The sequence below is a fragment of the Dipodomys merriami genome, unplaced genomic scaffold (genome assembly GCF_024711535.1).
Source record: "Dipodomys merriami isolate MVZ:Mamm:240054 unplaced genomic scaffold, mDipMer1.0.p SCAF_71, whole genome shotgun sequence".
NCBI lineage: Eukaryota > Metazoa > Chordata > Mammalia > Rodentia > Heteromyidae > Dipodomys > Dipodomys merriami.
In genome coordinates, this window is record NW_027206302.1 from 3575976 (window position 1) to 3719580 (window position 143605).

The 143605-nt window shown below is 46.8% G+C and overlaps 2 protein-coding genes across 10 annotated transcripts; both read right to left on the reverse strand.

Moving 5' to 3' along the window:
• Positions 1 to 27852: 27852 nt before the first annotated feature.
• On the reverse strand, positions 27853 to 32204 carry Smim12 (small integral membrane protein 12). Of its 6 annotated transcripts, none has more exons than XM_070008987.1 (2): positions 32129 to 32204; positions 27853 to 28672 (listed from the first exon to the last, which is right to left on the reverse strand). In XM_070008987.1, exon 2 carries the CDS (start codon positions 28665 to 28667, stop codon positions 28389 to 28391), a length of 279 nt encoding a protein of 92 aa, XP_069865088.1. In that variant the 5' UTR covers positions 28668 to 28672; positions 32129 to 32204; the 3' UTR covers positions 27853 to 28388. The 6 variants fall into 6 exon arrangements, with proteins under 6 accessions (XP_069865088.1, XP_069865090.1, XP_069865091.1 ...); XM_070008989.1 differs by lacking the exon at positions 32129 to 32204 and adding an exon at positions 31964 to 32062; XM_070008990.1 differs by lacking the exon at positions 32129 to 32204 and adding an exon at positions 31731 to 31897.
• Positions 32205 to 32339: 135 nt separating this feature from the next.
• On the reverse strand, positions 32340 to 105165 carry Dlgap3 (DLG associated protein 3). Of its 4 annotated transcripts, none has more exons than XM_070008964.1 (13): positions 105070 to 105099; positions 82767 to 82881; positions 82454 to 82536; positions 79754 to 80911; positions 75302 to 75507; positions 74911 to 74983; positions 60014 to 60227; positions 59479 to 59795; positions 58948 to 59033; positions 39897 to 40381; positions 39048 to 39139; positions 38703 to 38846; positions 32340 to 37894 (listed from the first exon to the last, which is right to left on the reverse strand). In XM_070008964.1, the coding sequence occupies exons 4-13, from the start codon at positions 80858 to 80860 to the stop codon at positions 37676 to 37678; spliced, it is 2943 nt and encodes a 980-aa protein (XP_069865065.1). In that variant the 5' UTR covers positions 80861 to 80911; positions 82454 to 82536; positions 82767 to 82881; positions 105070 to 105099; the 3' UTR covers positions 32340 to 37675. The 4 variants fall into 4 exon arrangements, with proteins under 4 accessions (XP_069865065.1, XP_069865066.1, XP_069865063.1 ...); XM_070008965.1 differs by having other exon boundaries at positions 82755 to 82881; XM_070008962.1 differs by lacking the exon at positions 82767 to 82881 and having other exon boundaries at positions 105070 to 105165.
• Between the last annotated feature and the right edge of the window lie 38440 nt (positions 105166 to 143605).

Genomic DNA, 143605 nt, shown 5'->3' on the forward strand with positions numbered 1-143605 from the left:
GCACTGAGGTAGGAGGCAGTGTGCCCAGCAAGATGGAAAACACGAGGAGGGGATGGGGAAAGTGAGCGGACCCCAGTGCTAGCCCTCCCCCAGCAACCTGTCTGTCCAAGGTGAAAACAGAGAACAGACAGACTACCCCTCCACCCACCCAACAGCCCATCCAACTATTGTTCCCTTGTTGTGTCAGGGGGCCTGGCTGGGGCCTGAGGACAGACTGGGGCTTCCTCCCCAACTGGCTGTGCTTGGACAGCTGGAGGAAACAGGCAGCCAGTGAGCCAGCTCTCGCTCCAACCACAACAAGCTGCCTGGGGGCCCGACTGAAGCCAGAGGCCACCCCACTCCGCCTGCTACTGGCAAAACATGTTTCTTGTTTTCTGAGGGGGGAGGGAAAAGCCTAAACCCATCCTGAGCAAACACAGGAACTGATAAGCTTGGAACTGCCAGCCGGAGCTGCAGTCAGGGTAGGCAGGGTCAGGCTGACCCACGAGGTCCCTCTAGCCAGGCTGCTAGACCCGGAGTCAGGGTAGAGAAATAGAAAAGCACCTGGCCCCTCTAGAGATCAAGCACCCAATGCAAACCTTTCTTCTTTGAAAAGAGAAAAATGGTGGAGGCTGCCATCAATAATCGCATGCTTCAGAAGCACAGCAGGCTAACGCTGGCCACCTGGAGTGCTCTCCTGGGTGCTGGTTCCCAGCCAGTGTGTGTCATTTCTCCTTCGCACCACCAGTTTCAGTACTCCCAAATGATGTGAGAATTAAGGATTGTTACCTGTTTCAGATTAGGAAAACTGACGTTCAGCAAGCCTAAACAAGGTCACATAGTCGTAGGTGTATGGTTTGATAGAAATCTACAACTGCAACTGGGTGTGGTTACACATGCCTGTAATCCCAGCTAAGAGGGAGGTGGGGACAGGAGGATCATCAGTTCAAGGCCAGCCTGGGCTGGTAGGGAGATCTATCTCAAAACCAAAATAAAAATAAATCCATACAGCCAAGCATTTGCTGGTGGCTCATATGTGCATTCCTAGCAACTCAGGAGACTAAGAACTGAGGAGCTAAGTTTGAAGGCAGGCTGGGCTGGCTCTTATCAACAATTAACCACCAAAAAGCTAAAAGTGAGCCAGGTGCCAGTGGCTCACAGCTGTCAGTCCAGCTACTCAGGAGGCTAAGATCTGAGGATCTAAATTTGAAGTCAGCATGGGCAGGAAAGTTTATGATACACTTTTTTTCCCCCAGTTAATCACTAAAAAAAAAAAGCCAGAAGTGGAGCTGTGGCCCAAGTGATAGAGCACTACCCTTGAGCATAAAAGCTCAGGGACAAGGCTCAGGCTCTGAGTTCAAAGCCCCGGACGGCACATGCACCAAAAAAAAACCAAAACCAAAACCATCAAGTGATCCATATCTGAGTGAAAAAGTCAAGTAGGAGCATGAGGCATGAATTTAAGCCTCAGTACCAGAACAAAAAGGTAAAAATCAATAAAACAACAGATATAATCCACAGCTTCCTGCCCTCCAAGTGCAGGCTGTTTTATCGTGCCCTGGCCAGCTCCTCATATTTATATTGTTTAGTTCACAATGCTCTTACCATGCTACCATACTGGCTTCCTAGAGCACCTGTGGGTGCCCTCATTCACTAGATATCCTGTCTCTCCCCTCTCCTCTGTCTTTCTCCCCCTTTTCCCTATCCCCTCTTTTCTCTCCCTTCTCTTTTTTCCCCTCTCCCTTCTCTTTTTTTCCCTCTCCCTTCTCCTCTCTGTCTCTTTCTCTCCCCTTCCTCTCAACAGAAGTTTACAAAAGACCAGCTAAGTTAGTATCCCAAACAGGAGATAACAATTTGAGTGCACACCAATTTAGGATACACTCAAGAGAGGCACCTCCTCCAGCCTCCTAAGGAAGCAAGGACACGGGAATATTTATCCAAGCCTGCTACTTTAACTCTCCAAGCTTTGACATTGTCCTGGGACTGGCTGAGCATGCTCCTGCAGCCAGAGGAAGTCCACAGTGGATGCAGAGGTGCATGAGTGGTTGAGGCCAGGGAGATATGAGAAGGGTGCTGACATCCCCTGCTGCAGCTGGTGAAATGGAAGGCATCATCCCATTGTGCAGATATAACCAGGGTTCCTCCCACCTCAGATCTAAGGAAGAGGACCTCTCTCCAAGGACCACATTCACCCTTCCCTCAGGGACCCTCACAGTCTCTGAACCCCACCCCAAGAGATTATAAATCTTGGCCATCCTTGCCAGTTCTGACCTTGTTCAAAGAGTCTGTGAGCCTTCCTCTGCCTCCCATTCCCATCCCCAGCTTCCCCTTTGGAGAAGTTAGGATAATATTTTTTGTCCTTCTGGGGGAAAGCTTTAATATTACTGTCCAGCAGCCATACAGTCAATCCCATGCACCTTCCAGCGGGACTCCATGGGGCTCTTGTGCAAACCAGGACCCTGCTGGTCTAGGAGCTCACCAGGATGCAGGAGTGCTCAGGTGAGACCACAGAGGCATTTCACACACAGAGGAAAGCACTAACCACCAAGACATCTGTCCCACTTCAACACGCAAGCTCTCTTTCAATTCCAAGTCTTTGGAAATCACGGAGTGAGGAGCCTATCACTGGGATTTATAACAGATGCCAAGCAGGCATGTCTCCATTGTCTCAAGATATACATGTACATAGCAATATCCCACAGTGGAGTTAGGAGTGGTCCATCCAGATGTGGACACTAAGGAGGTGTGCTGTTGTGTCTGTCTGTGTCCGTGTGTCCGCGCGTGCATGAGTGCATGTGCGCACACCCGCCAAAACTAGACCTCCTGAATGCAGAGCCTAGAGCTCTCCCTTGGCTTTTGCTCAAGGCTAGAACTCTATCACTTGAGCCACACCCCTGCTTCTAGCTTTCTGTTGGTTAATTAGAGGTAGGAATCTTACAGAGTTTTCTGGCCAGGCTATCTTCAAACCTCAGTCCTCAGATCTCGGCCTCTTGTGTAGCTAGGCTCTGCCCTCCCACTTTGTAACTGGGGCAGATGTTATGAGCCAATGAGCCTTTTTCTCCACCAAAGTGGGATGCTGCTTCAAAGTCCATCTTCCACACTTGGTTCTGCGTAGTAACCACGCTCTGAGCTGGCATCCACACTGACTTGGCACCCAAGATCCTGGAGGCCCAAGGACCTTAGTCCAGACCTTATTTGAGAAGTGTGCAATGTGAGCTCTCTGGGTTTCCTATTCTCTCACCAATAGCCCAACCCTACAGCTCTGACTTCACCAGCCTCACATCTTCCCTTATTTATTTATTTTTTACATCCTCCCTTATTGTCTCAGCCCGTATGTTTGCTCAGTCCTTATTCATCTACACACTATTTTCTGCCCTCAAAGCTCTGGCCTGAGAATCCAACCCAAAAGGGCCTGTCCTTCAGCCAATCTATCTATGAGAGAACAACATGTGATCAAACAGCACAGCCCTTCCATCACTCTGGAAGGTGACATCTCACCATCAACCTTGAACCCACTGTGAAATCCAGTACTCAGAGATCTGGCCTTTAGCACCTAAGGCTTATCTGAAATTATATCATGGCTCTGCTTGTAGGTTGAGGGTCTGTCTTCCTTCATTGGAAAGGAAAGGAAGCTTAGTCCATCTGATTCCCTGCTGCCTCCCCAGTACCCAGAGCAGGGCCTGGAACACAATCAGCATTCAGCGGCTGTCAGCTAGATCAAAGTAATCAGGTTTTCCTCAGCCCACAGTTTGGTCTCAGAGGCTGAGATCCCACTGGGGCAGCCTCACCACTCAAAGACTCCCAGCCTCAGAGCCTCCTCTGAGCCACACTGCCTGTCACCCCACAGAGGACCCTGAACTTTTCTGTACCCTACACCGGGTCCACCAGTCCCTGCTGTGATCTGCTGTGATCTCTCCCCGTGCTCTCCCCAGTCCCTGGCAGGTAGATCTTTTTCAACCTGTCAAACCGATCAGCAGTCCTAAAGATGGAAACACTGGAGGTGGAGGAGCAGAGCCAGGACCCTGAAATCACAGCCCCCACCCAGCCACGTGACTTAGACTACTTAATCTTTCAGGGTTAGTGTCTTTTTATCAACAGGATGACAAATGGAACAGTACCCACCTCAAAGGTTCCTGATTAAATAGGTTGGAAAAAAAAAAGCATGTATAGTAAGCACACCATAACATTTATCACTGTTCATTCTAAAAAGGCTTTTTACAATAATCCAGAGGAAAAATTCCGGTCAACTCAGCTTCCCAAACCTTCCAAGGATCCTTAGAAAAACGTACTTAGGGTTGTAGAGAACTCAGACTGAGAAACACTTGTCTTACTCCCATTCATCATGCATTAGGGCTGATGACCCTAATTCTTCCCCTTCCCAAACCTAAAGCGTTTGTTGTAGATTCTGCAATGTTTCTCATGAATTGGAGTCTCTCTCTCTCATCCCCTGGATCTGAACTGGAATCGTGTAGCCTGCTCTGCCCCCAAAAGCAGAAATGACTGAGACAAGTCTCCAGGGGGGTTGCATGTTTGTGTCTATTCTCATGCACCTCCAGCACAGCCAAGATAACAAATCTGAGACAGCCTGGGGAAGTGGGAAATGAGCAATAAGTGGAGCACAGCCTGACCATACCATCCCATGGGCTGAGGCACTCAGGGTCAGCCAACAATCTACCGATCCCAAACCTGTGAATGAGCTGCTTTATGGTCAGCAGAGATGCCTAGCCAACTTCAAGTTCACTTAGTAAACCTCAAATTCATTGTAAGCCCATAGATTCTTAACTGCAGTGTATACCATGGAGCTTTTGTGGCTCTTACATAGCCTGACTGCTAACACTTCCCAGTGGACTACTGGACCCATTACAGCTTCTCTACCAGTAACTGCCCAGCTTCTGTTTATCCCTGTGTGAACTTGAATCCTGGGAACAAACTCCTGGATTTACCTCAAAGTACTCCAAACTTTCTCCCAGGCTCATTTTTATGTTTACCTAAAAGTGCACTAAACACTTCAAAGTCAGAAAAGCCAAAATGAAGCTGGGTGCTAGTGTTCATGCCTAGCTACTGATGAGGCTGAGATATTCTCCGCCAGCCCTGGAGGAAAGTCCATGAGATTCTTACTTTCGATTAACCACCAAAATGGTGGGAGTATAGCTATGGCACAAGTGGTAGAGAGAGAAAGGGGAAGGGGGGAGGGGGACGGAGGAGAGGGCTCCAGGCACAGCACAGAGCCACTGAGTTCAAGCCCCAGGACCAGCACAAAATGAAAAGCTTCCCCCCCCCCCCTTTCTCTCTACACAGGACAACAACCTTAGCTCTTTATAACCTCACTCCTTCTCACCTGCTGTGTAAAAACAGCTTCCAGATGGTGAAGATTGGGTTTCCTCAGGTTGGATATCACTCCCCATGCTGGGTCCACATTGCTGGCCTGCGTGTCTCCAACACTTAGCTCCCTGCCAACAGTCACACCTCTTTATTCTTTCCCCCACATCAACCATGGTGCTCCGTCCACCCATCCTCCTTCCAAACACTGGCATCTTCTCTGTTAAGAATAAGAAATCACAAGGTCTACTGTTCATGAATTCAGTAAATGGAGGGATTGGTCATTCTAGCACAGTGGTGATAGTCTTAAGTGGGTGTTTGTAAGTACCAGGTACTTTATACTATACAATATTTGAAGTACTTACAAGAGACTATTGAGTTTTATTGTGCCCTTTTTTTTCAGTACTGGGGATTGAACCCAGTCTTCACTCTGCTATTGAGCTACATCTCCAGCCTTGTATTCATTCTGACATGAGAAAACAGAAGCTCAGAAAGTTCACGTGGCTTGTCCAAGCTATAGCTCATATGTATCAACATCTGGCAATTGGTCCCAAACCCAGGCTCTTCATATGCACCAAAGAGCCTTTCATGCTATAATCCTGACCCTCCTTTAGTCAGAACTTTACTGAACTCTCTGTCTCTGTCTCTGTCTGTCTGTCTCTCTCTCTCTCTCTCTCTCTCTCTCTTGCACACACACACATACACACACACACACACACACACACACACACACACACACACACACACACACACACGGCCAATAGCATGAAAGCAAATCTCCTTAGGATGGATTTTGAGGCCTTGTGTGATGCTATACTCATTCTAGGCCAGCATGCCCAGGCATTCCTACATCCTACATCATCCCATTTATGCTAAATGATAATCTGAGAGGTTCTTCCTCCCATCTAGACTTACCACCTCTTTAAACCCCAGCTCAGTCCGATGTCCCCACAGCACTCTTCCAGCCCTGGCCAGTCCTCCACACGGGACTGAGAGATGTGTGGAGATAGGCCAAACATGTCTCATCTCTAGATTCCTTGGATGCATCCCACAGCGGGACTTATGCTCAGTAGTTGCAGAACCAAGGCAACCTGGATCTGATTGGATAGGATTAGAATGGAATGGATTGAATTACTGACAAAACAAGGAGATGAACCCAACCTATACTCCAAAATTGACTGTGGATTTCTTGAGCATCTACCATCTGTGCACAGTGAGGATCCTTGGTCATAAATAGTAACAACTCACACTAAAAATATTGAAAAAATATTGAAGGAAAATCAACTATCAATAGGATGACCTAAAGTGAGTTTCAAAGACACAGTAGGGATGAGGGAAACTAGCGAAGTGACATTGTGGACATAGAAAACAATAGCAGGTGGCATGCTTTTAAGCATGACATCTTTGAATGACCCCTCTGCTGTCTCTGTGTCTCTGAGTCATTCTGTCTGGATTCAGAGTCCTCATCCTAGATAACATGGTCCGAGTCTAGTAGCCCAAAATGGGGAAGAAGAAACATCTTGTTGCCCTTGAACTACATAGTCTGCTTCCTTCCAATATTCACAAAAGATAACCTCAAAAAAAGAAGGGGGCTTGGAGTGCTGGGCAGCCAAAAATCTCTGACCAAAGTCAACAACAGCCTCATCTCCAAAGTGCTTACAGTTTGGAGGCAGACATCACCTAATCCAATGGATCCCAGTGTTACCAATAGAACAGTATGAGGTCAGATAACACTATGTGGTCAAATAAGTTGTCTGAGAAAAATCAATGACCTTGGATTTCTTCATTTAGGGATTCCATGGAGTCTCACATATGCGATGTAAACTCTTGACTGTCCAGGGTGGATGACCCGTAGCTTTTTCCTGTCTCACATGACCACATGACCCTTTTTTGGAGAGTGTTTTCTGTAGGGCTAATGTTCAACAGGGAAATGCAACTTAGGAACCTACCCTGCTCATTTTCAAACAGAGAAACAGTGGAACTTTCCTGGCTTCCTAACTGCCATCCTAGGGCTCAAGGAAGGGACCAGTCCCCAGGAGATGGCAAAGATGGTGGGCAGTACTTGGGCCAAGTTCCACTTAGCCCCTCTCTAGCCAGGCCCCGCCTGCCCATTCTGCCTGCTGACATGAGCTCACCCTCCAGGTGCAGCTAAACAATACACCCCCACCCCCATGCCTCCAGTTCTCACTTCCATCCTCAGGAAACCTGAGGGATGGGAAGAGGGGGACAGGATCATGGGCAGCCCTGGACATCCAGACCAAATCCCCAGCTGTCTCTGTGAAGAGCTCTTCAGATATGAAGGATTTTTGTTCTATTGGACATCAAATACAAAACACCTCCTTTTCCTAATGGGGGACCCTGGGAGATACTTCTAAGGTAGGCCAGACAAAAGCCCTGAAGATGCCAAACCTCCTCCCCTAAATAAAGGCAGCTTAGCAACCATTTCGTTACTCAAGCATAGATGCTTTGACTAGAAGGTTTCTGGGTCTGGGAAGTATCCAGCCCAAGGGGCTGTATATGGCTGGTGAGATCACTTGGTACATCATGGGACAGGCATGGAGGCTGAGAAGGTGCCCAAGGCCCTCTGCCTATATTGACAATTTCATATGTCTTGTCAGTGATGCTATAAATATCTGAATGGCCCTTGGTAGAAAAAGAGGTTATGCCACCCTTGTATCTAACAACTAGTCAAAGTGCCCTTCCAAATAAATTGTATCTGTGATTCCCCTGGTAAGCAGTTTTCTCCATCTTAGCTAACTACAGGGAGTGTTTACTGTGGCCCAGGCACAACTGTCAGTGTTTTACAAGCATTAAATGATTTCATTCTCCCAGCAACTGTATAAAGAAAGTACTAATACTACCCCATTTGATGGTGGAGGCAGATAAGACACAATGACTTTAACAGTGTATCCAATATCACAAAGTTAAGATTGTAATCCAGGCGTTCAGACTCCAGAGTCTTGGTTCTTAACCATAACAGCACACTGTCTCTATCACAGGAGGGACTACGGAGCATCCTGCACACAGCTCTGGGAGAGGGGAAGGGGATCCAAACTGAGGACACTGAGCTAAGCTGAGCTGAGCTTTGGAGGGTGTCTGCAAGCTACCACTGAATGAAAGGTAATCATGCCATTGGGTCCAAGTGACTCTGAGGCCTGGAAGAGAAATAGAGAGACATTGAAAGACAGAACAACACTGGCTGCCAATTGTAAAGGCCTTGGGGCAGGGGGAAAGAGGCAGAAAATAGCTGAGAGTGTGGTGGCTGCTGCTCTGGGCCCAACCTTCCTCCCTCTAGTCCTGGGACAGAAAATAGTCTGGCTGACCCATAGTGTACAAAGCATTTCCTGTGCAACCCTGGGGATCCCTGAGCTGTACTTTCTCAGGGACAGGGCTAGCAGAGGGGGAGGGGACAAGTGACAGAGTGACAGAGGACAGGAAGAAATGGTGTCCCTGTGTCAGGGCTCGGGTGTGTGCGTATGCCTGCTCCCATTTGTGCTCATGTGTGTGACCATACCACTATGAGTGCATGGTTAATTATACCTGTATCTCTCCATGAGGATGAACACTGGAAGAGCATACAACAGGTCCTATTGGTCTTAGGTCCCAGGGTGAAGGGATGTAAGGATGTAAGGGCCCTCCAGAGGTCACAAACATCTCTCCTGGGAAACCTCCAGCCTCAGTGTTCCTGGAGCAATTTCCAGTTGACATTTTCCCCCACTGGTCCCCAAGGATACCACTTCTGTGTGCACCCTTCATGGGTCAATGACCTGGTCCTAGATTTTCCTGGAGACTGAGTGATCTAGCCAGAACTTTTGCTGACAGCCTTTCCCAGGAAATAAATAGGAGGGGCTTGAAGACAGGCCTGTCTCCCAGCACCCAGACCATCTGACTGGGGAAGATATCTCCTCTCAGGAAGATCCCACACATTCCCCAGTGACTTCCCTGTGATGTAGCCTAACACCCTCCACTCCCTTGCGTCCGTGTCCCCAACCACAAGGCTCTATCTTTCAATTTAATCTCTATGCTCTTGCCTAGCACTTTTTCCTAGCTATTATTCATTTATCTGGGGGAATTGGCCTGGACCTTCTCTGGGAGTTTTTGATTAAGAAACCATAGGGTCAACTGGCCGCCAATGGTTCACACCTATAATTCTAAATACTCAGGAAGCTAAGATCTCTGAGGAGTGAAGTTCAAAACTGGCCCAGGCAGAAAAGTCCATGAGACTCTTATTTCTAATTAACCAGCTAAAAGCCAGAAGTGGAGGTGTGGCTCAGGTGGCAGAGTACCAGCCTTGAGCAAAAAAGATTAGCGACAGCACCTAGGCCCCAAGAGCCATCTTCAGCCCCATTTTCCTCCACATGGAAGAAACAGGACTGCAGTAAGAGGCTGGAACTACTGGAGAGAGAGATGCAGAGGTAAGAGTGTGGGTGACTTTTGTTTCTGTCATAGAAGGAGCTCTGTGAACTGTTTGAAGTTATTTTTGCCTGGACATGTGTAAATTGGTCATTGGTCACTCTACCTAAGGCTGGTCCAGCCCCCACTTGCCCTTTTACATTCTCCCCAGGATAGGAAAGACAATGAGCAGCAGGGCCAGGAGAAAGAAAAATGCTGGCATGGGGGAGGGGGGAAAGGGGGGCCAGTTAGGCTGTCCCTTGGGTTTCTCCCAACAATGGCATGGGCAGCAACATTGTTTCTTAAGTCAAGACCCCTCCCCGGATACTCCCACCCCTCAGCTGGCAGTCTAGTGAGGCAGACACAGGAATGGGTAGCAGGGGCAGTTGCTAAATGTCCTTAGAGACCTTCTGTTGCCTGGGGACCCTGTCTCTGATCACATCTTCCCGTGGGCAGGAGGGGAAGAGGAAGAGGTCAGATGAGGCTGCAAGAGAACAGCTTGTTCTGTGCTAAGGAGGAAGAGAGTGACCCTAGGCTTAGATGGAGAAAAGGTCATGCCACCCCTAGTATGGCCTTCCCACAGGCATTTTCCTTTCTTACTTCAGAGTCTCCTATTGTAAAAGAAGCAAAGGGAACAGAGCATGCTCTGGACTAAAAAACCCTTGATTGGTCCCATGTTTTGGGACAAGGTGGCCTCTCTTGGGATTCCAGACCAGCTCCTGACCTTAGTACCTGTCCAGTGTCTGAACTCTAACTGCTGCGGGCCCCAATCTGCCCAACATTAATGGCCTCAGTGCTGGGTATGCTGAGACATCATGGTGGCTGGGCTAATGGAGAAGGCCAGGAAGATGGGGCTTGGACAGGAGAGTGAGCTACTTCAGAAGCAGGACCCAATGATGCCTTCATCCAGTCTGACGCTCAAGCAGGTAGTTTTCAGAATTGAGATTTCAGGAGGTGGATGTGATCAGAACCAGAATCCAGGTCAAGGCTTAGGAGTACAGAGGCCCAGCCCAGCCCAGCTCTTAAAGGGTGGAGAACACTGACAAGTATCAGGAAGCAAAGTAGGTTTTATAAACTGTACGAACTCTATGAAAGGAAAATGCCCTTGTGGTTAGATGGCTAAGGTCCCAAGGGTGCCCAGGACCAGTCAGCTGGGATGTATGCTATTCCAGAGCCCAGAGGCTGGCAGAACCCCAGGGGCCAGGCCTGCTAAGAGTACTCTTGCTTAGGGCCAGCAAGCATGCTCAGTAGGAAGATACCAACAACCCCTGCATCTGTGTTCAGGGGGTGATCATGTCATCGACAACAGGACAAGGCCATGTAAATGTCTACGCTTGGAACAAAAGACAAGCACAGGGCAGCGGGCTCTAGAACAGAGGGTCTCATAGTGGTTACAGCTCCCCTGGACCTAGGCTGTCACAATTCACACCTGTGTGGGGTTGTGGCACAAAGCAAACTATTAGTGGGGAAGGCCTGGAGATGGCCTGTCCCTGGCACACAGCCTCGTTGGATAGCTTTCTCAGTGCATCCTCTGATGTGAGGACCTGATCTCTGAGTGTCAGAGAAAGTGCCCTTTGGATGAACCCCCTAACATGGCAAGAGCACCACATGCAGACTCCCAGCAGGGTACGGACTCCCATGCACAGGGGTGCTGGCTCTCAGCTCCCCAGATTCTCTATCCTCACTTGTATATCTCCTCCTGCACATCAGCCATGGTGAGACAAGGCAGCCCCTAGCCCAGACACTACCCAATATATTCTGTATGATGGAATGTTCTGTCTCTGTTGTCCAGTTCCACAGACACTGGACTTTATGGCTGCTAAGCACTTGAAAACTGCTTTTGAGTTCATTTCACTTTGAATAATCATATATTAGGTTAGTGTCTAATACTACCCAGCCCAGCTCAGACTCTTCCATGTAGCAGGGTATTAAAATCCTCTGTAGTCCCATGTCTAGCTTTATCAGGGTGCTGAGAATATCAGAAGGGGATGTCTGGTGTAAAGCTGAAGGGACAGGGATGAGAGGGGAGGGAAAGAAAAGGAAAATATATCCAGGTGATAGATCTGCTCATTGCCTTAGGAAACCCTGCAAAAGTAAAGATGATGAGTACTTGCAAAGTGAAGAGAGAGGCCAAACAACATGTCCAGTGACACCATTAGTTAGGGACCTCATCAAGATTTGAACCCGAGTGTCTGACTTCAAAGTACACAGCCTTTCACAGATCCGACAGCTGAGAAGGAAAGAAGCCTCTTGCCAGTACTGACAGGTTATAGGGTGAGCAGGGCAGAGCCCTGGGCTGCCAGACAGTCTCTAAGTTGTCTCTTCCTGAGCTAGGCTGCCCTGTTGCAACTACATCATTTGGCTAAAGTGAACTTCTAGAAACCAAACACACCCAGATTCACACATAAGGCCAAAGGCACATGGCCAAAGAAAAATTATCTGCTACTGTGCTGTCCATTAGTGCAGATAATTAACAGTTGATTTGATATTCTTGGCATAAAGGAAGGCAGAGTGAAGCTTTGTTTGGGCTGACATTAAAATACTTCTTTGTACACTTACAGACTCTGACTCATTTGCTCACTGGGGGGGAGGGGGGGACCAGACAGTGGGGTCAGAAGTGATCTGGAAGGGAAGATAAGGATGGAGAAGAAACTAACATTTTTTAGACATCTACCAAGTGCCAGAAATCAAGGTACAATCCTCAACAGATAATGTCAAGTAACGGCCGTCCCCATGTAAGAGCTGCCTGAGACTCACCTCATTTTACAGAGCAGGATTGAAATTTAGAGAGATGAGGTGACTTGCCCAAAGTCACACGGTTGATATGGCAGAGATAACTTCAAGATGCAGATCTCCTGACCATTCCATATCACACTGGCTCCTAGCCAAGATCTAGGGGGTGGGGGTGGGTATAACAATGAAACCCACCAGAACTAGAATGCTTTCCCAGCTGTATCTACTGAGCCCAAAGGCAGGCCCCTGTGCAGTCACCCCTTCTTCAGAAGTTCAGGCTCCCACGAAGGAGGGGACCCCAGCCCCCAGCCTCATTGTGAAAACCATGACAATAAGAGGCAGGCGTCCCCTTTCTTACCCACCACTTTCCTCCCCACCCCATGGGGTGCTGCCAGTCCAGCACAATAGCACATTCTGTGTCCAAGAGCCTCTGTTGGCGGCCCCCAGCCTTTTGCAACCCCTACAGACAATGGCAGGGCCCAAAAGGCCTGATAGCCAGTGACAAATGTATGTGAATGACCAGCTCACAGGAAGTGGCCTTCAATAGTCCGATAGCTTCCTGTATCCTGACATTGTGAAGGCCCACTTCCTGCACTGTCTCCGAAAATATAGCCCAGCAAAGTGGGGGGGGGGGGGGCAGGGACAGGGTTTCCTCTGTCTATCCCAGGCCCAGGCTCACCTACATATCCAAACTCTGTCCCCTGAGGACACCACTAGTCTCACCTGACTTCTGAGTCCTTGTTGGCCTCTGACCCATCCCTTCACCTCTTAGCCAAACCCCACCCAAGCCCAGTCAGAACAAAACGACCTATTTTTAAAGATTTTACAGCCTTCCTCAGCCTCATCGGCCACACCCCCGGCTTTCCAGGATCTCAGGCCTTCTGCTTCTGGGAAAGGCTTTCTTGGGTCCCCATGTGTCTGCCACTTGCCTCTCTTGCACCCTATACACGTTTCCTGATGTCCGCCAGTCACTCTGCTCAGAATGATAAACCTTGATAGGCTCACAAAGGCTTATTAAGTCACCCTTCAACTTTATCTCTCCAGAGTAGACAATCACAGTTCCTTTGGTTTCCTCCATGCTGCAAAAAAAGCAAAGCGAAGCACTAGAACTTAGGGAAGCAGGTAGACTTCCTTTAGCTCCCCTCTCTTCAGCTGGGCTAGAGAGAAGACTTTCCCAGGCCAGCCTTCCCCATTGTGCCTGGCCTCCATAAAGAAGCTGGTCAGAAAGATCCAACTGGAAAGCAGCTGGGGCAAGAACAGGAGCTGATGTCCGTTACAGAGCCAGGCACTATACTGACAGTTTTCCTCTCAATTACTTGGTGAAATAGGTAATAAATCCCCATGGTAAAAAGGAAGGCACAGAGAAGCGAAATCCTTTGGCCCAGGGTCATACAACTAATGAGGCAGAGCCATATCACCCACAGCTCGGCTTGATGCTGAGAGAGAGGGGAGGGACAGAGGGGAGGGAGAGAGTACCATTTGCCACCTCCTCTCATCCCCACTGTTTGAATCCCCAGTCTGTGTCCCAGAAATCAAAGGTTCCTCTTCTAACTTCCTGACACAGGACAAACACCCTTGGAGAAGGGAAGGTAGCCCAGCTCATCTCTATGAATACTGTTATTCACTTTCTAACAAGCAGGCACCGAATCAGCTCTAGGCCATTGGTACAGAAAGGAGATAGGTCAAACTGCAACACACATTCAGTCCCATGAGGCCACTGTTCGGGGGCAGTCAGTCAGGAGCCCTGGCAGGCTGGGATGTAGGATGGGAGGTAGGAAGGAACAGGCCCTCTCCAACTCTCCCATCCTCTATTCTCTGCTGTCCAAGGGGAGAAAAAAGAGGTGAAGACACTGTAAAGTCACAGGACTTCAGCCTTCCTGGCGCAAATCAGAGTTTTCCTCCCACATGATTGCTTGCTCCATGTGGTCAGGGCAACTACCGAGCCTCTGAGCCTAATTATTCCTCTAAAAACTCAGAGGCTACAACCCCTGCCATTCAGGACTCTCAGGGTAACTAAATAAGATGTGAAGAGTCCAGTGCAAAGCTTAGCCTGAAGGAACTAACTCATTGAACACCCAGTTTTGCTTTTTTTTTTTTCCTGAATGTGTTTGTCTCAGTTTCCCTAAGACAGACAAGGTTCATAGAGGAAAGGTGACCATCCTTACATCCATTTCCAAGCAGCAGGGAACTTTTTCTGTCTTGGGATTCATGAGATGGGCTAGGCAGGAGTGTGGGGCTAAACCTAAAGCATCCATATATAACAGGTATAGAAATCACTGTGCTTTGCCTTAGAACTTTGGGTCAGACTCCTGCTTAACTGTGCACATAGACATACTGCATTACTATCAGCTGGTGGCACCAGATCCACTTATCCCCTTCACGGCAGAAGAAACAAATATCAGAATGACTGAGGCCTCTTACTGTCTGCTTTCAGTGGCCTGTTCCAGACTCCTAAAAAGTACCTCAAAGTCTCTTGCTAGTGTCCTAACCTCACCTTCATTCCAGAAATAGCAGAGCTTTGTAGACAGATCACTCTATGCTACAGTCATCTTGGGTTCCAGGAACATCACAGATTTGCAGCGGGCCAGATCACCCCTCCCAAGCAGGAGCATTCTTCACAGGAACCGCACCATCCCTTCCAGCACTAAGGACTTCCTCCCTCATCTTGCACAACTAGGACTGAGATAAAAATCACCCAGTCCAGTTGGACTAAGACTGCTTAATTGCCCTCCCACACGGTACAACCCCTGCTCTCACTGTATTTGATGTTGGTATAATTTGTAGAGGGAAAACAAATCGTTTAAATAGGGATACAGGTGGACCCATTGCAACAATGGGATATACAAGTAGTGATGTGGAAAAACAAACTTTACAACTTTGGTGGTGTGGGGGGGAGATGGGAAGGGATGGGAAGGGGAAACAAAGGAGGAGGCAACAATGCTTGATAAGAAATGTACTTATTATCTTGCCCATGTAATTGTAACCCCTCTATACGGTATTTTTACAATAAAGAAAAAGACTGCTTAATTGAACAGACCTCTTACCCCCCTGCCCTAATTCTTCTTCTATATGAACATAAAGTTTCTGTTAGTGCTATGAAAACAGACTTGTGGTCATTGAATTCCTTAATCAGTTCTTTCTGATGTGGCCATATTCAGATCTTTGTCTTTCACTACTACTTGTCTCTAACTACTACTCGTCTCTAACTAGGCCAAGCCTAATCTATTGGAACTTCTGGAGCTGGGGCTCTTCCCCTAAAATTGAAGTAACACATCCTGCTTGTCCTTCCAGTCCTTTGTCTCTGAGGGACAAGAGTCCACAGGACTGAAGCACTGGACTGCTAACCACAGAGGAAGATAGAGAGGTGAGGGGAAACAGTGACCAGTCAGAGGTCCCAGAAATGATCTTTAGATTATCAACTGTGGCTGCATGAATACATGATGAATGAGGCGGGCTCCCAGGGAAGCACAGGTACTCACTTGTCATCTGTGGATCATCCTGACTCCCAGCATGCTCTGAATTATTTCCCTACCCTATCTTCAGCTCTTACTAGAAAACAGATAATCTAAAGGTGAAATCTTTACCAAAATATTAGTCTGAACAGCCAATGAAACAGGTAAAGCCAGGAGCAGGTGGCTCAAGCCTATAATCCTAGCTACTTAGGAGGCTGAGATTTGAGGATCACAGTTTCAATCTAGGTTGGGAAGAAAAGTCCATGAGACTCTTATTTCCAACTAGCCAGCAAAAAGCCAGATGTGGAGGTGTAGCTCAAGTGACATTAGCACCAGCCTTAAGTGTAAAAGCACAAGACCCTGAGTTCAAGTGCCAGTTCTGGCACAAAACAAAAAAACAAAAAGACAAGTAAATCTTCTGGAAAAACAAATGAGAAGTTGTTTCTACTGCTTCTCACTTGGTTGGATACATGAAGAGTTACAGAGCTCAGCTCAAAGGTAGGGGCTGCCTTCAGTGTGCCTGCACTGGAAAAGCTTGGGGTCCAGGGGTAGAAAGACATCCAGGCTCTGATAAGGCAGCAGAAGAACAGGGCCATGTCTGGGACCTGCTGACTGTTCCTTCACCCCGGGACCTCAGGGATAATCAACTCCCAGAGCCTTCCCACCGTAAGGCTTTTTGTGAAACAGGAAGAGGAGGAGCCAGAGCCAGCTTCATTCTAGGACCAAGCAAGTGGCCAGGGACCTGTGGAGCCCAGCACACCCATGTTAAACAAATACCCTGACTGTCCCCTGTCCCCTGCAGAACTCCTCCCTCAATGGCAGCCCCTTCATGACACCACCATCCATCTTCCTGGACTTCAGGGCTTCAGAATGTGACTATATTTGATGACCGGTCCCTAAAGCAGTAATTAAGTTACAATGAGATGCCCAAATCTAATCTGACCAACGCCTTTGTAAGACAAAATGTGGAGAGAGAGAGAGACAGGAGTAATCTTACAGAGAGTGAATACCACGTGGAGAGACAGAAGATAACAGCCAGCTGTCAAAGACACAAGCTCAGCCATCACCTTGATCTTGACCTTCTGGTACCCAGAACTAAGACAATTTATGCGCCTGCTGTTTACACCATCTGTTGGAAGTATTTTTTAAAAAATGGTATTCCCCACTCCCAAAGAAAATGATATCCCAAGCAATCCTCTTTGTTTGGGGTACCACCAAGAAGAGGTACGGGGCTTCCACCTCATAGACTGCCAGTAGAGCCACACATTGAAATAATGCTCCAAGAGCCAATGGAACCTAGGTTCAACCTTCAGCTCAGCAAACCCCTGACCTACCCAGCTTCTCTAGCCTTCTCCAAAAAGTTCCATCCATCTGAAAACCAGCTGTGTAAATTGGGGATCCCACTGAAGCTGGGGGATGCTACCAGACACCCAGACAGTGCAGAGGGGACTGAGGAATGAGGAGGGCAGTAATACAAGAAGGCAGAGAAACAACAAACAGCAGGGAGAGCAGGCTTCAGCCCCAAGGAGCAGGGTGCCCTTACCACCCCCAACCCTCCTCCACAGCATTAACGGAGGGTCTATTTCTCTTCTACACTAAGGCACCCCCTTTTAGAGTCCCAAAAAAAGACAAGATCTTTGCTATTTGTTTCAAAAAGTTTAGTAAAGGGCTTTTGTTTTGTGAGTTTGAGAAACTAAAGGGTTTTGCTATGCATCCCAGGGTGGCTTTATCTCAAAATGCTTCTGCTTCGGTTTTCTGAGTACTGGGATTATAGGCATAAACCACCTGCACCCATCCACACAGGGTCTTGAAGTGTGGCTAAATACACAGAGTAGGAAAAATTCTACTAATCACAGTAACTAAATTTGCCTTAAGTATTTCCTATATGTGAGTTCCAAAGATCTTGTATTTTACTCCTTACAATAACCTTGTAAGATAAGCAATATTATTAGACCCATTTGATGCATGATTTTTTCTTGAGCCAGTACTGGGGCTTGAACTCAGGGCTTGGGTATACCTTTGCTTATTTGCTCAAGGCTGGCACACTACCCCTTGAGCCACAGCTCCACTTCCAGCTTTTTGAGGATTAATTAGAGATAAGAGTCTTAGCCCAGATGGGACTTTTCTACCTGGGCTGGCCTTGAACCATGATTCTCAGATCTCAGCCTCCTGAGTTGTTATGGTTACAGGTGTGAGTCACTGGCACCACTTTAGGTACTGAGAAGTGGTTTGCTAAAGGACACACAGCCATAATTGACTATGCTGAGCTCTGAACACAAGCAATCTAACTCCAGCGCAGTTTCTTAGAGATCAGAGAGGGGAGAGGCTGAGATTTGAGCCCATTAGGACTCTACCATACGGCAGCAAGGTAAAAGGCAGCCAAAAGCAGGGCCTGAAGGACAACAGCAGCTGAACAACCCCCTGGTCATCAATCAACCACATAATAAACAGGGCTCCCATCTGTGGGAAATACTGTGACCTCCTACCCTCCCACACGTGGGGAAACAGTTTGGAGATCATCAAAGGGCCAGCGCTACCCTAAGAGTTGATCTTTGGCATTCACATGGGAAATGTAACTGGAAAAGGGCAGAAAAAGCAGGCTTCAGCCCACACCAGGGACAAGTCCGGGGAGGCAGCAGTCAAGGAGCCAGGGCAGTGCCCAGCGGCCAGCAGGTACTCCAGGGACTTTCCTTCATCATCGCATCAACCCTTATCAAGCACTGGGCAGGCCAGACACTGAACCTGGTTTGGTATGATGACAAGAGGCAAGCTGGGAAGAGGAGGGGGCCAGGGGGCTGGCTCTGCCAAGAATCCTGAGTTATCATGGGCGAGCCACTTCCTGATGCAAGTCCCAGATCCCTGGGTTAGCATAAAGGACCAGTGCTCCATGGTCTCCCTGATATGCGGAAGTTAAATTCAAAATGCAACAAGATATGACAAAGTAAACAGGACTCAAGAAAAAAAAAGCAGTGCTCTTCTTGCTTCTACATGAATTCCTCAGGGATGAGGAATAAAGTGATAAAAGGTTTTATGTAAACACAAGAAGCCTTATATAGTTGGGTGGTGGTTCATGCCTGTGATCCTAGCTATTCAAGAGGCTGAGATTTGGGGATCGCAGGTTCAAAGTCAGCCTGGGCAGTAAAGTCCATGAGCCTCTTATTTCCAATTAACTACCAGACAATGAGATGTGGCACTGTGGCTCCAAGTGGTAGAGTTCTAGCCACGGATGAAAAAGATCAGGGGCAGGGTCCAGGCCCTGAGTCCAAGCCCCACTATTGAAGAAAAAAAAAAAGCAGCAGCAGCCACTTAATGTCAGCTTAGTTTTTAATTGTTGTGTTGGTGCTGGGGAATTAAACCAAGGCTTCAGACATGGTAAATGCAAGCTCTACCACAGAGCCATAACTCCAGCCAACATGCAGATTCCCGGGCCCTACTCATTTTACTGAGTAAGAACCTCTGAGGGGAGGGGCAGAAATCCACCTTTTTTGCTGAGGGTGGAATCCAGGGCCTCACATGCTAAGTGGATGTTCAACCACTGAGCTACACCCTGTCAGCTTCTTGAGGAGATGGGGAAGCCAGAGTCTGCGTCATCTGCCAGCCTGTCCCGTTTCTCAGGCCCTCACTTGGAAGGAAGGAGGTAAGGGCAAAAGAAGACAAAAGGAGTCACTCCAGGAGAAACTTTACAGGTTTCTCAGGCAGGCAACCCCAGCCTTCCCCAGGATTTCCTTGTCATAGGCTGCAGGAGTCTGTCAGGGACTGAGCAAGTACTCCACCTGGCAAATGCATTAAGAGGTTCCCTAGGCTCAGACCCAGCGCCTTGCTGGGCTCCTTGGAGTGTTCCAATCCACCGCGCTGGGTGTGGGGGGGGCTTTGATCACTGCTACACGAAGGGCTTCCTGAATGCTTTCCTGAGGACATTGTTCCCCACGACAGAGTCATCAGGGTCAAATTCATCACAGGCTGTGCCGATTCAGGACCTACCCTGCGGGGAAATGCAGCCCTCTGCCCAAGCCCCACTTCCCCTGGGAACATCAAGGCAGAGGTCTTTTGATGAAGGAAAAGCTATAGCAAAATACTCCAGGTGGCCAGGTACCTCACACAAACCTGGTGGCCCTGCTCCCAATCCTCAAATGGCTGGCCACCTACAGCCAGACCCAGTGCCTGCTTCCTCCCACAATCATACTCAGAGGCCTTATTCATTCATTCAACATTTATTGACCTGGACCATGTAAGGCCCTCTCCCTGCCCTCCAGAACTCGGAGTTAGGGATCATAGACACACACAATCACAGTGCCTGGTAACAGATGCTGTGTTCTCAGGAGTGATTGGAGACAAAGCCCAGGAGGTTAGATGGCATGCCAAGGTTCCAGTCTCCTGTAGGTAAGAGGTGCCAAGGAATTTTTTGTGGAACAGAAAAAGGGAGAAATTTCAGGAAGAGCTTAAGATTTTAGGCAAGACTTGATAAGCATCTGAAGTGGGGGGAGTAGGTCAGATTCCAGGTGTAGAAATGGGTCACCATCACAGAAGGGGCCAGAGTGAGGAACAGCCAAGAACTGACTGACAGGATTGAGGAGACGGTGTCCACACCAGATACTCTGCTGCGTGTTTTCTAAACATCTCAGCCTTCACGACTCCAGGACACAGAAACAAGAAGCCCCATTTTACAGATGATACTTGAAGGACCTAAGTAACTTCTCATGCAACTAGATTAAAAGTTCACATGTAGGCCAATACTATCAACCATTACGACACACTGCCAATATAGGCAGAGATAGTTGGTATGCAATTTCAGTTTAGAGAAAATTCAGAACTAGAGACACAGATGAGGCTACAATTGCCCAACAAGAACGCAGAGGCTGCCAGGTGTCGGTGGCTCACGCCTGTAACCCTAGCTACTCAGGAGGCTGAGATCTGAGGATCTCGGTTCAAAGCCAGCCCAGGCAGGAAAGTCTGTGAGACTCTTATCTCCAATAAACCACTAGAAAACTGGAAGTGGCACTGTGGCTCAAGTGGTAGAGCGCTCATCTTGAGCTGAAGAGCTGAGGGACAGCACCCAGGCCCAGAGTTCAAGCTCCACAACCGACAAAAAAGAAAAAGAAAAGAAAAGAAAGCAGAGACAAGAATGAAGCCAGAGAGTATTCTTGTTTTCAAACACACACTGGATAAAGTTATTCCTCCACTTAGATCAGGAGGGAGTAATGGCAGAGAGCAGGAAAAGCACCCTGAGGTGATAATGATTCGGAGGAAGAGACACCACAAGTACTGCAAAGAGCTAGAATATGACCAGGACCACGGTGAGGACATCGGCTTTGCTGTTACAAAGGCTTCTAGCCAGCATAGCTTCAGCCCTGGAGGGGGGCAAGGATAGTGGACATGGAGTGGAGACAGCACTGCAAGCCTGATGAACTTTAGTTTGAAAAAGCATTACCTGAGGGGCTGGGAAGGTGGCTCAGTGGTAGAGCGCTTGCCTTGCATGCATGAGGCCCTGGGTTCGATTCCTCAGCACCACATAAGCAAAAAGAAAAAAAATGCCGGAAGTGGCGCTGTGGCTCAAGTGGTAGAGTGCTAGCCTTGAGCTGAAGAGCTAAGGGACAGTGCCCAGGCCCAGAGTTCAGGCCCACGACCAGACCCCCCCCAAAAAAAGCATCACCTGGAAGTGTCGACGAGGTACATCTAGAACCCATAAAGGGGGAGTACTGTATTGTTCTGCTAATTTTCCAGCTGTCCTTGGGCTCAGGCCCAGAACAGCAATGTCCAGTGGAACTAGAGTAGGACATGAGGAACAGGGGCAGGGAGAGGACATAAAGCATGAGCGCGTCTTTGTATCTTCCAGACAAAGATGCAACCCTTGCTGGGATGCAACAGAATTTTTTATATCTCAACCATTTGGAGGACCCATCTGGCATTTTTCTTTTTCTTTTTTTTGGTTGGTCGTGGGGCCTGAACTCTGAGCCTGGGCGCTGTCCCTCAGCTCTTCAGCTCAAGGCGAGCGCTCTACCACTTGAGCCACAGTGCTATTTCCAGCTTTGTCTGTTAATGTGATGCTGAAGAATCAAACCCAGGGCCTCATGCATCCAAGGCAAGCACTCTACTACTGAGCCACCTTCCCAGCCCCCATCTGGCATTTTTGAAAGCTACTGCTTACCTGTGGTATTACCAAAAGGATCTTATCTGGTAAACAGATAGATTATGTTAACAAACTTAATTCAAAAAGAATAAACTGTTTCTAAGTACATGACAGGCACTGCTGGAACAGGATGAAAACTGATCCACCAATTACTAAATTATTCTTTATTCTGCAGGCGGATTCCCCAAAGACTTGTATTTAGCAAACACTTTGAAAAGAGGCCATGCACAGCAAAGGAATCAAAGAGCATTTGTTTATATTTCACTGTTCAGACTGGCTGCCATCCCACTTGGATAAAAGGAAGGCCTTCCTGGGTCACCAGCCAGAGCTTGCTTGTTGTCAAAGCACCTGATACTGTCTCTCACTCTGTCTGCACAATCAACAGGGAACATGTTAGCATCCTCATTTTGCAGGCTGAGAAGCAAAGGCCAGGAGAGGTGAACGAACAGCCCAGGCTACTCTGTTCTCTTGCCTTCAAGTCCAAAGTTCTACCTTCCACCCATCCTCTCTTATCTGTGACCTTTTTGGCATTGCCTCTGACTTTACAGACCCCATGTAGGTCTGAAGCCCACACCCACCTTGGCAAGCTTGTCTTCTGTAAAATATTCCTAAGAAGCCCTCAACCGGAAGGCCCATGGGGGCCCCAGCTGTCAGTCAGCCACGCTGCTCTATTCTCCCATCCCTCATTCACCAGGAACACACATAAGTAGAGATCTTTCCTGCCTAGAAATGTCAACTAACATTTCTTTTTTCTTTTCTTTTCCTTTTTTTTTTTTTTTTTTTTTTTGTTGTTGGTTATAGGGCTTGAACTCTGAGCTTGGGCGCTGTCCCCGAGCTCTTTAGCTCAAGGCTAGCGCTCTAACCACTTGAGCCACAACGTCACTTCCAGTTTTCTGGTGTTTAATTGGAGATAAAGAGTCTCACGGATTTTCCTGACCAGGCTGGCTTTGAACTACAATCCTCAGATCTCAGCCTCCTGAGAAGCTAGGATTACAGGAGTGAGCCACTGGCACTGCCCCTACTAGATGCCATGGATTAGTTTATCTACAGTGCCTATCCTCACAACAACCCAGCAAAAATTCTTACCCATTTTATAGACAAGGATACTGAGGTACACACAGGCTGTGGTTTGGCCAGGGTCATTCAGCTAGGTGCCAGGGGAAGTATTCCTAAATCATCTGTCAATATCCAAATCCCATTTGATTCCCCTCTGCTACATTGCCCCAGCCTAGAACTCTCCAAGTACTTACAGAGCCAACCCCAAATATGGAAGAGGGTAAGTAAGCAGTAAGACCTTTTTATCCTAGCTGCCTAGCTTCCAGACTCCACTGAGACTAATTCCTTGTCATCTCACTCAGCCAACAATCCCCCCAACCTAGAGCCCTGGGAAGCTGACAAGGGTCAAAGGGCTCCCTGGCAGGCTTGTCCTGGCAGCTGCCCAGCTGACTTGTGCTAACACAGCAACAGGCACAGGAAAGGATCTAGAGAGTGGAAAAGCACCAGACACCACGCCGCTGAGGAAAGAAAAGTGATTCCTGCCGTGTTAACAGGATAACCCTGCTCTAAAGCCACCCATCACAGGGCCAGGAAGAGTCTGAGGGATGGGGAACAAGCAAAGAGTCCCAAGCATTCCACTTTGTAATGTGGCTATTGGGTCAGTCAGAGAGGGTCACATGCCTCCAAAGTGAATCCGCAAGCCTGGAAGAAAACCAGTCAGCACCCTGGTCCTCCTGGCAACCCTGACCTGTCTTTGGCCTGCCACTTAATGTCACCTGCACAGAGGAAAGACAGCATATGCTCTGACAGCCACAAAGGTAGCCACAGACCTCAGCCAGCCCGTGGGAAAGGTCTCACTAAGAATATTAATAGATTGGTTGGAGGCAGTTCAACAAGGCCAGCTCCCAGGAAATGAAATTATCTAAAAGGCTCACAATCAAAGTGGGACTGGAAGAAGCAACTTGCATTTCCAAAGATGGGCCTTCATCAGCCAGGCACTGGTAGGAGGTAAACCAGTGCACAGGGTTTATTACTAAAATAGCTGAAAATCCAAAAATGTCCGTGGGAAAACCTTTCTGGTATTCTTTCTATGGCTTTCTATCCTCAAATGTTTTGCTTAAGTTGATGTTAAATTATGTATGTGCAGGAACCCAACACTGTTTTTTTTTTTTTTAATGTGTGTTTTTGTTGTTGTTATTCCAGTCCTGGGGCTTGACTTCAGGACCTGGGCATTGTCCTTTAGTTTTTTCACTTGAGATGGAATTCTACCACTTGAGCCACAACTCCACTTCTGACTTTTTGGTGGCTAATAAGAGCCTCACAGACTTCCCTGCCCTGGCTGGTTTCAATCTACAATTACCAGATGTTTGCCCCCTGAGTTGCTAGGATTACAGATGTGAGCTAACAGTGCCCAGCCAAGCTGTCTTTAAACTCACAACCCACTGTCTCTGCCTCCCAAATACTGAGATTATAGATATGCTCTATCATTCTTAGATTACTTTTTTTTTTTCCGGTCGTGGGGCTTGAACTCTGGGCTTGGGCACTGTCCCTGAGCTCTTCAGCTCAAGGCCAGTGCTCTACTGCTTGAGTCACAGTGCCACTTCCGGTTTTCTGAGTGGTTTATTGTAGATAAGAGTGTCTCGGACTTTCCTGCCTAGGCTGGCTCTGAACTGCAATCCTCAGATTTCAGCCTCCTGAGTAGCTAAGATTTCAGGTGTGAGCCACCAACACCTGACTTAGCTTACTTTTTGTTGTTAGTTGTTTCCTTTGAGAGTCTTGTTGTATAGCAGGCTCAACTAGAACTTGCTATATAAAGTCACAAGCCCCCTGCCTCAGCCTCTTGAGTGCTAAGATTATCAGCATAGGCTACCAGGCTCCAAAGTATTGTGATGGAAACAAACTCTGGCATCTAATATTTGTTAACTGTTTTAAGACCACTAAAATATCTCTCAGATGTTATTTGGGGAAAGCATTTTATTGTTTGTTTTCATTATTTGGTGCTGCGATGGAGCCTTCACACAAGCTGCGCAAGTACTCCTATATTCCCACCTTGGGACAGGCATTTTGAGAGGTCATCACCAACTGGCAGCCTCTGGGTCAAATTAACCCCATGGGTATGTTAACATGTTTGCATTTTTAAAAAGCTGTCAACATTTCTTTTTTTTAATTAATTAATTTATTTTGGTCCGGTCGTGGGGCCTGAACTCTGGGCCTGGGCGCTGTCCCTCAGCTCTTCAGCTCAAGGCTAGCGCTCTACCACTTGAGCCACAGCGCCACTTCTGGCTTTTTTCTTTTTGCTTATGTGGTGCTGAGGAACCGAACCCAGGGCCTCAAGCATGTAAGGCAAGCGCTCTACCACTGAGCCACCTTCCCAGCCCCTCAACATTTCTTTAAAAAGTGTTTCATAAAAAAAAAAAAAAATACTGAACCTGTTTTATCTTTGGTGAAGAAAGTAGAAAATGTACTACTGAGTGAGCACAAACTGAAAGCTGAATCACTACTGCCCCCTTTCAGCAGGCCTGTACTTTGCAGTTTCCAGCCCCACCCGCCAGGGGGCTCATCTGTCACCTGACTGACCCCTGTAGGCAGCAAATTGCTACTCCTGACCTCAGGTCTAGTAATGCTAACGACTGCCACCAGGTGGAGGTACTAATCTGTCAATGAGGCATACCTCCAGCCCACCTCAGATCCTTTTAAAAGCCGAAAACCTTTTACAGAAGACACTCATTGCAAGGCCAGGCGTGATGACTCACGCCTTTAATACCAGCTATTTAGGAGTGGAAATAAGGAAGATCATGGTTTAAGGCCAACCTAAACAGAAAGTAAGACACCCCCCAACTCAACAGTTAAGCTAGACAAAGTTACATGCCTGTGATCCCATCTGTGGGTAGGAAGACTGTAGTCTGAGGCTGGACCTCAACAAAAATGGAAGAACCTTATCTGAGAAACGACTAAGGGGTTGGGGATGACGAGGAGGCAAGGCTCAAGTGGTGGAGAGGCCCCCTACCAAGTGTGTAGCCCTGAGTTCAAATCTGTTACACTCCTCACCCCCCCCCCAACAAAACAGCCAGGCATCAAAGGCTCTTATCTATAATCTAGCTACTCAGAAGATCTAGAGACTATTCAAAGCCAACTTAGAAAAGTTCACAAGACTCTATCCCCAATTGACCAGCAAATAGCCAGGCTGGAAGTGTGGAGCAAGTGGTAGAGCTCCATCCATGAGCCAGGACTCTGAGAAGACCCAGAGTTCAAGCCCTAGTATTGGCAAAAGGAAAACAAAACACTAATTGCAGTATTTAAACTTATAAGCAATCAGAAACAACTGAAGCTAGGGAGCTAATGGTGCACTTCTGTAACCCTAGCTACTTGGCAGGTTATCAGGAGGATCAGCTGAGCAAAACAGTTTAAGACCCTTTCCCACCCACAGCTGGACAGTGGCACATGCTACATGGGAGGCTGAGATCAGAAGAATCATGGTGCCAGGCAACAAGTTCACTAAGTTCTATTTGCATAGAAGGAAGCCAGATATGGTGCATATGCCTGTAATCTCCACAACTAAAAAGTAGGCACATCATAGCTCAGTTGTGCACCCAGATGGAGATCTTCTCCTAAAAATAACCAGTATAAAACAGGACCAGGGACAAGACTCAGAACTATGATATTCTAGCAAGGGCAAGACCCTGAGTTCAAATCCTCAGTACTACTGAGGAAAAAAGAATTCAAATGTCCAACAACAGGGGAAAAAATGTAAAAAAATAAAGTTTTGCTATACTCCCACTTGATGGATAATCATGCAAAATAAACTCAATTATGACCATGAGTTAAGAAGGGAAAATGATATTCAATAATTAACATAAATCACTTAAAAAACTACAGAGAAGCTGGGTGAGGGTGGCTCATACCTGTAATCCTAGCTACTCAGAAGGCTGAGATCTCACGATTGAGGTTCAAAGCCAGCCCGGGTATGAAACTCTAATAAACCACTCAAAAAAAAACAGAAGTGGCTGGGCACTGGTGGCTCACGCCTGTAATCCTAGCTACTCAGGAGGCTGAGATCTGAGGATCGAGGTTCAAAGCCAGCCCGGGCAGGAAAAACCGTGAGACTCTTATCTCCAATTAAACACCAGAAAACCGGAAATGGTGCTGTAGCTCAAGTGGTAGAGCGCTCGCCTTGAGCTGAAGAGCTGAGGGACAGGGCCCAGGCCCAGAGTTCAACCCCCATGACTGAAAAAAAAAAAAAAAACCAGAAGTGGTGCTGTGGCTCAAGTGGTAGAGTACTAGCCTTGAGGTGGAGAGCTGAGGGACTATCCAGGCTGAATTCAAGCCCCACAACCAAAACCAAAACCAAAATTACAGAGCAGTAAAGAGTCAGTGCTGTTAGTTCACACTTACAATCCTAGCTGCTAAAGAGGCTGAGATCTGAGTGAGGATCAGAGTTTGAAGCCAATAGAGACAGGAAAATCTCTGCAACTCTTACCTCCAATTAGCTACCAAAAAGCCAGAAGTAGAGCAGTGGATCAAGTGGTAGAGTGTTAACACTGGGGGAGGGGAGATGATTCAGACAGTGCCCAGGCTCTGAGTTCAGCCTCAGCACAAAATGTTAAATAGTGGTTTTATAGAGCTGGAGTGTGGACACTGTTTTTCATCCCAAACAAATTTTCTTTCACATACATATATTTCTTTTACAGGGAAGTATGAGAGAAAAAGCATGCTGTACTCCAGACTTTGGAGATGCTGTAAGCTCTTGTTTCCATGGCCCTCCAGGATTCTCAGTAACTGCTCAACAAAGGGAATCCTTACTAACCCACTTCCTACTAAGACCACCCCAATCTGGAAGGTAGGATTCGGTCAAGATGGTTTGCAGATGCCTCTTTAATCACAGTTCACTCCACAGTGATGAGGGGTGGAAGCCGCTGTTTTCAAGTAAATTCACCACACACACTTGCCCCTGCCCCAAGGGGTACAGCCCCAGCCTCTGACAACAAACACTTCCATTCCCCAGGGAACCTCATCCCCCAGCTGACCAGGAAAATAAGCCGGAAAGGATCGGGAACCAGGTGTGTGAATTGGGATTAGGCTCAAAGGTGCCCCTTTTACAAGAAACAGGCAAATCCCAGCCATTGCCACTCAAGGCTAAAATGCCCCTCAGGGAGGCTGGAAGCCAGAGTTCATTTCATAGCACTTCTCCCAGCAGCAACCTACGCAAGGCCCACCAAGAGATGGGACTTTCCTCTTTGCTGACCCTCAGCTGCTGCTGGTGTGCAGGCCATAAGGAAGCAGCTGGTACTTATGTGGTTGTGGGATGGGAGGTGCCAGAATAAGCAGCAAATCAGATGGTATGTTCTAGGGTTGGGTGGACATGGTAGCAGGATTGGTCACAGTGTCCTCCATTAATTCTTCTCCGGGCGGTTTCTGTTCAGGACAGCTTTAGGGGCAAATTCCAGCTTGTCCTTAAGGCTCACCACCTGGGTATGGTCCTTGCCTAGCAGCTCATCCAGCTTGCGATCCTCTCGGCGCTCTGAGATGCTCTTTTCCTCCTCCACAGGCTGAGGATCCTTTCCCCTGATGAACCATTCCAGGTGGTAGCCCACAGCCCCGACCACGAAGGCCACAGGAAATGTGACATAGGGCGCATAGGTACGCACCATGGTCCAAAACACAGGCCACATGACATCTGCACAAGAGCACAGGTAGCATTAGGAAGAAATGAGCATCCCCTCTCCCACCAAGCATGGACAACCCACAAGGCACTCCACTTACTGGGCAGCTACCACATGCAGAATAACACAGGAGCATACTATGCTTTCTGTGTCAGTGGGTCCCTGAAATAATCTAGAAAACTATAAAGGGTTAAATTGTTGAAGAAGCAGGGAAGAATCTCTACATGTACAATTCTCTCCTGACAACTCTACCCCGGGGTACAGTTGTCCATCTTGCTTCCATCCTGCTGCTGGCCTCAGGTCCTCCCTAGGAAAAGAAGTTCTTCTCTGCTTCATGGTATTTCTCTATGTGTGAATGGAGGAGCTTATTTAAACAATCAAAACCATAATCTATTGCCTAACTATTCTGGATTTAAAATAAATAAGGCTTTAATTTTTTAAATTTTTATTAAGTTACTTATTATAGAGGTGATGTACACAGGTATTACAATTGCACGAGCCAGGTAATGAGTACATTTCCTTTCATACTAAACTTTTTTTTTTTTGTTTTTTTGGTTGTGGGGCTTGAATTTGGCCTTGGCTCTGTGCCTGTGCTAGCGCTTGAGCCACAGGTTTTCTGAGTGGTTTACTGGAGATAAGAGTCTCACAGACTTTCCTGCCTGGGCTGGCTTTGAACCTCGATCCTCAGATCTCAGCCTCCTGATTAGCTAGGATTACAGTTGTGAGCCACCAGGGCCTGGCCCAGCTAAGGTTTTTTAACTTTGGTTTTCTATCAAACTAAACCAGTGGTTTAGTCTTATTGGCCAAACCACTTTAAAATCTCATCTTTACCCAAACCCATACCTTCATACTTTCATAGTAAGCTCCTAAAACTATCACAAGTTTTATATATATATGTGTGTGTGTGTGTGTGTGTCTATATATATATGTATATGCATGTATGTATATATGTACATGCATGTATGTGTATACACACACACAAAATGACACTCTGAGGACCTAGGACTCAGAAAATCTCTGTAAAAACCACTGTTCACTGCCATGTTTGTAATACTAGCTATTCAGGAGCATGACATCTGAGGATCACAGTTCAAAGACCCAGGACCAACACACACACACACACACACACACACACACACACACACACACACACACACACACACACACACACACACACACACACACACACACACACACACACACACACACACACACACACACACACACACACACACACACACACACTGTCCCAGCCCTCCAAGAATGAAAAAGGACAGCACCAACACCAAAGTAATGTTTAAAGAAAAAAAAAAGCCACTGAGTTACAGATGACTGCCATAATAATTACCACAGACCACTCACAATTATGTTGATGGCTACCATTTACTGAGTTCTTGCATTACCATGAGCCTTGGCTAAACAGTATATACATTGTCTCTCTTAATCCCCACAACCACCTCCAAGAGGTAGATGGCATTACTAGAGGTTCTCAAACTGAAATGAGCTTTCTGGCTATGAGTCCAGTCTAAGGTAAAAAAGCAAAACCTTACCAAGGATGACCCTCCCTTCTCTGTTTCTAATACTTTTTGGGAGAATCCAAGTGTTATGCAGACCCATGGTAGTGGTGGTTAAGGCTTCAGCAGCTTCAAGACTCCCTTCATTGGCCTTTACCCTAGCACCAGACCCTATGCAGAACAGATTACAACTAGTCATCATCTGACTCTCACAACACCTCTATGACACCTTTCAGAATACCTCCTATGATGTAGGAATTATTAGCCCACATTTTTGTCTAAGGCTACAAAGGCTCAAAGACATTATGTTAACATGCCCAAGATCACTACAAGGGCCAGACCCACTGATTTTGAGCCCAGACTGCTCCAACTTCAAAGCCTGTGCTCTTTCTAGTGGAAAGAACATCCTGCAGTTACGTGCAGGGTTTCTGTCCAAATCCCCAGACTTAGGGAGAGCCTCCTGCAGTTTATCCCCATTAGCTTAGCATTTCATTGCCCTGAAGAGCTTCCCTTTTTGCAGATTATACTAAGAGATCTGTGAAATTCTCAGGTGTAGTCAGCACATCTGAAGAATCCCAAATCAAATACATCTTCACTTGATGTCCTACCTCTTAGTCAAGTTCTCTTCTGAACAGCAACTCCCCATTCATGGTTCCAACTTGTCTTTTATCTTTTTTCTTGGTTTTGAGACAGGGTCTCACTAGGAAACCAAAGCCAGCCTCAAATTTACCTTCTAACTCAGGATGGCCTTGAACTCATAATCTTCCTCGCCACCATAGTGACTATTTGTCTTAAAACATACCAAGTTCAAGCTGGGCACCAGTGGCTCATGCCAGTAATCCTAGATACTCAGGAGTAGATGAGATCTGAGGATCATAGTATAAAGCAAGCCCGGGGAAGAAATGTTCATAACACTATTCTCTCCAATTAATCACCAAAAAGACAGAAATGGAGCTGTGGCTCAAGTGGCAGAGCCAGCCTTGAGTGAAAAAAAAAAAAAAGGACAGTTTCCAGGCCCTCAATTTCAGCTCCACTATCGCCTAAACTTATCAAATCCACAAGTAATATTCCTCCTCCTCCTCACGTGCAGAACAAGGCCTCTCTCTCTCTGTCGTCTTGCTCAAGGTCTCCTCATTCCCTTAAGTCAATTCATTCACTGCTTTCTCAGTGCCAGACACCATGCTGGATTACTCTCCCTTGATTGAGCTTTCCAAAACAACTTTTAAGTTCCGTGAGAGCAAGGATCAAAGTCTGTCAGGGTCCCCAGGACGCCCTACCCACTGCTCCCTTCCTTAAGCACACAAAGTGGAGTCTGGGGAAGGAATACAGTGACAAACTCAAGCAAACTCAGCTCAAGACGGCTCAGCAGTCACCCACCCATCCCGGAAAGGAGGCCGGCATCACAACAGACGGCTTCGCCAGTTACAGGCAGACTCCATCAAGTCATCCCCCCAGGGTGTCAGAATAAGAAAATGTATCCCGCAAAAATACTGCGCCCCGATTTCCAGTCCGCGCTGGCAGGACTGGAATCACGGCACAGCATCTCGTGCAGACTCACTGGGTAGCCGGGAATGATAACCCCGGTGTGTGGACCCCAGGACCCCGAAGCTGCTCTCCCAAATCTGAGAGTTACTGACAAGGGGGCCCGCAAGAGTGGAAGCCGGACTCGACAGTTACTCTCGCCCAGCCTCGGGATGGGAGCGCAGGTGCGGCTAGGCCCGGACAGCCCCTTGCCCCGCGTTCTCCGGGACCCCGGCCCGGCCCCTCCCGCTCCGTCCTCTCCGTCCTCACGCGGCGCCTGAGGCCCAGGCGCCCGGGCCGCAGAGGGTCAGTGTGGCCCCCGGATTTGGCGACCGAGCTCGGGGAAGCCAGGGAGCCGTCGTCCTAGGACATGAGGCCCTGCAACCGCTCCCCACCCCGAGAACCAGAACGGCCCCCCGAAGCCCGCGTGCTCACCCGCGGCCCAGCCCGCACACCTCCACCCGCCAGCCCGGAGCACCGCTGAGCACCTCCCAGCTGCCCGCGGGGCGTTGCCCCGTGACCCCGCCCAATGCCTCGGAGCGCGCGGATTGGCTGAGCCCCCCAAGCACAGCGTCTAGAGAAAGCTAGGCGCCGGCAACCCTGGCCGATACGCTGATGGCCACAGCGCCCCCTCTGGGCCTGGAGGTCTCCAGGCGGCATCGTTAACGAGCTTGTCTCCATGCGGAGAGAGTGAAAGGTCAGCCTCCATTCATTTATTCAACTGACTTTTATTAGGCGTCCACTAAGACCGAGGTCGGGTATACAGAAATAGAAGACATGATCCCTGACCTCAAGAAGCTTTCTTTTGCAGAGTGTAATCTAGTGCTTTGAAACATCTTGTATCTGCACTAGCTTTCTAGCTGTGACCTTGGGAACATTCTTAAACTGGCAGAGCCTCCCTTCCTTCTCCACAGAGGTAATGACACCTATGTCGCAGTGATGCTGCGGGAATTAGGTAAGGTCGTGTATGTAAAGAACCGGGCCAGGCCCACAGCAAGCAGGATGTAGATGGTAGCTATCCTGAGTCTACAGGTAATTCAAATAAATTACTTATGTGTACCCCTCAGATACACGTATTCACTCCCCGCTTTGTTTTGTACCTTGATTAGATGTCTGTTTTTATCACAGAAAAGAAAGAAAGAAAAAAAAGCTCCAGTACCCAAACTCCTTAATATACCCCCATGTCCCTACCTCCCCAACCATAACCCACAAAGATCTGAGGTGTAGCTCAAGGGGCAGAACACTTGCCTTGGATGTGTAAGTCCCAGGGTTCAATCCTCAGTACTGCAACGAGTAAAAAAGGGGATTCATTTCATTGACCCCAACCTGCATGTTTATCTGTACCAACAGAGATTAACCCCTTCCTGTTCCCACATTATTTCATACAACTGCACCTTTACTTATGTTTTTCATCTACCTGCAGTGCCCTTCTTCCATTTCTACTAGTAGCAACTTTCCAGTTTTACAAGTCACCTTCATAGGAAGCCTCCAAGACAGTATTATCATCAAGAGCTGAAAGCTAAGCTCATCAGTACAAATGGAAAGGGGAGAAAAAAAAAACTGAATGAATATTTGGGAGACATTAAATATGTAGAAAAGAGAAGGAAACAGAATTGCCGGGAATAACTGTCATTCAGTTGGCCAGTCCTGTGGCCTAGCCACGAGCTAGGTAGGCAGTGAGAACACAAAACGACAGGGCCCAACCCTGTCCTCAGGAGTTCTCTGACAAAGGGGAGGCATTCAGCTCCACAAAAGGTCAACGCAGTATTAGAAATGTGATGACAGAGGAAGATGGCCAGCCCAGCCAGGAAGTATCAGGAAAGGCTCCCTGAAGGAATGGGCCCTTGAGCTCTGACTTAGACAGTTTCCCCAGGCAGAAGTGAGTGGTGCACAAGAGCCTAGAATTAGAAATCAAACGGCCATGGATTCAAATCCTGACTCTGCTGTCTGTTAATCTCAGAAAAGCTACTTGCACTTGGTGTTAAAAAATGAAATAAAAGAAAAAGAAAAAAAAGACAATAGCTGGGCACCAAAAAGCTGGAAGTAGAGGACGCTCAAGTTGTAGAACAACAGCCTTGAGCAAAAAAAGCTAAGGGAGAGTGAAAGGCTCTGAGTTTAAGCCCCAGTGCCAGCACCCACCCCCAAAAAAGTGCGTAAAGTGCTTGGCACCTCCACAATAAATGCTCAACAAATTAGACATGTTAAATATTCCCCCAATGCATTTAATGTTCTGTGCCCATTTTCCTCCCAAGACCAGGATTTGAACTCAATATAAATCACTTTTGCTCACCGGCTGGTGCTCTACCACCTGAAGCACATCTCTAAACTCCTCTGTCCATTTTTTATATGACTCATTCTTTAGCCAAATCCTAAGTGACATCTTCAAGGTCTTTTCATTTCATTGTTCCCCACATACAGCTTTCAAGCACCCATGCCTCCTACATGAGTCTCAACGTCAGCATCCTTATCTTACCAGGACCAGGAAACCAGTGGTCTCCTGGCCTTCCCACTGCACTATCCTCCCACCCAAGACTACTTGCATCCCTTTGACCAAAAAATTCCTTCAAAAACCAGGCACCATGGCTCACACCTATAATCCTAGCTACTCAGGAGGCTGAGATCTGAAGATCATGGTTCAAAGCCAGCCAGGTAGGAAACTTCGTGAGACTCTTATCTCCAATAAGAGGCGCTGTGGCTCAAGTGGTAGAGCACTAGCCTTGAGCTGAAGAGCTGAGTGTCCAGGCCCAGAGTTCAAGCCTCACATCTGACCAAAAAAAAAAAAAAAAAATGTCCTTCAAAAACTTTAATGAAACCATGGAATCTCCAATTTAGCCCCAATCTTCCCATGAGTCTCTCTTGGCCATGTCTCTCTCTCTCCTCAATGCCTTCCTCCTGTCCTAGCCTCACACCTGACTCCTGCTCCTATTCCCTGTGCACATGGCTTTCCATGCATCTGCCCACACTGGGCCCTTTACCTCAAATGAATATTTTCAGTTCTCATTCTTGATCACAAAATGCTAACTCTTCCTGCAAGGCCCAGTTCACAGGGCAGAAAGCTTGCTGGGACTCCAGGACTATAGTTCCAATGTTTGTTCCCTCCACATTGCATGTTGAAATTTGTCATTGAAACCATATAAAGGAGAGGGGGGTGGGGGAGTGGGATCCTGGTAGAGTGCCTGCTTAGCAAGCATGAGGCCCTGAGTTCAATCCCCAGTACTGGGGAGAAATAAAAAGTGGGATCTTTAAGAGGTGATTAGGTCACAAGAGCCCCACTCTCATGGCTGGGATTCATATTCTTATAAAAGGGCAATTTTAGCTGGGCACCAGTGGCTCATGCTTGTAATCCTAGCTACTCAGGAGGCTGAGTTCTGAGGATCACAGTTTGAAGCCAGCCTGGGCAGGAAAGTCTGTGAGACTCTTATCTCCAAATAACCAGCAAAAAGCCAGAGGTGGAGCTGTAGCTCAAGTAAAGCGCCAGCCTCAAGTCAAAAAGCTAAGGGCAAGCCCAGGCCCTGAGTTCAAGCCCCAGTACCAGCACAAACAACAACAACAACAACAACAACAAAAACCTCATGTCCCCATTTTAAGGATTAAAAAACAATGTGAGAGCCATGCCAACCAGGCCTCACCTGGCAAGTCAATGGGAAATAAACAGGTGAGCTCAGTAGAGGACTCCTGTGTCACCCAAAGCAAGTGTTCCCAAACCTGCTACACATCAGAACCCATAGCACTGCCAAAACTTCATTCAAGGACAAAGAATATTCTCCAGCTCCATGCTGATTTGCTATTGGAATCCAGATCACATGGGAATCCTCCCCAGGTCATATGTATGTACACTCTTGCTTCCCAGTAGTCTTCCAAGTGAACCTATAGAAGTGGTTGTGCCACTCTCCAGTCTGAAACCATTCGATGGCTCCCCAGGGCCCTCTTGGAACCTATTCCTACCTTCAACAGGATCTAGAAACTTGACCAACCAACTCTCCGCACCACCCCCCATGTCCCTTCTTTTCCAGGTTCTTGCACAGGCATTCCCTGATCTTGGAGTATTCTTTCCAGCCCTTGCCCCACCTCAGTCAATCCTAGCTCTCATCCCAATATTTTACCACTTGTTTGCTTATCTGTTTAATCACTGTAAGGATGGAAATTACATTGCTCAGGGCCCTGTGATACCTAGCAACGACAAATGTTTCTTCATGTGCTAGTACTGGAGCCTGAACTCAGAGCCTGGGCAGTGTCCCTGAACTTTTTCACTTAAAGCTAGTGCTCTACCAGTTGACCCAAAGCACCACTTAGAGCTTTTTGCTGATTAACTAGAGATAAGAATCTTGTGAACTTTCCTGCCCAGGCTGGCTTTAAAATGTGATCCTCAAATCTCAGCTTCCGCTGACAGGTGTGAGCCACCAGTGCGTGGCAGATAAATGTTTTCTGAATAAATGACTGTGAAGAATTGGGTGATCTGGTTGGTTGGAAGCCTTCTCCTGCTGCAGGGTGACAAATCAGCTCAAAGGGACAAGAAAAAGGGCTTTCTGTTGCAGGAGGCTGCTATCAAAGCCATTCTAGACTACAAGACTGTAGAGCTAAAAACTCACAACTTGGCATTGTACCTGGGTCTGCTACTATTAGCTTTGTGACTTTGGGCAGGTCCCTCAAGGTCCCCTGAGCTTCAGCTTTGTCACCTGCTGTAAAGAGGAGCTATAGTGAAGATTCACTGAAACACTCAGCTCTTGTCTGTGACCCTCAGTGAACCTTACACCAGCCATGGCCATTAGGGTTGGGTTGTCTTCCCAGTCAAAGTTCCATTCTTTGCATCTCCTCCCTCCAATGTCCTGTGGGGGAGACAATCAGAGGATTTGATGAATTTGAAGCGTTTTCTGATGCCAGTGGAAAATGGCTGCAGCAAGAAGGAACAACGCCCACCTGGGAAGGCACTTATTTGTTGATACCCAACCATAACTATGCCCCCTGAATACTAAGCACCTGCTGGGTGCCAGGCAATGAACTTCTCTGTCTGAAGGAATGCTGGGAGGGCAAGAAGACAGAATAGAAATGGGACCAAATGTTGGGGGCCTAAAGAGGTTCACGCTCATATCACCCCGTGCCCGCCAGGAAGGCCCGGGGCTCTGTGTCCACCAGCAGCTGAATCCCCTTTCTCCCAGCTGGCCCATCCTTGGGAGTGGCTCCAGCAACCCCAACAGTCCCCAGATCAAGAGCATGTGCTCCAAGGCCCCTTCTCTGAGCTCCTCCACACTGGGCAGATAAGAGGTGGCCTCTTCTGGAGAGAGCAGGAGCTCAGTGCAGTTCTGCGGTTTTATTTTTCCTGGGATACTCATGGGGAAGTGGGAACAGCCACAGGTGTGGTGAGGGGAAGCCCCCATCTCCCTTCCCCAGCCGCTGGGAAAGAAGAGAGGCCCAGGCGCCCTGGTCCTGGATTGGTCCAGCCACAGCGGTCCCTGGGCCCTGTGGGCCGAGGGCTGAGGGTGGAGCCCTGGGAGGGTGGGCAGGCTCCTAGGCGGGGTTCGGGATTCTTCATAAAAAGCCACGCTTGATCCCCACGAAGCCCAGCCCCGCGGGGTAGGGTGGGGTGAGGGGGATGCAGAGCCCAGATGGGGGACCCGGCCCGGCCTGGCCCGTGGGGAGTTTGTGTGTGTGTGTGTGTGTCGGGGGGAGAGTGGCAGAGATAGTGCCCACGGGGGGAGAAGGTGTGGGGGGCAAAGCGTCGGACCAGGAAGGTGGGGGTTCCAGGTTGGAGGGGGCGCAGGGTGGAGAGGCACGGCCCCCAGCCCAGCCTGGGCGCCTTCGCGTGGGGTCAGGAAGGTAAAAAACCCGCCCCGAGAGTGTCGGGCGGGAGGGGCCGGGGCGCGCGGAGCCGGCGGGGCGCGCGCGGGGCGGCCGCGTTCACAGTGACCTCGACGCTGGGTGTACAGTACGGGTAGAAAACCGCGGGCCCGGGCCGGGCCGGGCGGGCCGGGCGGGCCTGGCGGGTCACAGCCTGGTCTGGGCCTCGGGGATGTAGATCTCGATGCTGTCCGCGCTCTCGGTGGCCGAGCTGTGGCGGAAGGAGGCGGCGCGCTTGGCCGCCAGGAGCCGCTTGCGCGCTTCCTGCCGCTGCCGGTCCACGGAGTCCAGGGAGCGCTCCTTCACCGGCACGCCCCGGCCCCGCGAGGGCTTCTTTGGTATCGGCGGAGGGACCTTCTTCTCCTCCTGTCAGGGAAGCGGGGGTGGAGGGGGGGACAGGGGGTGAGGCCGAGGACGGCTGAGCCTCTGAGGCCACCCGGTCACACGCGGGGACCAGGACCACTCGGCCATCCGCGCAACCTCACCCCGACACGCCCATGGCCCAGTTCCCGGAGGGATGCCACAGCACTAAGAATCGCCGGTGGATCCTGCAGCCTGGAGCCCTGGTGAACTTGGACTGACAAGGTCAACACCCCACTGTCCTCCCCCGCCAAGTAAAGCACGATGGAGTGGAAGGCCCCCTAGTGGAGACCTCAGCCAGCACCATCAGAATGAGGGAGGGGAAAGGGGAAGGGGCTTTGCACCCCAGGAGAGACGGGGCAGAGCTCCTTCCATAACCCAGGTACAGCAAAAGGGCATTCATCCACTACACCTCTGAGACCCATCGTGGACATGGCCTAGTAGGCTGAGGGCTGTCAGCATGCTCAAGACCCAGCCCTCTCCTCTGTGGCTAGGTCTCTTTCTAGAAGGTCTGGTTGATTTATCCCAGCTACTCAGGGACAAGCCCTAAAGACAAGAAAACCAGGCATGTGGTCATTCTGGAAGTGGATGGTCACCCATCATGTGTCCAGGGGATCCTCTCTGTGCATGGGTTTCTCTCCCTCCCTATGTCTTCCCCCTCCATACCAGTTCCTGTGAGGGGGATTTTCCAGACAGTGGTCCCTCAGCCAGAAGGGATCATCACACACACACACACACACACACACACACACACACACACACACACACACACACACACACACACACACACACACACACACACACACACACACACCTTGGGCTCCAGGAGTTTCCAGCTGTTGGCCTTGAGTTGCTGTAGCTCCAGGAACTTGAGGGTCACATCCTCAATGGAGAGCTGCAGGAGGTCCCAGAAACCCGCCAGGTCCTGGAAGGTGGGCACGGGGAACGCAGTAGGGTCCTGTTGCAGTGGGAGAGAAAACAGTCTTGGAGGACTGAGCTCACCCAGGACCATAGAAAGCCCTGTGCAATTTTGCTATCAGGAGCCTGATGGGGGACAGGGTCAAGAATACCCACTGAAGATGCACAGGCTGTTTCACTACCCAGTCACACTCTAGGTCACCTACCAGGGTCACACGTCTGGCAGCTCTATGACACTCACCATGCTTTGCTGACACAGCCGGAAGAATTGCTGGACCTTCTGAGACAGCAGAAGTTGTGTGCTGCCCACGGCACTGCGGATCTTCTCCAGGACTGTGGGACCAGAGGAACTCAGTCAAGGAGGGGAAAAGGCCTCTCCTTCCCCTGCATGGCTCTATCATCTAGCCATGGATCTGTCTCTCCCACCCTCTTCCCCTCCCCATCTTTAAGTCTTGACAAGCAAACTCCTATCTCACCTCAGGAAGAGGACTTCACCTAATGTGCTTTCCTTCACACTGTCTTCTGAGTCCTCTCCCTCCTGTAACCTTCCAAGTTCAGGGCCTGGCCCTGCCTCCTTGGCCAGGGCACTAGCTCAGCCATCTCAGGGCTGAACTTTGTCACTTATCAGGCATGCCTACTGAGCTCATTAAGAACTATGAGGTAACTTCATGAATGTGACAGTTGCCTTTTGCCCAACTTGGAGATTTTGTCATAAGCCTGTGACCAACCTCATCCTGGCTTATGGAGAAGGGCTATGTCCCCATTCATGACAGGGCTGTGTCGTCTTGGGCAAACCTCCATTATACCACAGATGGATAAGACTGAATCACCTCACCAGTCTAGAACTGGAGAGCCTCCTTTTTCTCCCACAGACTAGGTGACTTGGACTAGTAGCTTGTTACCTGCCCAGCACCACCAGTCCTAGCCCTGGCCTCTTCCTGCTCCTGAGGAACATCCCTTCTACCAGTTTCTGGTGAGTCTTATGCAGTGGAGATCCTCAAACTCTATGCTGAAGGACCAGCGAGGAAGTAAACCTCCCCTAGGCTGCACCCCAGACTTCGTGCCCAGAGAGGGGCTGGCACAGACTCACTCTCCTCGGGCAGCTCATAGTCTTCCGCCTCACGCTCCATCTGCTGGCACCAGTGCTCCAGCTTCTCCACCTCTGCCCGCAGCATCTTGATGAACCACTCGCCATCCCGTGGGCAGGGAGATGTGCGGCCTGAGTCAGGGAGGCTACGTGAACCACGCTCCATCCAGGAATCACGCCTGCCAGACCCAGGGCCAGGGGCAGGGGCCGGGGCAGGGCCAGGTGACCCATCTGTGGCCGGCGGCTCATACGGCAGTGGGTAGCCCTCACGGTAGGCCCACTGGCCCTGCGTGTGGACCGTGCGGAAGACTGAGTAGGTGGGGGCCCGGGGTCCGGGCTGGGGCTCAGAGGCGTGCCTCTGGAAGGAGCGTCCAAACTGCAGGCCTTTGTCTTCTGTGGCCACCGTGGCCAAACCAGCCAGGCCCTCCAGCTCCAGGTCTGCTTGCACACCGGCTGTCACACTGTTGGAGCGCTTGAACCTCGCCCGCCTGTGGAGACAGATGCCTGTCCGCTCTGCATCTTGCTGTAGCCTCATCTCAGCCCTCAGTCCCATCCCAGGCAAACAGGAAGGGGCTGAGGGAGGCTGGCTCCCTACAAAGCAATGGCCATGAATCCACGTCCTTCAAATTGATCATTCCTCCCAACCAATGCATACCTTATATACCTGTCATTGCATGAACTTTAGTGAAAGTGTCAGTCAAAATACATAACAACCATTAAGTACTCAAGGCTAGAATGGGTGCTGGCCTACCCCAGTCAGGGTAGAACCCCATCCAAAGTACAGAAAGTAATCCCTGTAGGATGGACCAGAAGGCTTAAGGAGGGCCTCAGGGAGGAAGGTGGGTGGCAAGCTCTCTACCAAAGAATACACAAGTCTTTCAGTACCCTAACAACCTACAGTCTGAATTGGTTAGCATCGAAGGTTCAGTGTGTCCTCAGCTTTAGAGATGTAAGGAAGGCCCACAGGGATCACCATCACCCAGCCATCAAGTAACAGAACCAGGATTTGGACCCAGAGGTGCTGGGTTCCAAGCACTCCACATGGCATCAACAGCTAGGACACCAGAAACCATGTCTGGGAGTGGCTGGGGTGGAATGGGCCTGCCTCTGGAAGGATGTTCCCCTGGGGTCCCTGATGGCTCAGCCCAGAGCCTAGCCAGACATACTATGCCAGAGCCAGTGGAGCTGAATTAAGTTGTTGGCAGGAATGACACAAGGCCTGGAAAAGTCTTGTCTTTGAATTAATAATATGCAAATCCTATGCAAAACAGAAAGTCAATTGGCCTTGTTCATATTTTTTTTCCCCTTTTAAGTTTAGAGTAGGGACTCTTTTTCTGTTAGGAAGTCAGTGCCCGCCCCTCCCAGGCCTCCCCCCACCCCCCACCCCCGTAAAAAGCAGAGGTCAGCAGATTTGAAGGGCAGAAGATAAACAGAAGTTCCAGGCTGGAAAGCCCGCTGGGTCCTGAGCTACCTTCACTTCCATATGGTCAGAACAGAGAGGGTCTTTGAGGGGCCAGCTCCAGGGGCCTGCCCAACCTCCCAGGAGTCTCTCCCAACCCCCTTGACTTCAGCCTTACTCATGCTTCCCAGGCCTCCTCTCCTTGCCTGCCTGCCTGCCTGCTTTCCTACAGCTGGCGGGCTGCCTGCTGGGAGCCTGTTGCCATAGAAACCAGGCCCAGAAGGATGCTGCAGGACCCAGGAAAGAGAGAGGCACTCATGTGCAGTTTCTAACGAGCCCTAAGTCCCCACCCCCATCCGGAGAGAAAGGAAGAGAGAGAACAGTGCCTCCCACATGGTCTTCACCTTGGTGTCTGCTCCAGTCTAGACTGGCATCAATATTTGCCTTGACTACTGGTCTAGCCTCCCTTCAGATCCACTCAATAGTACAGAGGAAGAACACTGGACCAGGAGGCAGACCTGAGTTCTAATGCTGGCTCTGTCACTATGTGCCTTAGGAAAATCATCTAGGCCATCTAATATATAAGAAGGTATGTTTAAAATATAGTATATGATACATATGATTATGTGTGATATATAAACACAGACATACACACAGATGTACAGATGTATCATTTATATATAAATATATCTACATATAAAATTACAGCAATGACCCTGTGTGATTGCTAAGGCATATCCTCTGTCTAAAATTACATCTTGCGAATTTTGAAATCGGAGGCCCCATTCTTCCTCCCCAGTCTATGCAAGATTAATGTAGTCTTCCTAAAACTGAGGTCTTCTGAGGCATTCCCCTTGCTCAAAACCCTGTCCACAGCCAGATACCAGTGACTCACACCTGTAATCCTAGCTGTCCAAGAGGCTGATATCTGATCAGATCAAAGCCAGCCTAAGCAGATAAATCTAAGAGACTCTTCAATGAACTAGCAAAATGCCTGAAGTAGAGTGTGACTCAAGTGATAGAGCATCAGCCTTAAGTGGAAAAAGCTAATTAGCAAGAATGTGAAGCCTGCCAGGCACTAGTGGCTCAGGAGGCTGAGACCTGAGGATCATGGTTCAAAACCAACCCAGGCAGGAAAGGCTATGAGACTCTTATCTCCTATTAAGCACCAGAAAACCAGAAGTAGCACTGTGGCTTAAAGTGGTAAGAGTGCAAGCCTTGAGAGAAAAAGTTCAGGGACAGCAGTCAGGCCCTGAGTTCAAGCCCCAGGACAAATGGGGAAAAAAAGAGCATCTGCCTTGAGTTCAAACCCCAGTACCAGTTCATGTATACAAGCATGTGTGTGTGTGTGGGCCCCCCCCCACAACTTCCAAAGCACCTCAGAGACAAGAGAAAAGTTCAAACTTCCTGTGCTAGCATTTTTCTAAGGCCCTTATCCTCCAGATATACAGTCCTCATCTCTAACTTCATCCCCACACCCTTCTTGTTCCCCAAGAGATGAGACTGATCCTGGCTCTCACAGGCTTTGCACATAGTGTTCCCTTTCCCCAAATCTCCTTTCTCCTCTTCCTCCTCATTCCTTGTCCATCTCCAACTCTAATCTCTCTGTGATCCCCTGACTGACCCCCTCACCCCCAACCTCTTCTCAGCAGTCTTCCAGCACTCAAAGGCAGCCCCATGATTTAGCTGAATGGTTCTCTCTGGTGAATCTTGTGTATTTACTGTCAGGATGCATCTTTGCTCCCTATGGATATTTTTGTGTCTTTGGGCTCTAGTTGACCTATGGCTACTTCAGAGCTCCCGCGGAGAGATCGAGATAGGGTTTGCCTCAGTAAATACATATCTGAAGAGATGCCATCCTTGCCTGTTTCCCTGTCAGTCCCACTAACCATGATCTGTCCTTGGGCACCACAGGGCCTGCTTGCCTGTCAATTGTCTGTGGGGAGCCATCAGAAGATCCCAATCCATCTTCACAGAAGCAGCCACACAGTGTAGGAGAGAAGTACCTACTGCTCCAGGCTTTGTGGTTTTAAGTCAGTGTCTAACTGTGCTCTCAGTGTCCACGCTCCAAGGAAGGCCAGTCACTGAGGAGGTGATGGGTATAGTGGTAAGCACAGTCCTCATCAACACTCCCAGCCAGCGGCTGGAGATGTGCACTGCATGTTCAGGAGTAGCCATCTTTGTGTAAAGGGTATTTCAACTAGCCGCATGTGACAAGGTCACCAAAGAAAAGAGTCCTGGAAGCTGGGCACCAGTGGCTCATGCCTGTAATCCTAGCTACTCAAGAGGCTGAGATCTGAGGATCACAGTTCAAAGCCAGCCTGGGAAGGAAAGTCCATGAGACTCTTATATCCAATTCACCACCAGAAAACCAGAAGTGGAGCTGTGGCTCAAAGTGGCAGAGCGATAGCCTTGAGCAGACAAGCTCAGGGACAGCGCCTAGGCCCTGAGTTCAAACTCCAGACTGGCACACACACACACACACACACACAAAATTAAAAATCCCACGATGAAGTGAACAGTCTGGATTATCTGGGTATATCTAATTTAACCACATGGGTCCTTGTAAGTGAAAACAGGAGGCAGGAACGCCAGAGGTAGAGGAGATGGGAAGAAGAAATCGTTTGCATCAACCTGGTATGGCTGGGCAAGCTAGAAGTTGGCCAGAAGCCAAGGAATACAGGCACCCTCTATAAAGTATAAAAGATGACAAATAGGTTCTTCCAGCAGAAAGGCCACAGTCCTGCCTGCATGTTGATGTCAGCCCAGTGAAATCCAGTAACATAGGATATTAAATATGCATGCTTTACATCATGACAGTTGTCCTAATTTAATATGATTGGGGCAGGAAACTAACACATCATGGAAAGAGAAAGCGAAGATGGAGAAGGGAAAGCCAACAGTCCAAGAAGGGTAAAAAATAACAATGAATATCCTGGGAGCACTGAGTACGTGCTAAGGTAAGCACCTCTGAGCACAGAGTATTGCTATGAGTACTGAGCATGTGCTAAGTTAAGCACCTTACATGACTAAACATGCTCAGTCCTTAGGATCAGTCCTAGGGTAAGGCTGTGAACATCACCCACACTCATAGATAAGAAAAATGACACTTACAGAGGTTACAGTGGCTTCCTAAGATGAGACAATTATCCTATCAGTGACACTGCCTCCCTAGACCAATGGAAAGGGCATTTCTAATCAGAAAGACAAATGTCCAACCACTGAGGCAGGGCCACTGGAGGAGGCAAGGGAGAGATGCAGGGGCCTCCCTCATCCTATTGGGGTGGCTGGGGAGGCTATCTGCTGGACAGTGTGGGGTGAGGGAAAGGAAGGGGAATGAATCAATTTGGGGGCAGACAAGTAGTGAGTTTAAGGCCCAAGTACCTTAAAGTCAGACTGGGCTCAAGCTCCAACTCCATGGTCTGCGGCTGGTTCAGCTCCTCATTGGTAAGTGGGAACCATAATGGCACCAGCTCAGCAGATTGCTGAGCACGAAAAGCACTTGGACCAGCAGCACCTGGCCTGCCCATTGTGTTAACTGTTATGGAGAAGTAGGAAAGTTTGCTTGGAAGAAAAAGCCGGACAAACACAATAGCCTAAATGCTGCTGAAAACCCAGCACCCAGCTAGGCTGTGTAGTCATTAATTATTCTGATTGCTGTGATCACTTCCATCTGCTCTCGCACAGCCCTCCCAACAAAACCGCTTTTATACTCTGCGTCACATTGTATTGTAGTGGTTTATTTGCATATCTGTCTCTCTCTAAATGGGGCAGTTCCTCAAACATAAATGTTGGCTGGATGCTTGATTGGCTGGTTAGCTGGAAGGAAGGAGGAGTAGAGACCACTAATTATCCCCAACATCTATTCTTCTTTTCTTTCTCAGTAACAGAATCCCATGATTTTAAGCCAGACACATGGCCACTTTGGATAAAGATTAGGTATAGCCACAGAGCAAAGTTTTAAACCATAGGAATAGAGCAGCAGTGGTATTTGCAGCTTCTGGAAAGTGTTCTTAGAAGAACTTTGGGCTGAAGATGTAACTCAGGAGTACTTGCCTAATAAACACAATGGCTGCAAGGCAGGCAGGCAGATAGATAGATAGATAGATAGATAGATAGATAGATAGATAGATAGATAGATAGATAGATAGATAGATAGATAGATAGATAGATAGATAGACAGACAGATAGATAGACAGACAGACAATCTTATTAAAGCAAGCAGGCATCTGCTCCTGGTAACTTCTTCCTCCCTGACAAAATCTCCAGAATGTAGGTATGATGGCTGACCCTCAGTCAAGCAGCCATCTTGGGGCATGCAATTGTATGCAGATATTATTTATAGGAGCCTGGGTCCTGACACCGTGTAACACCTACCAGCCCTCTATACTTCTCTTCCAAGCAAGAAAGAAACTTCAACCATGTTTAAGTGACTGTTCTTTTGGGGCTTTCTATAACACAGCCAAACTTAATCCTAACTGTAACAGATTAACTTTTCAGGGGAGTGAAGTCCAAAGCTTATTTTTCCTATTTCATTTTGGACTTGGTAGTACTTGCATTGGTCTTCAGTAACACAGGGTAGAAATTGGCTTCAGTTGTGAGTTGCCACTAATGGGCACCAACGTGTCACAATATGTTCTGTACAAGCCTTTAGGAAACTGGGCTGCAGAGGCCTCCTTCCTTCCAGTTATTCCTGGTGACAATGATCCCATTCTTTGTGGTTTGGAAAGTCACTTCATGGTTACACTGAGGAGCTGTTCATTCCGTCTCTCTAGGGAATAACATGGAAATCTTGAGGAATACTCAGACACCCCGAGAGGTTTCACCAGGAGTCTTTGGCTGCAGGCTGGTGGGGGTGGGGATGAGGAGGAAGGATGGGACACTTCAACTAGGCACAGCTGTGTGTCAGTTCTTGTAGAAGCTTCTCTCCCAGAAAACGTGGAAGATAACCAAGTTGGGTTCTTGGTAATCTTAACACTGTAAGAGGCTGAGAGAGGAGGCCAAAAGCATGATGAGTTCAAGGCCAGCCTGGTCTACATAACCAGAACTTGTCTTACAATTAATAAATGAACAGGGCTGGGAAGGTGGCTCAGTGGTAGAGTGCTTGCCTTATATGCCTGAGGCCCTAGGTTCGATTCCTCAGCACCACATAAACAGAAAAGGCCAGAAGTAGCATTGTGGCTAAGTGGTAGAGTGCTTGCCTTAAGCAAAAGAAGCCCAGGGATAGTGCCTAGACATTGAGTACAAGTCCCAGAACTGGCAAAAAAAGAAAGGAGGAAGAGGAGGAGGAGGAGGAGCAGAAGCAGGAGGGAGGAGGGAGGAGGAAGAGGAAGGCTCCTGTGGCATATATTACCTAGGAGTAGACAGTCCATGGATTCCCTTTTACACAGACACAGACACACAGACACACAGACACACAGAGACACACAGACACACAGACACACACACACACACACACACAGACACACACACACACACACACACACTCATCTATCCAGACCTTCGCCTCAGCTGGGAGTTGAATTTGTTACACACACACACACCCTCATCTATCCAGACCTTCGCCTCAGCTGGGAGTTGAATTTGTAACTCCACTACGCAGTCAGGGGGGCTGTGACAGTGAGAAAGGGCAAGGTGGCTGAAGATGGCAGATTTCAGAGTCACAAAAATAAGTCAAAAACTACCCCTAGCACAAAGGCTAAGGATTGGAGACTGAGCTCTTTTATTGTGATCCATCAGATTCTGGGGCTGGGAGGAGAGATACAATAAATGAATACATACATACATACATACATACATACATACATACATACATACATACATACATACTAGCCTTGAGATAGGGCTACTAACTGTTGTGTGTGTGTGTGTGTGTGTGTGTGTGTGTGTGTGTGTGTGTGTGTGTTGGTACCAAAGCTTAAACTCAGGGCTTCATACTCTCATTCAATTTTTTCCAGTCATGGCCAGGGCTCTATTGCACCATACCTCAAGTTGTTGTTGTTGCTTTTGCCGGTCCTGGGGCCTGAACACTGGGCCTGGGCACTGTCCCTCAGCTCTTCAGCTCAAGGCTAGCACCTCTACCACTTGAGCCACAGCACCAATTCCAGCTTTTTCTACTTATGTGATGCTGAGGAATCGAACCCAGGGCCTCAGGCATGCAAGGCAAGCACTCTACCACTAAGCTACCATCCCAGCCCAAAGTCTAGACTTTTTCTTAACTAACTGGAGATAAGAATCTCAGATGGACTTTTCTGCCTGGACTGGCTTCAAATTGTGATCCTCAGATTTCAGACACTTGAGTAGCAAGGATTACATGTTTGAGCTACGAGCACCTGGCTGGTAACTGTTTCTTAATGTTTTTTCTTTTCTTTTTTTTTTTTGGGGGGGGGGTTCAGTCGTGGGGCCTGAACTCTGGGCCTGGGTGCTGTCCCTCAGCTCTTCAGCTCAAGGCTAGCGCTCTACCACTTGAGCCACAGCACCACTTTCAGCTTTTTTTTTTGCTTATGTGATGCTGGGGAATCAAACCCAGGGCCTCATGCATGCAAGGCAAGCACTCTACCACTGAGCCACCTTCCCAGCCCCTCTTAATGTTTTTTCTTAACACAGGACTTTTGCATATGTCTTCTGCCTGGAACATTTTTTTTTTCTTTTTGTGATACTAAGGTTAAAACTCAGGGCCTCATGCTTACTAGACAAGCACTTAAGCCACACCCCCAGCCCTCTGCTTGGTGCATTATCTCTCATTTTCATTTAGCTAATTTTTATTCATCCTTCAGGTCTCTATATCACTGTCAATTCCCTAAGAAGCTGAGTCTGACCTCTCTGACAGGATGAAAGCTTATAGGACATATTATTTTTTTCTTTCTGTCGGTCATGGGGCCTGAACTCTGGGCTTGGGCACTGTCCCTCAGCACTTCAGCTCAAGGCTAGCACTCTACCACTTGATCCACAGTACCAATTCCAGCTTTTTCTGCTTATGTGGTGCTGAGGAATCAAACCCAGGGCCTCAGGCATGCAAGGCAAGCGCTCTACCACTGAGCCACCTTCCCAGCCCCAGGACATACTATTATGGCACACAGACCTGTCACAGCTGTTGTTTTAACCTTTTTTTTTTCAAGGTTGTAGATCAAACTTAAGACTCCTCACGTGCCAGGCAAGTTCTCTACCACTGACTCACATCCCAACCTAATTCTATATCATTTGTGAGATTTTTAGATGAATATTAGCACTAACATCTCAGAATCCTCAATAACAAGTACAGTACTCAACGAATATTCTGGATCCAGTCAAGTACTGGTGACAGCCACCTGTAAGCCTACCTACTCAGGAAGCTGAGATCTGAGGATTGCAGCTTGAAGCCAAACAGAAAAGCCTAAGAGACCTAAACTTCAATTAACCCGCAAAAAACAGACTAGAGGTGTGACTCAAGTGGTAGAGCACCAACCATGAGCAAAAAAGCAGAATGAGCATACAAGGCTTTGAGTCCAAGTCCCAGTACTGGCATGAAAAGAAATACATTGTAGATCCAATAAAGAAATAGATATGCAGGCAAAGGGAGCTTGGGTGGTGGGGAGCACAATAGAGATGGAACAAAAGGGACTCAGAGCATGCTACACACTTCCAGGCCAAGCCATCACTGAGGCAACTGGAAGCAGCCATAGATCACTCCCAGAAACTTGAGTAGCAATTCCAAGTGGTAGCCTCACGATTAGCAGAGAATGAACTGAAAGGTAGCAAGAAGAGATATCTCCTACCCAATAATTTCTAAAAATAAAGTACACAATAATGAAACAGAGTAAGGACAAGAGTCTGAGAAAATGAGTGGCAGGCAATGGGGACAGTCCTGGATGTTTGCCTAGCAAGACTGCTGAAATTCGTGGCTCGGTTCTGTGTACCAGTTGGGGCATGGTGTGTGGTGAGTCAGACTGAAAGTGCCAGGGACAGAAGGGGCAGCAAGGACCATGCAGGTGTACAACTCAAGATGCTTTCAGCAGATAAGCGAGGGAACCTGGCCAGAGAGCTGGGCCAGATTTCCCTTCTCTGCACCTGTCACTCCTGAATACCCAGCGTGATCAGCTGTCCTGGGCGATTCGGCACTTTACCACCATCTTGCCTCAGACTGGCCCATCGAGGCCTTGCCTTGCACTTAGAAGACCACACTCAGTGCCTGGCCCTGTCCTGCCCTACCTCTCACACCAAAAGGCTTCTTGAACTGGTTGACTACTCCCTCCATCCACTGCTATCAGCTTAGTTGAGACACCTGATCAATGTGGTAGGCTGGATCAACTTAGGATGCTCCCACCCACGTCCCAAACACACACACACACACACACACACACACACACACACACACACACACATCAAAGTGGCTCATGCTTGTAATCCTGAGGAAGGTAAGATCTGATCATTGTGGTTCAAAGCCAGCCAGCCAGCAAGTCTCTTATCTCCAGTTAACCACGAAAAAGCCAAAAGTCGGGGCTGGGAAGGTGGCTCAGTGGTAGAGCGCTTACCTTGCATGCCTGAGGCCCTGGGTTCGATTCCTTAGCACCACATAAGCAAAAAGAAAAAAGCCGGAAGTGGCACTGTGGCTCAAGAGGTAGAGCGCTAGCCTTGAGCTGAAGAGCTGAGGGACAGCGCCCAGGCCCCAGAGTTCAGGCCCCACGACCGGACCCAAAAAAAAAAGAAAAAAAAAGAAAAAGCCAAAAGTGGAGATGTGACTAAAGTGGTAGAATACCAACCCTGAGCGGAAAAGCTAAGGAACAATGCCCAGGACCTGAGTACAAGCCCTAGTACTGGCACCAAAAAAGAAAAGAAAGGAAAAAAAAAGAAAAACCAGAAAGGTGCTTTTGCTACCATGCCATGCTTGAAAACAGGAAAGACATCTTTAGGTACCAGAAGCAAAAAGGAAATTCAAACACTAAGTATTGAAAGAGCATCTAAACCAACTGAGCCACAGGAGTACTAGGCCAGACATATACTAAGAGGCTAGATGGGAATGCCCATGGAAAGTGTAAGAAGAGCCACCCAACCTATGCTTAATGGGGAGCTGGAAGGAGACCCCCAGAATGAAGCCAGTAGCCAAGAAGTCTGTTTCATTTACAAACTTAGGCCAGAAAAGCCCCATGCCAATGATTCAGAGATGTAGTCTAGAGGGTGGATACTGGGAAATCTGAAGCTAAAGGCTGCTGTGTGAGGGGGTGGGGGGCTGGGTTTGAACACATACTACCTGGAAACACAGAGACCTCAAGCTGTGATGTTAACTTGAACATAGGTCCCAAGTTCAAACAGCAGCTCAGCCTCAAGGGAGCCCAAGAGGAAGGAGTAGGCAGAAACAAACAATGAACAACGAATTGCTCAAACATGTTTGTAAATCTACTCTATTAAACCATAAAAGACATAATAACAGCTGAGTTAGGAGAGCTCTTTAAAGAGGTATAATCAAAATGCTAGACAAATATAACATGGAGGATGGGAGGAGGGAGTTGAAGGCTCTTGTTTTATAAGTAATAGGGACAAAAAATATACGTTACTAGAAATATATATATATATATATATATATATATATATATATATAAGTCTATCTATCAAATATGTAAGGAAAACCATTACTGAAAAAGGTAAATTTCCAAAGCAGTAGAAGAAAAGTGAGAAACATCAGAAACTGGGTACCAGTGGCTCATACGTATAATCCTAGCTACTCAGGAGGCCGAGATCTGAGAATTGCAGTTCAAAGCAAGATTGGGCAGGGAAGTCTGTGTGATTTTAATTAACCAGCAAAAAGCCAGAAGTGGAGCTGTGGCTCAAGTAGTAGGATGCCAGGCTTGAGTGAAAAAGCCAAGTGAGAGTCTGAGGCCTTGAGTTAAAGCTCCAGTACAGGAAAAATGAAGAAAGGAAGGATGGAGGGAGGGAGGGAAAGAAAGAAGGAAGGAGGGAAGGAGGGAAGGAGGGGGAAGGGAGGGAAGGACAGAGAGAGAAGGGAGGGAAGGAAGGAGGGAGGGAAAGAGAGAGAACAAGAGAGAAAGAAAGAAAGCAAAGGAAGGAAGGAAAGAGAGAGGGAGGAAGAGGAGAGACTGGTTTGACAGTAAACAAAATTCAGAGAAGAAGAAAGCAAATTATAAAATATGTTTAAATTTTAAAGTGATAATAAAAAACCAAATCCAGACCAAAAATATATAAAAAGATCAGATAAGCCTACTAAACCCTAGCTACATTATCACTTAGAAATGACATATCTAAGTATAAGGACACAGGAAAGTGGAAAATAAACAGGTGGGAAAACGTGAATTGGAAAATAAGCTGAAAGAAAGCAGTCTGCTGGTAGCCATAAAATCAGGCAAAAAAAAAAAGGTCTGGGGGGGCTGGGAAGGTGGCTCAGTGGTAGAGTGCTTGCCTTGCATGCATGAGGCCCTGGGTTCAATTCCTCAGCACCACATAAGCAAAAAGAAAAAAAGCCAGGAGTGGCACTGTGGCTCAAGTGGTAGGGCGCTAGCCTTGAGCTGAGGAGCTGAGAGACAGCACCCAAGTCCAGAGTTCAGGCTCTACCACCCACCCCCCCAAAAAAAAATCAGTCAAAAAAGACATTAAGGCAAAAGTAACTAGTAAATAGGAAAAACAAATTATTTCATGATAATTGAGTGAAACTACTGACAGATACAACAATCATGTTTGTGTGTTTATGAATTGCACACTCTCAAGTAAAAATTAATAAGTTACCAGGGAAAAACATCACTTGCACAACCACAGTGACACATTTTAAACACACCTCTCAGGAATGATAGATTTGACACACCTAGTACTTGGAAGGTGAATATCCAGAAGCTGTAATTTCTAAGTGTGTGTGATCATATTTATCTACAGGATGATGAAGGAAGCCTAAACATACCCCCAGCAGACAGAATCTATGCCTCAGAGCAAATTCAGAAATCAATAATGAAAAGCCAATTCCTCTCCTCCCCCCAAAAAAGTACACTCTTGGGAAAAAAAACCTGTAAAATTTCTTTAAACTATTTATAAATTCAAAGGGATTTATAAACTGGGTGCTGGTGGCTCACCCTTGTAATCCTAACTTCTCAAGAGGCTGAGATCTCAGGATCGAGTTTCAAATCCAGCCTAGGCAGAAAAGTCCATGGGACTCATTTCCAATAAACTACTCAGAAAAAGCCAGAAGTGGTGCTGTGGCTCAAGTGGTAGACCATTAATTAGCCTTGTGCACAAAGAGGTTCAGGGACAGTGCCCAGACCCTGAGTTCAAGCCCCAGGACCAGCAAAAAAAAAAGAAAATTTATGATGGTTGGACACAAGTGGCTTATACATACAATCCTAGCTACTCAAGAGGCTGAGCCTAAGGATCAAGGTTCAAAGCCAGCTCAAGTAGATAAATCTGAGAAACTCTTAGCTCCAGTTTACCAGCAAAAGCTGGAAATAAAGGTACGTTTCAAGTGGTAGAATATCAGCCTTGAGCGGAAAATGCTAGACAAGAGTGTAAGGCCCTGAGTGCAAGCCCCAATACCAGCACACACATACAGACAATATCCACACATAGACAAATTATGATGAAAAATACTATTTAGAAGGGAAAAATTAAAGATACTAAATCTCAAAACTTACGAGGTACACTAATAGCAATAGGGTTAGATGCAATGGGATAGCCTTAAAAGCACATTACAGAAGTGCTGACCATTAGTGTTTAATTCATGAGGCTGAAGAATGGTCTAAAACAGCAGAAGAAATAAAATACTGAAGTAGCAGGGAAAAAAATGGTTGTTAACCAAAACTAAAAGCTAATTTTAAAAGTAAACTAATAAAATGTAGCTTTAAAATATATTTAATATTAAAATGTACAATACTGATCAAGAAAGAAAGGTCAGAAAAATAAAAACAAAAAAAGAGAGGTCAGGCATAAATATGTAGTGTTAGAAAGGAAAAAAGGTGATAACTAAATATACAATATTTATAAAATTATGTGTAACATATGTATGATCACAGTGAGATGCTTCAATGATATGAATTTATAATATTATGAGAAAGAATATCTTGAGCCAAAAAATTTGAAAACTACTATTTTTTTTTTGTAAGATGGTCCACTGTTTAGAAAATGTAAGTCATCCAAATAAAGTTGGGTGCTGGTGGCTCACGCTTGTTATCCTAGCTACTCAGGAGGGAGATTTGGGAATCCTGGTTCAAAACCAAGCCAGACAGAAAAGTCAATGAGACTCTTAGACTCTTATCTCCATTTAACCACTAAAATGCCTGAAGTTGAGATATGGCTCAAATGTAAACAATGTGCTTAAGCATAAAAGATAAAGGACACAGCCCATGTCTGGAGTTCAAACCCAAGAAGTGACACAAAAATAAATAAAGCCAGGGTTGGGAAGGTGGCTCAGTGGTAGAGTGCTTGCCTTGCATGCATGAGACCCTGGGTTGATTCCTCAGCACCACCTAAGCAGAAAAAGCCAGAAGTGGTGCTGTGGCTCAAGTGGTAGAGCACTAGCCTTGAGCAGAAGAGCTGAGGGACAACTCCCAGGCCCAGGGTTCTGGCCCATGGCTGACTAAAAAATAAATAAATAAAGCCAAAATAGATCATAACCACTGAAGAGACTAAAGCCACACTTTAAAAAGGTCTCCAATCCCCAAAGGCCTCAAGCCTACACAGGTTCATGGTTAACTTCCCCAACCCTGAGATCATAACACACATTGTTCCATTGAACAGAAACACAGAGAAAACTACCAATTCATTTTAGGAGTTGTGCAAAACTTAAATACCTGAACTGGATAACAACAATGAAAAGAAAATTGTAGGACAGTTATCACTTGTGAGCATAGATATAAAAATCTCAAAGTCTTAAATGTTTAAAATGTAGCAATGTATATGAAAGTAATATAACAAAATTGTGATTAAAAACTACTAGATGGAAGCTAGGTGCTGGTGGCTCATCCCTGTAACCCTAGCTACTCAGAAGACTGAGATGGAGGATCGCAGTTCAAAGCCAGGCAGATAAGTCTGTGAGATTCTTATCTCCAATTAACCACCAGAAAACTGGAAGTGGTGCTGTGGCTCAAAGTGACAGAACACTAGTCTTGAGCAAAGGAGCCCAGAATTCAAGCCCCACAACAAAAACAAAAACAAAACAACCTACTAGATGGTCAGGTGGGCAAAATGGTTCGTTCATATCTATATCTATATAGATTACTTGGAAGGCAGAGACAAGGAGGATCAAGGATCAAGGTTCAAGGCTAGCTTGGCCAAAAGCTTTTGAGACCCCATCTCAATCATTAAGCTGAGTTTGGCTGTGCCTGTGATCACAGCTATACGGAAGGACATATATAAGAGGATCATAGTACCAGGCCTTGCTAAAAATGCAAGACTGTACCTGAAAAATAGCTAACGCAAAACAAGCCTGGAAGACTGGCTCCACTGGTAGAGACTATGCCCTGAAAGTAGAAGGCTCTGAGTTTCAAACTCCAGAATTTCTAAAATCAAGAGAAAAAAAGCTAAAACTTCAAATACCTTGTCTTTGCCTTTAGCCATAAGAACCCTGATTCTTGGCTGAGTACTTCATACCCTGCGCATTGCTTTCTACCTAAAAGACTATACTTCACAACTTCCCTTGCAGGTGTCTCCAAGGGGTGTTATAACTGACATGAGGTGGGCCAGTGTTATGTGTAACTTTCAGGAAGTCTTTTAGAAAGAAAGGAGGACTGTATCCCCTTTTCTTCTGTCTTCCTTCCCACTGGTCAAAGTGCAGATATAGCAAGAGGAACACTAACAGCAGCTTCTTGGATAGAAGAAAAGATGGGAGAGCAACAAAAGAGAAGCCTGGGGTCCTGATGCTACTTCTATATCCAAGCTGCCTTTTTTTCTAAATGAGTGCAAATTACATTTACTTAAGACATATTAAGGTTCTGTTAAAGCTAAATTTGACATAAATACATAACAGGATCAAACTGAGTTTATCCCATGACTTAAAGAATAGACAATGTGGAAAATGCATTCAAATGGACTCATCATGGCTGAAAAGCACTTGCCTAGCAAGAGTGAAGCCCCGAGTCCAATCCTCAGTATTGCTAAAAAATAAAAATAAAAAACAAAAGCATTCCAGGGACCAGTGGTTCATGCCTATACTCCTAGCTACTCAGGAGGCTAAAATCTGAGGATCGAGGTTCCAAGCTAGACTGGAGAAGGAAAGGCCATGAGACTCTTATCTCCAATTAACCACCAAAAAGCCAGAAGTGGAGATGTGGCTCAAGTGGTGGAACACTAGCCTTGAACAAAAAAGTTCAGGGACAGCATCCAGGCCCTGAGTTCAAGTACACACACACACACACACACACACACACACCACAGGCTGTGGTGGCTCAAACTTCTTGGGAGGCAGAGAGTGAGGTATTGTGGATCAAGGCGAGCCCAGGCATAAAAATTCCTAAGACTTCCTCACTACCAATGGCTGAGTGTGGTGGCTCACACCTATTAACCTAGCTATGGAGGAAGCAAAATGGGTGAGCACAGTAATGCATGCCTGTCTTCCCAGTGACTGAAGAACACCTACAGACACCACAGCTAGGACAGGGTGGCCCAGGCATAAAGTGAGACCCTGGAAAGCAACCAATGCACAAAAAGGGCTGGAGGCATGACTTAAATTATACAGCACCCATCTAGCAAGTGCAAGGCTCTTCCCAATACCACAAAATAAACAAATTTCTATTCCTAACTAGGAATAGAAATTCTCCTTAAGCTGTTCTGCTTAACCCGACAAAATGATACCTACCAACATTTGTACCAAACAGTTACCTAATAAAACCAGGATTTGGATAAGTGTACCAAAGCTCGAGTGACTGAAGTGCTGCTCAATGCATTATTACTAGAAAAATAAACTTGAAAATAGAGATGTCTGTAGAAAAATTATTGACTATAGAAAACCCATCATGGTTTTCAGATAGCCTGAGACCTCATAAGAGAGAGAGCAGCAAGATTGCTGGATACAAAATCAATATACAAAACTTAGCATTCCCATACGTAAATAATGGCCAATTACAAATACAATAGAAAAAGACCCCAGCCATAACAGCTACCTCAGTGCCCAACTCCACCACCTTCCTTTCACATTGAGAGAATTGTCCCCTGGGCTTCTCATTTCCACTGATCCTTTCCTCAAATTCATTCTCCATTCAGCAGTTAGTGATCTTTTATAAACATAAATTAGAGCATGTCACACTCTTCCTTTAACCTTTTAATAGCTACTCATTACTTATAATTAGATTCCAGTTCTTTTATTATACCCCTGCTCTTGCGTGGCCTGGTCCCTAGAAATCTCCAACTCACCCTCTCACTACTCCTCTATGCCCCTCTACACAAGTCACATAAATCTTGTTTTAGTTCCCAATGGCTGTAGAATTCTTTTCTACTCTCGCACCTTTGCATGTGTTATCCTTTCCTCCTACAGTGCTTCCACCAATCCAACCATCACCCAAGTTTTGGCTTAAGTGTCATATGCTTAATTTAAATCAGGTCCCTTCTCTCTTGTCTCCTATTTTCTTTTGAGCAATAGTAACCCATTACATATTAGAGCAAAATATACAATCCTATTTTTTTTTGGGGGGGGGTCCAGTCGTGGGCCCTGAACTCTGGGCCTGGGCGCTGTCCCTCAGCTCTTCAGCTCAAGGCTAGCACTCTACCACTTGAGCCACAGCACCACTTCAGGCTTTTTTCTTTTTGCTTATGTGGTGCTGAGGAGTCGAACCCAGGGCCTCTTGTATGCAAGGCAAGCGCTCTACCACTGAGCTACCTTCCCAGCCCCTACAATCCCATTTTTATTCATGACTTATTCATTGCCTCTATTTTCCTCTAGACTCTAACTTCTATGAGGACAAGAGTCAGGTTTATTTCTCCTCAGGTTTGTTTCTCCAAGCACCTAACAGAGTGCACACGAGTTGGCATACAATGCTGCTTAAGAAGTATTTGCTGCCAGGAACCAGAAGCTCATGCCTGTAATCCTGGCTACTTATGAGGCTGAGATCTGAGGATCAAAGTTCAAAACTAGCCCAGACAGACAATCTAGCCCAAACACTAGTCTCCTATTAACTGGCAAGAAGCCAGAAGTAGAGGTGCTGCTCAAATGATGAGTGCCAGCCTTGAGCCAAAAAAAGAAAAGAAAAAAAGCTAAGCAAGAGTTTGGAGCCCTGGGTTCAAGCCCCAGTATCAGCACAGTCCATACACAAAGAAGTATTTGTTGAATCAATGAATAAATGACAAAGTTTGTTTCTCTAGAAGGCCTGCACTCTTCCTAGATTCCCACTTGTTAGGAGGAATAGAGAGACATTCCCTGCAACCCCATGGAATCTATCCAGAATGAGGGGCCAAAGAGCCTCCCAAGGAGCCAGTGAGGACACATGGGCTTTGCTTAGGGTCCCTAGGCAGTTCCTGAAATAGGAGAGAGGGACAGGATTCAGGGAAGAAGCTGCATCCATCCATGACCCCTGGGCCCTGCCTCAATCATGGATTTACAAATTGAGTTTTCCATTAAGTGCCACTTTCCTGTTATCTTCGTGGCATATTAAGAATTTGGAGGACAGAGACTTTAAGGTCTGCAACAAGAGCAGCATTGTGCCAGCCTTGGTGGAGTTATTTACTACCTTGGGAGCAGATGGAACTTCACAGAGCTAGAGCAGGAGTGGAGGGGAATGGTGATTCTACAGTAACCTCAAGACAGGCATGCACACACAGAAGGCAACACCAGAGGTTCCTGGATTATAGTTGGGGTCTCTTGGGGAAAGATGGAAGGCCTAAAAGTGGCAACTGGAAACAGAACTGCGCTGGCTTCCCAGGCACTGATGTGATTCCTGAAGGTGAGTGTGACCTGGACAGTGCTCCAAACCAGCCCCAGGAAGGTTCCCAGACACGATTCAGAGCCACTGGCCTGGTACCATTGCAGCTCAGAGGGCCCATGGGCCACTGAGCCACTGCCACCTGGTTATTAGAAAAAGTGTCTCCCCACAGGCACCCCACCAGCCGAGAGGACTCTTTTCAGTATTCCCTCTAGAGCTTACAATGCTAATTCTTCAGCTGGAAATTAAGGAAGCAATGTTTCTGAGGCCACCTAATGCCAGACTAGTGGCTGCTGGTAATTCTACTATCTCTGATACACCACCAACTCAGGCATATAATAGGTACCCCCGACTGGTTAAATGCTTGTGCGAGCCAAGTGAGGAGGAGTGTTACATCTGCCAGGGGCTGGTGAGAGGCAATCTTCCTGTTTGTTTGTTTCTTTCTGAGCTCACATACTTGTACACCGCAGGGTGTAATGAGGGACTGGCAGAATCCCTTTATCTCTCCTCCCCTCCCCCTCCCCACAAAGGACAATTGTTGGAGACCTGCTCAGCACCTACCTATTACCTCTCTCTGCTTCTCCTTCCCCACCCTATCCCCAAACCACTGTATAAGTCTTCTCTGCCTCTGAGGACCCGACCCAGGCATGAGTCTAAGAACTCACTGTGGACTTGATGACTACCTCTGAGGACCACCTGTGTCTGCTGTGACTCCATCCCGAGGAGAAGGTGTGATGTCACCTTCCAGGATGAGTGTGCGTGCAGCGAGGACACTGCTGCGCAAGGAGCCTTCGCCCCACAACCAAGCCTGAGAGGCGCCTCCGTTGTGACCCACCTCTTGTCCTCTTCCACCTGTACTCCGATGGAATGGAACTCTCTTCGGCTTCGGTTCTCAGTGTCGGAGTCCGAGATGGTCTCCACCTGAAAACGGTGGAATCAGTGAGAGGCGGGGCCAAGGTATAAGCTCCGCCTACCGCCCACAACCACAGGGCGGAGTCAGTGGTGGGGCGGGGCCAGAGTATAAGCTCCTCCTGCCGCCCACAACCATAGGGTGGGGTCAATGATAGGGGCGGGGTCAGGGACACAGTGGCTCTGCCCCCATGCCAGCTGGCCAATCCTGTGGAGATAAACTTCCAGAACCAGAAGAGAGCGCAGAGCACCAAGGTGGTAGCCAAGGGGGACCTCTCTGTACTCGCTGGGGTTTGCTGGTGCCCCGGATGAGGGAGTGGGCCGGGGTCTGTTTGGAGCAGGCCTGTGGGTGCTGCCCGGCATGGGGTCTTTTTGCAGCTCGGGGCAAGTCTCCCCACCCCTTCATTCCACACCTGCCAGGGCCTGGGCCTTGGCCTGCGCCTCCCGTTTTTCATACCTGCACCCCAATGGACGGCCGCCACTTCCGCTGTCTTGCCAGGCTCCGCAGCTCCTCCCTGCCGGGGATGGTCTTGATGATGAGCGTGGGGGGCTTGGGGCTCGCCCGGGGTGGCACCGGCGCCAGCTCCAGGGTGCGAGCGCCCATGGCGGGGCCGTCCAGCCCGTCAGCCGAGCTGCAGCGCCGGGCCGGGCCCTCGGTGGTGGCTGTGAAGCTCTCGTGGGCGGAGTCGGTGCTGCTCTGAGCGGTGATGGAGATGCGGGGCGGGGCCTGGCTCCCCGGTGGGATGGGGGGCGGGGCCTTTCTGAAGTTGAAGGCTGTGGATGGTGGGGACACAGTGAGTGGGGTGTGCGGGGGGAGGGGGGGAAGAGGGCAACACACCCAGCTGGCCCTAACTTAGGGCCTAGAGCCACCTAAATCTGTCTTCCCCACCCTGCCCAGAGAGGGAAGTGATCTGTCCAAGGTCACACAGCATAGCTGTGGCACTCTGGCCAGCACAGAGCACTCAGGGCGCTGGCATAGCTCAGGTACTCACAGGAGCCGGGCCTCCCTGAGACAGAGGCGGGGGCAGCTAGGAGGGGTAGGCAGTCGTCATCTTGAGAGCATCCAGCCTGGATGGCCCGGAGGTAGCTGTGGCTCCGCATGCGGAAACAGCCAGGCAGGTCCAGGGCGTCCACAGCCTGGGATTCAAGCTCCCCAAACACAGACCCACACACGGCCTCCAGCTGCTGGTTCAACTCGTCGCTGAGCTGGGGGAGGTGATGGGGAAAGCTCTGTTACTGAGGTGCTGGAGTAGGGTGAGGTCACCCAGGGGCTTCACCTGGGGCTGCATCTAAGTCTGCAGAGGCCTGGCCACAATCTGGGTCTTCTGCTTTGGGGCTGTAAGAACCCCTCAGTCTCTACAAAAGAAAGACTGGAGCACACACTGCCCTGTGCTGCTACGGCAAACTTCCTTGGGGTCACTTTTCTTCTGAATACCCCTACCCTCCACATCCAATCTCTTCCAGTAGTACTCTAGGCTCCAAACCACCACATTTTCTACTTCACCTAGTCTAGCACTGTACCTTTCTCTCAACCCTGAAAGAAAGGACCTCCACCCTCCTGCCCCGTATCAAGGAGGGGACTGCAGGGATGACACCTTTTAATATGTATAAGCCACTGCCATTACAAACTTGATTCAAAGTAATCTGTGGGCCAAAAATTGACAGGTAAGTGATGGAACAATCAACTTTCCAATCTCCCCAGCCTTTCTCCACCTCTGGCTTCTCCTGAGCCCCAGGAATTAGGAATCTGGCTTGGCCAGCTAGTCCTTGCTTTCTTGTGTTCTTGTTCACTGGGAAAACCTTAACCATCCCTGGGTGAGGGTCTTAGTGTGGTCTATCATATTTTGTGGTAAAGAATTGATGATAAAAGAAGAAGAAAGAAAATGAAAAATGTGCTCATGGAACCATGCCAGAATTTAGCACACTAAGACCAAGGAGGTGGCAGCAAAAAGAAAAAAAAATAAGAGGAAGCCAGCCACTGGTAGCTCACACCTATAATCCTAGCTACTCAGGAGGTTGAGATGTAAGAATGAAGGTTCAAAGCCAGCCCAGGCAGAAAAACCACTGAGACTCTTTATCTCCAATTAACCAGCAAAAGACAGAAGTGGAGCCAAGCACCAATAGCTCACACCTATAATCCTAGGTACTCGGCAGAAGATCTGAGGATTGTAGTTCAAAGTGAGGCCAAGGAGGAAAGTCTATGAAACTCTTACCTTTAATTAACTACCAAAGAAAATCCAGAAATAGCTCAAATGGTAATGAGTTAGACTTGAGCACAAAAGTTTAGGGACAGTGTCCAGGCCCTAAGTTCAAGCCCCAGGACTGACATAAAAACAAAATTAAAAAGTAGAGGTGTGGCTCAAGTGGTAGAGAGCCAGCCTTAGGCAAAACAAAACAAAACAAAAACTAAGGGAGAATATCCTAGCCCAGAGTTAAAGCCCCAATACTACCACAAATATAAACAAACAAACAAATAAATAAGAAAGGACATGATAAAATATATGGAGAAATAGGTGGAACCAGAGGTAAGCTCTGTACCCCAACACAAAAACAAAGAGTCTGAGCATTGCTCTGCGTGGGTATAGACTTTATCCTGAGCTTCCATACAGCCACAGCACAGAAGAAATGTTGCCTGCACAGGCTGTAGAGTAAGACTCACCTGGATTCAAATGCTGGCTCTGCTGCCTCCTAGCAGTGTGACCTGGGAAGTGAAAGCATGGGGGGCCTCAGGGGCTCACCTGTCAAACTGGAGTAATGGTGGCACTATCTAGGGGGACTCAAGGAGACCTGGAGGCATTTGGTGCAAACAAAGCCCTTGGTGGCAAGCTGGAGGCCTGAGGACCTAGCTGGCATACACAGGTCAGGTGCTCAAGAGGATCACAACTATTCCTGTCACAAGTCAGAGGCCGCCCTCTGTGGATGATTATGTAGAGGTCCAAGGCAATGTAACAGTAGGTATCTGATGGCTGCACCCTGACATCTCTCCAGAAAGATTTGTGCCATCATGTTTATGTACAATCAACAAAGACTAAGGAATGGCTTAATCCACATGTAAAACTCATCTCAGCACTTCCATAATCCAGCCTCCTTAGCTTAACACAATTTCATTGGATAGTGCTTCAAGTAGAACAGGAATTTCCACCCCATCCTACTGCTGGGCAAACTGAGACTCAGACAGGGCAAATGAGTTGGCCCAGGATGCCCCGTGGTAGAGCTTGAAATGAATGCCTTGCTTCTTGTCTCCCCTGCAAGGCTGACTGAGCACCACAACCTCCAGGGGAAGCTTGTTAAACCTCCATTAACCCAGGCCCTTTAACTAGATGCTGCTCTCTGCTTTGGCTGTGTGGATGCTCAGAGCCAAATGTGCAGGGCATAGAAGCTAGGTGGTTGTAATGTAGGTCCAATGGTGGAAAAGGACTAGTCTTCTTCATGCAGCTCTTTCTAAAGAAACCTCATTATAAATGCACAGAAATAACAGGCTATGGAAAAAAATCAATCCCAGATCCAGCGGAAGTTAAGTGTCCTTCTGTCTGACTGGCCCAAGCCACGCTTATAGCAGGTGTGACTCTCAGTGACTCCTATAATCAGCCTCTCAGTCCTCCTCTCTGGACTTCAGGGGAACCAAGGACAGCAGTTGCCAAGGTACTTCCTCAAACACAGAAGCTGAATCATCTCCTGTTACTTGGGGGCTGGGTTCAAAGGGTTCCCCAGCTAGAACCAACTCATCCCAGACAGTCCCTCTTGGAGTCCAGGGGAGCTGAACTAACAAGCTAGACAAGTACATTCTTGGTTAGAAGAGTCTGGATACCAGAGACCAAAGGAACGTCACATCACAGTTACTTTCAGTGAACTCTTCTCTATGTAAATTACTAGGCATGGTTTTATGAGGACATAATAGATGTTCAGTAAATTTTAGCTACTATTATCAGTATCTAGAGGTTCTTAAATCACTGTGACAATACCACTCAGAACAAGAGGCCTCTCTGTTTCCAGAGTTTGAAAGCTCTTGAAATCCCACCCATGAGCTATACGCTGAACCAGACAGGAGAGTAAACAATTCCATGGTGCCTTACACCTTCCAGCTGAGAAGAGATTCTGAGGTTCCAACCAGGGAGCAGGTCTCAAGAGAAACAGAGACTCCTCCAGACTCTCAGAGCACTGCACTGAAGTTGATCTGCTCTCTATCTGATAATCAGATGGTAACATCTGACTGAGAACATTCCCATTAGCCTCCTCACTGCCTTCTCCTCCATTCCCCAGCCCCCACACACAAGAAAGCCAAGGTCAACAGATTCCTCTTGGGAAATGAGAAATCCTCAGCCTGCCTCCAAAGCAGACCCGGAATCAGTAGCCATTTCCAAGCACACGGGAGATTAAGAGAAAAATACTTTGTCCGAATCTAACTGGAAAATTGTCCCTGCTAGGGCTGATGGGTCCAGATGGGGGGCCAGGCAACATCCGGTCCACTTTATGGATATTATTTAGCTTAGCTAACCTTTGGAAATGCCTCCTTCCTATTTCAAACCACTCCTTGACTGGAGATAAAACATAACCAACATCATTTTATATGCATAGCTGAGCTCACAAGAAAGCCAGATAAGTCCCTAGGGGACAAAAGCATAGAAGAGACTGGAAAATCAGAATATGAACTGAATGCACCAATTCTGCAAACAGCCCCATGGAGGAGGGAGGTAGGAGCAGGGAGCAGGGGCTGCTGGACTCAGTAACCAAAAGACCCCGCTTTTAACACGTACTGGGCTGCAGGAGTGAGGCTCTGGGCCCACATTAAGCCCAAGTGAGAAGCAGAAATGGGAATCTCCGTAAACCTTTGATGAAACTATAGACTAAAATAAAAAGCACTCATCACTACAGACCAATGACAAGGGGGAGGTACAGGAAAGAAGGCAAATCTCAGTCTGTGCCCACAGCCAGTCCTCCCACAGACGTAGAACTGTGTATTTGCATGGGCTCAAATGGCCCAAGATTAAAAATTAACATAAAGCAGTCCCAGACCAGGAATATTCTAACAGAAGCAACTGCAAAGTGTGTCCTAGGGGATCACATCCAACCCAAGCTGCTCAGGCCTCTTCTATAAAACGCTCCAGTGACGATGAGCTAGCAGCTATTCAAGAGACATCTCTGACACTGTCCCCCCACAACTTTGCCTCCTGGCATGTACACTCTTCTTTTGGAGCAAGGACACTTATTGGCCCATTTCTTTTTTTGCTAGTTGTGGGCCTTGAACTCTGGGCCTGGTCACTGTCCCTCAGCTCTTCAGCTCAAGGCAACTGCTCTACCTCTTGAGCCACAGTGCCACTTTCGGTTTTCTGAGTGGTTTATTGGAGATAAGAGTCTCACAGACTTTTCCTGCCTAGGCTGGCTTTGAACCACAATCACTCAGATCTCAGCCTTCTAAGTAGCTAGGATTACAGATGTGAGCCACCAGTGCCCAGCTCTTATTGGCCCATTTCTAATGAGTAGAATATGTCAGAAGAAGTGGTTTATCACTTCTAGGTTGGTGCTTGATCACCTGAGCCATACTTCTGGCCAGGACATCATTTCTGAAACCAGTATGCATAGTATGGCCAATCTCTCTCTTGTCTGTCTGTCTGTCTCTCTCTCTCTTCACTATGAGGAAGGTATGCTCTATGTTGTAAGCAGACTTAAAGGGAGTCTAATGTGGTAAGAAACTGTTGTCTCTGGCCAAAAGGCAGTAAGGAGCTGAAGCTTACCTACTGTTTATGCACGAATGTGGAAGGGCAATTTCCCCCAATCAAGTCTTAAGATTACTGCAGCCCTAGACATCACTGTTTTTCTGTTTGTTTTTGTCAGTCATGGGACTTGAAATCAAGGCCTGCTCACTGTCCCTGAGCTCTTTTGCTCAAGGCTGGTGCTCTAGCACTTTGAGCCAGCTCTACTTCCAGCTTTCTGGAGTTAACTGGAGATGAGAATCTCAGGGACTTTTCTGCCTGGGTTGGCTGTGAACCACAATCCTCAAATCTCAGCCTCCTAGGTAACTAATTACAGGTGTGAGCCACTGGTGCCTGGCCTGGCTATCACATTGGCTGAGACCTTCTGAGACACCTGTCCCAGGTTCAGGTTAACTAAGCCATGCTCTGATTCCTGATCTCAAGATACTGTTTTCTGAATAATATATTATGTAACAATAGATAACTAATACAAACTGTGACATCAACAAGAACTAAACTGCTATCAAATCATTGAAAATTCAGGCTTTATCTTTTACAGCAGCTAATGTTAGTTATAACAAAATCTCTTTTAAAAACTATTCAACACAATTTTTTTCTTTTTTGAGATAGTGTCTTGCTAACATTGCCTGGCTTGCTCTCAAACTCCTGGGCTTAAATGAATCCCCTGATTCAGTCTCCCAAGTAGCTAGCACTACAAGTGTGCACCACTGTGCCCAAGTTGAAACTAAACTTAAAAGTTTTAAAACTTAAAAAAATACAAAAACAAAATTAGTAAAGTTTTTTTTTGGGGGGATGAGGTTTCTAGAAATGAAACATGCCTGTGAAGTTAAAAAAAAACTGAGTCACAACAGAAGAAAAACTGATTTACTAGAAGATGCATCTGAGCATCACATCATACCAAGAAGGCAGCATAGAGAGGCCCGTACAGATGGAAAACATGAAGAAAAGGGAGACTACAAAACATGGGAGGAAAGAATTAGAAGGTCCCACTTACAAGTAATAGGAGCTCCTGATGGAGAGATTATGCAGAATATGAGAGAAAGGCAATATTTAAAGAGATAATGACACTAGATAATTTTCCAGATGAGAGGAGGAGGAGGAGGAGGAGGAGGCAAAGTAGAAGAGGAGGAGGAGGAGGAAGAGGAGGAGGAGGAGGAGGAGGAGGAGGAGGAGGAAGAGGAAGAGGAGAAGGAGAAGAAGGAGGAGGAGGAGGAGGAGGAGGAGGAGGAGGAGGAGGAGGAGGAGGAGGAGGAGGAGGAGAAGAAGGAGGAGGAGAAGAAGGAGGAGGAGGAGGAGGAGGAGGAGGAGGAGGAGGAGGAGGCAGCAGCAGCAGCAGCAGCTAGAGAAACTTGATCACTCTGAAAATTGATCAAAGGCACAGAAAAAGAGACAACTACCATGAAAATCAGTAACACTTGAGTAAGCACAGTGGGACTCTGCGGTACCCTTGCCTGAGGCTCTTCCCTTTGCCCAAGGGCCAGGCCTCCTGAAACCCAGCTGGAACGTCAAGAAAAGAGAGGGCCAGCAGCCTGGTTGGGTTGAGTTTCAGTACTGTGTGGGGAAAACACGGAACTGAGACACTAAGTCTGTAGCAGAGAATTCCTGGGAATGAAACAACCAAAGAGGTTTGATAACTTCTATATACATCCTGGGAAGGAGGCTGGGTGAAGGAACAGAGCAATGCAAGCCACCCACACATCCCTGGCTGGTAGAACCCATATTCATGTGCTGAAGAGCCACAAGAGAACTGGATGATGAATAAAGTCCAGGGAAGGCTGAAGACCAGCAGATGTTTTCTGTTCCCAAGCCACACACAGAACCAGAGGAAGAGAGAGGAAGCCTTCCTGGCCTCAGTATTTTTTTTTTTTCGTCAGTGGTGGGGCTTGAACTTAGGGCCTGGGCACTGTCTCTGAGCTCTTTTGCTCAAAGCTAACACTCTACCACTCTTTACCACAGCACCACTTCCAGTTCTCTAGTGGTTAACTGAAGATATGAGTAACAGACTTTCCTGAACTGCAATCCTCAGATCTCAGCCTCCTAAGTAGCTAGGATGACAGGCGTGAGCCACCAGCACTTGGCTAAGGCCTCAAATTTTCTGAGTACAACTTCTGATCAACCTTTGAATACTAAGCTATACAGACACAGAAGCAATCTCTCAGAAATGAAGCTTAAAAAGTATAAGAAAAAAAAAACTTGAGTGGAGACATCAGAAGACTGTATATTAAGCCAGGCGCTGATGGCTCACACCTGTTCAAAGCCAGCCCAGGCAGGAAAGTCCGTGAAATTCTTATCTCCAATAAACCACCAGAAAACTGGAAGTGGTGCTGTAGCTCAAGTGATAGAGCGCTAGCCTTGAGCTGAAGAGCTGAGGGACAGCGTTCAGGCCCAGAGTTCAAGCCCCATGACCAAAAAAAAAAAAAGTATATTACGGGGAAGACAGAGTCCAAGAATTCAGTCCAAGGATTAACAAACAAATAAAGCAATAATGATCTTCAGAAGGGAAAAATTAAGAATCCAGAGTCACTACAATGTGTTCTCTAAAATGTTCAGCATTTAAAAACCTATGAGTCATGCAAATAAAGAAGTATGAATGTCCGAAAATGTTGGTTTTATCAAGCAAAATCTACAAAGTAGCTATTATGAACGTAGTCAAAGAGCTAATGGAAACCATGTTAGAAGATTTAAAGGCACTCATGACAATAACCATTTCATGAATGCAAACCACATTGAAGAAGTGGAAATTAGTGGAAAGGATCTCACTACATAGCCCCAGCTGGCCTCAAAAATCTAGATCTTCTTGCCCCAGCTTCCCAAATATGATTACAGGTGTGTGCCACACATCTAACTTACTTTGTAAGAGAAACAAATGGATATTCTAGAGTGGGAAAGTGAAAACAGAAAATTTAAACATCAGCAGACGGGCTCAATGTAAGAAATGATCAGTAAACTTGGAAATGGATAAAAATATTTTATTATCCAATCTGAAAAATGGAGAGAGGGGGAGAGGGAGAATTAAATAGAATGATTAGAACCTTAGAGATAAATGGGACAACATCAAACATACCAATACATACATAATGGGAGCCTCAGTAAAGAAGAGAAGGGTGAAGAGAACATGGGATGAGGAGGAAGAAAGGAAGAGAAAACATATTTAAGTAATAATGACTAAATTCTTCTTTAATTTGATTTCTAAACATTTATCTACAGATCACAGAAGTTCAATAAATCTAGAGTAAGTTAAACACTAAGAAAGACATTTTAGTCAAAATGTTGAAAGCTAACCAGGCACTGATGGCTCACACCTGTAATCCTAACTACTCAGAAGGCTGAGATCTGAAGATAACAGTTCAAAGCCAGCCCAGGGAAGGAAAGGCCATAAGACTCGTCTCTAATTAATTACCAGAAAACTGAAGTGACACCATGACTCTAAGTGGTAGAGCACAAGCCTTGAACAAAAGAGTTCAGGGATGGTACCCAGGCCCTGAGTTCAAGCCCCAGGACCAACAAAGTTGAGCGGTTTTTCCACTTATTTACCATCTTTGAAAGACAAAGCATTTATATATATATAGATAGATAGATGTATATACACACATATACATATATATTATACCATTATTGGTTTAGACAAATGGTCAGGTTTATAATCTAGTCAGAGATCATTTATATAATATGATAAAGAAAGGGGGAGAAAAGGAAGATATACTGTATCAATACTTCTATATTTATCCGAATTAATCTTATTTTGATAAGCTAAGATATACATTGTGGCTCCTAGTGCAACTATTATGAAAAGAAATCAAATAGTACAGTAAAAAAATTACCTATTTAAGCTCATTAAAGTATTTATTTAACATAAAAGAGTTCAGTAAAAGATAAGCATATAGGGCTGGGAAGGTGGCTCGGTGGCAGAGCGCTTGTCTTGCATGCCTGAGGCCCTGGGTTCGATTCCTCAGCACCACATAAGAAAAAAGAAAAAAGCCGGAAGTGGCGCTGTGGCTCAAGTGGTAGAGTGCTAGCCTTGAGCTGAAGAGCTGAGGGACAGCGCCTAGGCCCAGAGTTCAGGCCCCACGACCGGACCCCCCCCCCCAAAAAAAAAAGATAAGCATATAAACAAAAAAGATAGGAGACTACACAACTATATTAGTATTTGCCTAAATGCAAATGGAAAAAACATTTTCATTCAAAGGCAGAGACTCTGATTTTTTTTTTTTTTTTTGGTCAGTCTTGGGGCTTGAACTCCAGGTATGGGCACTGTCCCTGCATGAATCTTCAGCTTAAGGCAGTGCTCTACTGTTTGAGCCACAGCACCACTTCCGGTTTTCTGAGTGGTTTATTAGAGATAAGAGTCTCACAACTTTCCTGCCCAGTCTGGCTTTGAACCGTGATCCTCAGATCTCAGCCTCCTGAGTAGCTAGGATTATAGGTGTCAGCCACTGGTGCCTGGCTTCTCCGATTAGATTTTTTTTTAAATCAATCTGGGGGCTGGGAAGGTGGCTCAGTGGTAGAGCGCTTGCCTTGCATGCTCGAGGCCCTGGGTTCGGTTCCTCAGCACCACATAAGCAAAAAGAAAAAAGCCGGAAGTGGCGCTGTGGCTCAAGTGGTCGAGAGCTAGCCGTGAGCTGAAGAGCTGACGGACAGCGCCCAGGCCCAGAGTTCAGGCCCCACGACCGGACCCCAAAAAAAAAAAATCAATCTGGGTGCCAGTGACTCAAGCCTGTAATCTTACCTACTCAGGAGGCTGAAATATGAGGATTAGTTTGAAGCCAGCCTGGGCAGAAAAGTCTGTGAGACTCTTATCTCCAATTAACAACCAGAAAACTGGAAGTGGCACTGTGGCTCATGGTGGTAAAGCACTAGACTTGAGTGAAAAAACTCAGGGACAGTGCCCAGCCCCTGAGTTCAAGCCCTACAACCAGCCAAAAAAAAAAAAAAAAAAAGCAAGACCCAATTATTTGCTACCTACCTAGATTCAAAACACAAATGGGGCCTGGAGATATGGCTCAGGTGTTTAAGCACTTGCTTAATGAGTTCATGGCCCTGAATTCAAATTCTAGTACCACACACAAAAAAAATAAACAAAGAGCTGAAAACAGAAGAATAGAAAACAATGTTCCATTCAAACAGTAATCAGAGAGAATTTTCCAAATTTGATGAGACATGAACCCTCAAGGAGCCACACACTCAAGATACTGTGGTAAAAATGTAGAACATCCAGGGGCTGGGAAGGTGGCTCAGTGGTAGAGCGCTTGCCTTGCATGCCCGAGGCCCTGGGTTCAATTCCTCAGCACCATATAAGCAAAAAGAAGAAAGCCGGAAGTGGCACTGTGGCTCAAGTGGTAGAGCACCAGCCTTGAGCTGAAGAGCTGAGGGACAGCGCTCAGGCCCCATGACCGGACCCCCCCCCCCAAAAAAAAATGTAGAACATCCAAATCAAAATAGGATCTCAACAGCAACCAAGAGGGAATGAAAATCTCCTGCAAAGGTAACTGCTTGATGGCAGACTTCTCAGAAGCGACAATAGAAGAGAGGTGACAAAGACATATCTTCAAAACACCAAGAGAGAATAAATGTTGGCTTGGAATTCCCCCAATGAGCTAAAGTATATCAAATGATGAGGGTAAAATGTATTTTTCATTAAAGTCTGCTACTAACAGTCCCTGAAAGGCTACTAAACTATATACTTTAGGAGTAAAGAATGGATATAAGAAGCTATCGTGATCAAGAAAGAGGGACAAGACGGGAGTATATATAATTTAGTACTAGCAGGGTAATAAGTAACAATAGGGGTTTGGAGGCATGATAGAGGTAGTAGAGCATCAACCAATGACTAAATACATCAGATAATGAGTTTAAGTGCCATTCATGGATAAAAATAAGTAAGTAAATAAAAAGTAACAACAATAATAAAAACTAACTGGAGCCAGGAGCTGATGGCTTCCACTCAGAAAGCTTAGATCTGAGGATCACAGTTCAAAGTCAGCTCAGACAGGAAAGTTCATGAGAATCTTATCTCCAATTAACCACCAAAAAGGCAGAAGTAAAGCTGTGGCTAACATGGTAGAACACTAGCCTTGAGCAAAAATACACTCAGGAATAGTGCCCAGGCCCCGAGTTCAAGTCCCAAGACCAACACCAAAAATAAATTTTAAAAATACATTACAGTACTCCATAAATTGATATATAACTTCGATGTATTTCCAAATTCTCAACTATATTTTAACCTTCTCAACATGCTTCCTCAAAATTGAATTTTATATGAAAATGAAATATAAAACAATTCTTACAAAGAGTAACAATGCTCACCAAATTTACCAAAAATCTATTCTCACTACAAAGTTACCATAAGTAAGCAAGTGGTAATGGAATAAATACACTCATGTACACCAATGGAACAGATCTGAAACATCACTATATATGCATTTAGATAAATTAATCTTGACAACGGAGACAAAAAATTTCAATGAGGAAAGAAAAAGTCTTTCAACAAATGATGCTGGGAAAATGCAAAAGGGTGGAGTTGAACCCTTAACTCAAATCTCAAACCCATACCAAAAAATTAAAAACGGATTATGTATCTAAATGAAAACATAGTTAGTATTAGTTTTCTTTTTTTGGGGGGGGAGGGGAGGGTCCAGTCATGGGCCTGAACTCTGGGCCTGGGCACTGTCCCTCAGCTCTTCAGCTCAAGTCTAGCGCTCTACCACTTGAGCCACAGCACCACTTCAGGCTTTTTCTGTTTATGTGGTGCTGAGGAATCGAACCCAGGGCCTCGGGCATGCAAGGCAAGTGCTCTACCACTGAGCCACCTTCCCAGCTCCTAGTTTTCTGTGATCTTAGAGTAGGCAAACCTCTCTGAAATTTTAGACCAAAAGCACAGTCAAGAAGAGAACATTTGATGAACTGTATCTCATCAAATTTAATATGCCATGTTCTTTGAACAACAATATGAAAACACAAGTCACTCCATGGAAGAAACCATCCCAGCTGGCAAATTTATTTCTAGCATCCAGAATTGTGAGAAAATAAATTTTTTTGTGTGGCCCTGAGGATGGAACCTGGGGCCTCAGGCATACCAGGCCAATACTGTACCACTGAGCTAGGCATGCTCTTATCCAAAAACAAATTTTTGTTGCATTAAAAAAAGGGAAGGAAAGAAATCATCAAATTTAAAGTGTCCCAAGATCTTTCCCTTATGCAAAGGGAGGATAGAAAAACTGTCAGCTTCAGGCTGCTAAGTCAAGTACTCACATTAAAATTATGAGTAACCATAAAGATCAAAATAGAATATATAACTGTCAAACCAGGGCAGGATTTGGCAGGGAAAATAAAGAAAACTCAATCAGCCCAAAAGAAGGCAGCAAAGGAGTAGAAAAAGCATCACCCAAATGGCACAAAACATGATAAACAGAAGGCACAAAATAAGATGCTAGAACTAGATCCAAACATATCAACAATCACAATAAATATAAATGTACACTTGATAAATTAGCAAATAGACATAAAACCAAATTTATAAATTATTTACAAAAAGACATACCTGAAACATAGGAGACCAAAAAAACCTTTTTTTCCAAAGATGGAAAAAGATGTTCTACCAAATACTAAACAAAATCACATCTGAGAGAAAAGTATTATTGGAGATACTAAAGGGACATCTCCCGTGCTTTAAATCTCTTTCTTCTTCTGTAAAGCAGGATTCCAAGCCACATCTCCCAGAGAAATATGTCAACTGTATATGCTGTTAGATAATGTAAAGTAGGAGGAGGAGAGAAGACGAGGAGGAGGAAGAGGAGGAGGAAGAGGAATAGGAAATGTTGGGGAGAGGTAAATTTTAATTTTAGAGTGTTTGGGAAAAGACCTGTGAGGAACTGGTCCATGGGAATGTTTGGGAATGAGACATCCAAACAGAGATTGTGGAAAGTGCAAACGTCGAAAGGCTGGAGCACTTTGTGCTGACTGAAGAGCAAAGAGAGGTTAGTGAGGCCAGAAGGAGACGAAGAAGAGGAACTCACAAGTAGCACTGGTCATATCATGTAGGACCTTACAAATCAGACTAAAAAGCCCTTGATGCTTGCTCTGAGCTAGGTGGAGACTTTAAGCAGAAAAGTGGATGATGTAGTTATATTTCTAAATGATCGCTCTGACTACCCTGACAGGATGAAGTGCAGTCAGGCTGAATGTAGAGGACCAACTGGAAGGCAGTGAGACCATCCAAACAAAAGGACACGGTGCCTTGCAGTGGAGGTAGTGAGGGTGGTTGGATCCTACATATGTTTTGAAGGTGAGACCTACAGAATTTGCTGAAAGAGTGCATGTGGGATAAAACAGAGAGGGAGTGGGGGTAAGACAGACAGACAGGCAGATAGACAAGGCAGACAGACATAGACAGACACAAACAGAGAGAGGAGACAGACTAACTTCATAGACTGAGAGTATAGCTCAGTGGCAGATCACATATTCAACATGTACGAGTTCCTGAATTTGATCCCTAACAGAAAAATATAAAAGGTTAAGAAAAGGAAAAGGAGCCAGGCATTGAAGGCTCACACCTGTAATCCTAGCTACTGAGGAGGCTGAGATCTGAGAGATCGTGGTTCAAAGCCAGTCTAGGCAGGAAAGTCTGTGAGATGCTTATCTCCAATAAACCACCAGAAAACCAGACGTGGCACTATGGCTCAAGCAGTAGAGCACTTGCCTTGAGCTGAAGAGCTGAGGGACAACACCCAGTCCCAGAGTTCAAGCCTCACGATGAACAAAAAAAAAAAAAAAAAAAAAAGAGGAAAAGGAGAATGTTAACTTCAGGCTTTTAGACCGGAAGTCCAAGAAGAATAAAGTTGTCATTATCAGAAGACAGGGACTGGAACATGGACTTGGGGAAGAGGGGGCTCATCAATTCACTTCTGAGCACATTAAGGTCTAGATGTCCAGTGGACGAGCGAGTGAGATTTCAACACACAGTTCCATATACAGGAGGGCTGGGCTGCAGTTATGCATTCGGGAGTCATCAGGCTCTCAGTAATATTCAAAGCTATGAGCCTGGATGAGATCACCTAAGCAGTGGGCGTAGAAAGCAGTCTAGGGACTGAGCCCTGGAAAACTCCGGTACTGAAATCCCGGGGAGCTTTCAAGTACCCAAGACACAGTAGAAAAGAAGGGATGGGTGAGGAAGGGAGAATCTAGAGACACTGTTATCCCCAAAAGTGTTTCAGGAAGGAAGGAGATCTATTGACAGTGTTAGATGCTGCCAATGGGTCGAGGGATACAAGCCTAAGCATTAACTAGTGGGTTTAGCAGCGCAGGCTGGCCTGATGTGAAAAGACAGCCATGCCAATCAGATTCCCAGATTCCGGAGATGTAACAAAGAAATACTGAGAGACTGCTGTTGCCAACAATGGGGGCCAATGCGGACAGTCTTAAGGGAGGCTTTTTTGCATTGCTTCTTTTCCCCCAGCAAACAGTAAAAATAGCTAACCTTTATTGAGTGCTGGCTATGTGCCAAGAACACTATTATGATGCCTATTTTTAAATAAGGAAAGTGGGGCTCAAAAAAGTCAAGTAACTTGCCCTAGGTCACTCAGCTGGGTAGTCATCTAAGCTGGAATTCAACCTTACATTCTGTATTTAATTACTAAACTACCACCACCTTTATAAATTCAGGGGTAAGTCTGTACTTAGGTAAGAAACTCATCTTTATAAAATATCAATTTGGATACTTATGTAGGAATACTATATTTCACTGAACGTTCACCAACTATCTGACAGCTAGCTATCACTACTACTGTCGTTTTGAAGACGAGAACTCAGAGGCATTGAGAGATAGGGTCTCTTGCTTGTGGTCCCAAAAGACAAACAGAACTCAGGCCCAGATGGTCTCGAAGACTGAGCTTGGCCTCTATGCCATTTGTACCCATCAATCATACCCTTTGCATGGGGTGGGCACAGAGCAGTTAGGCCTGTCCTTCCTTGCAAGGTCATCTTCTCAAAGACATCTTGTGGGTTTCAAAGATGTGATTCCCAGGGGCTTCCCAGTCTGAGGCAGCACTAGGTCCCAAGGCAGGTTTCTGGGTCTCCCCAGAACCACACCTGACTTCTCTCCAGGGACACAGAGAGGTAGGCTGAATGTGGAACAGAATCCCCTTTCCCACTCTTCCCTCCAGGTGTACTGGGCCTCCTCCTACCTGTCCAGTGGTGAGGGAACGGCTATAGCCAGGGATGGAGCTCCGAGGATGGATCCGGGGTGGGACACAGCAGCTGGAAAAGGCCAAAATGCCAGTCAGATTGGGGGGTCTGTTAGGAGGATGGGGAGAAGGCCTCTGACATTCAGTTCTTTGAAAAGCCCAGGCAAGTCTGGGCAGGGATTCCTTCCCCAAAGACACTTATGCAGGAACTGTGGCAGGGGTATACCCAGCCCTTTCCATGAGGCAGAGTGAGACACCCCAGTTGAACCCTAAGCAGGACTACCCAGCTGGAGCCCACTCCACACTCAGCTCTGCAGAAGCCCAGTATTAGCTTCCTGACCCTTATCCCTGGTCACCACCCACCACCCCTTCCGCCACCCCCAGTTCTTACTTGATTCTAGCTGTGTCCACACTGGAGGAGCGGCGGGAGGCAAAGCGCCGGGCGAGTGCTTTGGGAGACGTCTTGGGGCTGCCATCCGAGTCTCCGCTCTCCTCATCCCCCATGGCTTTGATGTAGCTGCCGCTCCGCATCCTGCGGCAGGGGATCTCCCCATCCTTGCCACCCGTGGGGTAACCCCCCCAGTCGTCTTGTGGCACCTGCAGGGACAAGGGCCTCTGTCTCTCAGACATGTCAATCTCGAGCTCAGGATCCTCTTGCCCACTGCCAGTGGGAGGTGCTCTCTCGGGCTGGAACAGACCACACTCAGGAACAGGCAGCGGAGAACTGGGAGAGGAAGTGTCTCTCAGGCTGTCCACTGAGATCTCCCTTACAAGAGATGCTGCATCATCCTCCCAGGACCTTTGCCACTTAATTGAGGGCCACCTAGAACAGCTAGTGTTTTGACATGCCAGGTACCAGGAGGCTGAAGATCAGAGGTCTAAGTGACCTGTGTCAATCACATTCCCATCAGGGAAGCATCACCTGACCTCAGTCACCTTTTACCCCTGCTTCTCCCTCAATCCTTTTAGCCTGTTTACATCCTACATCCTCTGACCCCCACCCCCCACTATCTCCCATCCCTTGAGGAGCCACAGAGAGCATTAGGCAAGGAACACATCATGTTAGGAAGGAGCTCTCAACAGTCCAGACAGAAGCTGGCTAGATAATGGAGGGCCAGGAGCAGGGCAGGGGTTCAAGTGGCGGGAGGGAGACCAATTAGGAGCTGAGGTTGCTATCCAAGCAAAGGATGCAGAGGCCTAAATTAAGACAATGACAATGAGGGGAAGAGGAGGAGATGGAGATGAGAGGTGTTAAGGAGCACAGCCAGCCTGATTAGCTGTGGGAGAAGGAAGAGGTGGTGGGGAGGAGTTGAGGATGACTGTGAGGCTGATGGCTGAGGACCTGAGGCGGGTGCTTGTCGTTCACAGAGCCACAGAACCCCGAGAAACAGATTTGAGGAGAGATGATAGGTTCATGTCTGAGCACCTTGAGTTTGACATAGAATTGCTGAGCTGATGGTTGGATATCTGATTGTGGGGAGATCGAGGCTGGGAGTCATGGGAGTCATGTGGGAGTCATGGATGGTAGATGGATCAATAGGAGTGATCTATAGGCAATCCAGGGAAGAGAAGAGAGATCTAAGAGAGATTGGCTGACATTTAAAAAGGGACTGCAAAGAAGAGAAGCCTGTGAAGACACCTGAGAAGGAGTGGGCAGAGGGGTAGGAGGGAAGTCAGGAGAATGCCATGTCACAAAAACAGGAGACGTTTCAAGAATAAAAGGAGTCGATTATGTCAAATGCCACAGTGCGCTCAGAGGTTAGTGACTTGGGCTCAGGAGTTAGGAGATCCCTGTGCAAATTCTGGTGCCATGACTTGCTAACAGGTAAACCTGGACAAAACCGATTAAGTGCTAAGTACCTGATTCCCTGTCTGTGAGTTGGCAATGGTAATTATACCACACTAGAGGATTGGTGGCACAGGTAAGTAAGCCAATTCAGGGTCCAGAACATAGAAAGCAATCCATAAATATTACCTCTTATTACAGCCATTGAAGGGGACACTCTCTGGAGACAGCTCTCCAGAGGACACTGATGACCACTTGAGCAGTGCCAGTGTGCTCTAGAGAATGGGGTTGTGGAAGTTTTAGGCAAACTGGAGGAGGTAAGTGAAGGAAAGTAAAGAGAAAAGTCTGTGCTCTAAGAAACTGGGAAAGAAGAGAAGACAGGAAGTAGAAGGGGTGAGGGTGAGGAAAGATGTTTTAGGATAAAATCAACTTTTCAGTTGATCACCAATGGTTCACACTTATAATCCTAGCTACTCAGGAAGCTAAGATCTGAGGATCAAGGATTAAAGCCAGGCTGGGCAAGAAAGTCTGTGAGACTCTATCTCCAATTAACCATCAAAAAGCTAGAAATAGAGTTGTGGCTCAAGTGGTAGAGCATCAGCCTTAAGAGAAAAAGCTAAATGACAGCTCAAGGCACTGAGTTCAAGCCTTGGTTTCTCACACACACACACACACACACACACACACACACACACACACACACACACACACACACACACACACACACACACACACACACACGTCATTTTCCTCGTCTGTGAGCTAGTAACGGCAATTAGAGGTGAGGAAATCTGCAAGCCCTGGTGGAGAGGTCAGCCTAAGACGCGAGTCCTGGCTTGATCTCTGAGGGAGCCCATGATGGTCACCTACACTATGAAGGATAAGGTATAAATGAAAGCAAAAGAGAGGGTTGGGGAGGCAGTGAAGATTTTAAAATGTTGTTGGAAAGAAGAGGACAAGGGTATCTCAGAGAGGAGGGGAGAGAGAGAGGGAGAAGAAGAGGGAGAGGGAATGCAAAGCTCAGGAGAACATACAGTTCAAAAGCAAGGTGAGGCTAGAGAATGGACAGGGAATACTATGAGAACAGGAAATGAGTGAAGAGACCTCAGGGAGGAACCGAGCTCCCGAGCTCTGCAAGTAGCCAGGGATCCAAGAACAGGGATCCAGGGAACAAGAACCCCATGAGTAAAGAAGGGATCAGAAAAGGTATGAGAGAGGGCTGCTGTCTCTGTGAGAGACATTGCATCTGTAAAGGGGTTGGAAGTCTACCACAGTGGATGGGGCCAGCTTCCCCTGCTTTTGTGCGAGGGAGCACCAGGCCATCTGGGAGGTTCCTACAGCCCCCTCATTTTCTCCAAAATGGGCTCAGACTTTCTGATCCTAAGAGGACCATCATCCCCTATGCCCCAAACTCTACAGACAGGAACAGTGGGCACGCCAGCAGATGGGACAGCCAGGACATGCGGTGCCACGCTGCAGGGCTCCCACTCCACAGCTACTGCAGAGCAACTTGCTCCTCTGCAGGACACTGTGAGATGCATGTTAAAAAGGAAGCCCCCAGGGAGGTCAAGTCAGCCCTGGAGAAGCAGCTGAGAAAGGAAAATGGTGGCAAAACTCCAAGGCTGGCAAAGGCTTGCTTATAGGAGAGGAAGGGTGGTGTTCCTTCTCTGTACCCTTCACTTGTCAGCACCTCCCTACCCAGGGAAGGGGAACCCAAGGCCAACCTACAAGTCTCAAATACTAGAAGTCACTTCCTGCTTTCTACGATGGCCTGATTTGCTCCCTTGGGCTTCTGTGAGTGGTCCCAGTGAATGACTTACTAGCAAAGCCAATGGCAAGCAAAAGACACATACAGCTTCTCTTCTCCAGACCTCTGAACTCACTATAGACACTTCCAGGAACACCTTTCATTCAAGCCCAACTAACTCCAACTCTTCCACTGAGATTCAACTCGGGGGACTTTCCTCTTAGAAACGTTGCCAAGCCACGCTGGCCTCCCACCACCAGGTAAATGAGGGGCTTCAATTGTATCCCCTTGATGGCCAGGGTTCTCTTCTATCTCAGCCTACCATAATGTGTGTGTGTGTGTGTGAGTGTGCGTGTGCGTGTATGTGTGTGTGTGTTCCATCTGCTTCCTGATCGATCCCCTCAAAACTGTGAGCTCTCATTGGCAGCATTTGTGCTTACATCTCTGTATCCACAGCACCCAGGAGATGCTCACTGAATGAATGGGGATTAACTATCTAAGAGGAATGTTAGCTTGGGAGAAAACCCTAAACCTGCTGGATCTCCAGAACTAAAACTGTAGGAGAGCTCATGAAAACAGTATGGGCTGAGGGCTCTAAAAGAAGGGGTCAGAACTCCTACCCCCACCAGCAGAGCTTCCGAGGTGATAAGACAGGAAGAAAGTGGCAACTCAGCCTCATTTGTAGCACCCATTCTCCAGAAACCCTGCCTGGGGTAGTATCAAGGCTCAGGCTTGAACAGGTGTGTCTCTAGCCCAAGAAAACAAGTGAAACAACTCCCATAGTTACAAGGACTACATGGAGCCCAGAAAGACAATAAATACGCCTCAGCAGAGGCATAAACTGACCTCCACATTCCAACAATATCTGGACCACTTAGACTTAAGAAGAAAAGGTCTGGAAAAGGCCTACAAGCAAGAGAACGGCTTTCCAACTGCCCACCTCCAAGCTCAAGAGCAGCTACAGCCAGAGAGCATTACCCATCCTGTCCACTGCCTTCCTCAACCACATTCTGCCTCCAACCGAAGACAGAGGCCAGCAGAGCTTGTTCAAGAGGTAAAGGAGAAATCTTCCTGGCACTGATACACATCACCAGAAGCAGAGGCCACTGCCCTTCATTGGACAAATGGAAAAATCCAGGCCCCGAAGGGGGTCCAGAATATCACAGTGAAGGCAAAGCTGAGCTGCCCTGCATCTAGTCCCTCCATCATCTCAGGGACAGCTGGCTCCCAGCCAACCATTCTCATTGTTCCCTGGCTGACAAGCCTGGTGAGGGCTGAGAACCCTGTTCCCCACCCCCACAAAGCCTCACCTGCAGGTAGTGATAAGTCCTGGCTTTGGCCTTGGCCTCTGGACCCAGGAGCCCTTTGCTCGGCCCAGGCCCTGGGTATCCATCCCGGCCCTGGCTCACCATCATGGTATGCCAGGCACTTCGCTTGACGGATTGTCCATCCAATGACATGGACATGCCAGTGCAGGCAAGGCAGCGGCCTTCAGACCCGCCTGAGCGCCCCTTGAAGCTCAAGTCTCGGTAGGACCCATCTGGAGCCTCCAGGCAGAAGGGACCACCAGGCTCCCCGGGGGGCCGCCCCCCTGCCAGGAAGCCGCTATCACTGTCCAAGTTGTCATCAGAGCTCCACCAGCCCGTGGCCTTGGTCTGGTGCCGCCCATCCCCCTTTCGGTCCTTGCTCTTGCTCCTCTTGCCATGTCGAGACTGGTGGTGGTGGTGATGGTGGTGGTGATGGTGGTGGTGGGAGGTGTGGGGGCCTCCAGATCCTGGACCAGGGTAGCTGTCTCCTCCAGAGCTACTTCTTCCCTCGGCCTTGGGCCCATTATAGTCCCGCTTCCCAGGCGCCTCCAAAGAGTGGGACTTGGCAAAAAGCTTCTGCACAGAGTGAACCAGATGCCGAATTCGGCTAGGGCTTTCACTCCGGGGCTCAGGGGCAGTGCCAGACCCTGGCCCTGACCCAGGCCCAGCCCCTGCTGGACCACGCTGGTATGGTAGTGTATGGAAGCCATCTTGCTGAACGGGCAACTGCTTTTCAAACTGATCCAGGAGTGTAGGAGGCAAGCGGGGGGCACCCTTGCCCTGTGGGTGGCCCACACAGTCTTCACAGGTGTCGAAGGGGCCCTGGCCAGGGTACATCCTGGGGAAGGTACTGCTGCCTCCCCCAGCCCCAGCCCCCCCTGACCCTCCCTCAGGGCCTATCGACGGCCCTTCACTCAGGCTCAGGGGCCCTTCTGGAGAAAGGTGTCCCAGGCCAGCTCTCGGAGCACAGAAGCGGGGCTCAGTAGAGAAGACCTCCCTGGAGCCCAGCAGGTACGGGGCCCTGGCAGCTGGGCCCACGTCCATATGCTGTTGGTCAGCAAAGCGGGCTGGGCGGGGATGGCTGCCTCGGTCGCCATGGTAACCCCTCATGGCCTCAGCAAAGGCTCTTCATAGTGTTGGGGGCCAGGCCCCAGGAATCTCCTGGGAAAACAGGGAGAAAAAGGATTCAGGCTGAACAACAGTCATCTTCATCTAAAACCCATCTTTCCTGGGCAATCTTGTATCCCTGTAGGTAATGCTTATCAATTCATTGTGATTAATTGTACTATCTTAACACAAATGGGTTGTAAAGTCCTTAGAACAGTCATAATAGACAAAGACACAGGGCAAAAAATAATCCCGTCATTCATCAAATGCTGCAAATTTGATAAATACTTATAAGAGGAAATGCACGCAGCCAAATGGGTTTTTAAATATCCTTAGATTATCAGGAACAAAAAGAGACCCAAGCAGACAAACAAAATAATCAAAGAAACCAGTCATTAGGTGGACTCATTTTTAACAAGCTGTGCCTCAATCTTACTCCATACCCCACTGCTGCAGAAGCCAGGCCTGTGATAAGAACAGTGGACTCAAATATACATACACAAAATTCCACCCAAGTTCTTCCTTCCACACCCCACTCCTCCCATCTAGCTATAGGTTTATGCTCCCTCCACTTGGGCTACGATAGGAAGGAAAAACCTGAGGGAAGACTCCTTCCTTTCCTAGGTTCCAAATATTCCCCCAATGAAATTTCCCCTTTTGCCTTTTAACCCTCTCCCACAGTCCCTTTCCATGGTAGGAAGTCACAGAGGAAGGAAAGACATAAAGGAGGAAGGCTGGCTATGCAAGGTACATTTGAATCCAGCCTGGGCACGGAACTCAGGAGTTCCTCCTCTCAGGAACAGTGGACTGGTGAAATGGGAGGCTGATAGAGAAGCAGCTCTGGAGCCAATGCCCCCCGGCCCTCACCCCAGGCCTTCCCAGGCTACAGGACAGAGAGGTCAGCTCTCAGCAAGAGCTGCCGCCAATCAGTGCTTCAGGAGCTGCCAGGACAGGAGCTATGGCAGGAGGGGGTGACAGCAGGAGGGACAGGGACGGAGGATCTGGCAGACGGAGCCCTCCCTCATCCCAGACCAGCTCTTGGGCCATCTGCTGACTAGGAGGGGATGACAGCTTCAAAGACTCCAGACAGTAGCACCTCTAAGATTCAGTCTCCCAACCTCCTCTCCCCACCCCCACCCCCCACCCGCTTCAGACTTCTTACAAATCCTGCTCATGGCTCATCTCCTACTATTTCCCCAATACTTGCAGTCTTGTAATGTAGCTATTTTTCACACTTACTATGGGAAAATAGAGCTCAAGCTGGGAAGGTGGCTCAGTGGTAGAGCGCTTGCCTTGCATGCTCGAGGCCCTGGGTTCGATTCCTCAGCACCACATAAGCAAAAAGAAAAAAGCCAGAAGTGGCGCTGTGGTTCAAGTGGTAGAGTGCTAGCCTTGAGCCTTGAGCTGAGGGACAGTGCCCAGGCCCAGAGTTCAGGCCACACGACTGGACCCCCCCCCCAAAAAAAGAAAGAAAATAGAGCTCAAAACCCATGAGGTCACAAAACCAGTGAATGGGTGGTGAAGATTCAAGCCTAGGTTATTTGGATTTGGGAATATGAATGTAATCCCCATCTCCCAGACTTCCCTACCACTCACCATCTGGGATGTTCCATCCTTGATGTCAGGATCCCCACCACCAGGAAGAATCCTAACTTCAGAAGGCTCAGGACCACTGGCTCCTGACAAGAGAACAGGAGGTCAGCAAAGGGGAAATTACAGTCTCCTAGAGTCCTCAGGAGACAGGTCTCTGGCCCTGACAGTTTCCCTTCCCAACCTCCCTCTCCCTCCCCCAGTCCCAATACCAGGACTGATTGGATGCCCTATGATGCAGAGCCTTCAGACCCCCCCAGGGAAATAAAGTTGGCTTCATTATTCAAATACATGCAAATTAGCTCACAGGTTGGACTACCTCCAACTGCAGGTGTCTGTGTGATCTGTCCATGGTGCTGAGCCACAGCATTTTCTTTGCCCTTAAATATGGCTGTTCCACAGACATTTGTTGAGTAGATACCATGAGTAAGATTCTGAATGAGAAGTATATAGAGGTCATTTATGTGTGATCTTTGCCCTCAACAAGTCTATAATCCAACAGAGGAACAAGCTCTCACCCGTGACAAGAGTTATTTTTAAGTCCCTATATTTTTGTGCAAGCCATTTCCTAGAATCTCTTTTCATCTGCATCCAAACTCTCCTCCTGGCTAATACTCATGTTAAACCTTGTCTTCCCCTTAAGACTTTCTGTGCTCTTTATTCTGAGAGATGCCTCTCCATTGGGCTTTTACAATGCCCTGGGACTACTATGGAAGCAGCCATTACACTACACTGAACTTCAGCATTTCTCTCCTCATGGTTAGGAACTAAATCTTAATCATCTCTAACATCTAACCTATGGCTTGACCAGAGCTGGTCTATAATTAACATTCACTGAGTAGATGAATAAATGACTGTGTCAGAGAGAGGTGACAAAATGTTAAGTTACCTCAGATCAAGATCAGATTCAGTAGAGAGAAATCAAGGAAGACATCTCAGTGCCAAGGGTATTTGAATTGAAATAGAAGATGATCGTGTGTTCCACAGACAATGGTGGATAATTACCAATGAAAACCTTAGAAGACACAAGGCTGAAGAGGTGTGCAAGTCAGGAATTCTAGAGGGGTGGGCTGGGAAAGTTCCAGTAGACAAGGTTTGGAAAATATGGGGAAGGAGAGAAAGAATTATAAAGGAAGACGACTCTGAAGATTGCAGCAGCCGTGACTAGAAGACTAATGATGCCATTATTAGACACAGGGATGTCAGAAAAAAGAGCGAGTTTTGCAAGCATGATTAATAGTAGTGGAAGAGACATAGTCAGACATCAGGAAGAACTTCCTGACCCTGAGGAATGTAAGAGAATAAGGAAGACTGGGGAAGCTCCTGAGAATCTTCCACAGAGAGGAGGGTAAGACATGCCCAGTGCCCCACCCACTCTAGATTCTGAACCAGAAGAACTATTAGTTATCTAGCCTGTAGGAAGACTAAACTGACTTCAACTGCCTGGTCCTATGACAATTCTCCCTTTCTAGGGTACAGGGGTGACTTCAGACCAAGATGGCTGCCTCTCAAGCACTTAGAAGCATCTCCTCTCCTTGGATAGGTTTAATAAACCAGTCTCACCTCTAGGACACATGCTTCTCTTGACACATGTCTGAGACTCATAACACAAAAGCCATTTTGACAGAAGCCTGCATCATCCCTTTTGCTTTGTCGGTGGTCATGTCAAGCTGGAACCTCACTGAGCTTCCTAACTGTGGTATTTCCAGGTGTTCTCTGCCCCCAGCTTCACACAAGTGCCACGCTGAGCCACCAAGCTGCCATGAAGAGCTGTCAAAATTGTTCATTAATACCAATCCAGGTTTTCCCAGTTCTAGTTCAGAGAAGAGCCCCTGTGATTGCTCCTCTCCAGAAAGAACCCTCCCATGGCCTGATCCACATCCTACAGGCCAGAGGTGTATGATACCAGACAGCTGACCTAACTTTCCTAAGCCTAATGATATCTGCTCATCTATCATCCCAGACTTTAACAAATATCAAAGGACACAATGCCTAAGAAACCACTTTATAAACTCAAAGGTTACACAATGTAATCTCTTATATAGATATAGATATAGATTAAAGCCTTTAGTTTTGGGGCTTTTTTTGGGGGGGGGGTCCAGTCATGGGGCCTGAACTCTGGGCCTGGGCGCTGTCCCTCAGCTCTTCAGCTCAAGGCTAGTGCTCTACCACTTGAGCCAGCACCACTCCTGGCTTTTTCTTTTTGCTTATGTGGTGCTGAGGAATCGAATCCAGCGCCTCATGCATGCAAGGCAAGTGCTCTACCACTGAGCCAACTTCCCAGCCCAAGCCTTTAGTTTTTATTTCCAAAATCCCCAAAGTCCAGATTGTAGACAATGAACTCTGTTACTAAGGAAAGGTACTATCCAGCATGTAGGTTTCCTAAAGAAAAGATTTGAGTGTTTGGTTTTTATTTGCAATTCTGGGGTTAGAACCAGAGGCCTTCTGCAGGCTTAAGTAAATGAGCTAAGCATGAGCTACAGCCCCAAACCTTAAGAAAAAGATTTAATTACTGCTGGGTATGGTGGCACAAACCTCTCTGTAATATCAGCTCTTGGGAGGTAGAGGCAGGTAGACTGTAAATTCAAAGCCAATCTAGGCTCCAGAGTGAGTTTTAGGCCAACCTGGGTTACATAGCAAGACCCTGTTTCAAACAAAATGACTTCATTCCTGGCTAGGTTCTTCCTATGTACTATGCCTTCCAATCCTCCTCCACCACCCTCTGCCCTCACCCCATTACTAATGGTAATCAATGAGAAGGAAAAACAAGTGAGAAGGGACTCACAATTCAATTCATCATCAATCCTATGGATTTTACTTCCTAAAAATAGATGTGCCCCATGTAACTTGAGGGTATGAATTGAATTGGGAAAGATGGGGGAGACTGATTGATCAAGATACACCCTACTCATAATTTGACTTGTTGAATTGAAACCCCTTTCAACTTCTTAAAATATTTTTTTAAAAAATAGACATGCCCACTTATTTTTCATATCTACTAATCATTGTTAGCTGACTAGCTAAATAACTCCTTCCCCATCTCTTTTTTCCCTTCCCCAATCTCTCTTGTAATATAAAAATATGAGGTTGGGCTGGGAAGGTAGCTCAGTGGTAGAGTGCTTGCCTTGCATGCCTGAGGCCCTGGGTTCGATTCCCCAGCACCACATAAGCAAAAAGAAAAAAAAAAGCTGGAAGTGGCACTGTGGCTCAAGTGGTAGAGTGCTAGCTAGCCTTGAGCTGAAGAGCTGAGGGACAGCACCCAGGCCCAGAGTTCAGGCCCCACGACCGGACCAAAAACAAACAAACAAACAAAAATGAGGTTTACTGAGAAATATTTTTGCCTTTGTGACCAAAGAGGTAGGGCTTGCTAGTGTGCCATCCTTTCTCCCTTTATTTTTGGCTGGAACAAAATCATGATGGCCAGAGCTTGACACCCTGAGAGAGGCCTCAAGAACTGCAGAGATGTTAGCCCCGGCACCAGTGAGCCATGGAACGAACACAAGCAGTTGCCTTTCTTCAGTCCTGGATGTGATATGGAATAAACTCTATTTTAAACCATCATTAGCAGATTTTCTGCATTTGCAGCAGAAAGCTCTGCTAACGAATCCAACTGCACCTCCGAACATCACCTTCTGCCTGTACATCTGCAAAAGTCTCCTAACTGAAGCTTGGTATCAGCGGCTCACATCTGTAATCCTAACTACTCAGGGGGCTGAGATCTAAGGATTATGGTTCAAAGCCTGGCTGGGCAGGGAAGTCCATGAGACCTTTTATCTCCAATTAACCACCAAAAAGCCAGAAATGGAAGTGTGGCTCAAGTGGCAGAGGACCAGCCTTAAGTGAAAAAGATAAGGGACAGCACCCAGGTGCTGAGTTGAAGCTCCAATACTGGCTGGCATGCATGTGCACGTGTGTGTGTGTGTGTGTGTGTGTGTGTGTGTGCGCACACACACACACACACACACAGTCTCCTAAATGACCTCCCTGCTTTGGTTCTTATCCTGCTCTAACCCAAATGATCTTTGGAATTGAACATCTGATCATGTCAGTCTCTGCTAAAAACTCTTCATTAACTTATTGATGTCCTTTGGACAACCACCTTGCCCTGTCCAACCAGGGTCTGGCCCTTCCCACTTTTCTAACACCCTGTCACCACATGCTTCCTCTTGCTCTCTCTGCTTCAGCCAAGCCAGCCTTTTTTTTTTTTTTTCCAGTTCCAAGATCCTTCACATCATGGGGCCTATTCCCCTTGTCCAGCAAGCCTTTCCTGCCCACCTCTGCCTTGCTAACTCCTGCATGCCCTTCAGATCTCAGCCCAGTTGTTTCTTTCTCAGGGAAGCTTTCTCTGGCCTCCCTGACTAGGTCAGATCCTCCTGCTGTTTGCTCTCAAGGCATCATGTACTGCTCTTCTATCGTTACCATTTTAAATTTGTGTGAGTCTGAGATGCCTCTCTCTCTTATCTACCTACCTCCCTCCCTCCCTTTCTTTCTCCTACCAGAATGTAAGCTCCAGGTAGGAATTGTGGCCATCTTATGCACTTCGTCTCCCCTACCTCTAGCACAATACTTGCAAGTGGCAGGTGTGTGCTGAGTGAATGTGAGCCTACAAAGAACAAGATCCTTTCACTTATGACATTTTGAGTCCCAAAATGACTCCAAGAGATAGATATTATCCCTCTCCTAATTCACAGGGTTAGAGGGACTTCTTAGACTTAGAGATGCTAACTGACCTGCCTAAGATCACCCTGGAAGCTGGTGGCACAGCCAGAAGTCATGCCCAGTATGGCCAGACTCCAAAGCCTTAGCTTCTCTTCTCTCCTGCCTATGCTGTTAGCCCACAGAAGTCAAGCTTATTAAATGCTATTCCAAAGTAAACACAGTAATGGAAGTGAATCTCATATTTTGTTGTTGTTTTTTTCCCCCTAAAAACAAGTCTGCCACTGGTAGCTCATGCCTGCAATCCTAACTACTCAGGAGGCTGAGATCTAAGGATGACCATTAAAAGTCTGCCTGGGCAGACAGATCTGAGACTTTTTTTTTTTTTTTTTTTTTTTGGTCGGCCATGGGACTTGAACTCTGGGCCTGGGCGCTGTCCCTCAAGCTCTTCAGCTCAAGGCGAGCGCTCTACCACTTGAGCTACAGCGCCACTTCCGGTTTTCTGGTGGTTTATTGGAGATAGGAGTCTCACGGTCTCTCCTGCCCGGGCTGGCTTTGAACCGTGATCCTCTGATCTCAGCCTCCTGAGTAGCTAGGATTACAGGCGTGAGCCACCAGCACCCGGCTAGATCTGAGACTCTTATCTCCAATTAACCAACAGAAAGACAGAAGTAAGCCGGGCACTCATGGCTCATGCTGTAATCCTAGTTGCTCAGGTAGCTGAGATTTGAGGATCTCAGTTCAAAACCAGGCAGGAAAGTCCATGAGACTTTTTTCTCCAATTAAGCACCAAAAAAACAAAAACAAAAACAAAAAAACAGAAGTGGAGCTATGGCTCAAGTGGTAAAACACTAGCCTTGAGCAAAGAATGTCTGGGACAGTGCCCAGGCCCTGAGTTCAAGCCCCAGGGCTCACAGAAAAAGAAAAAGAAAAAAAAAGAAGGCGGACGTGGCAGTGTGGCTTAAATGGTAGTGTATAAGCCTTAGCAAAATAAGCTATGAAAGAACACTTAGGCTCTGAGTTCAAGCCTCAGTTCAGCACAAAAAATACTCATACAAATAAATAAAAGCAAAGAAGACCTCATACAGAGCTCACTGGAGTCTGGTTTAGCCATTTTCCCTGTGTGGTGAGTGTGAGTGTAAGTTTACACCAGGTCCAAGTTCAGGTAAATACAGAATAAAGGAAGCTCCATAAAGCCATAGGAAAACCCACCACATCATCTCTCCACTATCCCAGGACCTAGAGAGCTGCCCAGATGGTAAACCTCTGGGCCAGGAAGCAGCCACTGCTGCAAATGCCTGTGGCTGTCTGGGAAGTGGGAAGCGAAGGAGTCTGGGAGGGTGTCCTGAGTGACAAATCCCCTCTATGAGGTAGTCTATCTGGGAATGGAAGAAATGGCACAGATGCCGTCACCAAAAAATTACCCAATTTAGCACCAACTACACAATCCAGCAATTAGTTTCTTAAACCGGAACTTGCTGGGGGCTGCCAGGCTGGCGGGGTTGTTGTTACAAATCTCACTGGGAAACCAGCTGTGTAATTCGCCAGGAGGTTGTCACTGCCCCAAGCAATTACCTTCCAGAAAAAGAATGGAAAATGGGGGAAGGAAAAAGGGCCCTAGAAGAAGGAGTCAGAGTATTTTCTCTTCCTCTCCCCCAGGGCTCTGCCCAATCAAATCAGTTGATTTTCCTTCCTCAGGACCTAGGTGACTCATGAACTCCCTGGATCAAAGTAGTTATTGGTGTGGATTTGGTCATCAGACTACTGCATTCAAATCCCTTTCCAATCACTTCCTAGCTGTGTGGACTGAGGCAGGTGATTCATGTCTCTTAACCTATTTCCTTATCTGTAAAATGGGGATAATATTAGAGCCAGTATAAAATTACTAATGTTATCCTAGCAAGAGCTCAAGGCTCTGAGTTCAAGCCCCAAGAACCAGCTATAAAATAAAATAAAACGACTAATGTGAGGGTTAATAAAGTAGCACTGTGCCTCAATTCATGGAAAATAATAAAGATAGCTATCATTATTGGTCATTTTATTGCCTTCTCCACTGGCTCACAGTGTGACCTTGGCCGATCACTTAAACTCTCTGAGACAAGTTCTAAGTCAAAGGTCTGCTGGTGAACAAATAAGTCATTCTTCAGAGTGTGCCTATGTGGAGACCCAGAGATCTAGGTGTGCTTAACAAAGGGCCATGTTTCAGAGGTTGACACAAAGGCATGCCTTAGGCAAAGATGAAGATTTCAAAAACCAAATAGGAGCTGATTCACTCCTTCCTTGGGAAGCTTCTGGGAAAGCTACAAGCTGGACATGATGGTCCAGACAGCAGCAAAAAAGGTACAGCTGCTCTCTCACTGGGGGTCAGCTCCATCTCATTCCATCACGTAGAGCCCGTGAGGTCATCCCACACACCAGAACTTACAGCAAAGGGAGGCCCAGAATTCATTTTGTTGCTGGAAGCCCAGGTTTCCTCCATGCCTGTGGGCAAGCTTCAGGCTTTGCCTAACTGCTGCCTTTCCCTGTGTTGACCTAACCAATATGGCCAGGACTTCATCTTGGGCAGCTGGGGCAACACTTCTAGCGGGAATTCCAGAGCCACTGGGAGCCCTAACAGAGCCTCTAATCTGTAGCATCCCCATCTGATCTTTGCCCATGGATTTCACTACCCCCTTGAACCTTTTGCCTTTTCCTGCCTGAGCCCCCTTGTCCAATTTGACCCTAACTTCGCTCTGATGCCTTTGAAAACACCTCTGTAGCTGGACTCGGGCTCTGGTCACTGTCCTCCTGGGCCTCCTTACCCAGCCTTGTGATTGAAAATTCAGAATACCTTGTACCCAATCCCCTTACAAGTCCAAGGAAATCCTCTTGCCTTCCCTGCGGCAGGAGAAAAAGTAGGATGGAGGAAAAGAACAGAAGGAACAAGTTTTGCAGTCTTATTCACCTTCATTACTTTATTTAATCCACTCTTCCTGGGGTCTTAGAGCTGGACTTCGGCAGAAAATGGGCTGTTCCAAAACACTCAAGACATTTAGGCAGATAGGAGTCTAAATGCATTTCCTAACACACTGGACAGTGCTCAGCCTGTGAATAACACACACTACCTCTAATCTCTTTGAAAAAAAAATCCCACCTCAGGGGGCTTTGCACTTGATGTTCCCTCTGCTGGAACACTCTGCCCCAGATATCCCTACGGCTAGCTGTCTCATCCTTCAGGGCTCAGCTTAGAGAGGCCCTTCCCTGACCATTCAACTCTAACTGAAGTCGAGCCTCCTCTCTCTGGATTCTCTCCCATAACACTTATTACTCTTGAAATTATTTTCACCACCCATGATATGTGCATAGTATATCATCCCCTGGTAGAACCTAAGCTGCTCCAGTGGGCAGGGGCTGTCCCTAGGACAGTATTCTGATTGTGTAAAAGAATACCTGACACTAACAGGTGCTCCCTAAATATCTCTTATGTGAAGAACAGCTTCCCCTGCTATTCTTACCCCTTCTCCCAAGCACCATCCCACAGAAAGAACTTCCACGCCCCTCCTTCGAAGGACTTTCAAGCTCTCTGGAGGATATGGTATGAGAAATCTTGTCTCCAACCCTGTCCTGCTCATCCTGTTTGTCCACCTCTCCGGAGTGAGCTATAGGAGCAAGGCTCTATCACCCAGCCACGAACAGGTCCCTTCACTCAAGTTTGATGGGCCTCTACTCCTTCTCCAGCTGGGGTTATGTGGCCAGAGATCCCAAAAGCAAAAGTGGGGCTACTTCCTCCTTTGGGGAACTGCCAAAGGCCCTTTGAGACACAATTCATTTTCAGTGGCTTCATCCCTCACGTCCAATGAGCTCCAGTCCATCCTCAGCTATCTCTTCCATCTCTATCACCAAACTCATTCTCAGAGTCATCTCCATCTACTTTACCCCTCCTTAAGGTCTCCAAGAGCCTTCTTTGGGGAGCTACTCTCTGCTGAGAGAGAGACAGAGACAGAGACACAGAGAGACAGAGATAGAGACAGAGACAGACAGAGAGACAGAGAGACCTTGTGGGACCCTGGCTAAGAATGGCTAGTGAGAGAATGTGGATTCTGAGTCTTGAGTTAAACTGTTTGGGTTCACAGCCCAGGGCCACCTGTTATTAAACTGGCTTTAAAGGAGAAGCTTCATCTCTCTCAAGTTCAGTTTCCCCATTTTTGTTCATTTATTTGCTTTGTGTCAGTACTTCGACTTCAAGTCAGGGCCTCATGTTCTCCCAGGCTTTTTCAGTCACAAATGGCATTCTACCACTTTAGCCATGCCTCCAGTCTGAGTTTCCTCATTTTTGTATGGACACAAGAATAGTACCTTTCTCACTGTCATGTCATGACAACTAAAGTTATATTCATGGAATGTCCAGATTGGCAGCAAGGGAGAAAGCATTTTACATTCATGAGAACTGGACACAGGGCCTCTGAGAAGATTCTCAGACAGCCCTGGGCAAAGGTTGTGGTCATAGTGACTGGTCTGGATCAGAAAGTGAGTATTCTGAACTTATTTTGCTTCATGCATCTAGGAATTTGCCTGGGATATTTCTGAAGACCTTATACATGACAAGCAGTAAAACCAATACAATAAAACAGTAGAGCAGCTGAGGTGGCCAAAGATAGTGGCATTTGAGAGAGCTAATCCACACACACACACACACACAAATACACACACATACACACACACATACACATCATGAAGTCAGAGTTAGTCTCTCCTCAACCTAAGGATGAAGAATAGAGAGGTCTAGCAGCCTCATATCTGGGCACTGAAGAAACAATCATCCACTTCTAACACTCTACTGCAGCCTACCATGAATAACCATTCTACTGCACTGACCATGGACTATTAGTTTTCTCTATCTGAGCTTCAATGTTTTTATCTGTGAAACAGGAACAATGATATCAACCTTCTCATGTTGTGACAATGGATAACCAAGCTCATCTATGCAAAACACAGGCATGTTTGTCTCCATATTGAGGCTTCTCCTGACCTGGGTATCCTAATACTTTCATTCATGTGTGACTTGGACCATTGCTACTCTGACCTCTGGGGTATTGTCACCCTACATCTACCAGGGCCACCAGAAAATAACATGGGGTGGTCCAAGTTCATGTCAAGGCTCCATCAGGCATAAGCTGCTGAGCCAGGCCAGGACCATCGCCTTTCCCACCTCTAGCCCACATAAGCAACTGGTCCTCCCATGTGGTCCAGCTCTTAGGATGACCTCCAGGGATCACACACTGACCTGTGTAAGTTTTCTATATAAGCTTGGACAAGGATTTCCGGCACTAGGAGCTGTCCTCTCCTTCTGAACCTCTCTCAAAGGAGAGTCAAGCACAGGGTTCTTGAGGGGTGTGTGTGTGTGTGTGTGTGTGTGTGTGTGTGTGTGTGTGTGTGTGTGTGTGTGTGTGTGTGTGTGTGTGTGTGTGTGTGTGTGTGTGTGTGTGTGTGTGTGTGTGTACATATGCCAGTCCTAGAACTGGAACTCAATGTCTGGGCTCTGTCCAGAACTGGAACTCAATGTCTGGGCTCTGTCCCTAAGCTCTTTTTGCTCAAGGATGGCATTCTACCACTTGAGCCACAGTTCTAATTTTGGCTATTTTAGTAGTTTTACTGGTGATAAAAGAGCCTCACAGATTTTCCTGCCTGGGCTGACTTTGAACCTCAATTGTCAGATCTCAACCTCCTGAGTAGCTAGAATTACAGGCATGAACCACCACTACTTACCAAGAGTACCCTCCCCATCCAAACCACTACAGTAGATACCCCATCCTCTTTCCCACAGCAGGATAGACATGGGTATGGCCTGTTAACTCCTTGGAGGTTGTGATTTGTTTGATCTACCTCTGAGTGGACAAACACAGCATACACAGTGAGTTCAGTGTCAGTGACCAAACCATCAAGAAGGTAAGAACCCAGAGCTGATTCATAGGGTGAAAGGGAGAAACAGGAAAACAGAGGGGACAAAAGACTAAAACTGGGCAAGAATTTCACAGCAGGAAGAGCTGGTCCAGGGTGATATGCCCAGGGAGGCACGCAAGCAGAGGCCAAGTCCAAGCACTGAATAGAAAACCCCCAATGTCTGTCAGTTCTGTAGTTTATGATTTGCATGCTGCAACCACACAGATGCTGTGTTAAATGTTTCATCCTCCTAGCTGTCCTATGCAATAGGTACCATTACTAGTCCCATTTCACAGATGAGGAAACTGAGGCCTTGTATGGGCACAAGATTGCCTAACTCCATACAGGTGGTAGAAGATCTGAATATGAGTCTGAAATCAAGCCTGATAATCCCAATCACTAGGAAACTAAAGCCAGGCTGAACAGACATGTGTTAAATAGCATATCTCTCCAACCAATCTCAGCTGATGAGGCCATCAGTGGAACATCCTCCCCGCACCCCAACACACACACACCAGTGGGCCTGGCTTAGAACTCAGGCTCAGCAAAGCTCCACCCCTGCCATCCCTTCCTCACACATGGCCACACATGCTCCCAAAACTGCTCATCCACAATTTAACTCCTGCTAAACGCATCCAGCGGCAAACTGCGCAGCCATGCAGTCACCCACACACCTTTTATATACAGAGCATCTGCTTCTCATAGGTAATTGTCATCCCCTAACGCACAGATCCACCCAAACCTGTTCCCACAAAGGCTCAGCCACACACGTACTCGCATGGGAGACACTGAGCTGTGTGCTCAAAAGCTGCACAACCACAAAGCTTACATATGTCCACACGCTTCTCTCCAGGCTCCCTCTACATGCTCATTTCCCAGCTCGTGGGCACCCACGTCTGCTCACTGTCATATACCCAATCCTCCCCCAACAAGAACTTTATCCATTGTCCCCAGATCCAATACTAGGCCCAGGTGAGCAATGATACTCTCTCCCTCTGGGGTTGGCCAGGCAGCCCAGAGAGGGAGAGAAGGCTCGGCCTGCGTGTGATGGATGGAATTAATCTACTGAGCTGGAGAAACTAAATAATTAAATCCCTAATCACCCCCCCAAGCCAGCCCAGGCCAATATAGCTGAGGGAGGGAGGGGGCTCTGAGGCCCAGACCAATATTCTAGAGAGGAGGAGGGGCTTAGGAAGAGAGGCACTGGGCTGAACCCTCTAGGAGAGGTCTCTGGGAGGAATTCTGGCAGATAGACAGACATGGTTCTCCAGTACCACAGGCTTTCTCTTTCCATGTAGAAATGGAGCAGCCAGGGAAGGCAGCCACCAGCCACTAATACAAGCTGAGAGGAGGGGTACCATCCTCCACCCACCCTTCTCAGGGTGCCCAACTTTCCCAGGGCCCTTCCTGTCTCCCATGAGATGGGAGATATTCTCTGAGAGTATAAGGGGCTGGCAGTCAGAACAAAGCACCCAGGTACTGAACGAGTCAACACTCTCTGCCCAAAGCAAGGCTGACTAGGATCAGTCAAACCTTGGCCCACTCCTGACCCACACAGAACAAGATCCTCCCGAAGCCTGAAGGAAAGGACCCCCCCACACACACACACACACAAACAGGAGCACCTGCTTCCCTTGGGAAGTGGGTCCTGCACGCGGCTAAGAGGCTGAGGATGGGGCAGAGGCCTGGGCAGGGGGGCTCAGGGAATCAGCCTGGGAAGAGGCCCCAGTCTGATTGGCTGAAAAGTGGGTCATTTCCTTTTGAAAAATAGTGAGAAAATGGAGAAGTAGGTCGGGCTCTCAGCCCCTCAACCCCAGGCACCATCCCCGACTTGCGGGACAAGGAGAGAGGGGTCTGCACAAGTCAAAGCCCCATGTCCCCAAGGTCCCTGGTCCACAGTGCCAGGAGGCCAAGGTCATCACCACCCAAGGCATCCAAGAACACTCAAACTCCCCCCCACCTGCCCTGGGACCTCTGGGGTGTAAAGAGCTGGTCTGGGGCCAAGTTAGAGGGGTGGAGGCTCCAGTACAAGGGGCCCTGAAAAGCCCCCTCCCATCCTCCAGTTGGTCGTGATGTCTCTTCTCTCCTCTCCTTTTCCTCTTCGTCCACGTGGGCAGAGTCGTTGCCATGACACCGCGGGCAGGTGGGCGGCTCTGGCGGCTGTTTCGGCCCAGCCCCCATGCTCACAGCCCAGGTGTGAGGGGGGCGGCGGCAGCGCCTGCCCAGCCCCTAGCCCAGACAGGAGAGGAGGGGATGGAGGAGTCCCCTGCACACGCACCCCAGGACTCCAAGGGACTCTTATACTGTCTTTTCTGTACCACAGCAACCCAGCCCCAGATGGGGGTGGGGAGGAACTCTCAAAGAGGGTCTGATCTTACATCTTGACCTCCCTTTACTCCCAATAGGTGTCACCCGGTGGGGCTGAACCACAACTCCCACTGTTTTCTCACGGCTTTGACCACAAACTATTCCTTACTTAGTCCCTTCACACAGGTCCTGCCTGAAGTCTAACCTTAATTCTTCATTCTGCAAAACAAGTTCAATTCCCTATGCTCTTTTGGGATAGAGGACCTGACTTCTCATCACAGCCCCAGGGACCAACATTTTTCAAGCCCATCCTATGCCATCAGGAGAGATGACATAGAAGAGATCCCAAGCCTGACTCCTTCCCCAAGTCTGGGCCATGCCTGAGCTCTCCACAGTCCTCTTTTTCTTCCCTTCCTCTCCGTGTGTCTAAGGCTCTGTCTGTGGCTCTGATTTCTTAAGCTTCTTCCCATTTTTCAGGACCCTCGTTGCTCCCTACCCCTGTTCTCTTTAGTAGGACCTCTAATCACTTAAGGAATGGAATCACAGAGACCCTGTCCTCTGCAGCCTGGCTGGCAGAAGAGGGTATATATAGGATGATGATGACAAGATCCAAAAGGAAGGGAGAGGGCAGTTGAGGGTGACCAGCTTGTCACAAAGTGTTCATGGCATACAAAACAAACACATACATACATACATACACTTTTACTTTCCTCCATATCCTTCCCCTAGAGTAAGACAGAGCAATGACAGGCAGAGATAAATATGTGTGCACATGTATGTACATGTGAAGAGGTGTGCACGAACTTCCTTTACCTCTACAGCCTGTGTTCTACACCAGGCTACCCTGATCCTAATCCCTCACCTGGATTATCACATCAAGCTCCTGGCCAGTCTCCTTACCTTGCATCCACTCCCTACAACTGCCAACGTGATCTAACTGCGATTAATTACAGATATACTGCATGCCCTACACAGGGTTAGTTGTTCTGGACCCAGTAGATAGAGGAATAAAAAAAATCTATAAAATCTGAGCACTGGTGGCTCACGCCTAAAATCCTAGCTACTCAGGAGACTGAGAGTTGAGGACTGAGGTTTGAAGCCAGGCTGGGAAGGCAAACCCATGAGACTCTTATCTCCAATTAACTACCAAAAAAGCCAGAACTGGAGCTAGAGTGCTAGTCTTGAGGGGGAGGAAAAAAAAGCTAAGGAACAATGCTCAAGCCCTGAGTTCAAGCTCCAGTACACACACACACACACACACACACACACACACACACACACACACACACACACACACACACCACCTATAAAGTGCCCAGATCTCCTGGCTCTCCTAAAGTTCATATTCTAGTGAGGGAAGGGGGATGTTGCACTGAGATGGTGGTGGCAAGTGCTGAAATGTAAAGGTATATATAAACTGGGCTGAGGGGGTAGAATGACAAGAGTCTATTTCAGTTAGATTGTTGAGGAGGCCTCTCAAAAAAAACACATTTTTGAGCAAAGAAATAAGTCAAGAGAGTGAGTTGCATGTATGTCTAAGGGAAGAGCGATTCAGGATGAGGGTAAACACAGCAGCCCCAAAGCAGGACTGTGCTCCATATCTTCACCAGGTCAAGGGGGGATTTTACACCCAAGACTTGGGTCTCTCAGTTTCTACTAAGTACTCTAGATGTCACCCAGGTGAGAGGAAAAGCCATCAACATGGCATGACCTCATCTTGCTCTGGAAGGAGAGTCCATCAGGTAGGGTGAACTCAGAGAGATCACCTGGGACATTTTCTACCATTGCAATACGTTTCCCCACACTAGTCCAATTGGCAGACATATGTCCCATTTGTAAGTCTCAGCTCAAAGCCCTCTCCTTCTACAGATGCTTTACTAGACTCTTCCCTTCCCCAATCCAGAGCTGACCTACCCTTCTTTAGGTCCCTTACTGCCTCATGCTACCTTCCTTCAACACTTTCCTTACTTGTTCTCAGGTCCAGGACCATCTCCACAATCTGGGGCACATTACCAATGTAAAATAAACATTGCTTGAGTGAATACATGTATAAGGTGAGGGAAAAGATTGTTTGTGCAGGCTAGGTAAATGAGGTGTACAACTTATAGTGCACACAAGCGCACGCATACACACGCATACACACACACACACACACACAAACACACACACACACACACACACACACACACACTGGTATTAGGGCTTGAACTCAAGAGACTTCTGCTCTTGCATGGATTTTTTTGCCCAAGGCCAGTTCTCTACCACTTGAGATAAGAGTTTCATAGATTTTTCTTCCTGGGTTAGCTTTGAACCATGATCCTCAGATCTCAGCCTCCTGAGTAGTTAGGATTACAGGAGTGAGCCATGGCACCTGGCTTTAACTTGTTCTTTATTCTTTTTTTTTTCCCATTTCCCCCCCAACCCTCCTCTTGTTCTTTATTCTTGAACTGTCTATAGTAAAAGTAATATTCCCCCTCCCATATTCATTCCCCACATACATCTCAAAACACCACAGCATCTGAACAGCACTGGGCTGAGATACCTTAGTTGTCCCCAAAGACAAACACAATTTCCCTCTGCAACCCTGTATATGGATGGTGGTGGAGAATCACTGGCTCCCTAGGACATGAGAATTTGATAGACTTCAGGGAGCACTTTTATGAGAAAAGTCAAGCACATCAGAGTGGATCAAGTTCAAGCAAGTGGGAAAACAACTTTGGACAACCCCAATGTTCAGTGGAAATCAATCTCTCTCTTCATATGTATGAATCCACTTATGCACATATAGTCATATATTATTCATATAAGTACTTATGTATGTATCCCATATAAATGTTCACACACAAGCTTATATACACATATGCATCACTGAGTAAGCACACCACACTTACACACATATTTTAATTACTTTCATATCACACATATACATGGATGCATACAATCTTATATATGTATGTATACATATATATTTATACACATAAATGTATCTGTACCTAGACATATAGCATACATAAATATATGAGTGTGCAGATACACAGTCACAGATACTCTCATGAGAATATCTGACTCTTCCCTGTCTACAAAGCCAGAAGTTGTGTGTATGCATGTGCATGCATGCATATACCAACTCTGGAGTCTTTCTGAGCAAAAAGGCTGGCACTCTATGACTTGAACCACACACACTTCCACTCTGGCTTTTTGGTAGTTAATTGGGGATAAGAGTCCCTCAAACTTTGCTGACCAGGCTGGCTTAGAACCAAATCCTCAGATCTCAGCCTCCTGAATAGCTATGATTAGAGCCACCAGCATCCAGCTTCAGAAGTCTTGATTCTCTCCAAGTAACAACCCAAGTAGGCATCTGCTGACTTGCGAGTGTCCCACTTCTCCATTATCAGTGGGATGTGCTCCATTCCTGGATACATCCCATTCTCACCCACTCTCAGTAAAAGAAAAAGGCATTGTAAAGAAGAGCTCTGAAATTCCCTTGCTCTGTGCCTCGAGAAACCAGTATTTGCTCAGGCAACTTGGATGGGGATAACAAAGAAGCTGAAGGGAATTGAAGAGAACTATCAAGGCTGTATATGTTCTACCACTTCTCAACTCCAAAAACAAACACAGAAGCAGAAGAAGGAAACTAGCTCAGGTTCTAAAATCTCCTAGGATGCCTCATTCTTCCCTATAGGGTAGCTTCATGAGGTCCAGTGGACCTCTCCCACCCTACTCTAAAGGCCTTGCCTGGGGAAAAGGTAGACCAGGAGGCTCACAAATGTAAAAAGAGTAACCTGGGCTTAGAATAACAAAAAATAAGCAAATATTCAAAAACAAGAGCCAGTCAGGAAACAGGGAGGCAAGTTAGAGACACCTCCTGGCAGGGAAGCAGCTGCTAGAACACTAGATCATGAATAGCCGGGCTCTCCAAGGGGCCTAGGAGAAGGGGGTGGACATCTAGCATTCCATGTGGGGGTGGAGGGGTGACTGCTTCAGGCAGTAGCAGCAGCTCCAAAGTAAAGTCTTATCAAAGCTGTTATGTAACCAAGGGAGCTGAGTAGAGCACAAACACCTCCCCTCCCCAAACAGGCACCCACACCCACACCCACCACCTCCCAGCACCCACAGCACAGGAAAACTCAGCTCCTCTCAAGTAGCTAGAGAAGGGAGGAATCATCTTGATGAGCTACATCAAAAACATGATAGGTGAAGGGGTCCTTATTAGCCAGAAGTCCTGTCTGGGAAGGAAGGAACTGGTTCAGTTTTGAGGTTCCCTAGACAGCTCTCCCTTGTGCCTTGAACTCACTGCCATACCCAGCTTCTGCCTAGCATCATTTGGAAACCCTTTCCTTCTCCCCCCCCCCCAAGAAGGATCCCATTTGAATATTTGATTGTGCCTTTGGGAAAAAGGAGGTGAGCTGCCATCAACCCCTCCTGCCTGGGTGCTCCCACAGTCTCATCTGCATGTCCTGACATTTGGCTCTCATCCCCCTGGGATGACAAGGGAAGGGACCTGGGGAAATGACTCCTTTCCTTCCCAGTTACAAAGGCACAGCACAAGAATCCAGATAACTGAGATGACCCCCATCACAGGTCAGAGGGGAAAACGTGATAACCAGGGCAACTAAGGTTTAAAAGTCAGGCCTCATCCCTCCATTTGAATAATTTTTACTCCCCCTAGATCTTCCTTTTTTCCCACTGCCCTGTCTCCTATAGCCTCCTCCGTCTCTTCTCCATGGCACTGAACAACCCCACCCACTCCCTGAATCCTCTGCTTAGAAATCTCCCTCCCCAACAAAAGTCTCTCCCAAATGCTGCCCTGAGTTAAGGCTAGGGATGGGCAGAGCATAAGACCAGCCTGCAGAGTATTTCAGTGTCCTTGTCTTGAGATTCAAAGTCTGGTGAGTGGGGAGGAGGGGGGGGGGCGGCGGAATACCCAGTATACCCAGTGGTCAGATTATCCTGAATTACTGAGCTCCAGCCACCTCAGCCTAACCTGCAAAACCCAAGCTCTCTTAAGTCAGAAATGCCTTGAGCCTAACCTCTGGGCAGTAGGAGAAAGGCTGAGGACAGTACCCCTAATCATTCTGCAGTAAATATGATCCCCAAAGAACTCACAGCCACAGTTTCACTCCCCCATCCCTAACCCCCTACTAACAGGATGGTTTCTGAAAGAGGGGAGTGAAGTCAAACAAGGAGAAGGGAGCTCCCTTTCCAAACACCACTCACAAATCCACAGGAGAGACCCCAGAATCTATATTTCTATCCAAGGACTCTGCCCTTGGAAAGTGGGTCATCGGGGAGAATTTTTCCAGTGAGCCCTGCATATTGCCCAGCTGGTTTTCCATCATCCACCAGAACGCAGCCCTGTTCAGCACTCAGGACAGCTCCAGAAGCACAAACACCCGTCCAGCCCCATTCAGCACTCAGGACAGCTCCTGGCAACAGCCAGGCTGGGCTGCCAGAATCCCAAACTGTCAGGTAGGAGCAGGAAGAAGCAAGAAGGAGCTGGCTAAGCCCTCCACAGCTCTCCACAACAGAGGCCCCTCTCCCCCACCCACACTCATTCACATCCGCCAAGGGCACCTGATACCCCTCCCTTCCCTGTACGTCCCAAAAGAGAAAAGAAGCCCAGAACCGGAGCTTCCCAGAGGGAGCCTAGAGATAGGACCCCACCCACCTCCTTTCAGCCTCTCAATGCCACTCACAGCTGGTTCTAAAAAACACTTTCCTTCTTCACCACCACCCCCAAAATAAAAGAAATACTCACATGGGGGCTCTCAGCCCTGTAGGCAGATGTGCTGGGGGGAGGCCGAGAGAGGTGGCTCCCCACACCCTGTTCTGAGCCCCCTTCTGAAGGAGCCAGCTTCCATCTGGACTGGGGGGAGGAGAGACATGTGGAAGCACAGAGGGGAGGGGAGAGGGGAGGAAGCGGGAGCGGGGGACTGCAGGGCGGGGGCGGCAGGATGGGGGCAAGGGAATCCTTTTTAATTTCATTCTCTCCCCATGTCTACATCAGCCCTGCAGGCTCAGCTCTTTAATATTTACACACAGGAAGAGGGGAGGATGAGAAAGAACCAAGAATGTGGGGGGCAGGGGCTACCCCAGCTCAAAGGGCAAAGAGGCAGAAGTCTGAGAGATAAGAGCCTCCCCACCCCCACTACTTTCTCTCTCTCTCTCTCTCTCTCTCTCTCTCTCTCTCTCTCTCTCTCTCTCTCTCTCTCTCTCTCTCTCTCTCTCTCTCTCTCTCTCTCTCTCTCTCTCTCTCTCCCCAGCCCACTCCCATCCTGAGCTCTTAACTGGAAGAGCCCTGGGACCATTCTGTCCCTTTGTTAACAAGACACTTTGAAGCTGTATCAGAAAAAGATCAGATCCCCACCCACAGATCTGGACACCCCCACAAACCCAGATTCCTTGGGTGCCTTATGTGCAGATGGTAAAGGCAGCATTCATGCACTAGCATGTTCCAGTGCTCCAAAGCATGTGTGCCTGTGGGCTGCTGCATAGAAAGCATGTGAACATGTCAGCTAGCCTGTACAAGTTTACACTTACCCACATATGTTCTCAGTGTATTTACATGTTAACAGCCCATGCCATCAAACATACAGCTATACAGCCATAGCTGTAAGCCAGCCTCCAAGTAACCTCTCTTCCTTTCCCCTGGCTCTCTACAATCCCAAGAAAAAGGCTACCCAACCTCCTCAGACTCCCTTCTTCATGCCCTTCCCTCACAGCCTCACTTTTTCTGTCTGTGACTTGGGAAGAAGGGCTGATAGGAAGGCATGCTGCACTGAGCCCAGGGGCCTGGCAAGTTATTAGCAACGATGAGCTGGCATCTCGTTACCATAACGATGGTGTCACTGCCTCACCCCAGCTCAAACCCAGACTCCCCAGACGGCAGGAGGCCTGCTGAGCCAGCAGCCTTCAGACTTGGTGGGGGTGGGGGGGAATGGATAAAGAGGGAATTGAGACATAATGCTTGCATAGTAGAGGGTACACAGCTGTTCTTCCACACACACACACACCCTCCACTGAGAAACAAAGCTTTGACTCCACCAAGTACAAATGAAATCAGAATCTGGGAAGGTTTCCTGACTATGGGGATGGGAAGGCATTGAATAGGTCCCCGGAAGCTTCTGTTATCATTTGCTCCTTTCATCCTCAATCATACAACCTAAAACCCAACTGAACAGTAAGTCCTGAACGGTGGTTCCTCACCTATAAAATGGGGACAACTTATGTATGCTTATCATCTGCCCTAAACTCCTCAAAGATTTCATCAGAAAGAACTTAGAACTGCAGACCCTTCCAAAAGCAGAGAAGATCCAGAAGTTTCTCTACACATCAGAAGCCCAACAAGTTAAGAAAATGTCAGCCTGGATACAGGCAAAATGTACCCAAAAATGGGTAGCAAGAAAGAAAATGAGCTCAGCCCTCTGAAGCCCCAACATCAGCTGGAAGAGATAAAAAAGGTGCCAGGCAGCTGCTGAAAGCAAGGCACTGACACGGAAGAAAGTCTGGAGTTGAGCCTGCAGCATCTCTAGCCCCTTAGCAGCAGAGGCTAAGACAGGCTAATGTCTACCTCTATGGTGGCTCTAGCCAGGCATCTCCATTCCCAGGAATATGTATAGTTTCCTCTTTCTGCAAAGGAGTCCCAGGTGGAAGGATTTATAGAGTTAAGACATACTGAACATTCATCCTCCCCACCCACCCCCAGTCACCTAGCACTCAGCTCTAATGGGGGTGGTGAATTCAGGAATAGCAAGCAACATGAAGACTTGGAAAGTTCTTGAGCTAAGACCAGGGAACCTCTAAGTTCATTGTGTGACCTTGGGTATGTCCCCTCCCTTCTCCAGTGGCAGAGTCCCCAATTTGTAATTAAGAGGTTGGTCCAAGTCACTTATATGGTTGGTTCCTCCCTGGCCATCATTCTGTATTTCCATACAAGATCACTCCTTGGACGTGAGCCCCCTGGCACAAAATGCAGTGGGCACTGTCTGCCAGATCAGTGGGGCAGTGGGGAGGGGTGCGGGGGCTGCATCTGAGGCTGTTCATCCCATGTTCATGTTCCTTTTAGAAACACCTGCCACCCTAGCCCTCCCAACTCTCTTTTTAGACCCTGATTCACTGCCAACTCACGAAGCCTCTCCCTCCCTTCCCTCCTCTCTTCTCCTCCTCTCTCCCTTTTAGGCACTGGCAGCTGGGTGCAGAAGTAGCCCTGGCATTCAGGGAACACTGGGCAGAGGTGGAGGGCAGTGGCCCCAGTGTGAGAGAGCACACCAGAGAGTAAGCACTCTCTAACCTTGCCTGGCTGGGTTCGTTGGGTCACCAAATGAACTAACTTGGGTGGGAGATTTTTTTTTTCCCCTACCACTGACTAGCAATGAAATGCAATTCATCTCTCAAGCCTCAACATCCTCATATGTAAATTGGCATTATATTTAGGTGGAGCCATGTGAAATGGCTGCTTTTGTAGGTACAAAAAAAAAAAAAAAAAAAGAACAGTTGAATGCAATTTCATATGGCTTAACCCAACACCTGCCCTGCCTTTCTTTCAAAAAAGAAAAGTCTTGAGATAGGAGCATTTTTTTTTAAGTCCTGGGCTGATCTAGGAGCACAGCTGTATTATTCTTACTTCATGGAGCTTTGTACAGGCCCACCTAGAGGCTAGTGGTTAAACCAATGACCCAGAATTTGAAGTTTAGGACTTGGAACTAGAGTAAAGCCACCTGCTCCAATGACATGCACCTAGCCTCCTAGCACCTGGCTTGAAAGGCCTTTCCTAAGAAGCAGAGGAAGGCACAGGATCACCTTCTCAAGCTCACTCCAGGCCCACCACCAGCAGGGACCGACCCTACATGCAGGAAGTACACAACCAGAAGCACAGGGAGGCAGGTGACAGTGGAGACCAAGGGTGGGGGAGTCGGGAGGGGGGCTGCATGAAGCTCTAGTCTGAGTCCAAGATGAGGAATCCCTAGAGGAGAGGTGAAAAGTCGTATCTCCGGGTTCCACATCCCATCAGGAATGGGGGGGGGAGAGACGGGGGGGGGCAAAGCCAGGTGTGGCCATTCCAAGTGAACCTTACTCAGGTACATCCTCGCTCACACTCACACACACACACAGATAGCAGGACCCACTCACAAGAGACGGTCACATGGGCGCACACGCACCGATTCCCCCATTCACACGGTGACCCCGCACACATGTCGGCAGATCCATGTACAGTGCCACCCTCCGCCCTCGCCGCACACGCGGACTGCACGCGCACACACAATCACGCAGAGACCGACACGGTGACTCACAGTCACACACACACACACACACACACACACGCACATACACACGCACGCACACCGGCAGAGGAAACTTCTCTCCCGATCGCCCCAACATCACGACTTCCCCCCACCACCAGTCGGCTACTCCCTCCCAAGCCTCCAGTGGGGCCGGGGTTGGGCGGGGGCCGACGGGCCTCTCGGGGCCCAAGCGGGAAGGGCCGGTCCGCGTGCTCGCAGCCCGTCCCTCCGGTCAGGCCCGCGGGCCTCCAGGCCAGGGAGGGGGGCGGCGGCCCGGGGCCCAGCGCCCGGCCCCTTCCTCCCCCCGGGGCTCCCCACCCCTCCCCCCCAGCCTAGGTCGCAGGAGCCCTGGGCGGAGGCGGCGCTGGGGCCGTGGCGGGGCCGGGCCTGGGGCGCGCTGCGGAGGGCGCGGCGAGCGCGGCCCGGTCCCCACGGCTCGCGGCGGCGGCGGCGGCTTACCTGGCCCGGCTTGGGCTCCGGCCGGGTTACATGATGCCGGCGGCCCGGAGCCGGGGGCGCTGCGGCGGGCGGGCGGGCGGGCGGGCTCCGGGACCCGGCACTGCGGAGCCCCCAGCGGAGGGGCCGCGCCGGCTGCGGAGCCCCGAGCGAGCGCCGAGCGGCTGCGGGCGCGGGCGCGGGAGGCGGCCAAGCCGCGGAGGCTGGATTTCCCGGGGACCAGGAAGGGGAGGCGGGGGGATCCCGCCCGCGCGCTCCGCCCCCGCCCCCGCCCCCGCGCAGGGCGGCCGAGCCGGGAGCCCGGGAGCCCGGCAGCGGGAGGGGGCCGCGCTCCGCCTCCGCACCGGACCCCGGGCGGGGGCGGGGAGGGGGCGCCGAGGTCGCCGCCCGCGGGCGCCCGCCGGGGTCCCCCAGGAGCTCCCGCCGCGCTGAGCGGCCGCGTCGGGGAGGCCCAGCTTCGGGGTGCGAATGAGATCCCCACCCCCCCTGGCCGGGAGCCCCCCAGCCAGCACCCACGGGGGAGCCGGGACCCGCACTCGCGGTGTCTCGGCCGCGCACAGCCCACCGAGGCTGGGGGACCCGAGCCCGGGCACGCTGGGGAGGGGGACCCAATCACAGAGCTTCACAGACAAGGTCTCGGGGCCCGGCCGGGGCGCCGTCGCACCCCGAATGCAGGACACACTCGGCGCCCCCTGCCCGGGCGTGCTCCCTTAGGAGACGGTCCTTCGGGCTTTCTAGGTCTGCTCCCCGACTTCAGCTGTCTTGATCTCGGTTCAAGGGGCGCCCGCCCCCCATTCTGTCCCACCCCTGCCAGGGTGGGGCGCTGTGCGGGGCTTCATGGCCACCGGTAGGCATCCCCGGGGTGCACGGAGAACCCCGCTATGCCTGCCGCCTTTGCGGGGCTCCCCCGCCGCCCTCTGGGCCCAGGGCCAGGGGCTTTGCCATGGCGGGGGTGGGGGAGGGAAGGGGGCTGTCCGGAGCCCCGCTCGGGGCTGCAGCGCCGGGAGGGCACACAGGCTGCGGGCAGCCGCGAGAGGCGGCGGGCGGAGAGCTGACTGCAGCAGAGTCCCTGGCTAGAATCCGTCTTGGCGCCCAGAGCGATGCTGTAATGGGGGGGGAGGGGTCGGCGCGGGGAAGCCGCGGGGGGAGGGCCGCGGAGGGGGGCCGGCCGGAGGAAGGGGGCTGGCTCCCGAGGGGTGGACATTCAACGGCCTCGGGCGTGGGAAAGTTGGGTGAGGGTGGGCGTGGGGTGCATACTTGAAGCCCTGTTCTGTCTTCTCACACCTGGGCCTGGTATTGAAAACTTGAGGTGGTTAAGTGGGGGTTTGGGGAGACTGTTCACCTCTCTGGGTGTGTTGTTCTAATTCCGTGCCCTCTAACGACTCCCTTCTTTTTTATCCTTTTGGGGTCACTGGCTCTCCTTCATGTATAAAGGAGCAATCTGGGACATACAAAGTAGAAGCCACGGGGCCCCAAACAGCAAGAACAGGGAGCTAAGCCTTCACCCTTTCCCCAGGAAGATGTTTAAAGATGTCAGAGAACATAAATGACACAAAAAGACTTGGAGGGCCCTTCTCCCAGGGGAAATGGAGAAGTCTATCTAGTGGGAGATTAGCAGATTGATCAACTAGCCTGTCTCCTTTGAGATCACTTCAGGGTCCCTTCAATCATGCACCAAGGTTCAGGAGACTCCCAGCCCAGGGTCCATTCAGCCCAGAGCAGATATAGGAGAAAATAGCCCCAGGAACACTCTTAACCACGGAAAGAAACAACTCACTTTCCTTGTAGCATAAGAACAGCCACCATTAGGAAGCTCACAGGCACACCACACTTCGTACATTCTAATACTATTTTGTTTTTATTGCCAGTACTGGGATTGAAACCAGGGCCTGGACACCACTGTCCCTTAGCTTTTTCACTCAAGGTTAGTGCTGTACCACTTGAGCCACCACTCTGCCTCTGGCGTGTGTGTGTATGTGTGTGTGTGTGTGTGTGTGTGTGTGTGTGTGTGTGTGTGTGTGTGTAAGGGGGGGGTGTTAATCCACTGAAGTTGGAAAGCATCTTAATGGAAAAAGGCATTTTGCATATGGTTTTTCTAGGTTTCTTGTAAAGCTGTTAACAAAGAGTTGGGTTGTTTTTTGGTTTTTTGGTTTTTTTGGTTGGTTGTGGGGCTTGAACTCTGGGCTTGGGTACTGTCCCTGTGCTCTTCAGCTCAAGGGTAGCCCTTGAGCCACTTGAGCCACAGCGCCACTTCCAGTTTTCTAGTGGAGGTAAGAGTCTCACAGATTTTCCTGCCCGGGCTGGCTTTGAACCTTGATCCTCAGATCTTAGCCTCCTGAGTAGCTAGGATTACAGGCATGAGCCACTGGTGCCTGGCAAGAGTTGGGTTTTTAAATGGAGTGCCTAGCTGGGTCCTACTGGCTTATACTTGTAATCCTAGCTATTCAGGAGGCTGAGATATGAGGATCATGGTTTGAAGTCGCTCAGGCAGGAGAGTCTGTGAGACTCTTATCTCCAATTAATAATCACCAATAAGCCAGAAATTGAGCTGTCGCTCAAGTGGTAGTGTGCTGGCCTTGAAAAGTAAAAGCTAAAAGAACACCCAGACTCAGCCAGGCGCTGAGCCGGTGGCTCAAGCCTGTAATCCTAGCTACTCCGGAGGCTGAAATCTGAGGATCATGGTTCAAAGCCAGCCAGGGCAAGGAAAGTCCGTGAGACTCTTATCTCCAATAAACCACTATAAAACAGGAAGTGGCGCTGTGGCTCAAGCAGTAGAGTGCTCGCCTTGAGCTGAAGAGCTGAGGGATAGCGCCCAAGCCCAGAGTTCAAGCCCCATGACCGACCAAAAAAAAAACCCCAGACCCAGAGTGCAAACTCCAGTACTGGCACAAAAGAAAGAAAGAGACAGAGAAACACAGAGAAAACTAAGGCCCTGATTTCAAGCCCCATGACCAACAAAAAGAAAAAAAGAAAACAGAACACCTAATGTAGTTCTCATTTGTTCATTCAACAGCCATTCATTGACTGTACCCACTATCTTGTTAGCCTGTTGAGACATAATGATTCATCAGACAGGCTTACCTTAGAACACCCATCCAAGGAGTAAGGGAGTTTGAGCTGTACAGTCATACAGAACACCAATTTAGGAGGCCCTCACTCTTGTTTCAATGTTCTGTTGCATTGTCTTGAAATTGTTCATAAATTTTGAAGAAGAGCCCTTGTACTCTATATTACTGATACTGTATTAGGAATTCCATGCCTTAACAGAGGTGGGCACAGGATACTTTTAAAATGTCAGGACAATAGCCATCCCTGTCTAGGTGAAAGAAGCAAAATATTCAAAGGAAGTTTTTTTGTTTTGGTTTATTTTTCTGTCATAGAGCTTGAACTCTGGGTCTGAGCACTGTCCCTCAGCTCTTCAGCTCAAGGCTAGCGCTCTACCACTTGAGCTACAGTGCCACTTCCGATTTTATAGTGGTTTATTAGAGATAAGAGTTTCACGGACTTTCTTGCCTAGGCTGTCTTTGAACCACGATCCTCAGATCTCAGCCTCCTGAGTAGCTAGGATTACAGGCTTGAGCCACCAGCGCCTGGCTCAAAGAAAGTATTTGAGCATAGTCTCAAAGGTTGGGAAAGAATTTTTGGGGTAGAAAGTTACATATGTGCAAAGACAGACTAATCAAAATGTTTGTCAAACAGTATGGCAGAGTAGGTTCCTTAGTTGATTGTCCTACTGAAAACACGATTAAAAATGATAAAGTCAGGATTGGGGGTTTAGCTTAGTGGAAAGAGCACGTGCCTGGCAAGTTCAAGGCCATGAGTTCAATCCTCAGCTCAGGGGGAAAAAAAAAGAAAGAAAAAAAGATAAATCCAGGCACTGGTGGCTCTTGCTGGTAATCCTTGCTACTCAGGAGGCTGAGATCTGAGAATCACAGTTCAAAGCCAGCTTGGGCAGGAAAGTCTTTGAGATTCTTTTTTTTTTTTTTTTTTTTTTTTTTTTTTTGTCGGTCATGGGGCTTGAACTCTGGGCTTGGGCGCTGTCCCTCAGCTCTTCAGCTCAAGGCGAGCGCTCTACCACTTGAGCTACAGCGCCACTTCCGGTTTTCTAGTGGTTTATTGGAGATAGGAGTCTCACGGTCTTTCCTGCCCGGGCTGGCTTTGAACCGCGATTCTCAGATCTCAGCCTCCTGAGTAGCTAGGATTACAGGCGTGAGCCACCGGCACCCGGCGTCTTTGAGATTCTTATCTCCAGTTAACTAGCAAAAAGTGAAGTGAAAATGTGGTTCTAGTAGTAGAGCACTAGCCTTGAGCAAAAAAAGCCCAAGAGAGAGCTCTAGGCTCTAAGTTCAAGTCCCAGTGTACACACACACACCAAGATAAATAACATGTTTTAATCATCTTCAAAATATCAATGTACTGACAAAAAAATGATCTAAGCTGGACACTGGTGGATCAGGTCTATAATTCTAACTACTCAGGACATTGAGATCCATAAGATCTCTGTGCAAGGCCAGCCCAGGCACTGAAGTCTGAGACTACTTCCAATGTAACCAGCAAAAAAGGAAGGCTGGAGGTGTGGCTCAAATGCCCCTTAGTGCCAGCTAAGCAGGCAAATGAAGCAAACACAAGGCCCTAAAAACTCTAGTACCACCAAAAGAAAAAAGTAACTTGGAATTCAGCCCAACTCTTTTTTTTGGGGGGGCCTGAACTCTGGGCCTGGGCGCTGTCCCTCAGCTATTCAGCTCAAGGCTAGCACTCTACCACTTCAGCCACAGCACCATTTCTGGCTTTTATTCTTTTTGCTTATGTGGTGCTGGGGAATCAAACTTAGGGCCTCATGCATGCAAGGCAAGCACTCTACCACTGAGCCACCTTCCCAGCCCTCAGCCCAACTCTTAAGGCAGAACCAAAGAAGAAAGTAGGGTACTGAAGCTGACTTCCATGTGGAAGGCTACAATAGAATTCATGCAGAAAGGGTATCAGTTCTTCTCCTCACCTCGAATCCTTGTTTGTTTGTTTGTTTTCCCCACATGACTTAGCAATTCTCTTAGCAAGAGCTAGACTCTTACCTCTCCTTGAATCTGGGGCACTTGTGACTTGCTTTGTCTAATTTAAAATGGAGGAGAAAATCATAGTATGTCAAGTCCAAGCCTAGGCTCAAAGATATTCACATATTTCTGCTCTTTCTCTTAGTCTCCTGCCTCCACAAGCCTGAAGATCACTAGGGAGAGTGACAAGATAGAAAAGATCCATTCTCTTCCAACCATCCCAGCTAAGATCATGGTAGACCAGCCTAAAGATGACCTCTGCACATGTGAGAGAACTCAGCCAAGAGTGGAAGAGGTGTCTGCCTGGTCATACTTGACTGCAGACATAAAAGTCCAGATGAATGGGAACACCCCAGAGCCAATATGAGGGTTCTAGTGAGCAATAGTAAGTGCTTTTTAATTGAAGCCACCAAACCTTGAGATTGTGTATTACACTACAATACTGAGGCAATAAATAATACTTTCTGAAAAATGAAACTTACCTTTAGTTTTTTGTTTGTTTGTTTTTTGTTTTGGGGTCCGGTTGTGGGGCCTGAACTCTGGGCCTGGGCGCTGTCCCTCAGCTCTTCAGCTCAAGGCTAGTGCTCTACCACTTGAGGCACAGCGCCACTTCCGGCTTTTTTCTTTTTGCTTATGTGGTGCTGAGGAATCGAACCCAGGGCCTCATGCATGCAATGCAAGCGTTCTACCACTGAGCCATGTTCCCAGCCCCTTACCTTTAGTTTTTATCTCTTTGAGAACATGAAAAAAAAAAAAAGGTAAAACATAGTCTGTCCAAAGTAAAAAATACTCCTTGGTATAAACTTAGGACTGTGAAGGGCCATACTCTACATGTATAGAACTTCACGTCTGTAATCCTAGCTACTCAAGAGGCTGAGAAATGAAAAATCTCAGTTCAAGGCCAACCAAAGCAGAAAAGTTCACTAAACTTTATCTCCTGCACTATCACCCAGGGCCAGCCTCAGATTGCAGTCCTCCTACCTAGGAGAAGCTAGGATTACAGTCACAGCTAGCTTTTTTGATTAAATGGGGTCTCATTAACTGTTTGACTGATCTTACTATCTCTGCCTCCCAAGTAGCTGCGATTGCAGAGAGGAGCCACAGAACCTGGCCCTGTTTGTCTCTCTTTTTATGATATCTCTTTTATGGCTGAGAGCTTGCAAAATGATGGCATGTCAATTATGTAATTCCCTTCTTGATTATTGGCTGTAATATTCTCACAAAGAAAAACTTCCTTGCCGGGTGCCAGTGGCTCACTCCTAGAATCCTAGCTACTCAGGAGGCTGAGATCTAAGGATCATGGTTCAAAGCCAGCCTAGGCAGGGAAGTCCATGAGACTCTTAGCTCCAATAAACCACTAGAAAACTGGAAGTGGCACTGTGGCTCAAGTGGTAGAGTACTAGCCTTGAGCTAAAGAGCTCAGGGACAGTGCCCAAGCCCATGGTTCAAACCTCACAACGTACAAAAAAGAAAAAAGAAAAAGAAAAGTTTCCTTTATGTATAATTCATACAAAAATATTTCTCTTAATTTTCAGTTTAAAACAATGATTTAGAGAGAGAGAGAAAAGGAATCCTGACCTTGAAAAGTAGAATAAGAAGAAAAAAAACTCAAAACACCCTAATCACAAAAACATAATGGATCAAAGACCTAAAAGTAAAAGGTAAAAAAATCCACATAAAGCCTCCACAAGAAAATGTAGCATAACTTTATGACCTTAATGGGGACAAATATTTCTTCAGTAATATGCAAAAAAGCCTATCAAAAAATGCCAAAAAGGGGCTGGGAAGGTGGCTCAGCAGTAGAGTGCTTGCCTCGAATGCAATGAGACCCTAGGTTCAATTCCTCAGCACCACATAACCAGAAAAAGTCAGAAGTGGTGCTGTGGCTCAAGTGGTGGAGTGCTTGCCTTAAGCTGAAGAGCTGAAAGGAACAGCACCCAGGCCCAGAGTTCAGGTCCTACAACCAAAAAAAAAAATGCCAAAAAGTGCCAACCCTTGGAATTTTATTAAAATTAATGACTTATGTTCACTAAAAGACACCATGAACCACTCAGAAGGCTGAGATCTGAGGATTTCAGTTTGAAGCCAGCCCAGGAAGAAAATCACATGAGACTTTTATCTTCAATAAATCACCAAAAAGCCAGAAATGGAGGTGTGGCTCAAGTGGTAGAGCACCAGCCTTGAATGGAAAAATCTAAGGAATAGCACCCAGGCCCTGAGTCCAAGATCCAAGACTGGCACTCTCTCTCTCTCTCTCTCTCTCTCTCTCTCTCTCTCTCTCTCTCTCTCTCTCTCTCTCTCTCTCTCTCAATAGAATACTGCTACACATCCAACAGAATGCTACAATTAACAAAATGAGTTATAGCAAATGTTGGTAAGCGGTGAAGTAACTAGAACTCTGAAACATGGCAGTTAAGAACATAGAGGTAGAACCATTTTAGCAAACAGTTTAGGAGTGTCTAATAAAGCCAAGCCAGTACTTGCTCTTTCACACAGCAGTTCTACTCCTGGGTACATGTTCACTAGGAGTGAAAGCATATGTCTACCAAAAAACATGCAAAATATTCACAGCAGTCCCAAAATATCTCACAGTGGTCCCAAACTGGAAACCAAAAAAAAAAAAGGCATTCCCATCATTAGGGACAATAAAGAAACATTTTATAAAGTATTGATAAAATAATGATTAATGCCTGCTTACCAAATATGACGCCCTAAGTTCAAACCTCAGTATCTCCAAAAAAGCAAACTACTCTTAACATACTATAAACAGGGCTGGAAGTGTAGTTCAACTGGCTTCAAACAGTGATCTGTCACTGTCAGCATCACCTGGAGCTTGCTAGAAGAACCTGAATCTCTACTCACAGGACTGAGGAAATGGAATCCAGCTCTTAACAAATTCACCAGATGATTCATATGTACACTAAGTTTTGAGAAACAATTGTTTTGTATCCCCTTTGGATTGATGGTTATATTCACACCTATAGATGTGAAACTTTCCCCAATGTGCATTTAAGATTATACTTTAGATTAGTGCATATTAAAATCTATAAGCCATGCTGAGCACTGGTGGCTCATGCCTATAATGCTATCTACTCAGGATACTGAGAACTGAGAATCAAGGGGTTGAAAGTCAACCAGGGCAAAAAAGTCCATGAGATTCTTATCTCCAATTAAACACACACACACACACACACACACACACACACACACACACACACACACATACACAAATCAAATAAGGGGCTGGGAAGGTAGCTCAGTGGTAGAGTGCTTGCCTTGCATGCATGAGACCCTAGGTTCGATTCCTCAGCACCACATAAGCAAAAAGAAAAAAAGCCGGAAGTGGCGCTGTGGCTCAAGTGGTAGCCTTGAGCTGAAGAGCTGAGGGACAGCGCCCAGGCCCAGAGTTCAGGCCCCATGACCAGACCCCCCCCCAAAAAAAAATCAAATAAGCTGTAGTTCAAGTGGTAGAGTGCCAGTCTTGAGCAAAAATCTAAGAAACAGTGCCCACGCTGTGAGTTCAAGTCTCAGTACTGGCACAAAAAACATAAATAAAATCTATCTATCTATCTATCTATCTATCTATCTATCTATCTATCTATCTATGCAAAGCCAACTATAGTAGAAGCCAACTATAGCCTTAGCTACTTGGGAAGCTGAGGCAGAAGTTTGAGCCTTGTTTGATCTATATAGCATAGTGAGACTCTATTATTTAACACAAACTATACATTTAAGACATACTTTACTGGGCTGGGAAGGTGGCTTTAGTGGTAGAGCGCTTGCCTTGCATGCCTGAGGCCCTGGATTCGATTCCTCAGCACCACATAAGCAAAAAGAAAAAAGCCGGAAGTGGTGCTGTGGCTTAAGTGGTGGAGCGCTAGCCTTGAGCTGAAGAGCTGAGGGACAGTGCCCAGGCCCAGAGTTCAGGCCCCATGACCGGGCCCAAAAAAAAAAAAAAAAAAGGTATACTTTACTATATGCCCTTTATTGTATGTCCCCTTTTTTTTTGCCAGTCCTGGGTCTTGAACTCAGGGTCTGGGGACTGTCCCTGAGCTTCTTTTGCTCAAGGCTTGCACTCTACCACTTGAGCCACAGCGCCACTTCGGGCTTTTTTCTGTTTATGTGGTGCTGAGGAATCGAACCCAGGGCTTCATGCATGCTAGGCGAGCACTCTACCACTGAGCCACATTCACTGCCTATATATCCTTTTTTAACCTCAAAAAATAAAATAAGTTGTCTCATGTCAAATCTGGAGATGGAGATCAGGAATATCATGGTTCAAGACCAGCCTTGGTAAAAAGTTCATAAGACCTCATCTCAACAGAAAAAATGCTGCATATGGTGCTATGCATCCATCATTTCCACAACAGTAAGAAGTACAAGTAGGAGGGGTGACAGCCTGTGCAAAAAGCAAGACCCTATCTCAAAAACAATCAGAGCAAAAGAGGGCTGGAGGTGACGCTCAATTCAGAGAATGCCTGCCGGCTAAGCATTTGAGTTCAGTATTGCCAAAAAGAAACTAATGATAAAAGTAGTGGTAACTCAGATCCCTAGCATATTCCAAATGGATCAGTGAGACTTTTTTAAGTATAATTATAACCATATTTGGTATATTTTAATCTCCTGAAACTCTTCTTCTGCTACTAGACCCAAGTCCAGCTGCTCACAACATGACAGGCCAATTAAGTGGAGAGGCGAGGTACTGAAGGAAGCCAGGTGATTCTATTTTTAAACAGCCAGCTAGACCAGAAGATAGAGAACTCTTGTCACAAAGCCCACCTTGTAGGATTTGGGGGTGGTTTATATAAGGACTGGGTGTTTCCAGACCTGCAGGCCTCTTCCTGCAGTGGGGGAGGGGTGAGCACAGACTGGTGAGTAGGCCAGACCACGCTCATCTGATCCTAATTACACAGTCATCAGATGCTTTCCAGTTCTGCAAATCTCAAGAAAAAAAAAAAAAGGTCATTATTTCCTGGGGCTATTCCTGTCACTGATTAGTTTGCCCACATGCAGCTCCTGACATGTTACATAATGGGCAGGCCAGAGGGAGAACTACCCCATGGCCGTCTTGCTGATGGCCAAACTCACAGGCATTTAAAAAAATGTGTCTTTAATGCTCGACTTCAATTCTACTTATGCTCTATTTCCCCAATTTTTGGCCCAACGTAGCCTCTTCAAGTTGACTTCTGGGTCCCTCACAAACCCAGAAATATTTGGAAATGTCCTTGTTTTCCAATACGTAGATGTATGTCATTTTGTACACTTTCTGTGCCAGACCTGAAGATAGACCTTTACCCTCCACCTCCAAGGATACAGGTTGTTTGTTATTTGGGATGTTACTTAAAACTTCAAACTGGGGACTAAGAGATTTCATTAATTTCTCTAAACAGTTCTGAAGAAGACTGAAGAGGATTTGCTCCATCACTTATTGGGATTTGTGACAGAGAAACAGCAACAGGACCAACCATGTGTTTTGTGCTGGCACTGAGAGTCAAAATGATCAGTGAAGCAGATGTGCAGATGGAAATTGGACATATGACAGAATGCATGGCAGATAAGTGGGAAAGGGGGATGGATTATCCATTTGGAAAAATAATTGAATCCCTACTTCACACATTGTACAACTCAACTTCAGTTGGAATGTGTTAATGAATTAAATAACAGAACATGGAAATATAACTCAAGTGATAGAGCGCCAAGCTTGGGCAGAAAAATTGAGGCAAGCTGCTGGGCACTGGTAGCTCTCACCTATAATCCTAGCTACTCAGGAGGCTGAAATCTGAGGATCTCAGTTAAAAGTCAGCCAGGGCAGGAAAGTCCAAGAGACTCTTATCTTCAATTAACCACAAGAAAACCGGAAGTGGCACTGGGGCTCAAATGGTAGAACTCTAGCCTTAGAGCTGAAGAGCTGAGGGACAGTGCCCAGGCCCAGAGTTCAAGCCCCACGACCGACCAAAAAAAAAAAGTTAGGCAAGAGTACAAGACCCTAGTTCAAGCCCCAGTACTAGCATGTGTATGCGCGCACACACACACACACACACACACACACACACACACACACACACACACACACACACACACACATTAATTAATTAATTAAATTACAAGTGCAAAGTTTTCTGCTGAGTGCCATTCACTCAACGCTTGTAATTCTAGCTACTCAGGAGACTGAGATCTGAGGATCACAACTAAAGCCAGTCCAGGCAGAAAAGTCTGTAAGACTCTTATCTCCAGTTAACAACGAGAAAAACAGGAGTGGCCCTGTGGCTCAAAGTGGTAGAGCATTAGCCTTGAACAAAAAAAGCTCAGGGACAGTACCCACCCAGGCCTTGAGTTTAAGCTCTATGACTGATCAAAAAAAGAAAAAGATTTTGGAGACTACTGGAGTTTGACTTTAGGAAATCACACTTAAAAGGAAGAGTTCTGGGGCTGGGAAGGTGACTCAGTGGTAGAGTGCTTGCCTTGCATGCATGAGGCCCTGGGTTCGATTCCTTAGCACCACATAAGTAGAAAAAGCTGGAAGTGGTGCTGGGGTTCAAGTGGTAGAACACTAGCCTTCAGCTGAAGAGCTCAGGGACAGAGTTCATGCCCCAGGACTGGAAAAAAAAAAAAAAAAGGCAGAGTTCTATCACTTGAGCCATGCCTCAGTTCCTTCAAATGCAATTTTTTTTTGCCAGTTCTGGGGTTTGAACTCGGGGCCTGGGCACTGTCCCTGAGCTTCCTTTGCTCTACCACTTGAGCCATAGTGCTACGTCTGGCTTTTTCTGTTTATGTCGTACTGAGGAATCAAACTCAGGGCTTCATGCATGTGAGGCAAGCATTCTACCACTAAGCCATATTCCCAGCCCAAATGCAATTTTTTTGGTCGGTTGTGGGGCCTGAACTCTGGGCCTGGGCACCGTCCCTCAGCTCTTCAAATCAAGGCTAGCGCTCTACCCCTTGAACTACAGCACCACTTCCAGCTTTTTCTGTTTATGTGGTGCTGAGGAATCGAACCCAGGGCCTCATGCATGCGAAGCAAGCACTCACACTGAGCCACCTTCCCAGCCCCCATAATAGAAATTGTATTAGTCTGGAGCTCAGGGACATCAAGCTTTGTGTATGTGTATGTCTGGGTATGTGTTTGGATGTGTATGGATGTATGGATGTATGGATGGATATATACAAGGATAGATGAGAGAGAGGGGGAGAGATTTAGTTATTATAAGGGATTAATTCTCTGATTATGGAGTCTAAGAAGTCCCAGGATCTGTTTTAAGCAAGCTAGAGACCCCACAAAAACTAATTATATAGTTCTTTCTGAACCAGTGTTCCAGCTTAAAGACAAGAAAGAGAAGAATTTCTTTCTAATGCAGTTATTTTAGTCTACTCCAGCTCTCACTGGATGAACATTCTATGAGGCAAATGTTAGCCTCATCCAGACACATCCTCACAGACACACAGGAATAATGCTTCACTAAATAACTGAGCATTCAGCCCAGTTAGGTTGACATAAAATTGACCATCATAAAACTATAGATAACTATTACCCTCCTGACTTTTATTTATAGTACTGGGTCTGAACTTAGCCTCAAATTTGTTTGGCTGACATTCTACCACTTGAGCACTGCCTCCAACTTGGCTTTTTACTGATTATTTTGAAGATAAAGACTTCTCCGCCTATACTAGTTTCAAACTGCCATCCTCTAGGTCTCAGCCCCGCCCCCCCCCCCCCCCCAGTAGCTAAGATTACAGGCATGCACCATTGGTGTCTATCTGTCCTCCACACTCTGCCATTCCCCCCCTCCCCTGTTTTTTTTGCCAGCCATAGGGCCTGAACTCTGGGCCTGGGTGCTGTCCCTTGAGCTCTTCAGCTCAAGGCTAGTGCTCTACCACTTGTGCCACAGTACCACTTCCAACTTTTTCTGTTGATATGGTACTGAGGAATCGAACCCAGGGCTTCATACATGCTAAGCAAGCACTCTACAACTAAGCCACATTCCCAGCCCTGCCCTCTCCCCTTTTTTTTGAGGGGGGGTGTCTGGTCGTGGGGCCTGAACTCTGGGCCTGGGCGCTGTCCCTTAGCTCTTCAGTTCAAGGCTAGCACTCTACCACTTGAGCCACAGTGCCACTTCTGGCTTTTTTTCTTTTTGCTTATGTGGTGCTGAGGAATCGAACCCAGGGCCTCAGGCATGCAAGGCAAGCGCTCTACCACTGAGCCACCTTCCCAGCCCCCCTCTCCCCTTTCTAAAAGGCAAGATTTTACTATTTTCCCCAGGCTGGCCTTGAACCCCTGGGCTTAGATAATCTTCCTATTTGATTGAGTAGCAGGAACTATAGGTGTATACCACCATCTAGATGAAATATTTTTGACCTTGGATTGGGAAGATTTTTCTTAAGGAAGATGCACCCAAGCAGCATTATTTAGGAAAGCAAAGATGGATACATTTGACTATCTAATAATTTTTTTTTCTGCTTATGTGGTGCTGAGGAATAGAATCCAGGGCCTCATGCATGCAAGGCAAGCGCTCTACCACTGAGCCACCTTCCCAGCTCTCTAATAATTATTTTAATAAATCATCTAATGAAATTGAGGAAGGAGCTGGGAAGTGGCTTAGTGGTAGAGTGCTTGCCTAAGCATGCATGAAGCCCTGGGTTCAATTCCTCAGTACTACATACACAGAAAAAGCCAGAAGTGCCACTGTGGCTCAAGTGGTAGAGTGTTAGCCTTGAGCAAAAAAAGGAAGCTCAGGGACAGTGCCCAGGCCCAAAGTCAAAGCCTTGGGACTGACGAAAGAAAAAGAAAGAAAGAAAGAAAGAAAGAAAGAAAGAAAGAAAGAAAGAAAGAAAGAAAGAAAGAAAGAAAGAAAGAAAGAAAGAAAGAAAAAGTGAAGAAGCAAGCTATAGATGAGAAATCGATGTTTGTGACATATATAACTGGCCAAGAATTAGTGTGTAAGTGGTTATTTCTCCATATGAACTTAAAAACAATTTTAAAAAGCAACCAAATAGGGCTGGGAAGTTGGCTCAGTGGTAGAGCGCTTGCCTTGCATGCCTGAGGCCCTGGGTTCGATTCCTCAGCACCACATAAGCAAAAAGAAAAAAGCCGGAAGTGGCGCTGTGGCTTGAGCTGAAGAGCTGAGGGACAGTGCTCAGGCCCAGAGTTCAGGCCCCACAACCGGACCAAAAAAAACAAAAAAACAAAAAAACAACCAAATAGGAAAATATATGATATTAAGCTAAGTGCTGGTGCTTACACCTGTAACCCTAGCTACTCAGGAAACTGAGATCTGAGGATTGTGGTTCGAAGCCAGCTTGGACAGGAAAGTCCCTGAGCCTCCTATCTCCAAAAAACTACTTAGAAAAAGTCAGAAATAGTACTGTGGCTCAAGTAATATGGTGCTAGCCTTGAGCAAAAGAAGCTCAGAAACAGCACCCAGGCCCAAAGTTCAAGCCGTAGGACTCATACAAAAAAATGGTACTTGAACAGAAGTAAGGTGTGATTGTACACATGTACACAGGCTGAAGCTGGTGCATACAAGTTTGAAGCCAGCCTGGTTTACATAACGAGACCTCCATCTCAAAAAAAAAAAAAAAGAAGGGGAGGAGTTAGGGTATCTCTGTAGTAGAGTACTTACCTAGCATGAGCAAGACCCTGATTTTATCCAAGTACTACCAAAAAATGTTAAAAGATAAATGGGCAGAGATTTCTTACAGGAAACCCATACCTAAATGTGTGTGTGTGTGTGTGTGTGTGTGTGTGTGTGTGTGTGTGTGTGTGTGTGTGTGTGTGTGTGTTTAAACTTACTAGTAGGGGGCTGGGAAGGTGGCTCAGTGGTAGAGCGCTTGCCTTGCATGCCTGAGGCCCTGGGTTCGATTCCTCAGCACCACATAAGCAAAAAGAAAAAGGCCGGAAGTGGCACTGTGGCTCAAGTGGTGGAGCACTAGCCTTGAACTGAAGAGCTGAGGGACAGCGTCCAGGCCCAGAGTTCAGGCCCCATGACCGGACCCCCCCCAAAAAAAAAAAAATAAATAAACTTACTAGTAACCAGGGAAATGCAAATGAAGACCGTAATGAGATACCAATGTTTGTCCATTAGATTGGCAAAATGTAAAAAAAATCTGACAATTTCAAGTGTTGGATAGAATATGAGTCACCAGGATCTCTTATACATTTCTGGTGGAGTTGTAACAATTATTTTAAAATGAAATTTGTATTAGAAAATTAGACATAAATAGGATAATCAAACTATTAACAACCAAAACTACAAGCTCTTCACTAATCATAACAGAGGCTTAGCCAGCCCAGACTGGAAGCTAGCCTGTAGGTTTGTTGATATGTACTTGCCAACTATAATCTATAACTGTTAGGAAAATGGAGGAGACTGCAAAAGGAATAGGCCGGACTTGATCATCAACCAGAGAGGTCTATGCCAGCAAGGGGCACAGATCTTCCCGTAGGTTTGGAGGTTGTACAAGGAGGTGAATTTGGGATCAGGCTTCTATGGGATCTGAGCAAGGAGGCAAAGGTTAATGAAAAAGCCATTAGGTCTAGGGAGTTGTGGGCTTTTCGACTGGGCCCACAATGGAATGTTTACAGCTGGGCTGAGGTGGATTGCCCTGGCTGCACATCAAGCATGTCTACACATACTTGGGAATTTGCCTAGCATCTGTAGGTGCTTGGGACAATAGGGTGGGTTCAATCCTTCTATAATACATACAACAACCCAACATGTATCTAGTGGAAATTCCTGATCATATATATATATATATATATATATATATATATATATATATATATATATATATTTTTTTTTTTTTTTTTTTTTTTTTTTTTTTTTTTTTGTCAGTCGTGGGCCTGAACTCTGGGCCTGGGCACTGTCCCTCAGCTCTTCAGCTCAAGGCTAGCACGCTACCACTTGAGCCATAGCGCCACTTCCGGCTTTTTATGCTTATGTGGTGCTGAGGAATCGAACCCAGGGCCTCATGCATGCAAAGTAAGCGCTCTACCACTGAACCACATTCCCAGCCCTCCTGATCATATTTATTAAGCAACAGATATAAGAGTATTCATGGCCAGACAGTAGGAAAAACATTAGAAACAACAAAAAATACTTATTAATAGAAGAATGGGAAATACAGTCATAGAATAGTCACACAATGGAATGTTGTACAGAACATGCAAAAATATGAATAAATTTTAATTAATGAAATCATGTGGCCTGGGACATGGCTTCAAGATTGAAATGCCTGCCTAGCAAGCATAAGGCCCTGAGTTCAAACTCCACCATGCACAAAAAAGTACTAGTGGATTATATATGCCTTAATATCCTTTTTATAAAGTTAAAAATGATAAAATGAACAATGTATTTAGACCATATATATTTGATAAAATCATAAAAACAACCAGGTGCTGGTGACTCCAAGTTTGTAATCCTAGCTACTCAGGAGGCTGAGATCTGAAAGTCTCAGTTCAAAGCCAGCCCAGGTAGAAAATTCTGTAAGAGGGTTGGGAAGGTGGCTCAGTGGTAGAGTGCTTGCCTTGCATGCATGAGGCCCTGGGTTCTATTCCTCAGCACCACATAAGCAGAAAAAATAAAAAAGCCAGAAGTGGTGCTGTGGCTCAAGTGGTAGAGCACTAGCCTTGAGCTGAAGAGCTGAGGGACAGCGCCCAGGCCCAGAGTTCAGGCCCCACAACCGGACCCAAAAAAAAAAAAAAAAAGAAAGAAAAGAAAAGAAAATTCTGTAAGACTCTATCTCTACTTAACCAGCAAAAAGTAGAAAGGGGAACCACAGTTCAAATGGTAGAGTGCTAGCTAGTCTTAAGCAAAAAAGGAAAGAAAGGGAAGAAGGAAGGGAAGGAGGAAGAAAACATTAATATCAAATATAAAGAGGAAAAAGTGGAGTTATAGAATGGCAGGAACAGATAGGTAGCTCTTATAGCTGTTAGAGTGGTAAGAATATAGTTCTTCATTATATAAATACACATATATCTTCCTACAGAAAGCAAGAAGTCCATGTCCAGCAATGACAGAAAACTACAGACCAGTGATTACTATTTATACAATTTTATGTCTCTCCGGTCCATTAAAAAAAAAAGACAAAACTTGAAATAGGAGCAGTGAAAAGAAAATTTAGGGGAACAGCCAAGCGTATAAAAAGGAACTAAAAATAACTTCTAGAAATGAAAAATATAATAACTGAGATTAGAAACTCAATAAATAGGTTTAAAAGCCAACTGAATACAAGAGCTAATAGAATCAGCAAATAGGAAGATAGAGCTAAAAAAAAAATGCCCCAAAATAATCATAGAAAAACACAGCTCTGGGGTTGGAGGCTTGGCTCAGTTGGTAGAGTACCAGCCAATGAGCAAAGCATCAGATACCCAGTTTGTGTCCCAGTCTAAAAAAAAAAAAAGGATGAAGAAAAATACAACTCTGATGGTAAGCCTGGCATGATAGCATATACCTGTAATCCAAGCTGAGGCAGGAAGTTTGTAAGTTCAAGAGTAGTGAGGGCTACATAATAAGACCCTGCTTCAAAAATAGCAAGAATAGCAAAGGAAGGGGTAACATTGTCCAAAAATAAATGTACCCATTACCATTATGTCACTGTAACTTCTCGGTATATCACCTTTATAATAACAATATAAAACATATAAATAGGGCTGGGAAGATGGCTCAGTGGTAGTGTGTTTGCCTTGCATGCATGAAGCCCTGGGTTCGATTCCTCAGCACCACATAAATAGAGAAAAAAAAGCCAGAAGTTGGCACTGTGGCTCAAGTGGTAGAGCGCTAGCCTTGAGCTGAAGAGCTGAGGGACAACGCCCAGGCCCAGAGTTCAGGCCCCACAACCAGACCGAAAAAAAAACGTATAAATAACAATTACAGGGCTGGGAAGTTGGCTCAGTGGTAGAGCGCTTGCCTTGCATGCATGAGGCCCTGGGTTCGATTCCCCAGCACCACTTAAGCAAAAAGAAAAAAAAGCTGGAAGTGGTGTTGTGGCTCAAGTGGTAGAGAGCTAGCCTTGAGCTGAAGAGCTGAGGGACAGTGCCCAGGCCCAGAGTTCAGGCCCCACAACCGGAACCAAAAAAAATTTTTTTAAAAATTACAACAAAATAAGCATGAAAGGTGACTGGTGGTGGGGCTCACATGGGCTCCTGAGTTCAGTCTTCAGTATAATAATATAAGATGATGTAACATCTGTCTAATTAGGACTCAAAATCAGAGAGAATGAGGCAGAAGTAAAATGAACATAGACAATGGCTAAAATGACTCAGAACTGATGAAGATACTAGCCACAGATTCCCAAAGCATTTCAAGTAGAATAATTAGAAAGAAGACCACACCTACAACATCATAACAAAACTGCAAAAAAAAAATCAAAGAATTATAAAACTAGCCAAAGAGGTTGTGGAATGCAGCTCAGTGTCACAGGGCATGTTCAATATGCTCAATCCCCCAGAACTTAAAAAGAAACAAGGAAAAGACAAGGTTCCCTTCAAAGAAGCAACAGAGAAGCTGACAACTGATTACACAAAGCAACAGAGGACCTTCAGAAGGGAGGGAGATAGATAGATAGATAGATAGATGGATGGATAGATAGATAGATAGATGGATAGACAGATAGATAGATTCATACATAGATACATACATAGATGGATAGATAGAGGCATACAAATGGATAGACACACATAAGGATATTTGTACATATATGTATATCTCTATAAACATGTATGTATATATGTACATGCATACATATATACATATATATACATACACACAGGAGAGGAATATAAAAAGTGAAGCCAAGTATGTGTGGTAGTACATGCCTGTAATCCTAGCACTGGAAGAGACAGAGAGGAAAATTGTGATTTGAAGACCAGCCTTGGATACCGAGTCTCAGAGACAACATCAGTTAACAGTGTTGCTCAAGTGGTAGAGCACCTACCTAGCAAATTCAAGACGCTGATTTCAAACTCCAGTTTCTCCTTCACCACCACCCCCCAAAAAAAAACTAAGGCAACAAAACAAATATAAAGGGTACACTACAGGTGTAGCAACCAGGATAAAGCAGCCTTCTATAAAATAAAAAGTTCCTGTGTGTGTACATATACATAGATGGAGGGGAGGGAGAAAGAGAGGGAGGGAGGGAGGGAGGGAGGGGGGTGGAATGGAGGCCTGTCTGCAAGGTCCAGGGGGCTGTGGAGACCATGTGCTTCAGAACTATGGAGGAGAGCTCTGGCTCCCTCTGCAGTCAGTGCATAGAGCAGGGCACAGGCCCTGGTGCCGAGCCTTTCACACACCTTTAGCTTTAAGTTTCATTGTTTTCTTTACTTCAGTGATGGGATTCTCTCCTAGCTGGGGAGGGTGGAGCCATGATGATGAATCCAGATGGAATCCATTCACAATTTACCACTATGTCTTGGTAGTTTAAAAAACTAGAATTTTTGCAAGCAAGAAAAAAACGTAGGACTTTAGGCCACGGAGGGCTAGCCCTACAGCTAACTGTAGGCTTAGGACCCGGTTGTTCATGGAAGGGCCAATCCATGCTGGCAGCGGGATCCCATCTTCACCACGTGCCATTGTTAGTGGAATTGAAATGCTACTGCTTTGGTTTGATGCCTGAGATTAAAGTTATCTCTTGTGAAATGGAGACAGTGCTTTTTCTATGTTTTGCTCAGTTGGAGAGGTCCTGGGGTAAAATGGTTTGGGCTGTTAGTTATATTGTTCTTTTATGCATTGCAGTGGACATCTAGGCAGGGATTCCAGAACCTCAGGCCCTGATGATTGCGAAGAGTCCTATGCCTGCTGAAATTCCATCCTATGGATGTTACCATCATCCCTGCCACTACCAGGAGCCAGTGGAGCAAGAGCTCAGCTGTGCCTCCATACTGGCAGAGCTGGAAGTCAGCCATAGCCCAAAGGCCATGAAACTTGGGGACTAGATTTCATGCAAGACAGAAAGTCCTTGTGTTTACTCTTCAGAAATAAGAAAAGGGACTGTGCTTGGAAATGTTCAGCGGAAGAGAACAGAGGGGTCATGGCCGGGTTGACAGAGCCCCCTGATATTTTAGAGGTCCATGAGGTAACTCTTCCAATTCAAATTCATAATCCATGTCTCTCCATAGACATGCACCTGCCACCAGAGGACTAGACTCGAATTGGCTCTAGGATCAGCCTCCTTCTTCTGCCCCTGAACCAGCACCTCTCCATTATTTGGGAATCTATTATTAGTACAGTAGTTGTTCCAAGTACCCAACTCCTTCCATTCATTGTTACATTCTCCCTTAACTGTTTCTGATCCCTTTTCCTGCCAGGCTTTGGTTGGGCTACCCCTAGTTTGTTAGTCATATTTGTTTTTGTTTTTGTTTTTGTTTTGGGAGGGGGTCCGGTTGTGGGGCCTGAACTCTGTGCCTGGGCACTGTCCCTCAGCTCTTCAGCTCAGGGCTAGCGCTCTACCACTTGAGCCACAGCGCCACTTCCGGCTTTTTTCTTTTTGCTTATGTGGTGCTGAGGAATCGAACCCAGGGCCTCAGGCATGCAAGGCAAGCACTCTGCCACTGAGCCACCTTCCCAGCCCCTATTAGTCATATTTGTATAACGAGTTCATTCAAGGCTTCTCTTCAGAAGTTCTTGGGGCCTTTTGCAAATCCTAAAATGCAAATAGATACAGAGAGAAGAGGATTAGTCTAATTTCTCTCTTTGAGCCCCAGTTCACATCAGCCCATGGCATTCTATTACAATTATATCATAAAATCATCTTTAGAAGCATGTTTTTTAAAGTACATTTTCTAGCCAAGTGTTATCACTCATGGCTGTAATCCTAGCTACTCTGGAGGCTGAGAGCAGGAGGACTCCCCCTCCCCCATCTCAACTAATAAAAAGGTGGGCACTCCCTAGGAAGAATAAATAGGAGAACAATGGTGCAGGCCAGCCTAGGCAAATATCAAAGCCCTATTCAAAAACTAACAAAGCATGGGGCTGGGAAGGTGGCTCAGTGGTAGAGTGCTTGCCTTGCATGCATGAGGCCCTGGGTTCAATTCCTCAGCACCACATAAGCAGAAAAAGCCGGAAGTGGTGCTGTGGCTCAAGTGGTAGAGTGCTAACTTTGAGCTGAAGAGCTAAGGGACAGCGCCAGCCCCAGAGCTCAGGCCCCACGACGGATAAAACACACACACACAAAGCCCAAGAAAAACAATAAGTCTGGAGGAGAAATTTGTGAGTTTAACCATGAACATAATTAAGTTAAAGATGCCTGTGGATCACACAAGATCATTCTTAGCAATCTGCTGGAATTATGGCATTAGAACTCCAGGAAAAGTTTAAGGCCAGATAGGTAGACTTAATAAGCATATTGACTTTTTTTTTTTGGAACAAAGGAGTCATGGGCTTTCAACTTAGGCCTCATGCTTAGTTTTTTCACTTAAAGCTAGCATTCTACCACTTGACTCACAGCTCTACTGCAGGATTTTTACTGGTTAATTGGAGATAAGAGGTTCTCAAATTTGTCTGCTGACTTTTTTTTTTTTTTTTTTGGTCGGCTGTGGGGGCTTGAACTCTGGGCCTGGGCGCTGTCCCTCAGCTCTTCAGCTCAAGGCGAGTGCTCTACCACTTGAGCTACAGCGCCACTTCCGATTTTCTGGTGGTTTATTGGAGATAGGAGTCTCACGGTCTCTCCTGCCCGGGCTGGCTTTGAACCGCGATCCTCTGATCTCAGTCTCCTGAGTAGCTAGGATTACAGGCGTGAGCCACCAGCGCCCGGCTGTCTGCTGACTTTTTAAGAGAGGTAGTAAGAGAAGAAAGAAGGGAGAAAGGGAGTAAAGATTATTTTGTATCATAACTTCTTCACTGAATTTGTTTATCAGATATAAGAGTCTACTGGTAGAATCTTTAAAGTTTTCTAAATATAAAATCATATCATCTGCAAGCAAGGATAATTTAGCTTCTTTCTTTCCTATTTGAATCCCTTTTCTTTCTTTCTCTTTCCTTATTCCATTGGGTAAAATGTTAATTACTGTGTTGAATAAGAGTGCTAAGAGTAGATACTCTCATCCTGTTCCTGATTTTTTATTTTTCCCTATGCAGTATAATGATGGCTATGCTTTTGTCATATGCAACCTTTATTTTATTTTATTTTTTGTTGATCATGTTGAACTCTGGGCCTGGGCACTGTCCCTCAGCTCTTCAGCTCAAGGCTAGTGTTTTACCACTTGAGCCACAGCACCATTTCTGGCTTTTTCTGCTTGGCCCCATGAACGCAAGGCAAGCACTCTACCACCTTCCTGGCCTCTGCAAGCTTTATTATGTTGATGTATGACCCATCTACTTCTAATTTCTTTAGAGCTTTCACAAGAAGGAATGTGGAATTTTCTCCAAGGCTTTTCTGTAGCTATTTGGGATGATTGTGTAGTTTTGAAATCTTTCCCTCTACTTATGCATTCATCTGTTCCATTTGTTGATTTGTATATGTCAACCTATATTTGCATTCCTGGAATGACACCAACTAATTCACAACCTATGATCTTTATTAAAGGTGTTATCGAAGTTGATTTGCAAGCATTTTATTGATTTTTTTAAAATATCTTGCTGAATTTGACTTGAAAGTATTTTTATTTAAGCCTTTTATGTTTATGTTAATCAAAGGTACTGATTTGCTTGTGTGTTTATCAGGTTCAGGGTAACACTGGTTTTGTAAAATGAGATTAGAAGCAATATTCCCCCTGTCCATTTTATAAAATAGTTTCAGGAATATTTTTGTATTTCTTCTTTAAAAGTTTGATAAAGGCAGACACCAGTGGCTCACACCTGTAATCCTAGCTACTTATGAGGCAGAGATCTGAGGAGCACGGTTCAAAGCCAGGCCAGGCAGGAAAATTTGTAAGACCCTTATCTCCAGTTAACCACCAGAAAACTGGAAATGGTGCTGTGGCTCAAGTTAGTAGAGTATTTACTTTGAGCTGAAGTGCTTGGGGACAGCATCCAGGTCCAGAGTTCAAGCCCCATGACTGACCAAAAAAAAAAAAAAAGTTCAATAAAATCCAGCATATTGGGTAACCATATCCTTCCTAATTTTCTGGTAATATATCACTGAATAACTTTTTATTTTGTTAGCCTACACCTCTGCTCTTTTTTTGGGGGGAGGAGGGGCTGGCCCTAGGGCTTGAATTCTGGGCATTGTCCCTGAGCTTCTTTTTTGCTCAAGGCAAGTACTCTACCACTTCCACTTGAGCCACAATGCCACTTCCAGCTTTTTAAAGTAGTTTATTGTAGTCTCACAGACTTTCCTGCCCAGGCTGACTTTGAACTATGATCCTTAGATCTCAGCCTCTTGAGTAGGATTACAGAGCCACAGGGGCACAGAGCTATACCTCCACTCTTATGTCTACACTGAAAGTACATTGTTTATTCTTCCCCTCCCTCTCTCTCCCTCCCTCCCTCTCTCTCTCTCTCTCTCTCTCTCTCTCTCTCTCTCTCTCTCTCTCTCTCTCTCTCTCTCTCTCTCTCTCTTCTTCCCTCCCTCAGTCTAGCTACTGCCCCTTATCTTTTTGCTCAAGGCAGATGTACTACTTGAGTCACAGCTCCCTTTCCAGCTTTTTTGATGGTTAATTGGACATGAGTCTCATGGTGGGGCTGGAAATGTGGCTTAGTGGTAGAGTGCTTGCCTACATGAAAGAAGCCTGGATTCAGTTCCTCAGCTGGAAATGGAGTTGTGGCTCAAGTGGTAGGGTAATAGCCCAGACCTCGAGTTCAAGCTCCAGGACTGGCAAAAAAAAAAAATGTATCATGGACTTTTTTGCCCTGGATGGCTTCAAATCTCAGCACTCAGATCTCTCCAAACCTCAGCCCTCAGATCCCAGCCTCCTGAGTAGCTAGAATTATAGGCATAAGCTACTTGCAGTCAACTAATTTAGTGTCCTTATGTAAGTCATATATTTTGTTAATGTTTCTAATTTGCTTTGCTTTATTACTGTCTGAACATAATTTAAGCTGTTATATTCTTTCTACTGCTTGATCTAGTCTATTTAGGAGGCTTTCAACTGAGGGTTTTTTTTTTGTTGTTGTTGTTTTGTTTTATTTTGCTTTTTTGGTCATGGGATATGAACTCAAGGGCCTGGGCACTGTCCCTGAGCTCTTTTGCTCAAGGTTAGTGCTCTACCACTTCAGGCCACAGCACCACTTCCAGGTTTTGAGTGGTTAATTGTAGATAAGCAGCTCATGGAAACATTTTCCTGGGCTGACTTCAAACCAAGGTCCTCAGATCTCAGACTCTTGAGTAGTTAGGATTACAGACATGAGTCACCAGCGCCTGAGCTAGTTTTTGTGTTTGTTTGTTTTTTTTAAATTATGTTTTGGGCTTTTATTCCCAAGGCTTACTATTGGACCTCTTTCTCTTTATTGAATTATTTATTCATATTCTGCATTAAGTTCCTTATTTCATGCCAGGCACTGGTGGCACAGTAATCCTAGCTACTCAGGAAGCTGAGATCTGAGGATCATGGTTCAAAGCCAGCCCAGGAAGCCAAGTCCATGAGACTCTTATCTCCAATTAACCACCAGAAAACCAGAAGTGGTACTGTAGCTCAAGTGGTAGAGAGCTCACCTTTAGCTGAAGAGCTCAGGGACAGTGCCTAGGCTCAGAGTTCAAGCCCCACACTGACAGAAGAAAAAAAAAAAGAATGAATGAAAACTGAAAGTGAAGCTGTGGCTCAAAGTGGCAGAGAGCTAGCCTTGAGTAAAAGAGCTCAGAGACTGCGCCCAGGACCTGAGTTCCAGCCCCATGACCAACCAAACCAAACCAAACAAAAACAAAAAAAGGTACCTTAATTCATTCAATTGTTTTATATATCCTCTTGGACTTCATTGATCTTTTTTTTTTTTTTTTTTTTTTTGGTCAGTCGTGGGGCTTGAACTCTGGGCCTGGGTGCTGTCCCTCAGCTCTTCAGCTCAAGGCTAGCACTCTACCACTTTAGCCACAGAGTCACTTCTGGCTTTTTCTGCTTATGTGGTGCTGAGCAATCAAACCCAGGGCCTCATGCATGCAAGGCAAGCACTCTACCCCTGAGCCACCTTCCCAGCCCTTTCTTTTGAAATTTTTTTCCAGAATTTCATCTACTTGAATATATTTGGATTCAGTTGCTAGAGAGTTAGAAATATTTGAAGAGTTATAATTTCTTGGTTTTTTTTTTTGTTTTTTTGGTTTTGGTTTTTCATTTTGTATTTCTCAAATTTCTAGGTTGAGATTTGTACACTTCTTTGGATAGATATTTTCTACCTTTTTTCCCTCTGGTTTGACCTCAGGTCCTCATGCTTGCTAGGTAGATGCTCTACTGCTTGAACCATGCCTTCAGGCCTCTTTGCTGTGATTATTTTATGAGATTATTTTAATTAATTATTAATTATTATCTGAGTTATTTTTAATCCAGACAGTCTGGGTCTGTGATCATCCTATTTCTGCTTCCTACCACAACTAGATTGAAAGGTACATGCCACTACACCCAGCTTTTCTTCTGTTGTGTTGTAGGTCTCACAAACTTTCTACCAAGCTGGCCTCTTTGATCCTCCCAATCTCCACCTCCCAAGTAGCTAGGGCCGCTAGCCACCAGATACAAGGCCATGAGCCGATAGCACCTGGCTTCTCTTCAATTTTTTTTTTTCCAGGGCTGAGGACCAAACCCAGGGCCTTGTGTGTGCCAGGCGGGCACCCTTCCTCTGGGTTAAACCCCCAGCCCCTTCTCTTCAACTTTTAAGTGAAGGCTTTCTTAGGAAAAAGCCTCCTCTTGCTGATGTGCCCTCAGCTATAAGGTTTTTTGTTTTGTTCTGTTTTGTGGGTTTTTTGTTTGTTTGTCTGTGCTGGGACTTGAACTCAGGTCATGGGCACTATCCCTGAGCTCTTTCACTCAAGGCTAACACTCTACTTTGAGCCACAACTTTACTTCTGTTTTTCTGGTGGTTAATTGGAGATAAGAATCTCATGGACTTTACTTCCCAGGCTAGCTTTGAACCTTGATCCTCAGATCTCAGCCTCCTGAGTAGCTAGGATTACAGTTGTAATCAGCACCTGTAATTATAGCCACCAGAACCTGGCAACTTCCAGGTTTGTTTGTGGGTTTTTTGATGCAGGATTAATTTAATTTCAGTGGGTTTAGTTCTATAGTTTTCCTGTAGCTTCTCTGGCTATGACTGGTGATTTTTGTTGCATTGTGTACTGTGTTATAGTCTAAGGGACCTGTTTTTCTCCATATTTTTTGCTAGTGATAGGTCTGACTAGTATTTCAAATAGGTGTGTTGTAGACTGCATTGTACATGTCAACAAAATACTATCTAAAATGGAATTGCAGTAATCTATGTTGAGACCCATGTAAGTTTGGTATCTGCAAAAGTTGTGTTATTTCTCTCTGCTGTCACTATGGAGGTGAATATCCAGAAGATCTTCAGGTCCTCCCTTGGCATGTCTGTTTAGACCTAGGTCATTGGAAGGGAGCTATAAGTTCTTTAAGTTGAAATCTCTGGGCTGGGAAGGTGGCTCAGTGGTAGAATGCTTGCCTTGCATGCATGAGGCCCTGTGTTCGATTCTTCAGCACCACATAAGCAGAAAAAGCTGGAAGTGGCTCTGTGGCTCAAGTGGTAGAGCACTAGCCTTGAGCTAAATTGCTGAGGGACAGCACCCAGGCTCAGAGTTCAGGCCCCACGACCTACCAAAAAAAAAAAAAAAGTTGAAATCTCTGCCAAAGTTCAAGCCAGTTTAGGTCATGGCTGGAACTGATGTATAATTTCTGTCAACTGGATTTTGGGTGTAACTCAGTGGTATACATACATCTACTGTGTTCAATTTGCCAGGTTTGAAAATCAATTTCATTCAAAAGAAAAGAAGCAATGTTAACAGCTATGTCATGAAAACCAGTTAGACACAGAAATACAGTAACTGTCCATTGAAAATCATCAAAACAGGACTGGGAAGGTGGCCCAGTGGTAGAGCGCTTGCATGCCTGAGGCCCTGGGTTCGATTCCTCAGCACCACATAAGCAAAAAGAAAAAAAAAAAGCCAGAAGTGGCACTATGGCTCAAGTAATAGAGTGCTAGCCTTGAGCAAAAGAAGCTCAAACATAGTGCCAAGGCCCCGAGTTCAAGCCCCAGGACTGGAGTGGGGGGGGGGGAAAGCATAACAAATCAATAGTTCATATACATACCTGTTATCCCAGCACTTGGGAAATTAAAGTGGGGTGTTCACAAGTTTGAAGCCAGCCTTCACTGAATATGGGGCACTATTTCAAGAATAAATAAATAAGCTGTGCATCAGTGGCTCACACCTTTAATCCTAAATACTCAAGAGGCTGAGATCTGAGAATTGAAGTTTGAACCCAGCCCTGCTAGGAAAGTCTATGAGATTTATCTCCAATTAACCACCAAAAAGCCAGAAGTGGATCTTTGGCTCAAATGCTAGAGCACTAGCCTTGAGCAGAAAAGCTCAGGGACAGCATCAAGGCCCTGAGTTCAGGCCCTAGGACCTGCACAATAAAAATAAATAAATTCATAAAACAAAAGAAACCAATAGCAAGAAACAGAAAGGGGCAAAATTGTTGTAGGACAAACCAAAAAATTTAAATTAATAATAGAAAATTTTATAACATAAAAGTAAAAAATAAAACAGTAAAGAAAATTCATGTATAATAAAAATTTAAAAATACATAAAAAGTGGGCTGGGAAGTTGGCTCAGTGGTAGAGAGCTTGCCTTGCATGCATGAGGCCCTGGGTTCGATTCCTTGGCACCTCATAAGCCGGAAAAAAAAAGCCAGAAGTGGCGCTGTGGCTCAAGTGGTAGAGCGCTAGCCTTGAGGTGAAGAGCTCAGGGACAGTGCCCAGGCCCAGAGTTCAGGCCCCATGACCAGACCAAAAAAAAAATAAAAAATAAAAAATAAATAAATAAATAAAAGCAAAGATAAATGATAGGACAGACAAAAAAATAAAAGAGAAAAAGAATTTAAAATTTCCTCTAAATCAGAAATGGTTGCCCATACTTGTAATCCCAGCATTTGAGAGGCAAGAGGACCATGAAGTTCTAGTCCAGCCTAAGCTACATTAGAGATCCTCTCTAAAAATTCCTACCTGGAGGCATGGATCAAGTAGTAGAGTGCCAGCTGTGAGGAGCAGTGACAATTGAGGTCCTGAGTTCAACACTCACTACCACCTATAAAAGAAAGAAATGAAGAGAGAAAAAAGAGGAAAGAAAAGAAAAGGAGGGAAGGAAGGAAGGAAGGAAGGAAGGAAGGAAGGAAGGAAGGAAGGAAGGAAGGAAGGGAGGGAGGGAGGGAGGGAGGGAGGGAGGGAGGGAGAAAGGGGGGAGGGAGAGAGGGAAAGATGGAGGGAGGGAGGGGGAGGGAGGGAGAGAGAGAGAGAAAGAAAGAAAGAAAGAAAGAAAGAAAGAAAGAAAGAAAGAAAGAAAGAAAGAAAGAAAGAAAGAAAGAAAGATGGAGGTAACTTCAAGGGCTCCTAACACATCATTGTGGAAACCTGGGCAGACTAAGATTTGCCAATCCTATTTTAGGACTCATTTTCTTAGAGGCTTGTCTTGGTGGTTATAGAAAGAGTCAATGCTAGAGTCAGTAAGGTGTGCTGCATAATGGAGATTCCTCCCCAGAGATTCACCAATGGGACAGATATGTGCTTTCACCCGTGTCAGAAACCTCCAACACCAAGGGGATATGGGTAGCTCAAGGTGCACTTTCTGAAAGAGCTACTAGAGCTTATCCAACCCAGGAACAGGATATATTCTGCCCCTGTGATATCCTAGGAAACCATGGCCCATCCTGGGTCAGACACTGCTGACATCTCCATGAAGACCTAAATCACCTAGGGCTGGTGGCTCAGACCTGTAATCCTAGCTACTCAAGAGCCTGAGATATGAGGACCAAGGACTTTTATACTCTATTAAAAAGAAAAAGAGTCAGGCATCAGTGGCTCATGCCTGTAATCCTAGCTACTCTGGAGGCTGAGTTCTGAGGATCATGGTTCAAAGCCAGCCTGGACAGGAAAGTCCATGAAACACTTTTTTTTTTTTTTGGTGGGGAAGTCAGTCATGGGGCTTCAATTCTGGGCCTGGGCGCTGTCCCTCAGCTCTTCAGCTCAAGGCTAGCACTCTACCACTTGACAGTGACACTTCCGGCTTTATATAACTGTTTATGTGGTGTTGAGGAATCGAACCCAGGGCCTCATGCATGCAAGGCAAGCACTCTACCACTGAGTCACCTTGCCAGCCCCACATGAAACTCTTATCTTCAATAAGCCACCAGAAAACCAGAAGTGGCACTGTGGCTCAAGTGGTAGAGTGCTAGCCTTGAACTAAAGAGCTGAGGGACAGCACCCAGGCCCAGAGTTCAAGCCCAGCAACTGACCAAAAAAGAAAAGAAAAGAAAAGAAAAATAAGAAAGAAAAAAAGAAAAAGAAAAATCTGAAAGTCGAGGTATGGCTCAAGTGGTTAAAGTACCATCCTTGGACTAATAAAAGCTGAGAGCACAAGGACCTGAGCTCAAGATCCAATACTGGAACAATAACAACAACAACAAACAAACAAAAAACTCTAGACACCTAGAGTCAGCAGAGTGGACTGGAGGGGCCTTTTGTCTCTTTTCTTCAGAGTCCAGGAATTGTCATGTACACAAATCACTAACAGAACTATTGCTATAGCTGTGAGGTTTTTAGCCTCTAGGTCATCATAGACACAGACTAATAACAAGCTAAAAGAACACACAACACAATTACATTAAATCTGAACACAGGCTTAGATATTTAGCCCAAGCTGTTTTTCAATAGCAAATCATCACTTTTAGTCATAGATCTGTGATTACAAATAAACTAGTCAGTCGGAATTCTCCCTTGGGGGCACCTTGACAGTCAATATCTTTCATTTTTATGCAGATTGCAAGATATCTCAAATGCCTCTGGTTTTTCTGTGTTCCTTTTTTCTCTCCCTCACTGGTTAACACCATGAAGTAGCAAAATCCAAACTTTCCTGTGAAGACAATTTAGTTTAAAGACACAAAGTAACCTTTTGTCCCTATGGTTGAAAGACTGCTAGCAACACAAATCAGAGTATGGGAGTGAAGAGATTACAGGAAACACACACCTCACTGGGGAGCTTAAATCTCTTCTGCAAGATCACCAAGTCCAGGAACCAAGCTATCAATAGATTCAGGAGGGTACAGGTCAGATGCCAGTGCTTAGAAGCAAAAGAAATTGAAGAAAGGTTTTCCTTGACCCCCCCAATATTCTTTTACAATGGCAGATTGTATAGCTCCAGGGAAAGTCTACAAGCCTTGGAACAATAGACTTGCCCTTGATGCTAAGTCTTATTGTATCTCTGTGAGCTTCATGGAGAAGGAAAAGGTCTTAGAGTCACCTCTGAAAAGGAGACTTTTCTAATGACAACCAAAATTTGTTGTGCCCTATCCCAAGGGGCAATCATTGGTACCCTGGTATCCTTAAGGCCAAAGATCTGTTATGGAAACCAAGTTTTTAGACCCTAGGTCCAAAGTCCAGGAATCCTATGTTAGGTCCAGCCAGTCACCCCCATGTGCCGAATAAAGAGACATGGTGAAAGGCAGAGAAAGGAGATTTATTACATGGTAAACCATGGGAAGATATCACTTTAATACATCTTTAGCCATCTTCAGAGATACAGACATTGGCTTCAGGGAAAACTCAATTAAATAGGGAGAGTTGGATGGAAGGGGGAAGGGATGAAAAAAGAATGCATAGTTCAAACAGACCCAGGTCACAGGTCTATGGCCTGGTTGACCATCAGCTCAGTCTCTATTCTTGGAGGAGTTCCAGAGAAGTTGTTATTACTTTATTACTGGAATAGAAGAGGAACAAGGTGGTCTCCTGAGTTTGAGGCTGTTTTCTTTCAGATGATAAGAAGAAAGTCTTGCTTGTTTGAGGGGCAATTTACCTTTCACAATCTGCCTTCCTTCAGGTTATCTGAATCGTTTCTTTCCTCCTGCAAATAAGGTGATTTTAAAGGGAAGGCAGCAGAGAACAGTTCAGATCAAAGATCACAGATACAAAATTAGGAAAACAGTTAATTCACAGAGCCTAGCAAAATCACCTTTCAAGTTGCCTCTTGCAAACTTACATTCTATACTAACTATAAACATGGCTTGTAATGGTTTTAAAAGAAGAAATCACATTATGGACAATAGTGACTTGCATGATGAAATTAAAATATTTTATCTTTCTATGATAATAAGTCAGCATCCATAGTCCAAAAATGATATTTAAATATTATATATATATATATAATTAAATTCAGTCATCTTTAATAATTTTCTGACTTTCAGTCATGAAAACCACATGCTTTTTTTTTTTTTTTTTGGTCGGTCATGGGGCCTGAACTCTGGGCCTTGGCACTATCCCTCAGCTCTTCAGCTCAAGGTTAGCACTCTACCACTTGAGCCACAGCGCCACTTCCGGCTTTTTCTGTTTATGTGGTGCTGAGGAATCGAACCCAGGGCCTCAGGCATGCAAGGCAAGCTCTCTACCACAGAACCACAGGTATACAAAGATATTCCTATCAAGGCATTTTATTATTTAACTCTGTGGTAGCTTAATTTATAACTTTTAAGTATTCAGACATGAGAGTCTTCCATTTGGACTTTGGCCAAGGACCCCACAGGTGCTAGAGACCAATGTGAGCCCTGCACCCCAGCCACATATACATTTTAGAACTAGGCTAGTATTCATTGACACCTAAGGGTGAGGAAGCCTGGTTTAATGACAACAGTTCCTACTAGGGCTAGTTGGTGACATGTGCCCCACCAATGGCTAGAAAGGGCAGGCTGAGGAGAATTGTGGGATTGATTGTTCTGGAAAGGAGGTCATAGTCCCTGCTGCAGAATGTAGTCCAAGGAGGTAGCTTCAGGGTCAGCAAAGGATAGTTGCAACCACAGATCTGCAGGACCCAGAGGGAGAAACTTTATCCCCTCCAGGGGCCAGCAGAGAATAAGATAGATGTCAAAGCAAAGGGAGAGTACCCTAAGGACTAAACAGGGGGAGAGTATGATCAAGCTGGAGTCTAAAGAGCTTTCCTACACAGGACTGGGGAGCAGGTGGGATCTGGGCTAGAAGTGAAGATCAAAGACAGAAGCAAGCAAGCTGGGTCACTGGATGATACAGGGCTGACAGACTGGCACAGGTGGACAAGGAATAAAAAGTTGTTGTTTCGGGCTGGGATGGTGGCTCGGTGGTAGAGCACTTGCTTTGCATGCATGAGGCCCTGGGTTCGATTCCTCAGCACCACATAAGCAGAAAAAAAAAAAGTTGCTGTTTCAGTGTTTGAAATAGCCTTCCTGCCCCATGTCCACATTCCATAGCACAGAGTGTGACCTGGATGGGTTGAATCAGGGATTGATGAGGCATTTCTGACTATGCCAAAGGAGTGAGGCATCTGGGACATATTAACTGTAGCTATTAGATTCAGCTGTCAGATAAACTTTTTCTGAATCCTGAAAAGAAGGAGGGCCCAGCATCAAATCAAAGACTACCTTTGACTCCATTCTCTTCCTCCCCAGATTAAGAAAGGGTCTTGGGTTTGGAAGAAGTACAAATTCTGAGAGTTCTAAAGAATTGATGACACACAGCAGTCTGCTCACTCTCTTCCGCTCTTCCTCTCTCTCTCCCTCTCTCCCCCTCTCTCATATCCCTCCAGCTCTTGCCTCTAGGTATTCACCCCAGGTTCCTCCAGTGCTGAGCTGATCATGAAGGGAGGGAGAGATCCCCAAACACTGTAACTCTAGAAAGAAGCTTTCTTGCTATGACATTTGACCTCCCAGAGGCAATGGACTCTCAGGTTCTTTTTCCCCAGGTCAGACCCAGAAGCTATTTCCCAAAGGAAACTTATGTCTTTGCTAGGGGAAAAGTTACATCAAAAGCATGATAATATAAGATTGCAGGGATGGATGAAGCCAATAAAATCTTTTTTTTTTTTTTGGATAGAATCAAATTTAGCCTCAGGGGCTTTAGCTGGCCCTTGTGTGGATACTAAGTCATTTCTCAAAGACCCAGCCTTGCATGGCCTCCAGGGCTGAGCAATTCATTCTATTATAGCACATGCATTCATGATGTTAAAGGCCTATGCTATCTCCTGGGCTTGGGCTGAACTTCTGGTCAGTTATACAGGAGATGGACCAGCTTGATTCTTAAGCATGGGTAGACAACTCACAGTTATTGTAAGTCTACTGGTATGCTTTGGGGCTCTTATTTAAAACCCCCAACAATGAAGAAATTTGCTGGTATGAGAAAACAGGTGATTTGTCTCCCTATTCCTGCTCATACCAGATTCCAAATAGTGATCAAGGAGACCGATAAATCTTCTAGAAAAATGAAAAGAAATTAACTATGTTCATAGTTAGGATGCAGCTATCTGCAGTCCTATGTAGAAGATCTGGTCATTGCTAGAGTTCGGATATTAAATACCCCTCAAAGGCCCATATGTTAAAAATTTGATCCACGGGGTGGCAGTGTCGGAAGGGAAGATGGTTTGGATTTGGAATTGCTCCCAAAGGTTGGTTTTATGTTAAAGGCTATTGGGAGGTGGGGCCTATGGAAAGATTTAAGTCATGAGGGTGTGGCCTAAAAGACCTTGTGGAATTCCACTCTCTCCCTCCTTCCGTCTCATTCTCTCCTTCCCTGTACCCCTCTCCCTCCATTCTTTCCTCTCTCCCCTTCACTTTCCCTTTCACTCTTCCTTCTCCCTTCTCTTTTTTAAAAAATATTTCTATTTTTTATTTATTTTTTGTTTATGTGGTACCAAGGAATCGAACCCAGGGCCTCATGCATGCTAGGCAAGCATTCTACCCCTAAGCCACATTCCCAGCCCCTTCTCCCTTCTCTTGAGCTGGACATGAATGACAAACATCTCTCAGTTACATGCTCCCTGATCTTATGTCTGCCTTACCAAAGACCCAAAAGCAATGAATCTACCTAGCCCAGGACTGAGACAAAATAAACTTTCCTAAATTGATTCAGGTAACAAAGTGGTGAAAAGCTCCCTTGAGAGGTGTGGCCTAGTGGAAGGTCTGTAGGTCATTGGGTATAATGGGGCCTTGATCTTCCTGTTTTCAGTTTCTTGGCCATGAGGTGAGCAGTTTTGCTGTGTCATACATTCTGTCCAATTGCCTGGCCACAGGCCCAAAAGCAAAGGGGTCAATCAATGGTGGGCTGAAATCTCCAAATCTGCAAGACAAAATAAATCTTTTTTTCCCCCTTTTTTCTTTTTTTGTCAGTCGTGGGGCTTGAATTCTGGGCTTGGGCACTGTCCCTAAGCTCTTCAGCTCAAGGCAAGCGCTCTACCACTTGAGCCACAGTACCACTTCTAGTTTTCTGGTGATGTATTGGAAATAAGAGTCTCATGGTGGGCTGGGAAGGTGGCTTAGTGGTAGAGTGCTTGCCTTGCATGCATGAGGCCCTGGGTTCAATTCCTCAGCACCGCATAAGCTGAAAAAGCCAGAAGTGACACTGTGGCTCAAGTGGTTGAGCACTAGTCTTGAGCTGAAAAGCTGAGGGACAGTGCCCAGGCCCAGAGTTCAGGCCCAACAACTGACCAAAAAAACAAAAACAAACTTGAGTAAGTCAATTAAACTAAGCTCTGGAGACTTTAAATAAACATATTAAAAAAAAAAAAAAGAGTCTCATGGACTTTCCTGCCTGGGCTGGGTTTGAACCATGATCCTCAGATTTAGCCTCCTGAGTAGCTAGGATTACCTGTGTGAGCCACTGGTGCCCAGCTCCAATAAATCTTTTGATTTCTGGGGGAGATGCAGTTGTAGGTACAGCTGAGCTCTATTCCTTCTGCTCCTGCTCATTGATATTTACTCTCTAGGGGATAAATCAGTCAGGAAGCCACACCTGAGCTACAGGTTTTTAAGATACCAGAAAACCACCCATGGAATAGGCAGTGGCAATTCAGTGAATCTGAACTGGAATTATTCTTACCAGCTGCAAGGCAAAAACCTGTAGAGCTGTGTGCTGACCAGAGCCAAAGGCACAAAGGAAATGAATTTCAACTTGAAGGGACCAGTGAGCATGTCTACCAAGACTTCAAGAATCACTACCAAAAAAACACCTTGTGGGGAAGGTCCTAAGCCATGGGATCAATTCCAGATGAGAATTCACAAGCAACTCATTGACTTACATGGTCCTTCTAAGACTGTGTGAGACAGATTCCTTCCATCAGTATGAAGCCAAGAATAGAAGTTATAGTCACCATTGCATAAATCAACTATTTCAATACACTACTTACCAGTTGTTAAATAATGAACAAATAAATCTTTTATTTTCTTAAAGTGATTATCTCTGGTATTTAGGGTTCTGTTAGTTTTTGCTTTGCTTTTGTTTTTACAGTGCTAGGGATCAAAACCAGAGGCTTGCACGTGCTAGGAAAGTGTTCTACCACTAGACTACATCCCAACCCCTAGGTATTTGTTACAATAAAGAAATCTGACTAACACTGGCAACAATAGAAGCCCAGATTCAAAGCTAGGGTCCAGTGGCTTATGCCTGTAATTCTAGCTACTCAGAAATCTGAGATCTGAGGATCATATTTCTTTTTTATGGGGGGGGGTGGTCCGGTCATGGGGCCTGTACGCTGGGCCTGGGTGCTGTCCCTCAGCTCTTCAGCTCAAGGCTAGCGCTCTACCACTTGAGCCACAGTGCCACTTCTGGCTTTTTTCTTTTTGCTTATGTGGTGCTGAGGAATCGAACCCAGGGCCTCATGCATGCAAGGCAAGTGCTCTAACACTGAGCCACTTTCCCAGCCCTTGAGGATCATATTTCAAAGCCAGCCTGAGCAGCAAAGTCTGTGAGACTCTTCTCCAATTAACCACCAAAAAGCCAGAAATGGAGCTGTGTTTCAAGTGGTAGGGCACAAGCCCTGAGCAGAAAAAACTAAGGCACAGCATCCAAGCTCGGAGTTCAAGCCCCAATGCTGGCACACACACTCGCAAAGGAGGTGGTATTGCCCAGTGCTGGTAAGGGTGGTAAACGGGGATTGACTTCCTGTTGGGAAGCGGGTATAATTGGTACGGCATTTTAAGGAGGCAATTTGGTGATGTCATTAAGCAATTTAATTATACATATAGTTTTTGATATAGCAATTTCATTGCCAGGAAATTATTCTACAGATTTACAAGTATGCAAAGGTCTGTGAACAGGAATATGGATTGCAGCACTGTTTATAACAATAAAATAATGGAAACATATGTCCAGCAGTAGAGAACCAAGTGAATAAAAATAAATACTGTGTCTAATAAAAGAATGAGGAAGATCTATATGCACAGAGAAATATGTATAAGATAAATTAAATAAGGAGAAGCAAATTGCCAAAGAGGAGTTTTTGATGAAAACCGAGTATCCATGTATTGTACTGGAACAGAAAATAATGGGGGACAGGAGGGCTGGGAAGGTGGCTTAGTGGTAGAGTGCTTGCCTAGCATGCATGAAGCCCTGAGTTTGATTCCTCAGTACCACACAAATAGAGCCAAGTGTCAATGGCTCACACCTAGCTACTCAGGTGGCTGAGATCTGAGGATACGGTTCAAAGCCAGCCTGGGCAGGAAAGTCTGTGAGACTCTTATCTCCAATAAACCATTCAGAAAATCGAAAGTGGTGCTGTAGCTCAAGTGGTAGAGTGCTTGCCTTGAGCTGAAGAGCTGAGGGACAGCACCCAGGCCCAGAGATCAAGCCCCATGGAAAGAAAGAAAGAAAGAAAGAAAGAAAGAAAGAAAGAAAGAAAGAAAGAAAGAAAGAAAGAAAGAAAGAAAGAAAGAAAGAAAGAAAGAAAGAAAGAAAGGAAGGAAGGAGGGAAAGAAAGGAGGGAAGGAAGGAGGGAAGGAAGGAGGGAAGGAAGGAGGGAAGGAAGGAGGGAAGGAAGGAGGGAAGGAAGGAGGGAAGGAAGGAGGGAAGGAAGGAGGGAAGGAAGGAAAATGGGGCTGGGAAGGTAGCTCAGTGGTAGAGCGCTTGCTTGGCATGCATGAGGCCCTGGGTTCAATTCCTTAACACCACATAAGCAGAAAAAGCCAAAGTGGTGCTGTGGCTCAAGTGGTAGAGCTCTAGCCTTGAGCTGAGGAGCTCAGGGACAGAGCCCAGGCCCAGAGTTCAGGCCCCATGACAGACAGGGAAAAAAAAAAAGAAAAAGAAAGAAAGGGCTAGAAGGGGTGCTGTGGCTCAAGCGGTAGAGTGCTAGCCTTGAGCAAAAGAAGCTCAAGGACAGTTCCCAAGTCCTGAGTTCAAGCCTCAAGACTGGCAGAAAAGAAAAAGAAAAAGAAAATATCTGGAAACACACACACACACACACACACACACACACACACACACACACACACACACACACACACACACACACACACACACACACACACACACACACACACACACACACACACACACACACACACACACACACACACACACACCGTATGAGCAATGACTACCATTGGATAACTTTTATTTTCTATTTTACATTTGTCTCTTGCTGTGAATTTACTTCCATGAACACATGTATACATGTTACTTTTAAAACATAAAACAATTGAAGAATGACTACAGAACCCATGAAAAGTAATTTATCAAAAAGAAAAGAAGGAATTTGCCAAATTTATCATTTGGAGGCAAACACAGCAAAAGGGCCTGAAGGTAAGTAAGACAGGCTGGCTGATGGATGGACACTGCCTGACCAGCTCACTTGGCAGCATGAACTTACTGCTCCCACTTGCTTAGCTTCAACTCCTTGGGTCTTAGGCAGTTTTGCTTAAGACATCCCCCGCTCCAACGCCCCCAATGAAAGGCTTAGAACCAAGATAAGATGGATCCTACAGAGGAAAAGCCCCACTAGGCAGAGCCATTGGCAAAGATCTGCCCCCTATGAAAGCCTCAGATTAGTTGAAGCTGAAGGCAGCAAGTCTAACCAATCATCCAAGTAAGTGGCAGGATCAAGCTCCAGCTTGATTACCACCAGGCCTTGGCACAGGCATCTTTTTGGCACAGTGGAAGTGATGGCAGAGTTGCAGCATCCAGCAACAGCAGAAGGAAGCAATCATCAGGGCCAATGGGGAAAGCATGCAGCGGCAAGACAAGCTCGGAGAATCCAAGAAACACTTGAGGAAACCTTAATAGAGACTGAGATGTCTGAGTACATTAGAATTTGGGGTTTTATTTCTGTCCTGGTACTGGGACTTGAACTTGGAGCCTGGGCACTGTCCCTTAGCTTTTTTGCTCAAAGCTGGAGCTCTACCATGTGAGCCATAGCTCCATTTCTGGCTTTTTGGTAGTTAACTGGGAATAAGAGTCTCAAGGGCCAGGTGTCGGTGGCTCAGGCCTGTAATCCTAGCTACTCAGGAGGCTAAGATCAAAGCCAGCCCAGGCACGAAAGGCTGTGACCTTATCTCAGAAAACTGGAAGTGGCGCTATGGCTCAAGCGGTAGTGTTCACTTTGAGCTGAAGAGCTGAGGGACAGTGCCAAGC

Bases quoted from the DNA above. Each gene is read 5' to 3' on its own strand.
- Smim12 (XM_070008985.1), bottom strand. From the start codon at position 30,374: ATGATGACTAGTTGTAATCTGTTCTGCATAGGGTCTGGTGCTAGGGTA. The intron at 28,673-30,208 runs GTAAGGTTTTGC...GCTCTTGTGCAG, and splicing joins AGAAGGGAGGGTCATCCTTG to ATGTCATGTGGCCTGTGTTT.
- Dlgap3 (XM_070008962.1), bottom strand. From the start codon at position 80,860: ATGAGGGGTTACCATGGCGACCGAGGCAGCCATCCCCGCCCAGCCCGC. The intron at 75,508-79,753 runs GTGAGGCTTTGT...TTGTCCCTGCAG, and splicing joins GGACTTATCACTACCTGCAG to GTGCCACAAGACGACTGGGG. The intron at 39,140-39,896 runs GTGAGTCTGTGC...CTGGTCCCACAG, and splicing joins CTATGAGCTGCCCGAGGAGA to TCCTGGAGAAGATCCGCAGT.